The 127412-nt window shown below is 40.6% G+C and overlaps 1 protein-coding gene across 1 annotated transcript; it reads left to right on the top strand.

Annotated features, from left to right (window-relative positions):
- Window positions 1–20469: 20469 nt before the first annotated feature.
- NDUFA9 (NADH:ubiquinone oxidoreductase subunit A9) lies at window positions 20470–102194 on the top strand. The gene is made up of 11 exons (XM_053718737.1): window positions 20470–20577; window positions 24051–24221; window positions 26676–26773; window positions 27213–27304; window positions 27780–27921; window positions 30280–30382; window positions 39271–39338; window positions 39550–39626; window positions 51369–51464; window positions 69743–69809; window positions 101919–102194. The coding sequence occupies exons 1-11, from the start codon at window positions 20529–20531 to the stop codon at window positions 102087–102089; spliced, it is 1134 nt and encodes a 377-aa protein (XP_053574712.1). The 5' UTR covers window positions 20470–20528; the 3' UTR covers window positions 102090–102194.
- Window positions 102195–127412: the final 25218 nt, after the last annotated feature.

Genomic DNA, 127412 nt, shown 5'->3' with positions numbered 1-127412 from the left:
CCCTCTCTTTTGCTCTCTCCTCACCCCCCTCTCTTTGGCTCTCTCTCCCCCCCCCTCTGCTTTTGCTCTCTCCGCCCCCCCTCTATTTTTTGCTCTCTCTCTCCCCCCCCTCTTATTTGCTCCTCTCTCTCCCCCCCCCCTCTCTTTTGGCTCTCTCTCTCCCCCCCCCCTCTCTTTTGCTCTCTCTCTCTCCCCCCCCTCTCTTTTGCTCTCTCTCTCCCCCCCCCTCTCTTTTGCTCTCTCTCCCTCCTCTTTTGCTCTCTCTCCCTCTCTTTTGCTCTCTCCTCCCTCTCGTTTCGCTCTCTCTCTTCCCCCCTCTCGTTTGCTCTCTCTCCTATTGTTTGCGCTCTCTCCCCCCCTCTTTTTTGGCGCTAGTCTATCCCCCCTCTTTAGAGCTCTCCTGTCTTGGCAGTCGGCCCCCGCCCGCGTCACATCTGGCCACGCCCACGTCACACCCTTCCAGCCACGCCCACATCCACCACACGCCAGATCAGTTGGAAGGCCCAGGTGTGTTTGTCCTCCGCGCGCAGTCTTTACTGCGCATGACAGCTTCGGACAAACACACTTGGCTTGTTATTATATAGGATATGCAATAATACAAGGCTGTCTCCAACACCCTACAGTTATTCTGGGTATGAAAACAATAATGGCTATAAGCTAAGGTGATGAGCATTAGATGGCAAAGTTGTTACAAAGGCTAACATAGGATGAGAGACTTTAACTACCCAATGTCAAGCAAACAGGGTAAAGAAACAAAGCCAATAAAAATGTGAGTATGTTAAATGGAATACCTATTGCTACATAATTAAAAGTACCATTAAGCATACTAGAAAAGGCAATACATTTATAGGGATTGTGTGAGGCAGTAGTATATATATATATATATATAATATATATATATATATATATATATATATATATATAATATATATTATATATATATATAGTATATATATATATATATATATATATATATATATATGATTAGACTACGACCTGACATTAGGCATGCAATTACACAAACCAAGAGACAGTGTTATGACCAATATGAGCTGAACTTTGCGTATCATACAAAGCTAGGATAATAAGATGACCAGCTTCATGATTACAAGCGCTAAAAGGTACATGAAATCCACATTTTTTTTTTCTTTCATGATTCAGATAGAGAATACAATTTTAACAACTTTCTAATTTACTTCTATTATCTAATCTGTTTCATTCTCTTGGTATAATTTGTTGAAGGAGCAGCAATGCACTACTAGTTTCTAACTGAACACATGGGTGAGCCAATCACATTCAATATATATATATGCAGCCACCAATCAACAGCTAGAACCTAGTTTCTCTGCTGCTCATGAGCTTGCCTAGATAAACTTTTCAGCAAATGACAGCAAGAGAAGGAAGCAAATTAAATAATAGAAGTAAATTGGAAAGTTGTTTAAAATTATATTGTCTGTCTGATTCATTAAAGAAAATGTTTGAGTTTCATGTCCTAAGCCCCACAGTACAATGGGTTTAACCTATGCTGAGTCAAAACAGAGGTGGGGAATAGTACTTCCAGAGGATCTCTCATGGATGTTAGCAGGACCAGGAATGTTTCAATCCATCCCAATGGAATCTCTCCCTTACAATGTGACTTGCCATATTTCAATCCTCATCTTTCAGCCCTGTGTTTAGTGAATGCCTAGTATGCAGCAGTGGAGCAATATGGGCTCTGTTTCCTGTCTTCCTCTTCAGCTGCATGTCACTCACTTTATCTACCTTGCTGATATGTTTGGTAGGAAAGCTCAGTACATTTTTTTTTACATACTTCTCTCCCCTGCAGCAAGAGATCACAGAACTAGAGGGCAGCTTTTCCATCCTCCCTCAGCAGGGTCACTGAATATTCAGGGTGTCCTGTACATAAGCACCTCCTGATACCTTAAACGCTTATTCATAACCAAATGCATTAAAACTGGCATATACCTAAAATGCTTCAGGGGGAATAGTGCTAAGAGATTGATCCCACGAATGTGTAAATAAACGCAAATACCTACACTTCAACAGTGGTTAAATTAAACTAAACGTACTATCCTTAGAAGAAATGTACCACAGTTACTATGCCAAGTCAGACCATTTCCTAATTATTCTTTTCCTATGGAGCCAAGACTAAACGCTCCACAAAATGAAGAGCATAATGCAGAACGAGCAATTGCAGACCAGACATCTATTAAAGACTTTCCTGAGTAACCCATCCATCTTCCCCTCCCCTCTTCCCTTTCTTTATTTGTCCCCTAAAAATGTAAATGAAAACAAAGTTGATATAACAAACTGTTGAAGCAATTTGTAATGTATCTTACAATGTTGTAAAATTGTTTATAAACCTGTATGTTTATTCTCATATACACAGAATTTAACATTCATACATCAATAAAAATGATTGAATTGAAAAAAAAATGTTTCAGGGGATCATGTATCTGGTCTGGGGTTGGGATCTAAAATGACACATATCAAGAAGTGCAGGGGGCCATGCACATGGCCTTGTGCAAGTGGTCTGATTTAGTATTTATCTAGTATAAATGGGGATGTAAGAGGGACTTAGATATGATTCTGAGGTCTGAAGTGGCATAGTTTCAGCATAAGAAGGTGTGTACGCTATTGGTCTAGTTTTGGTCTAATGTGGCATACAGTATACCTGGCATAATGGATACAGAAGGGCAATGCATCTGGTTAGTGGTCTGCTGTGGCTCAACTTGGGATAATGGGAGGCAGGAGGCTATGTACCTGTTCTGGGGTCTGATCAGCTGCACTGTGGTTTACATACAATAACAGATGCATAAAGGGAGCGGATATTTAGTATGGAATATATTGCATTGTATCTGTTGCTTGTAATGGCTGGCAAATACAAGAGGTGTGTGTGTATATATCAGATTATGGAAATGTATAGATATAGTTTGTATTCAAATTCTCTTTTAAACAACCTTGCTTTGTGACTTCCCATGTATTTTTATATACATTGTGAAAGGGGACAGATTTATTTCACATTTCTTAACCAGTAAGAATATTGAACCAGTCACATACTTCTTAGGACCCAGACCAATAGTGCTTGTGTATAGATATGAAAGATAATGCAAAACTTTATAAACCAGAAGTAAAATTCCAGGCTTTTTGGATTTGGTGACCCTTGCATGAAAACTATTCAGATTATACAAATAAATATATGGGGCTTATTTTTGCATTTTTTTTAACACAAATTGTAAACTACAATTTCTTTACTACAAGTTCATCTTGAACTCCTACTATTCTGCCCTTAATCTTTATAAGCAAAATTATTTATCTACTCTTATATCTCTACTCTTTCTTCAAACCCAAAACATCTGTTCTCCACTTTCAATACTCTTCTCTGGCCTCCCCCATCCTCTAATACAACTTCTCTCTCAGCTCAAGTTTTTGCCAGTCACTTCAACAACAAAATCGACTCCATCAGAAACTAAATCAGCTCTCAATATACTACCAATCTCCCACCCCCTTAAAAGCTTGCAATAATCCAAAACCCACATAACCATAAATTTAGCTCTTTTGCCCCTGTTACCAAGGAAGACGTTTCTGCCCTTATACTGTCCTCTCACCTCACTACCTGTCCCCTCAACCCCATCCCTTCACAGCTACCCACCTCCCTCTCTTCTACCGTTAACGCTATACTCACACACATTATTAACCTCTCCCTCAGCACCGGTATATTTACCTCATATCTAAAACATGCACTGGTCAAACCTATCCTTAAAAAACCTCCCCCATCCTTTTCCCTACTCCCTCTTGCCTCAAAACTTGTTGAAAAGCTATGTATATGCACGTCTATCCCATTTCCTTACATTAAACTCCCTCCTTGACTCTCTGCAATCTGGATTTCACCCCATCACTCCACAGAGACTGCAATTGTTAAGGTTACCAACGACCTACTTACAACAAAATCAAAAGGCCACTTCTCTCTGCTTATCCTCCTTGATCTGTCTGCAGCCTTTGATACTGTTGACCACCCTCTTTTGCTCCAAACCCTCAATTCCTTTGGCATTTGCAACACAGTCCTTTTGTGATTCTCTTCCTACCTTTCTCACCATACCTTTAGTGTAGCCTTCTCTAGGGCATCCTCTGCCCTGTTACCACTTTCTGTTGGAGTACAGCAAGGCTCTGTCCTCGGTCCCCTTCTCTTCTCAATCTACACGCCATCACTTGGTTCCTTAATAAAGACCCATGGGTTTCAATATCATTTGTATGCCAATTACACCCAAATCTACCTCTCTGCACCAGAGATTCCCATAGGGCTTACCCGTGCCACTAGTTGTCTTTCTCATATCTCTTCCTGGATGTCCTCTCACTACCTTTGTCATGAATTGGATCTGCTCATTGCCGTGTCGCCGCGGCTCACAGATCCCCTCTCTATCACGTCACGTTGCCTAGCAACGTGACGCGGTATCTGGCTCTCCTCCTGACGTCAGAGTCTCCCTGCCTTCAAATCTCGGCGGGAGATCTGAATTGGCGCCCGTTTGTTTTCTCTTTTCTATCTCCCGGACCGGACCTGTAAGTGAGTAATTCTTTTGTCTCCTTGCCTGAATCCTTGCCTGAATATTCTCTGCCAGTTTGCCTAAACCTGCTAATAAGGATTTTATGTTTGTTTACTACCTGCATACAAGGACATTTGCTTTATCTAAACCTGCTAAAGGGAATATCTGTTTGTTTGATAATCATCATAAAGGGACATTTGCTTTATTCAAATCTAATAAGAGGAAGATATTACTGTTTGTTCATTAACCTGCTTAAAGGAACATTTGCTTTATTCAAACCTGATAAAAGGAATCTCTGTTTGTTTGCTAACCTGCTTAAAGGGACATTTACTTTATCCAAACCTGCAAAAAGGAACCTCAGTTTGTTTACTAAACCTGCTTAAAGGGACATTTGCTTTATCCAAACCTGCTAAAAGGAATCTTTGTTTACTTACTAATCTGCTTAAAGGGACATTTGCTTTATCCAAACCTGCTAAAAGGAATCTTTGTTTATTTACTAACCTGCTTAAAGGGACATTTACTTTATCCAAACCTGCCAAAAGGAATCTCAGTTTGTTAACTAAACCTGCTTAAAGGGACACTTGCTTATCCAAACCTGCTAAAAGGAATCCTTGTTTATTTACTAACCTGCTTAAAGGGACATTTGCTTTATTACTTGCTAAAGGAATTTCTCTTAGTTTATTTATCTTCTTAAAAGGACATTTGCTTTCTTCAATCCTGAGTGGGTCACGTCCAGGATATTTCTCAGTGTGCTAGCGTGTGTTTTTTACTTTTCACGCTAGCAGTTGGGTTGAATCCTGAGCTGGTCCTTTACGGCTGACATTACAAACGGGCCATAAAAATGGACCCCACTGAATTATCCATGGCCGTGACCCACCAGGGACAGTTATTGGGATCTCATGCTACCCACTTACAATCCTTGGACGCAAAGTTGGATCAGATAACTATTTTACTTCAGAATATGGCTGCTCCTATACCTCCTAATCCTATTCCTTTGGATCCCTCTCCCCCTACGAATCCTACCAATCAGACACAAGCTCAGCTCAGTCCCAGGATACCTCTTCCGGACAAATATGATGGGAATCCTGAGGATTGTAGGGGTTTTTTGAATCAGTTTCGTCTTCATTTTCGGAATAGTCCAGTTCTCTTTGCAACTCCCTCCTCTAGAATCACTTTCCTTATATCCTTAATGAAAGGTAGAGCCTTAGCCTGGGTATCACCTTTGCTTGAAAAGAATGATCCAATACTCCAGGATGTGGATACATTTCTCTCTGTCTTTTCAAATGTCTTCGATAAGCCAGGGAGGTCTGCCGCTGCTGAAGCTTCTCTTCTAGACTTACGACAAGGTGGTCAACCTGTATCCCAATATGCTATTGAATTTCGCACTCTAGCTTCTGAGACTACCTGGAATCAGGGAGCTCTTAGAGCAGCTTTTCGCAAAGGACTTTCTGAACGTCTCAAAGATGAGTTGGTCTATCGTGAAATCCCAGAATCTCTAGAGGCTCTGATAAATCTTTGTATTTGTCTCGATTCCAGATACCGCGAACGCCAACAAGAAAGAGAGAGAAATCAGAAAGCTTCTAATCGTCCTTTTCGTCTGGTACCTCGTATCTCTAACCCTTTAACTCCCGCTTCTCCACCTTCCGATCAGACTGAACCAATGGAAATTGGCACCATTAGATTAACTGAAACTGAACGTCTGAGGAGACGATCTCTTGGACTGTGTTTATACTGTGGCCTTAAAGGACATTTATTAAAAGATTGTCCTACCAGACCGGTAAAAGCCAGGGCTTAACTTCTGTCCAGGGAACTAAGTTAAGCCAAATAGGATCTCATTCCCTCAATAATAAACTTTTTGTCCCGGTTACTCTTCAAATTGGAGGAGACAGGATTCATACTCAAGCTCTTATTGACTCTGGTGCTGGAGGAGTCTTCATCGATTCCACATTTGTAACTACTCACTCTATTCCATTAAGCAAAAAGGAATATTCTATTCCAGTCTCCACTGTTAGTGGAGATCCTTTGGGTCCCGGACTTATCCAGTTTGCTACTAGACCCATTCTCTTTTCTGTTGGAATTCTTCATTCAGAGACAATATGTTTTGATGTAATCTCGACTCCTCAATTTCCCATAATATTGGGTCTTCCCTGGCTCCAGTTACATAATCCTGTATTCTCCTGGACTCAAGGCGAACTCATTTCCTGGGGATATACTTGTCAAAATAGGTGTCTTCAGATTCCCACGAAAGTGCCTCTCACCATTGCTCTCACTATTGACACCTCTGGGTCGTTACCCACACCTTATCAAGATTACGTTGATGTTTTTTCCAAGAAAGAAGCAGAACGTCTTCCCCCACATCGTACTTTTGATTGCCCCATTGATCTACTTCCTGGGGCAACCTACCCTCGTGGCAAGACGTATCCGCTCTCAAGGCCAGAGAATGTTGCCTTAGAGGAATATATCCAAGATAGTTTGGCTAGAGGTTTTATTCGACCTTCCTCTTCTCCTCTTGGGGCTGGTTTCTTTTTTGTGGGAAAGAAGGATGGAGGACTGCGACCTTGTATTGATTATCGGGGTTTGAATCAAATCACAGTCAAGAATAGTTACCCTCTGCCTCTTATTCCTGAACTGTTCACTTATCTTCAAGGAGCTACAATATTTACCAAACTGGACCTTCGTGGTGCTTATAACCTTATTCGCATGCGCAAAGGAGACGAATGGAAGACAGCCTTTAACACTCGATTTGGGCATTATGAATATCTGGTTATGCCTTTTGGGCTGTGTAATGCCCCTGCTGTTTTTCAACACTTCGTCAATGAGATCTTTCGGGATTTTTTGAACTCCTTCGTCATTATCTACCTTGACGATATTTTAATTTTTTCTCACAATTATCAAGATCATGTACACCATGTCAGGAAGGTTTTGCAACGGTTACGAGACAATCATCTGTTCGCCAAATTGGAGAAATGTTCATTTCATCAAAAATCCATACCCTTCTTGGGTTATGTAATATCTGAATCTGGATTTGAAATGGATCCGAATAAACTTTCTTCCATTTTGGATTGGCCTAGACCTGATTCTCTTAAGGCTCTACAACGGTTTCTTGGCTTCGCCAATTATTACAGGAAATTTATCAAAGGATTTGCTACTATTACTTCTCCTCTCACGTCACTCACTAGAAAGGGGCAAGATTGTAAAAAGTGGTCCCCAGAGGCTATTAAGGCCTTTGAGTCTCTCAAAAAGGCCTTTTCTTCTGCACCCATACTCCGTCACCCAAATCCGGATTTTCAATTTATCCTAGAAGTGGATGCTTCTTCTGTTGCTGCTGGGGCTGTTCTTTCCCAACGAATACCTGACACGGGTAAGATTCATCCTGTAGGTTTCTTTTCCAAGAAATTTACTTCTTCTGAATTAAATTATGACGTTGGCAATAAGGAATTATTAGCCATCAAGATGGCTCTGGACGAATGGAGGCATTGGTTGGAGGGTACTACCTTTCCATTTTCCATACTCACGGATCATAAAAATCTTCTTTATCTCCAAACTGCCAAACGATTGAATTCCAGACAAGCTCGTTGGTCTTTATTCTTTTCACGTTTTAATTACAATCTTTCCTATATACCTGGTTCTAAGAATATAAAAGCGGATGCCTTATCCAGGCAGTTTCAATCTACCTCTACTCCAGAATCTGGTACCATACTTCATCCACAAGAAGTCATAGCTCAATTATCAACCTCTTGTTTACAGGAGTTACAGTCTGCTCAAAAGGATCTTCCTTCTTCCTTTAAATCTCCTGACGGTTTATTATTTGTTCCTGAACATCTCCGTCCAAAGATTCTCCATTGGGCTCATGATAGTCCTCTCTCTGGACATCCTGGCGTCAGTAACACGACTCGGAATCTTAAACAGTATGTCTGGTGGCCTACTCTCTCTCAAGATGTTAAAGATTACGTCTCAGTTTGCACTCAATGTGCTACAAATAAAGCTCCTCGTCAACTCCCTTGTGGTTTACTTCAACCTTTACCCATTCCTCACCAGCCTTGGACCCATCTATCTATGGATTTTATTACAGACCTTCCTCTTTCTGCCGGAAACAACACTATTTTAGTGGTGGTTGACAGGTTTACGAAGTCTGCCCATTTCATTCCTTTGCCTGGTCTTCCATCTGCCAAGGGACTTTCTGAGCTTTTCCTTTTGCATATCGTGAGATTACATGGTTTTCCTTTGGACATCGTTTCCGATAGAGGGGTACAATTTGTTTCTCGGTTCTGGAAATGGCTCTGCAAACATTTTGGCACTACAATCTCTTTATCAACCTCTCATCATCCACAGTCTAATGGTCAAACCGAGAGAGTAAACCAATGTCTGGAGACTTACCTTAGACATTATGTGGACCATCATCATTCTAATTGGACTCGTTATCTTCCTTTAGCGGAGTTGGCCCATAATGCTCGTTACAATTCATCTCTTCAATCTTCTCCCTTTTTTGCAGCTTATGGATTTCAACCCAGAACATTTCCTCTGTATACTTCCTCTTCTGAAAATCCTGCTTCTGATCAAACTGCTCGGAGATTAACTCGACATTGGCGTAAAATACGTGATCTTCTTTCCAAAGCTTCTAAAAGATACAAGTTTTTTGCTGATCGCAGACGGAAGAAGGCTCCTAATTTTCGTCCTGGAGACAAGGTGTGGATTTCTACTCGTCACCTTCATCTCAAACAACCTTCTATCAAATTGGGGCCTCGATATGTGGGTCCTTTCCGAATACTGGGTCAAGTTTGTTCTACTGCATATCGAGTTGCTCTTCCCAAGACTCTCAAAGCTCACCCTGTGTTCCATGTTTCTCTCCTGAAACCGGTGAAATCTAATAGATTTTCTAAATCTCTGCCCAAACCTCCGCCTCTCTTGGTACAGGGACAGCCTGAGTTTGAGATTGCTCACATTCTGGATTCCAAACTTCGTGGCAAGAAACTATACTATCTCATCCATTGGAAGGGTTATCCGGTCACGGAACGGACTTGGGAACCAGCCCGGCATGTTCACGCCCCTGCTTTGATTAAGGCCTTTCACAAAGCTTATCCTGCTAGGCCTGGTCCTGTCCCCCGGAGGGGTCCTTGAGAGGGGGGAGCTGTCATGAATTGGATCTGCTCATTGCTGTGTCGCCGCGGCTCACAGATCCCCTCTCTATCACGTCACGTTGCCTAGCAACGTGACGCGGTATCTGGCTCTCCTCCTGACGTCAGAGTCTCCCTGCCTTCAAATCTCGGCGGGAGATCTGAATTGGCGCCCGTTTGTTTTCTCTTTTCTATCTCCCGGACCGGACCTGTAAGTGAGTAATTCTTTTGTCTCCTTGCCTGAATCCTTGCCTGAATATTCTCTGCCAGTTTGCCTAAACCTGCTAATAAGGATTTTATGTTTGTTTACTACCTGCATACAAGGACATTTGCTTTATCTAAACCTGCTAAAGGGAATATCTGTTTGTTTGATAATCATCATAAAGGGACATTTGCTTTATTCAAATCTAATAAGAGGAAGATATTACTGTTTGTTCATTAACCTGCTTAAAGGAACATTTGCTTTATTCAAACCTGATAAAAGGAATCTCTGTTTGTTTGCTAACCTGCTTAAAGGGACATTTACTTTATCCAAACCTGCAAAAAGGAACCTCAGTTTGTTTACTAAACCTGCTTAAAGGGACATTTGCTTTATCCAAACCTGCTAAAAGGAATCTTTGTTTACTTACTAATCTGCTTAAAGGGACATTTGCTTTATCCAAACCTGCTAAAAGGAATCTTTGTTTATTTACTAACCTGCTTAAAGGGACATTTACTTTATCCAAACCTGCCAAAAGGAATCTCAGTTTGTTTACTAAACCTGCTTAAAGGGACACTTGCTTATCCAAACCTGCTAAAAGGAATCCTTGTTTATTTACTAACCTGCTTAAAGGGACATTTGCTTTATTACTTGCTAAAGGAATTTCTCTTAGTTTATTTATCTTCTTAAAAGGACATTTGCTTTCTTCAATCCTGAGTGGGTCACGTCCAGGATATTTCTCAGTGTGCTAGCGTGTGTTTTTTACTTTTCACGCTAGCAGTTGGGTTGAATCCTGAGCTGGTCCTTTACGGCTGACAACCTTAAGCTAAATCTCTCCAAAACTAAGCTCCTTATATTCCCTCCTTCTTTCAAAATCTCCACCCCCCCCCCCCATTTTTCTATAATAGTCGATAACTCCATTATTACCCCATACCCCGCATGCCCGATGTCTTAAGGTCACACTTGACTCAGATCTTTCCTTCACTCCTCACATTCAGTCCTTGGCCAAATCATTCCGCTTCCACCTTAAAAACATCTCTAAAATTAGACATTTCCTTACATCAAACACAACTTAGATTGTAATCCACTCTCTCATCCTTTCCCGCCTCGACTACTGCAACTCCGTCCTCTCTGGTGTCCCTAACTGCCACCTAGCTCCTTTACAATCTATAATGAATGCCTCTGCCAGGCTCATCTTCCTTAGTTGTCGCTCTTCATCTGCTGCACCTCTCTGCCAATCCCTTCACTGGCTTCCTCTTGCCTCCAGGATTAAACACAAAATTCTGACTCTGACATACAAGGTCCTCAACTGCACTGACCCCCAGACATCTCAGACCTTGTCTCCAGATGCTCTCCCTCACGTCCCTTTCGCTCTGCTCACAACCTCCTACTCTCCTTTCTTGTCACCTCCTCACATTTCTGTCTACAGGACTTCTCCAGACTAGCTCCTATCTTGTGGAACTCTCTGCCTCACTTCACAAGATTCTCCCCTAGTTTTGAAAGCTTCAAGCACTCCCTAAAGACTCTACTATTCAGGGATGCATACAACCTACACTAACCTTTCCTAACCCAGTTCCTCTCATGCTCATCATAAATAAAGCCACATCCTCAGATGGCACCACTAATTCATTAATTAACTAAATAAAAGGTAGACCGAAACACAGAAAAGCACTTGGGGGAGAGGGAGAGAGAGATGGGGGAGGGAGAGAGAGAGACACAGAGGGTTAGAGAGAAAGAGAGAGAGACGCAATCACACAGAGGGTTAGATAGATACATAAGGGATGAAAGAGTCAGAGGGGGAGGAAGAGAGACACAGAGGGGAGAGACAGAGGAGAGAGAGACAAAAGGGAGAGAGAGAGACAGATGGAAGAGACAGAGAGAGACAGAGGGGGGAAAGAGAGAGACAGAGGGAAGAGACAGAGACACAGAGGGGAGAGAGAGACACAGAGGGGAGAGAGACAGGGGGGGAGAGAGAGACAGAGGGGGGAGAGAGAGACAGAGGGGAGAGAGAGACATGGGAGAGAGAGAGAGAGACAGAGGGGAGAGAGAGAGACACAGGGGAGAGAGAGACACAGAGGGGAGACAGACAGAGGGGAGGGAGAGAGATAGATAGAGGGGAGAGAGAGAGAGACACAGAGGGGAGAGAGACAAAGAGGGGAGAGAGAGAAAGATAAAGAGGGGAGAGAGAGAGAGAGACAGATGAGAGAGAGAGACAGAGGGGAGAGACAGAGGGGATAGAGAGAGACAGGGGGGAGAGAGAGAGAGACAGAGGGGAGAGAGAAAGACAGAGGGGAGAGAGAGAGACAGAGGAGAGAGCGAGAGGGGGAGGGAGAGAGAGACAGAGGGGATTAGAGAGAGACAGAGGGGAGAGAAACAGAGGGGAGAGAGAGACAGAGGGGAGAGAGAGAGAGACAGAGGGGAGAGAAACAGAGGGGAGAGAGAGACAGAGGAGAGAGAGAGACAGAGGGGAGAGAGAGCCGGACAGAGGGGAGAGAGAGAGACAGAGGGGAGAGAGAGAGGAGAGAAAGAAACAGAGGGGAGAGAGAGAGACAGAGGGGAGAGAGAGAGACAGAGGGGAGAGAGAGAGACAGATGGAAGAGACAGAGAGAGACAGAGGGGGGGAAAGAGAGAGACAGAGGGAAGAGACAGAGACACAGAGGGGAGAGAGAGACACAGAGGGGAGAGAGACAGGGGGGGAGAGAGAGAGAGACAGGGGGGAGAGAGAGAGACAGAGCGGGAGAGAGAGACAGAGGGGGAGAGAGAGACAGAGGGGAGAGAGAGACAGAGGGGAGAGAGAGACATGGGAGAGAGAGAGAGACATGGGGGAGAGAGAGAGAGACAGAGGGGAGAGAGAGAGACAGAGGGGAGAGAGAGACACAGAGGGGAGAGAGACACAGAGGGGAGACAGAGAGACAGACAGAGGGGAGGGAGAGAGATAGATAGAGGGGAGAGAGAGACACACACAGAGGGGAGAGAGAGAGACACACAGAGGGGAGAGAGACAAAGAGGGGAGAGAGAGAAAGATAAAGAGGGGAGAGAGAGAGACAGAGGAGAGAGAGAGACAGAGGGGATAGAGAGAGACAGAGGGGAGAGAGAGAGACAGAGGGGAGAGAGAGAGAGACAGAGACAGAGGGGAGAGCGAGAGGGGGAGGGAGAGAGAGAGAGAGACAGAGGGGGAGGGAGAGAGAGAGACAGAGGGGATTAGAGAGAGACAGAGGGGAGAGAGAGAGACAGAGGGGAGAGAGAGAGAGACAGAGGGGAGAGAGAGAGACAGAGGGGAGAGAGAGAGAGACAGAGGGGAGAGAGAGAGAGACAGAGGGGAGAGAGAGAGACAGAGGGGAGAGAGAGACAGAGGAGAGAGAGAGACAGAGGAGAGAGACAGAGGGGAGAGAGAGAGAGACAGAGGGGAGAGAGAGACAGAGGGGAGAGAGAGAGAGACAGAGGGGAGAGAGAGAGACAGAGGGGAGAGAGAGAGACAGAGGGGAGAGAGAGACAGAGGAGAGAGAGAGACAGAGGGGAGAGAGAGACAGACAGAGGGGAGAGAGAGAGGAGAGAAAGAAACAGAGGGGATAGAGAGAGACAGAGGGGAGAGAGAGAGACAGAGGGGGAGAGAGAGAGAGAGACAGAGGGGAGAGAGAGAGACAGAAGGGAGACAGAGGGGAGAGAGAGACAGAGGGGAGAGAGACAGAAAGAGGGGAGAGAGAGACAGAGAGAGGGAGGAGAGAGACACATAAGTGGGGAGAGAGGGAACACTGAAATGGGGAGGCACCACTGAATGTTTAAGTAATATTTTAAGTGACTATCAAATGCTAATAGTCTACAATCTATTTTAAATATCTGAAACAGAACAGCACATATGAATGGGAGCATTAATAAATTATTATTTGTTGTCTACATCAGGGTTGTCCAACATACACCTAAGGAATCCCTGGTTTAAATGAAATACTATAGCTACAGGAGCCATAGAGAATATTTGCTATAACTCAATCTAAACTGCTTGGTTTCATTTTACATTACCATGCTTTATATAATAATGTGAGAGAGTAAACAAAATACAAAAACGAACCTTAAACTGCTGTAAAAGACAAAAAACACTAAACCATATTCATTAAATTATCATTTTCACTAACAGAATCCCTTTCAGGAAAATCTAAGGTTGCAGAACTTACTTCAATAAAATGTGGCTAAAACACTGCTCTCTGCAAGTCTGCATTTCTTCCTGCTCTGTAAGGAAGTGACAGTGGAACATTCCACTGCACTTGGAGGGGAGTACATAGCTCTCTTTTTTATTAAATCAAAGCTGGCAGCTGCACAGGGCAGCAACAAAATAAATGAAAGTATTTTTGTTCCGTTTTTGTTTTATATGATTTAACATCCAGCCCAAACCCTAAGTTCCCCTGACTGATACCTCTCACTGGATTGGGTCAGCCCCAAAGAGGCCTGCCTCAAAAATAAGCACTTATGGGCCATGGAATAATCTTAACCACTTTCATCCAGTAGGTGGCGCAGAATGTTGTGTAATGGAGGGCAGACCTGCTTGTGCCTCTCCATTGCACAACATGTAGCTGTGGGGAAAAAAAATGCTGATTTAAAGCAAATAAAAAAATATATTTTTGCCCATATGAGAGGTGAAGCCCTGCCTCACCTGCCTCTAGTGACTGCACATCACTGGTTTATTCTTTTTTACTGATTTCCTTGTCCCCCAGAACAAACAAACCCATGCTAACCAATCGCAAACTAATATTCAGATATAGCACAAACTGTTTGCACATGTGCAGAGTGGGGTAGCCTACCCTCTTGTATTCCCTTAAGGAGGTTTAGCACTGATTCAACTTAGTTACTATTGCAAAGAATGATTTTCCAATCATGATTGTTGATGCAAGACTGATAATCCACCTTTTAACCTTTTAAAGCCGTTATGCCTTTCTATTCCGTCATAATTAGACTGGGCTTTAAAGCCGTTATGACGGAATAGAACATCATAGCTAACAGCTTTCCTGAAGCCTTCTGTGCTGTCCGGATTTGATCGCGGTCTGGAGGGCGTTCCTTGGGTTCTAGGGACGCCCCCAGATGCGATTCAATAATTGAAATCTCGCGATCGTGTGCACGATTGCATGGTTTCAATTTGTCTACATCGGAACAGTTGTTCCGATGTAGGCACTTTAGCCCTGACACGAAAGGGTTAAAGCATGTGACACCACAGAAGCTTAGACTTAGAGGGAACAGTAAACAAAAGCTCACATAAATTGCCTAAAAGTATTAACCCAACCATCCCTGGGAGACAGTGAAACAAGCACACTTTTTAAATATATTTTACAGCAAAAGGCTGCAAAATAAATAATGAATGTATATTGCAATAATGTTTAACTTGCAATAATTATGCATTGTTGAAATATCAAGTTTCAAGGCCTTTAAGGGGGGGGGCACATGTATATGTGTGTTGCCTAAAGCCTAAGTCTAGAGTCACCTCTGTTTAAAGGTAAAATGTTTTACTATGTACAGTAAAAAAAAAAAAGTGGGGGGCGGAGTCAGCTGCCGAAGAGATCAGATGTGTCTGCAGAGAGCTCCCTGTTTAAAGTTATTATATCTGGGGATATCTGTTGTGTATAAGCTTTAATTTACTTAAAAACCCTCAGACACTTATACCAATATTGCAGTGACCTAAGTAAGAAAGAACTTTGGGATTATACAATTGGCCAAGGCGCCCATACACCGCTATACAGAACGGTAACATGAAAGACCTCCACGTGGTGCTACAAACCGAAATGGCAGAATTCAGAAGGGACATGCTGGTTCAACTTCAGCGGCTACTACACAAAACTCCACATGCGGGCATTTTAATGAAGACTAAATGCGCTGAGATACAGGAGAGAACAGCATCTCTGCCACGAAGGGTTAATGAGCCGGATGTCTCTACACTGCTCAATGAGAGCAATTATGGCTTAGGACTTTCAACCACACTATGCAGAAATCCTCCTCTCACGCCGCCTGTGAGTACCCCGAGGTTTATGTGTGTTCTTACTGATCATGATGGAGAATATAGACCGATAGGGGTCCCTGCGCAGGGAAGAGGTTTTTCATATGGGCCTGAGAATCTTGAACTATCGGCACAATGGAAGCGGCACGCATGGTCGCTAAATGTGACGCAGTTTGATTCTGAGAGCTTCGCAAACGGAGCTCCTCTTCTCTACAAGCACTGGTTGAGGAAGGTAGAGGATTCCTGGCTCCAACTTGATGGATCGATAACAACGCCTATTGTTGTCAAAGGGCAAATTCCTCTCTGTTCAGAGCCGATGCAACAGATGTCATTGTGGGACCCAGGGTGGTCTGTGTCTACAGAACTGACTTCAAGCTTGCACAGCTATTTGACCACAGTCTGCCATTTGCCTACTTAGATGATACACGAAGGGGTCTATACTGATCACATAGTCTGGGCTTTTTATTATATTACGGTGTTTCTCTTCAGATGTGTGTGGAGAGTCTGAGGGACAGCACTGTGTGTTGCGCTTACTCCCCTGCATACGCAGGGTTTTGCTGAGGCTAAGGAGACTGTCAGACAAAACACTGGAGCTACCAGTTTGGGTTAAGAAACTTTGCTTCTCATGTAAGGGGTTACACACCATTTGATAGCAACAGTCCTATGATTATTGTTACCCCTCATGACGATGAAGAAGTCAGAAAAATGGACTTGTGACTCTATATGAAACAGATGCAGTGTAGATAGACTGCTATTCAGTTGTTGGGTAATGTTTGAAATGTTATAATATATAGCCTTATACCTACACTATAATAGTCTAAGATGTGTTTCAGTCTGTAATGCCGAAATGGTTAATTGTAGGTAAATATGCTTTTTGTTGCTGCCATGACACCGTAGCTGTAAATTACTGTTAGACACTTCTCAATGCACTTATGCCTCAGCTCTCTCCAAATGCCAAAGGCTGTTATATTAACTGAGTCCCAGACAGTTTACTATTTCAATTGTTTTGCATTTAATTTGTACAAGTGAATATCTGATTAGGAAGAATTTCACTAAGGTAAAGATGTGATTCTCATTTTGTTGGAAATGATCAAACTGCAAAATACTTCACTTCCAATGCTCTCTATGTATTCAGTGCTGTATAGTATTTTAAATTAAGTGGGAGTAAGTACAAAATTATTTATTGGGCTACCCTAGGCGCCAGGCTAGCCCCAGGGCCGTCTTTAATACTGACTGGACCCTGGGCAAACATTTTCTTGGGCCCCCCCATGCAATTTTGCTCTCTACCCCAACATCCCAAAAAACAGCTAATTTAATTTATTTTATATATTTTTTTAAATTATTAGCCCAGCAGTGGATCATCCACTGCTGGGCTAATCATTAAAAAAAATAGTAAATAAATACATAAATTCCTCCACTCTGGATTAATTTAATATGCTTTTGAATGTGATTCTGGTGTGAGGTTAGCTGGTTAAATAGATTTAGGGCAGCCAACAGGAGCAAAGCAAAGTAAAGACTGAGGCGGAAACATAGAGGTGCAGACAGATATAAGTTTACTGACTGGAACAGTAGAACTACTATGGGAAGCTGTAAAAACTTAAACAGATAAATAAAAACTATAAAAATAAACCTTACCTTAATGTGTGAAGTATCAGCATGACACTATACATCAGCCACAGCAGCACATGTCACTACTTTGCTAGGAACAAGTTCCCTCTCATCCTGCACTAGACAATGCTGCATGGGGGAGGGGCATGTGTACACACTTATTCTTCCCACTGACACCTTTCTACAAAGCACTGTTTTCCTAACAAACTTCAGTTAGTTGATCTTAGAGCAACAGCAGAAAGAGCAGGGCTAAGGGGACCAGCAGACTGGATGCTGTCTGCCCAAGGCTGCATGGATACAGTGTGAGATGAGTCACACAGCCTCAAGACTGAAGAGAGCGGTATGTGCAGCTGCACAGATGCTCAAATACTCACGTGCCTGCCACTCCAGCTTTCTGCTGCATGCGCCTATAGTGAGCCGTACCCAGAAACAATCCCCACCACCAGAGCAGTTACCTGGTAACAGTGGTAACCCCAGCAGAACCTTTTCTGATGCAGTTGGATTGACTGGATGTCTAGTTAGGGCTTAGCATCCAGTGCTGCACAGTGCACATCTAAAACAGCACATGGCACTAGCTTGGAATGTCACATGACATTGGCACGGTCTGGCACAGTTTCTCACAAATAAATATAAGCAGAGAACTTTTGAATGTGACAATATTAGGACTGACTGTGTGTGTGTCCCATGTCACATGACATCAGCAGTCTGGCATGAACTAAAAAAAAAATTTTTTTTTTTTTTTTTAGGATTCTTGGGCCCCTCAACAAAGACTGGGCCCAGGGCAACTGCCCCTTTTGCCCTGTGTTAAAGACGGTCCTGGCTAGCCCATCAGTATGTATATTCTTGACATGTTGGGGGAAAGCACACGTAGAGACACCCTGTTTAAATTCTATGTCGCCTCTAGCCTATTGGACATCGCGAGACAGATAGTCTGGCGACGTACTAGTTAGATTCCACCTGATATGTACCATAGTAATTTTACCTCTCATAATGCGACTATAATAGATCTAGACATTTGCTTTATATGCCTATAGCATTTAGATAAGTTTTTTAGTTAGTTTTATAGTTTTTGTATATGCTCCCCTTGGTCACAGCGCTAAGATATAGAATACGTTAAGGTGACATATTGCTGAGAACCACAAATTTGATTATATTCTCTGGTCTTCCTGCGATTACATGTTTTGTATCATTAACGCCATATTATAGTCCTAAGGGTCCGAGAGCGGCCCTCTATGCTTCATATTTATTGAATATTCCCTACTATGTCCTCTTATTAGCTGATAACCTATTTATAGTCTTATTGAGCTAAATAGGTGTGCGGTGTTTGAGGAATCTATAGACATGTCGGTCATATTCACCACACAGCTACTCCCCTATGTGAGGTTCCTGGATACTCCTCAGATATTAGATCCCTTAAAACTTGTTTATGACAGGATACCGAAAGTGGGATACTCCCATTGGATATGTTAGATCCATCATAAGGCTTAAGCGGATTTTTTTTATAACATGCTTATGTATTTACTACAAACAGCTCTCAGATCATATGGATACCTAGCTCATAGGGGCCCATTTATCAAAGGGCTTGCGGACCTGATCCGACACTGCGGATCAGGTCCGCAAGACCTCGCTAAATGCGGAGAGCAATACGCTCTCCACATTTAACATTGCACCAGCAGCTCACAAGAGCTGCTGGTGCAACGCCGCCCCCTGCTGACTCGCGGCCAATCGGCCGCCAGCAGGGAGCTGTCAATCAACCCGATCGTATTCGATCGGGTTGATTTCCGGCGGTTCCTGTCCGCCTGCTCAGAGCAGGCGGACAGGGTTATGAAGCAGCGGTCTTTAGACCGCTGCTTCATAACTTGTGTTTCTGGCGAGTCTGAAGACTCGCCAGAAACACGGCCCTTCAAGCTCCATACGGAGCTTGATAAATGGGCCTGATAGCCTTAATAATGGTTGAGATTAGCGTGTCTCTCTTAATCATAGAATTAAAGCACTGTATCTAAACAGTAGTAAGTTAAGACCATACTATATAATACCGCTGTTATACATTCAGATTTATTATAACTCCAGCTCTGCCCCCCCCCCCCCCCCTTTTTGGGGTTAGTTTACTAAGTAAACATAGGAACGTAGATTCCCTAGAAAATTTCCTTATTCTTTATAGTGTTATATAGCGGCTATGGATATCCCCCATCCTTTACCACCCTCTATGACCATACTGAACTATAATATATCTAGGTTTTGTATTTTTCCCATATTTTTTTTTTATATATGTCCATGTGATATTTCCGAGTAGCCTGGGAAGTAATATGTCATAGTTATAAAATATGGCCATTACTAGTTTGACCCCCCCCCCCACTCATATGGCTTACTGGTTAAGCCTAGGGGCACAGACCCCATATGAATTTCCTAATTCTGTTTAGTTGAGTTTATTACAAGTGTGTTATTGACATATCCCCCTTACCCTTTAAATTGAGGTATTGTTTCTTTATGATCTAAAGATAGTTTCATAATGGCAGATGTTATGTCTACTTGCTGGTACACAACATGCTATATTTCTGCTTTGAAACACATTTTATGTATAATTTTTCAAATGTTATGGCGTATTTGTATGCCTTATGTTTTGCTTGTTTGTATTTTCTTTAAGAAACCTCAATAAAAAATATTTAAAACCTAAAAAAAAAAAAGTATGTGTAGGAGCTAATTTATATCAGTCAGAAAATGGCCAAAGCAAAGGAGACCAACACTGAATATGCTTTTCAAAGGATGTGTCCATGGACTACAAAATATCGTGTAAATTGTGTTATAAAAGTTACCGTTAAAATGCTTTTAAACCATTTATTTTACATATTGTTTGTATACAGAATAGATTATTCATTTCTGATGCATAAATAAAAAACAATTTGACATATTCATGTCTCAACGTTAGCCTCTTTGAGTACAGTAACAACTGTCGTCCTGCTTTTTGGATGTTAGATGGCGCTAAAGAACATTAGGCTATTTTGTAAAGCTCCGTATTACTCGAGTGTTTGAGCTATACGACGATCCGTAGTGCTTTGCTTTCTGCTCTGCATTGTGGGAGCTGCAACAAGATGGCGGTTGGTATCCTCTGCCGGGCAACCAATGCCCGTACAATGTCACGTAAGTCACAAGCAGTCTGAGGGTTGTAGCAAGTGCTTATTCTTGAACAGGTGAAAACAGCAATCACGATATAGACGTGACTATGAGGAACGAGACTTAATATAAAGAGTGACCGCTTAATTTGACAGGTGACAGTAAGTGAACTCTAGGTAAACATGCGAATCCCCCTAATCGCGTTTATACACAGAGATCTACCACATTAGTCAATGCATATATGTATAAAATGCCAGTTGAACTTTGTGTGATTGCTGAGTTTATATAGTTTTCCTACAGATGCAAGCTGTCAATATAGGTGTACCTGGTATATTGACTATATGTTGCAAGCAAAGTAAAAGCTATCAGTGATAGCAAAAATACTTTGGTAATACAGTTTTTCCAATCATTCTAATCCAAATAACATTCTTAAAGGGACATAAAATGACTTACTGCATGGGGTAATATAAAAATAGCCCCACTGTATAGTATAAATCACTTTTTTTCTAATACACAGTGACACATTACTAGTAGTAGAAATGTGTAATTTTATAAAAATTAAAAGATTTTCTATTGTCACCCACCATCCACCCAAAAAAAAAAAAAGAGGCAGCTTTTGTTCCTGTAGCCAATTAGAAATCAGGAATGGCTCCCCTTTTCAGCTCAGGAGCCCCTGCAATCTGTATACTTGGAGAATTTCAAAGTTTGTTTTGATGTTCCATGTAAAATTATTGCTTGTAAACCTCTACTACTGTAGTCAGACATATTTTATAGCTATTTTTTAATGTCTAAAGGGATAGAAAGGTCAAAATTGAAATGCACATGGGAGCATTTCAATTTTAAATACAGATATATGTGCAATATAATTCCATTAGCAAACAGCAGGATACTCGCATATGCTTTTAGTGCCCAGTGCAACAGCATTTAAACGCTGTGACTTGTAAAACAAATTAAAGGGACATAAAACAAGTTGGGATATAGACAAAATATAATATGTACTTTAATTACTTTACCTGCAAATTTGGTAATGGTAAAGCTCTAACTCCCCCCACATAATTCCTTTTATGGCTGTATCTATTATTATTATTATTATTATTATACTTTATTTATGAAGCGCCAACATATTCCGCAGCGCTGTCCATGGATACAATTCATTTAAATAAAACAATACAAGACTTGTAAAAGGCAGGACAAAATTTACAAACACATACAGGAGGGATTGAGGGCCCTATTCCCTTGAGAATTTACAATCTAGAAGGGTAGGAGGTTGAGAAACAGGAGGTGAGGACTTCACGATTTGGAAAGATGTTAATACAGAGTTAGATGAGGGAAATGTTAGGTAAGTGAAGTTAATTTATTATTGAGTTGGGTGGTATTCTTCCCTCAACAGAAAAGTCTTCAGGGAACATTTAAAGGAAGACAGATTAGGGCAAAGCCTGACAGCACGAGGGAGAGTGTCCCAGAGGGTAGGTGCTGCATGACAGAAGTCCTGCAGTCTAGCATGAGAAGAGGTGATAGTTGCGGATGCAAGGAGCAGGTCATTGTTGGATCTTAGTGGACAGACTGGAGTATACTTGTGTATTAGAGAGGATAGGTAGAGGGGAGCGGCGTTGGTGAGAGCTTTGTATGTAAGGGTGAGAATTTTGAATTTAATTCTGCTGTGAATGGGGAGCCAATGAAGGGACTCGCAGAGAGGTGCAGCAGATGCAGATCGATGGGAAAGGTGGATCAGCCTGGCGGAGGCATTTAGGATGGATTGAAGGGGGGAGAGGCGGGAAAGAGGAAGGCCAGCGAGTAGGTTATTGCAGTAGTCAAGTCGGGAGATAACAAGGGAGTGGAATAGTTGCTTTGTGGTGTCAGCGCTCAGAAAAGGGCGAATTTTGGAAATATTGCGTAGATGGTTGCGGAAGGATGTAGAAAGTGATTGGATATGGGGGACGAAGGATAGATTTGAGTCAAGTGTGACTCCGAGGCAGCGGACTTGGGGCGATGGGGAAATGGTGATGCCGTCAACAGGGATAGAGAAGTCAGAAGTCGGCGTAGAACTTGAGGGGGGGATAAGAAGGAGCTCAGTCTTGGACATGTTAATCTTTAGGTGGTGAGAGGCCATCCAGGAAGAAATACCAGATAAGCAGTCGCTGACATGAGAAAGGACAGAGGGAGAGAGAGCAGGGTTGGAGAGGTAGATCTGGGTGTCATCAGCATAGAGGTGATATTTGAAGCCATAACTGTTGATAAGTTTACCCAGCGAAGAAGTATAGATGGAGAAGAGTAGAGGACCCAGAACAGATCCTTGAGGTACTCCAACAGACAGAGGCATAGGAGAGGAGGAGTCGCCGGCAAATGACTCAGAAAAAGACCTGTGGGAAAGATAGGAGTGAATCCAGGAAAGAGCAGTGTCACAGAGGCCAAAAGAGCTAAGGGTCTGTAGGAGGAGGGGGTGGTCAACTGTGTCGAAGGCAGCTGAGAGTTCGAGTAAGAGTATAGAGTAGTGGCCAATACTTCTTGCAGAGAGAAGATCGTTTGTAACCTTGGTAAGGGCAGTCTCAGTTGAATGTTTTGGGCGGAATCCGGATTGCAGTGGGTCAAGCAAGGAGTTGGTGGACAGGAAGTGGGTTAGGCGATTGTAAACTAGTTTTTCAAGGAGTTTTGATCTTAGTGGAAGCAGTGATATGGGGCGGTAGCTTTCAGGAGAATTAATGTTGAGGGATGTTTTTTTGAGTATGGGAGTGACTTTTGCGTGTTTGAAAGAAGATGGGAATGAGCCGGTAGAGAGAGATAGGTTAAAGATGTGGGTAAGAGCAGGAGTGAGGGTGGAAGATAGGGAAGCTATTAGATGGGAAGGGATAGGGTCGAGTGGGCAGGTAGTGAGGCGTGAGGAAGATAGTAAGGAAGAAACTTCATTCTCAGTGGCTGGATGGAAGATAGAGAGGGTGACAGAGGGAGTAATTGGGCCTGTTGGAATATTGCAGGTTGGTGTTGGGATGTTGCTTCGGATAGTACGTATTGTTGTTTTGGTAGAATGCAAAAGTGAACAGGGATAATCTGCTGGAGCATGACTAGAAGCTGTGAACTCAGTTGAAATACAATGCCTGTGTCTACTCACTGATAAGAGGGGTGGAGCACAGTGCTCCAGACAGCATGGCTATGTTATTAATTTTGCTTACTTTTGAAAATGCCAGCAGGCATGGTGTTTGAATCCTCATCATCTAGTCACACTTACATAGCATATGTGTGTATGCCACTGAAACAATATTAACTTTTTACTGGAAACATTTTTGCTAATGGAAGTATAATGCAAAAAAACTTCTATTCAAAATTGAAATGCACTCAAGCTCATTTCATTTTTGACCTGTCTATCCCTTTAGTTGTTGGTATGTGTTGAGGAAGTGTTTTTAAAGTGTAATGATTTGAGAATAGTAAATTTAGCAAAAGTGAAATTAGCACATATACTTAACAAATCTTTTCAAAACTTAATTAAATTGCTTACGTTTTTTTAGGTCCCAGGATTATATCCCTTGTGACATCTGTTCCCATTGTACTACAGCAGAGAAAAGTTCACCATGCAGTTATCCCCCATGGAAAAAGTGGACGTTCCGCTGTCAGTGGAGTTGTTGCCACTGTGTTTGGGGCTACAGGGTTTTTGGGTCGATATGTTGTCAACCGATTAGGTAAAAAACAATGTGATCTAATACTTTTTCATTCTGTGTAAACTGCAAGTTTAGCAAGCATTAAGCTTTTTGTTTAAGGGCAATAATCTCACTATCAAATAGTTCACCAATTTTATTTAGAGAATTACTTCTTCCAATATGTCTCTGAAATATACGCTACCCATGAATACTTTATTACATTTTCATCCATTGATGCTTTTCCAATTATTGATTATAAAGTCTATTCTTAATATTTTTGTAGTTGTTATTTTTTGGAAGTTAAACTTGAATTACTTTGTAATTATCTAAAGCTTAGACTGAAAGTCAATCCTAGCGTTTGTAAAACGCTAGGATTGACCATTGTAACAAATAAAGGTGACTTTCATTCATGAAGTATAAAATACTTCATGCTGAAGGATCCTTTATTTGTTTCAAGCTTTTGCCGTTCTGAGCTTCTAAGGCAGCCCACGGCAGATCTCTGTTTTGCTTGAGAGGCGATGTTTTCACCTCTTAGCCAATAGCTATGCAGTAAATCCGGCTTGGCGCCCCTTGGGGCCAGATTTCCCGCACACTATTTGCTAAGAGGTAGAAACGTCACCTCTTAGCAAAACGGCGTTCTGCCTTAGTAGCTCAGAACTGCGAATGCTTGAAACAAGTAAAGGAGCTTTCAGGATGAAGTATTTTATAGTTCTTTCACAAATTAAAGTCCCCTTTATTGTTTCAATGGTCAATCCTAGCGTTTCACAAATGCTAGGATTGACTTTCACTTTAAACTTTTTTTTATCCCTAAAGGGACACTGAACCCAAATTTTTTCTTTTGTGATTCAGATAGAGCATGGAATTTTAAGCAACTTTTTAATTTACTTCTATTATCAAATTTTCTTCATTCTCTTGGTATCTTTATTTGAAATGCAAGAATGTAAGTTTAGATGCTGGACCATTTTTGGTGAAAATCCTGGGTTGTCCTTGCTTATTGGTGGATAAATTCATCCACCAATAAAAAAGTGCTGTCCAGAGTTCTGATCCCAAAAAAAAAGCTTAGATACCTTCTTTTTCAAATAAAGATAGCATGAGAACGAAGAAAAATTGATAATAGGAGTAAATTAGAAAGTTGCTTAAAATTGCATGCTCTATCTGAATCACGGAAGAAAAAAAATTAGGGTTCAGTGTCCCTTTAAATGATCGTCTTATAATAAATAATGTATGCATATATGGACGGAAAATAGCTGTTTTCAAAACTAGTAAAAAATTGACATCATGTACTAGAACAGTGGAAGATGACCATAGCAGCGTCATGCAAGAGAGAGTTACCAAATAAAGTGCGTGATAACATAGATGTATTGGTTTTTACTACTGCACTACATATAATGCTTTTTTCAATCAGTAAATCTGTTTTTAAAAAACATAATCGGACATCTTCAGCTGATTCAAATTTATCAACCAATAACCAGCTATGCAATTTCTAGCGGCATAACCTACAACACACATTTGGAAATGCAGCAGCTGATTACTGCCATATCCACACGTTTGCTAGAGGAGATGGCACTCTGATTATTCTTTTGTAATAACAATAATAAGGTCAATAGAAATATCTTACTCCATGATATTTGTTTTCTCTCTTCAGGATATGAATGTAAATGATGACTGAGTGCATATGTAATTACCTACCGGGTCGGCACTATGATTAGTGGCAAGACACAATTTTATACTGTATAGTGATGATAATGAACATGTATAATACACTAATAAACACAACACTCTGCACTATATTATAACGCAAGGCATCTGTACACATGCTGCACTGTATAATTAATGCAGAGTATCTATACACTGAAAACCTATATGCTGCACTGCATAATGATGTTGAGGGTTTATACACTGAAAAGCAGAACAGCCCTGTATAATGATGGGTGCCTATACACTGATATTGAGCACTCTGTGCTGCATAATAATGCTGAACATTTATACACTGAAAATGAACACACTGAACTGTATAAGTATGCCAATTATCTATACAATGAAATTGGACTTTTCTTGCAATATATCACAAGTTGAAGGTTTCTCTGTGTTCCTACTAGTGCACATAATCCTCAGTAATACCCATTAGGTTGACGATGGCGGTGAGTCCTGCACCTGTAAATGGCTCCACCGACTTTTATGAAGGCAGCTAAAGTTTTGCAGAGAGCACCGGGACTGTGCAGGGAAATTTTACCGCCAGATGCTTTCATCTTTTCTGGCTGACATGCACTCTCTGCCTCCCTATGTTTCAGGGAGTCCCCTCCCATTAATTTTGGTAGCTAAAAAATATAAACATTTAAATAAAAAGAAATTGTCATGCACCAAATATGCCCTCTCCCCAAAAGGGCATCCTTAGGCGGTCGTCTAGTCTGCCTCTATTATAGCTCTGACCCTGATTACCTACATTACATTTTTTTTTTATTCTTTGTTTTTATATTTAATATCTTTCAATTCTAGGGAGAATGGGATCTCAGGTCATTATACCACACCGCTGTGATCAGTATGATATTATGTATCTTCGTCCTATGGGAGATCTTGGACAAATAATATTCATGGTAAAAAGAAATCTGCTACTAATATTTTGCAAACAGAGTTTCTAAACCACAATAAATTATCGTACTTTGCATATGCAATGATGAATATTGCAGTAGATACTGAAACTTGTGGAATGGCATTCTATGTGATGTCTACAAGCTTCTAAAAATATAAACCAGATAACATCTTTGAAGAAAAGTGAGGGTGGTGAATACTGGTTAATTGGGGTTGTGTAGAAATATATCAGCGAGAGAGAGGGAGATAATTTTATTTGCTTGAGAGAGGAGGGGTGTGGTAGAACAGATCATAAAATCTGAAATTGTATTGGGCCAAATTTTTACACTTTGTAGCATTTGTCTGTAAGCAACTCGAAAACCTCCAACCAGCTGCGCATATTTAATTTATTGTGATTATATTGTGTATTTAATAACTTTTTGCATTTCAACTGTTTGATTTTAGGAATGGAATGCAAAAAACAAAGATGCCACGAGAAGAGCCCTTGAAAACTCAAATGTTGTCATCAACCTTGTAGGGAGAGAATGGGAAACAAGGTGACTTATTTTATTTTTATTAAATTAAGAAACATATATATTTTTCTTCTCACAGTGTATTGCTGTCATTTTCACACTGTATATTTTTTTTTATTTTAAGAAACATTTTAGTCTTCGGGGTGGTTTATACTTATTATTGCAGCCTAGAGGTTAAAGGGACAGTAAAGTCAAAATTAAACCGTTAGGATTAAGACAGAGCATGCAGTTTAAAACAAAACTTTGCATCGGCACACAGATCTGTTGGCAAGGATTGTTATTTTTGTTTTTATTTATTCTGTTGTTGTTTTTCTTTTTCTTTTTTTGCTCTTCGTGTAAACTTTTCAAAAAAACGTTGTTTGATTTTAAAAATCCTCTAAAGAACATATGCGTCAAATCCATTAAAAAAATATATTTTTATGTATGGTACCATTCTAGTTAAAATCCATTCATTTTCTGTTTAACAATATTGCTCTTGTTTGTTTGTTTTTTGTTTTAGCAACTTTGGATTTGAGGATGTGTATGTGAACATCCCAAGAGATATTGCTGCCTTAGCGCGGGAAGCTGGAATACAAAAATTCATTCACATGTCCCATCTGAATGCAGACATTAAAAGTCCCTCAAAGTATTTGAGGACAAAGGTAATATAATTTGAGTAACAGAGATATCAATAGTATTAAAATGTTACTTATTTAATATGTGTTTATAATTATGCCAGGTTTATGATTCCTCTGAATTTGCAGTTTCAGTTATTTGGTTTATCATTCCACCATTTACCAAATTACATTTACAGTCTGTAACTGGTACCTTGCATTTGGATGACAAAAATAGAAGAAAAATCATTATGCTTTTGAATTGATGTGAAAGGATGGTAGTAATACTTGGCCTCAGCTCAGTAATACTCGTGTGAGAGCGCAGGGATCCAAATGGTTAAAAGCTCAAATCAGTCTTGAAGGCCCAGCTTCTAGATTTCCTCCTTGCTGGAGTAGGTAGAAACAAGCTGAAAAAATACAAAAGGGAAGGCGAACAAGCGCCACACAGAAGATTTAGGCGTAGAATGTAAGCTTAGGAGCCGGCCCATTTTTGGTTCAAACAACACTTGGGTAGAAATTGTTGATTGGTGGCTACATTTAGCCACCAATCGGCAAGCGCTGCCCAGGTTCTGAACCAAAAATGGTCCAGCTCCTAAGCTTACATTCTTGCTTTTTCAAATAAAAATACCAAGAGAACGAAGAAAAATTGATAATAGGAGTAAATTAGAAAGTTGCTCAAAATTGCATACTCTATCTGAATCATGAAAGTTTAATTTTGACTAGACTATCCCTTTAACAAGAAAACAAAGAAAATGTGCCAATAGAAGTAAACTAGTTTAAAATTGTATGCTCTATCTGAATCATGAAATAATTTTTTTGGGTTTTATGTCCCCTTTAAAGGCACAGTAAGTCATATTTTATATATAACCAGATTTTGAAACTTCCACTGGCCCTGAACAAGCTTTTGTTCCCTGACTGGGTATAATTTGCATTATTGACAATAGTGTACTGTGTATTTAACCCCTTTAACTATTTAAACACATAGGTACAATTCTGCTCTGGAGCTGCAAATTGAGCCAATCAGGAGTGGCAATCACTGGCAATTTCTTAATAGGTCTGAAAGCTTTATTTTTTCCTTGCAGCAATCACTGGAATCTTGTCTTGGTGTTTACCAAGTACTCCATGCACTTTGCATTACAAAGTGTCTAGAAAAAGTTGACTCCCATGCATTTTTAAGAGAACTTGTGTAGGATTCTCTCCAATTATCAGTCTTAATAGAGATTGCTAACATGCCAGTCTTGTGGGGTATACACAGTTTTTAATGTTTTTTTTATTTCTGGTAATTTGAGGAATAATTGTCGCTGATAAAGGAGTAGGTTTATTAATAGCGTAAGATAGTTTGGCAGTGTGTAGCAGGTTGTATAACCGGTTTACATTTGGGAATATAGATGTGCTGTGATGGAGACCTTGTGAAATTATTCAATATTTAAGGTAGCTAAAATCTTTCCCACCTGGCTCTGCAAAGTGCTACAGGAGTTTATTTACATCTGGCCCTAATTGCCCACAGCAAAGGAGACCATAAAAATGCAAAGTTTTTAAGGAGTATATCCATAGTCTGCTCTGAAATAGTATTACCCTGCAAATTTTTCTGACAAAATTACAATTTTAGATGGTTATACAACCAAATTTTTTGTATTGACCAGAAACAACAATAACAATGCAGAATTGAGACATATGTGAGAAATCTAAACCGATACTGGTCTAATTTTTAAACACAAACAAAACATTATTAAATCATGTTGGAAAGCAGACACATTATATCATGTTTCTTTACAATATTTCTTTTGGAATAAATAGAAAGCAATTATTTGTAATTATATCTAAATCTATAAGTGTAACAAAGAAAAACAAAATTTCTAGCAAACTGGGAACTGGTAGACATTATCTATCTTTTTAAACAATAACAATTTTGGAGTTGACTGTCTCTTTTAAGTTATAGCATGGCACAGGTACCCCTTTATCTAAACTGATTGGGTCGGAAGATGGTTTGGATTTCGGAATATTTGTATATTTATATCTATAAAATGAGAGAGGGGATGGCACCAAGTGTAGGCAACAATATCTTTTGTCATTTAGGCAATAATTACATGTCATAATAGAGCTTATGCATGCAACCTAAAGGCAGTTTATATCCTTTTTAATACTTTTGTATACATAGTACAATCAGAGAGATAGCACAGTACTGTTATCAGAAAGTTAATAGTTGTTATTTTAGATAAATACAGACTAGCATTTGCATTTAAGAACACCCAACAAATAACTTTTATTGCTTTCTAGGGGGGAAAATGGCAATTTATTATAATTTTAAAAAATATTAATTTAAACGATTTCAGAATAATTTTGGATTTGGGAATATGTAACTGTAGTTAAATTTGACCTTTTTTTGTTTTGCTTATCCAAATCTAGGCTGTTGGAGAGAACGTTGTAAGAGAAGAGTTCCCAGAGGCCATAATACTGAAGCCCTCAGAAATATATGGCAGAGAGGACAGATATTTCAATCATTATGCAAGTATGAATCTTTCTAATAATTCTTAATGATGGTGTGTATATGTATGTGTGTGTGTATGTATGTATATATATATATATATATATATATATATATATATATATATATATATATATATATATATATATATATATATATATATATATATATATATATATATATATATATATATATATATAAAGGTACAAGTAGAATGTGGCCACTCAGAAAACTGAGTAGACACAAGCGTTACTCTGTAGTAGGCGCTAGTCAGGAGTGGGTAGGATATAATGGCAGCTATATAAGACAAATACTGGTTGAGATGTATAACCCCAGTCAGTAAGAGTGAATGTGTGTACAAGGATTTAACAGCGCCTATATATCCACTACAGCTTAAGATATGTATAATAATAATGATGAAAAATAGTAAACTAGACAGTTCATATAAGTCCTTAAAGTGTATTTAGTCAGTGGTGGATCTCCAACATACAGTTGATATGAAGTAATAGATGGTATTTAATACCCTTATCTGGTAAGGGTATTAAATACCATCTATTACTTCATATCAACTGTATGTTGGAGATCCACCACAGACTAAATACACTTTAAGGACTTATATGAACTGTCTAGTTTACTATTTTTCATCATTATTATTATACATATCTTAAGCTGTAGTGGATATATAGGCGCTGTTAAATCCTTGTGTGTGTGTATATATATATACGTGACCCTCGATTTACACCGGTTCAATTTGCGCCGTTTCAGAATAACAACCTTTTTTCAGTCATGTGACTGCTATTGAAAAGCTTTGAAAATCAATGCACTAATTAAAATAGCCAGTAGGTGGAGCTGTCCGCTTGTTTTGCAGCAAAGTTATGCAACTTAACAGCCTTAAATTGATCTGTGTACACAGATCAGACCAGGTCTACCAAGCAAAATATAGCAGGCACTTCCCTATTATCTTCTTGTCTAGCAGCTTGAGGTGAGGGTGCCTAACTGCCTATTAATCACTGCAGATTGAAATGCATAGAATAGGTGCAGACCCAATATTATCTAACATGCTAACAATGCAGAGAACTGATTGCAGAAAAATGCAAGTAAAAAAAGTTTTTGTTCATTAAACGTAGTTTGATGATGATGTAGTCTGTTGTGTAATTATTTTATTAGGTGATGTTTAGCAAATGTTTTTGTTCATTAAACTTAGTTTGATGATGATACAATCTATATTATTAATTTTATAATGCTGTTTAGCATTTAAAGTCTTCATTTTAAAGCTTTAAAAATAATTTATTAGGTGTTACTTATGACAATTTTGTGAGGGGCCTGGAACCTAACTCCCTCACTTCCCATTGACTTACATTATAAACTGGGTTTCAATTTACAACCATTCCTCCTGGAACCTAACCTCGGCGTAAACTGAGGGCTACCTGTATCTCAAAAGAGAGAGAACAGCACTCCTGAGATAAAACAAAAGCTAGAATAACTTCCATGCCTGTTTTCTATTTCTATTCTATTGCAACTCAGGGTACGCGTTCCTTTAGCACACTATGCCTTTTCACAGAGAAAAAATATCCTGTAGCATATCAGTCTGACTCTGCCCAATGACAGTCCAGCACCAAAATACCAGGCTATTCTTCTCTGAACAAGAGAAACAACAACCCCAGACAATCGTTTCGGCCTACTGTGGGCCTCGTCAGTGAGGTGCAGTTGTATCTCTCTAAGGGCGAGTGTGCAAGGAGTCCACATCTGGTTTCCCCCATTACTCTTAGGGAGACCCAAGAGTAATTTGCATGCTGTTCTATCTCTTCTGATCAAGGAATATCAAGGAAAAGGGGCTGGGGATCAGGATCCAGTGTGTATCCTCAGTTGTCCACAACACTTAAGCAGGCACGAAGAGATTTGAATAATCCTTTAATGTATAAAAACATAACGTTTCGGCCTCACATGGAGGCCTTGGTCACAAAAACACACATCACAGGCATACAACACATCCCAAAGTGCTACCTTATATACCCCATCCCCTAAACCTGATAATGGTAAACGATGCCCAAATTCATTGAGAACAGCTGAAAGAGGTCTAATTGATCCCTGTGTCATCACAGTGAGACCGTAGTCATAACAACAAACAGCACCACATAGGTATTTGCATAAACAGCAGACCACATGTCGGCATTATGTGATGACGTCATACAAAATATGCGTGTATGCTCGTAACATACAAAGCGTGACAACATAGCAACAGCTTATCAGAGCACTGGAGGCGGAAACACCGCCCCCAGCTAGACACGCGTCACCATGGCAACAGACCCCAAAGAATTTTGAGCCCAAACGTAACAGGTTAATATAATTAACTAAACAATATTACACATACAATTCAGATCGGTATTGTATGTGTAATATTGTTTAGTTAATTATATTAACCGTTTATGCTTAGGCTCAAAATTATTTTTGGGGTCTGTTGCCATGGTGACGCGAGTCTAGCTGGGGGGCGGTGTTTCCGCCTCCAGTGCTCTGATAAGCTGTTGCTGTGTTGTCAAGCTTTGTATTTTACGAGCATACACACGTTCCCTTGACAAAGAACGCCATTTTGTATGACGTCATCACATAATGCAGACATGTAGTCTGCTGTTTATGCAAATACCTATGTGGTGCTGTTTGTTGTTACGACTACGGTCTCACTGTGATGACACATTGATCAATTAGATCTTTCAGCTGTTCTCCATGAATTTGGGCATCGTTTAGCATATCAGGTATATAAGGTAGCACTTTGGGATGTGTTGTATGCCTGTGATGTGTGTTTTTGTGACCAAGGCCTCCATGTGAGGCCGAAACGTTATGTTTTGATACATTAAAGGTTATTATTCAAATCTCTTCGTGCTGGCTTGAAGGGACACTGAACCCAAATTTTTTCTTTTGTGATTCAGAAAGAGCATGAAATTTTAAGCAACTTTCTAATTTACTCCTATTATCAAATTTTCTTCATTCTCTTTGTATCTTTATTTGAAATGCAAGAATGTAAGTTTAGATGCCGGCCCATTTTTGGTGAACATCCACCAATAAAAAAAGTGCTGCCCAGAGTTCTGATAAAAAAAAAAAAGCTTAGATGCCTTTTTGAAATAAAGATAGCAAGAGAATGAAGAAAATTTGATAATAGGAGTAAATTAGAAAGTTGCTTAAAATTGCAAGCTCTACTTGAATCAAAAAAGAAAAAATGTGGGTTCAGTGTCCCTTTTAAGTGTTGTGGACAACTGAGGATACACACCGGATCCTGATTCCCAGCGTGCGTGCGTGTGTGTACACACATTTTAAATTAGGGGGAGATAAAAGGTGAGTTTAAAATCCTCCACTACGCACAAAATATATTAAAAATAACTCATTGTGTAGTTCATTAACAAATCTAGACAGGCCCAGAGACTTGTTTTCCCACAGAAAACCTCTGAATTACACGGTTTCCAATGCAGCAAAGGATTCTGGGTAAGATATGCAAATTAAGTACACAATGACACACCTTTTTACTTCAGTCTGCTGTTCACACAGCTTATAAACTTAGCTAGGGTTAGTGCAGTGATCAAGTTTATAAGCTGTGTGAACAGCGATACTTTGGCGTAAAGGGAACCTGCTGAAAAGCAGACTGAAGTAAAAAGGTGTGTCATTGTGTACTTAATTTGCATATCTTACCCAGAATCCTTTGCTGCATTGGAAACAGTGTAATTCAGAGGTTTTCTGTGGGAAAACAAGCCTCTAGGCCTGTCTAGATGTGTTAATGAACTACACAATGAGTTATTTTTTCTATATTTTGTGCGTAGTGGAGGATTTTAAACTCACCTTTTATCTCCCCCTAATATAAAATGTTGTTGTATTCTGCCCGGAATCAACTTCACCCAGCAGTGATTCTAACCTTCTCCCAGCTGATGAGTGGCAAAAACCATGAAACAGTCTTTCCTGGGATGGTTATGAATCACTGCACTAACCCTAGCTAAGTTTAGAAGCTGTGTGAACAGCAAAACTTTGGCGTAAAGGGGACCTGCTGAAAAGCAGACTGAAGAAAAATTTTCTTTATTAGGATATAGCAACCATAAAAGCGACGTTTCGGACCTACATGGTCCTTAATCATGCATAGTTAAAAGACAATTAAACAAACATTTAAAAAGGGTATCTGGGCCAATCAGGTTTCAGTTCTCATTGCTAATTGGTTTAACCCATACCTATCCAGGTTTTACAAACTACAATATAATAGTGACCTCTAATGGTGCCAGAATATATACCATGTTATAAAATTATAAAAACAAATACAAATCATAATCCCTATTCAGATCATGGTGATGTAATGTATTTAAACGCTTAATCCACCATACCTCTTTTTGTTTAAATTTTCGTTCCCTATTACCCCCTCTTCTATGGTTGGGGATATGGTCAATTACTTGGAAACGAAGTTGGCTGACTGCGTGTCCCATATGTGTGAAATGTGCAGATACAGGAAGTGATAGGTCCTTTGATTTAATAGAAGCTTTATGTTGGCTAAATCTATCCCTGGCGGCCTGGGTGGTCTCGCCAATATAGCAAAGACCACATGGGCATTTGAGTAGGTAAATTACATAGTTGGTCTGACATGTGTATAGTCCATTAATGGTATATTGTTTCCTTTTGTCATTTTGTGCCAAGAATTTTCCTTTTTATAATTGAATTGCACTGTGCGCAATGAAGACAAGGATAACAACCCTTATTTGGTGTAGTCAAGTAATTAATACCGGGGGATTTAATTGTGCCTACATCTGCTTTGACAATATTGTCCCTAAGATTTTTTACCTTTCTGTACGATGGCATAGGGGGCAATTTAAAAGAATCAACTTCTGGATTATATTTCGACAATAAGTTCCAGTATTTCCTCACTATTTTAAAGACATCATTGCTCTTATTGCTGTATTCCATAGAGAAAACCAATCTGTTTGAACCTTTCTCTGTTATACTTTGTTTTTTGTTTTGTCTTTCATCCAATTCCTGGATGCTCTTATTAATGGTTTCCCTTTGGTAGCCTCTTTGGATAAATTTATTGCCCATAGATTTTAATCTTTCTGGCAATATACCCTGATCCTTACCTATTCTCCTTGTGCGAAGTAGCTGACTCCTAGGTATAGATTTAAATACAGTCTCAGGATGGAAACTTTCATATCTCAACAAAGTATTTCTATCCGTAGGTTTAGTATAAAGATCAGAGCTTAGTTTACTACCATGCTTGTATACTGTGGTATCTAAAAAAATAACCTGTTATGTAGAATAATGAAAGTGTGAATCTAATGCCCACCATTGAGGCATTCATATCTTCAACAAACTGTAATAAAGACTCCAATGAGCCCCCCCATATGCCAAAGATATCATCAATATATCTTAGCCACAGATTACAACAGCTGATGAATGGCTGATTGCTATAGACAAATTTGTTCTCAAAGCCACTCATGAACAAATTGGCATATGAGGGGGCTACATTGGAGCCCATAGCTGTTCCTCGTTTTTGCATGTAGTAAGTGTCTTGGAAAAGGAAATAGTTACAATATAGTACAAGTCTTAACATGTCATCAACAAAATCAATCTGGGATAGATTATATAATCTGTCATCCAAAAAGCTTTTTATAGTCATTAGACCGGCCTCATGGGGGATAGAGGTATAGAGATTTACCACATCTAGTGAAAAGATTAACCATGTCTCCTCTACTTCAACCCCTGTAAGTTTTGTGAGAAAATCATTTGTATCTTTAATAAAAGATTTTTGTTGTTTAACAAAAGGAAAAAGAATTTTATCCAAAAAAATGGAAACATTAGAAAATACAGAATCAGTACAAGCCACAATATGGCGTCTTGGCGGGTGGGAAAGATTATTATGCACTTTGGGCAGTGTGTAAAAAAAACTGGTGTTATGGGGTATTTATTGAACAGAAAATCATAGACTTGCTTAGAGATGATGTTATGTCCTAAAGCCCTATCTAGTATACCTTTAAGCTCTTTCTGTATCTCACTGAGTGAATTGTGATCCAATATTTCATAAACCCCTCCATCTGACAATTGTTGGAAGATGTCCTGTATATAGTAGTCAGTGTCTAATACCACTATCGCTCCGCCCTTGTCAGCATTTTTTATAGTGATATTTTTATTATTTTTCAAGGTAGATATAGCCTCCCACTCCCCTTTGGTTAAATTATGGTGTCACTATTATATTGTAGTTTGTAAAACCTGGATAGGTATGGGTTAAACCAATTAGCAATGAGAACTGAAACCTGATTGGCCCAGATACCCTTTTTAAATGTTTGTTTAATTGTCTTTTAACTATACATGATTAAGGACCATGTAGGTCCGAAACGTCGCTTTTATGGTTGCTATATCCTAATAAAGAACATTTTTCACCTTTTAAAGAAGAATTTTGTACTGTGGTGCTGTCACATTTTCTTTATATGGACTGTGTACATTGGAGTTTTGCTGATACTCCTTGGTGACAAGCACACAGGTTGAAAATTAAACATAATTTATGGTGCTGGACTCCAACTACTATATATATATATATATATATATATATATATATATATATATATATATATATATATATATATATATATATATATATATATATATATATATATATATATATATATATATATATATATATATATGTGTGTGTGTATATATATATATATATATATATATATATATATATATATATATATATATATATATATATATACATACATACAGATGGCCCTCGTTTTACAACGGTTCAATTTACACCGTTTCACAATAACAACCTTTTTTTCCAGTCATGTGACTGCTATTGAAAAGCATTGAGAAACGGCGCATTTATTCAAATAGCAAGAAGGTGGAGCTGTCCGCTTGTGTTGCAGCAAAGCCAAGCAAGCTGAAATTAATCAGTTTAACCAGACCTGAGCTATCGAGCAGATTTCAAAGGAACAAGATCTTCCTGTCTAACTCAGTCCGGATTGGAATTCATAGAAAGAACTGTTTGCAGAAAAAATGCAAGAGAAGTCTGTGTTGTGTGATTATTTTATTAGGTTTATAATGCTGTCTAGCATTTAAAGTCTTCATTTCAAAGCTTTAAAAATAAATGTATTTGGTGTTACTTATGACAATTTTGAGAGGGGCCTGGAACCTATCTCCCTCACTTCCCTTTGACTTACATTATAAACTGGGTTTCAATTTACAACGGTTTTGATTTACAACCATTCCTTCTGGAACCTAACCCTGACATAAACTGAGGGCTACCTGTATATATATTAAATAAGAAGGTAAAAAAGCAATTCCTGTCCAGCACTAACTAATACCATATAAAAATAACCGGATATAATACTTAGATATAGGTTCCTCAACCTGCAAAATTAACTATCCTACTAGTACTAAATTCACAACTAACACAAGGGGAGCAATTAGAAAGCATTTATTTGGGTATACACTAGACAAAATATTAAGTTCCCTATCATAATATTTTGTCTATTTTTTGTCAATAATCTTATTTAATATGTGCATTGAATCTCTGGTGTATGATGGTAGGGAGGTTACTATATTTCTAAATCTAGCATCTAGGTATTGACTTGCACATTCTGTTAAGGAGTCTAGCCCTGACACTATGGGTCTACCATGGGGACATAACAGATTTTTGTGCACCTTTAGCAACATATAAAATGTTGCTACCTTAGGATTTTGCCTTATTAGAAATTTACTTTCTGTTTGATCAATGGTACCATTATCAAGAGCCTCTGTAATTTATATTGTTACACTGCTGTAAAAATGTCTCAGTGGGGTTACCAAGAATTCTTTTGTAATTGTTGGTATTAGTTAACTGTCTTTTTGCTTCCTCCATATACATAGCAGTTGGGCCATAGCACTATATTCCCCCCCCCCCCCTTGTCGCTTCTCTTGATCGGTATATTAGACATTTTAGATAATTCCTTTAGTGCTTTTCTCTCCTCATTTGTGAAAGTTGTCCAATTAGCGGACAACTTTGGAAAGTGGGAGGGACAATGTAACGCCCTACACTGGGATTGGTCGGGTACAATTAGTGAGATGTTTAAAAGGCTGCAATACCTGCTTATTCGGCTTGTCAATTCTTACTAAACATTGAGAAAGGCCAGATAACGTCCGAAATGCGTTTGTTTTAATAGTAAAAGTATATTTAATTTGTTGTGTACACCCCTGGCACCTGAAGCAGAGGTATCCTGTTATTGGCCAGGAAACGGGTGTGTGAAACAACTGTTATTAATGGTGGTGGGTAGGATCTAGCAGGTAATCCTGCAGCTTCTCTTTTTATATTATTGTGTGTAATTATTAAAGGTTAAGTTTTATCCTAATACTGTATTACGTTGAGGGTGAGTGCTATAAGCCCTTTTCTTTGGTTCTCTCCTGTCTATGGGAGGGTGGTTGAAGCAACCCCAGGTCATCACAGATCCTCCACCAAATTTCAGAGTGGTGGGTGCAAGATGGGGCTTGTAGGCCTCTCACCCATTTTAAAACCATGCAATAAAGCAGACTTAGCTCTGTGGTCTTATTTCTTAATCAGCAATTTGTTGTACTTTAGATTTAATATTTCCTAACTTACAAAGCCTGATCTGATTAGAATATGTAAAACTTATTCTTACTTTCTTGATAAATAGGTCACATGCTGACCCACCTCTTACAACAATCTAATATTTTCTTGTGCTTTATTTCAGTGATTACCTTGTAGCCAACAGGAAGGTAGGAAAGGATGTTTGTCCAAAAATTATCTATAAAAAAAAGTTAGTCTAGTAACTATGCCTACGTATATTAGTCACTCTCTGCTTTAAAAGTTCCAACATCTTGTTTCCTAAGCTGATGGCTTTTGAAATAATTTATTAACATTGTGTCTGTATTTTTTTTAATTTATTTATTTGTAGATATGCGCTGGTTTGGAGGTGTTCCTCTCATTTCCTTTGGTAAAAAGACTGTGAAGCAACCTATTTATGTAAGTATATTATTTTATCTTCTATTGCTATTTCATTAGTGCCGTAGACCCTTTGGCATATTCCAGGGCTACAGGAATGCGGTTTATTCACTGGTAAATCTATTAATATGTTACGATTATTTTTTGTGGGTTGCTTACCGGTTAGGTGCATTTTTGGTAATGTTTTTTATTTTTTCCAAGTGCTCCAATTACTTTTTTTTTTTTTTTGTAGGTAGTTGATGTAGCCAAGGCTATTATTAATACTATCAAAGACCCTGACTCTGTTGGAAAAACATATGCACTGGTTGGGTAAGTTGCATCTAGAATTAAAGGATCACATACCTTTAAAATGTTTTTATCACACTTTTTGGGCTAAATTTATTACGCTGCATTCACAGAATTTTTTTGGTTATTTCGGGGTACTTGACATTCCCTGCTCTAGCGCAGTTGGTTGTGCCGGAGCAGGGGTGCGGCATTACACAAGAATCCTCTTGTACAATATTACATTTTGACGTGCGATGCTGATGCAACATCGCAAGTAGCGATTTGCAGGCGGACAGGTCCACTACTTGCGAACCACTTGCATGGATAGTAAATCTAACCCATGAAAAGCTATTTTTAAGAAAAATGTTTTGCATTGAAAGGAGAGTGCAGGACACAAACGGTGAGCTAATTAGAGTAGTGTACCAATGTAGCAGACAATCTCCACTGTATTGCGTCTATGAGCTGGGGTTTAAACACATAGATAAAAAGGCCAGTAATATAAGCATTACATGTTCTAATTAATTAGAGCATTTAGAAAGTGATTTTAAGCTTCTTAAAAACTTCTTAGAGACATGAAACTCAAAAATTTTCTTTCACGATTTAGGTAGAACATACAATTTTAAACAACTTTCCAGTTTACTTCTATTATCAAATATGCTTCATTCTCTTGGTATCATTTGTTGAAGGAGCAGCAATGCACTACTGGTTTCTAACTGAGCACATAGGTGAGCCAATGACAATCGAGAGAGATATTATATATATATATATATATATATATATATATATATATATATATATATATATATATATATATATATATATATATAATAGAAGAAAGAGCTGCAGCACTCAAAAAATTTTTTTTAGTGATTTTCAAGCAAGAAAACATAGGCAATGTTTTGGGCTTTGCCCTTTCTCAAGCCAAGTTATTTATATATTTTTATATATATATCCCCGAAAACTTTCCAATAAATGTGTGAATTTTCTTTTACTGAATGTCCTGAGAGTGCATTTGTTGTGCGGAATATTTACTATATTTATGCACCCAGAGGATGACCATTGGACGGTAAGACTATATCTATATATATATATATATATATATATATATATATATATATATATATATATATATCTATATATATCCTATATAATAAAAGGCCAAGTGTGTTTGTCTGCAGCTGTCATGCGCAGTAGAGACTGCGGCGCAAGGACAAACACACTTGGCCTTCCAACTGACCTGGTGTGTCGAGTGGTGGAGTGGGCGTGGCCGGACGGGTGCGTAGTGGGTGCGTGGCTGGGTGTGACGCGGGCGGGGCCAGATGCCGGCCGAGACAGAGAGCTCTAAAGATGGGGATAGAGAGAGGGAGTGAGAAACAGCAAAAGAGAGAGGGAGAGAGAGTCGGCAAAAGAGAGAGGGAGAGAGAGACAGCAAAAGAGAGAGGGGGAGAGAGTCAGCAAAAGAGAGAGGGGGAGAGAGACAGCAAAAGAGAGATGGGAAAAGAGACAGCAAAAGAGAGAGGGGAGAGAGACCGCAAAAAAGAGAGAGGGGGAGAGAGACAGCAAAAGAGAGAGGGGGGAGAGAGACAGCAAGAGAGAGAGGGGGGAGAGAGACAGCAAAAGAGAGAGGGGGGAGAGAGACAGCAAAAGAGAGAGGGGGGGAGAGAGACAGCAAAAGAGAGAGGGGGGGAGAGAGACAGCAAAAGAGAGGGGGGGGGGGGAGAGAGACAGCAAAAGAGAGAGGGGGGAGAGAGACAGCAAATGAGAGAGGGGGGAGAGAGACAGCAAAAGAGAGAGGGGGGAGAGAGACGGCAAAAGAGAGAGGGGGGAGAGAGACGGCAAAAGAGAGAGGGGGGGAGAGAGACGGCAAAAGAGAGAGGGGGGAGAGAGACAGCAAAAGAGAGAGGGGGGGGAGAGAGACAGCAAAAGAGAGAGGGGGGAGAGAGACAGCAAAAGAGAGAGGGGGGGAGAGAGACAGCAAAAGAGAGAGGGGGGAGAGAGACAGCAAAAGAGAGAGGGGGGAGAGAGACAGCAAAAGAGAGAGGGGGGAGAGAGACAGCAAAAGAGAGAGAGACAGCAAAAGAGAGAGGGGGGAGAGAGACAGCAAAAGAGAGAGGGGGGAGAGAGACAGCAAAAGAGAGAGGGGGGTGAGAGACAGCAAAAGAGAGGGGGGAGAGAGACAGCAAAAGAGAGAGGGGGAAGAGAGACAGCAAAAGAGAGAGGAGGGAGAGAGACAGCAAAAGAGAGAGGAGGGAGAGAGACAGCAAAAGAGAGAGGGGGGAGAGAGACAGCAAAAGAGAGATGGGGAGAGAGACGGCAAAGAGAGAGGGGGAGAGAGACGGCAAAAGAGAGAGGGGGAGAGAGACGGCAAAAGAGAGAGGGGGGAGAGAGACGGCAAAAGAGAGAGGGGGAGAGAGACGGCAAAAGAGAGAGGGGGGAGAGAGACGGCAAAAGAGAGAGGGGGGAGAGAGACGGCAAAAGAGAGAGGGGGGAGAGAGACGGCAAAAGAGAGAGGGGGGAGAGAGACGGCAAAAGAGAGAGGGGGGAGAGAGACGGCAAAAGAGAGAGGGGGGAGAGAGACGGCAAAAGAGAGAGGGGGGAGAGAGACGGCAAAAGAGAGAGGGGGGAGAGAGACGGCAAAAGAGAGAGGGGGGAGAGAGACGGCAAAAGAGAGAGGGGGGAGAGAGACGGCAAAAGAGAGAGGGGGGAGAGAGACGGCAAAAGAGAGAGGGGGGAGAGAGACGGCAAAAGAGAGAGGGGGAGAGAGACGGCAAAAGAGAGAGGGGGGAGAGAGACGGCAAAAGAGAGGGGGGAGAGTGCACAAAAGAGGGGGGGGAGAGTGCACAAGAGAGAGGGGAAGAGAGAGAGCAAAACAGAGGGAGAGAGACAGCAAAAGAGGGGGAGAGAGGGAGAGAGACAGCAAAAGAAGGGGAGAGAGCAAGGGGTGGGACCACTGTACTGCAAAAAATGGCCGGTGTACACGGGCTTTAGGACTAGTGTGTGTATATATATAATATTCAAAAGTGTAGCAGCACTCCAGCTCCAAATAGCTTTGTAAAGCTTTCCTTGCCCCGGGTGCACTTCAAAAGTACAAATAATCTGTAGAAGAGGAAGTCACTCACAGGGTCTTGAAAATAATCCAACAAGTCTTTGACGTTTCGGGTGTTACCCCTTTATCAAAACAGCACAATAATAACCATCATACTCACCCACCTTAAATACCCCTGCATATCAAACAATTAGTGCGGTGTTCACCCTGGCACCCGGAAGTAAACTGCCGTCACGTGACAACGTGTCACGCCCGTTGGCATAGGAACCTGGACGCTCAGCTGTGAAAGCCGAGTGTAAGTTAAAAACATTGTTAAAAACATAGACAAAAAAGTGACAGGAGCCGTTATGCCCAATATCAAGATATAAACAATCTACGTGCTCAGGGTATCATAATCATGACCGTAATCAGCATAATCCATACATCATATAACTCCTTTCGGTCTAAGCACTACGCCTATCACTGGCAGAGCAATGTTATAATGCACACCGTGGGGGGTCAATGTTCTCATAATAGAGACCATAATCTGTAACAAATCACAAGCATAGCAATCATAATATTATGCAGGCTAAAAGGCATTCTAGGTACGTTACGTATAATATAGAGTTCGTTAACCTAACATAACCTGAGAAAAGTAAGGGATGTAATTGTATATCACAAGACAGGAGCACAGTAAGTAACCGAATACCCCAGGGCATAATCTTAACATCCTAGCCCATATAGTACAGCAGAGGTAGCCATATAGAATAACAGACCAGTGGTAGTACACATACTGTCAGAGCAGTATACCATGGCCATAAATGTGGCTAACATGAGTCTCATAAACCGCTAATAAGCATCTTTTGGAGTGTTAAGCACATAGTTGCAACCACTCAGTCCATAGTAGACCAATGTTTCAAACCACTGTGTGATGGCATGTACTGCCATATCCTCAAGCCGTTGGTTTACTGAACAGAGTGCTGTTGAGAATATCATCCTGTTTAAAGATTCTTAAGTCCAGAAAGTCTATTGACTGTTTGTCATACAGTCAATAGACTGTATATACGGTATCTTGAACTTGACCCTCGGATGTACTTTATTCAGTTCCTCAAACCAATTTAGCAGTTGCTCTTCTGTCCCTGTCCATAGGAGGAACAGGTCATCAATATTCCGTTTTAAATAGTTGTATCCTATCATCATTAAACAATTGGGTGACTTCATTCTCAAATTCTGCCATGAACAGGTTGGCGTATGATGGGGCCATATTAGACCCCATCGCCGTACCTGCCACCTCTAAATAGAAGGATCTTTCAAATCGGAAGTAGTTGAGTTCTAGGCATAATCTCAGCATTTCACATAATACATCCCTGGGTGGCCCTATATATGGGTACTTGTCGTCTTGTAGCTGCTATTCCCTCCTGGTGGGGAATGGCAGTATACAGACTGGTCACATACAAGGTGACCAGCCAGGCGTTCTCAGTGAAAGGAGGTAGATCCAATATCAGCTTAAGCATGGATGCTGAGTCCAACAGGAAGGAGGGTATGTTGTGCACAATGGGTTGGAGTACGTAGGAGTGGACATCGGCTTGAGGATATGGCAGTACATGCCATCACACAATAGTTTGAAACATTGGTCCACTATGGACTGAGTGGTTGCAACTATGTGCTTAACACTCCAAAAGATGCTTATTAGCGGTTTATGAGACTCATGTTAGCCACACTTATGGCCATGGTATACTGCTCTGACAGTATGTGTACTACTAGAAGACGCAAAAGATTGCAACCGCACTACACTCGTGAATAGGGACTGCTAGTTTGTACCTACATTCAATTTTACAGTGGGTACTTGCTGGAGTGCTTATGCAAGAATCAATGATTCAGAAAAAAGTAGAGTCAGAAATGTGAGTTTCTGGCTCCAAGAGCAGATTGCATTTATTAGCACTTACTGTCCCCTACATTAGGTATCAAAAAACCTTGAAAAGGAAGAAAATGTGGGTGGAGCAGCGTGTATCTATAATTAAAACCTAACTTTTATTTCAACACTTAAAAAAAAGGAAATAATAACATACAATTAAAAACACAAATTCGCGTAGAACTTAGAAATTGGGGTTAAATTGTACCCTTTATTTAGTATTTGGGTGGAGTAACGAAATGAAAGAGGGGTATCAGTGTTCAGATATTATGATACTGAAATACGGTTATCTGAAGAGCTGATATAAGTGTGGATTCTCTTCTATCTCTGACAACTACGTTACTGTATCAAATTATTGATGTGCATACGTATGGTGTTGCTCTGGGTATTATATCTCTCTGATAAGACTGAATAATGTACACCTCCTCTAATGAGCTTGTATATCAGATTGAGGAAAATATAGTATCGTATTTAATTGAATTGATAAGAGAATAAACTTTTATGATTTAAGATTTAGGTGTTGTGTACACGTGCAGATGAAATTATACTATATATGCTGGAATTCAAGTATTGAGAAAAAATATATATATCTGGCTACAATGCGCTATAGAGATAAATGCCTTTAGATAATGCTTAAATAGCAAATTTTATCTAAGTCCTTATAAGAGCGATAGGAGCATCCCCCTTATTCCTGGGGCATTGTGGTCTGTACACAAGCTGTTATATCTTTTCTCTTAATCTTGTTTGAGTAAATATATCTGCAGAATTAAATCGTGCATATAAACACATACATACATATGCAGTTTGTTATTTTAACTCGTTGGTGCAGATACTTTGTATCAATAGTTGGAGATTATATAGGTTGATACTTGTGAAATATATTCTAAAGTGGCAATGTAGCTTAATTGTTATTGTGCTTCTTTTTCAACCTATTTTTTCTATTACATATGGGTACTTGTGAAGTGTTGAAATTACAAACTTCGATCAGAGTAGTTATTGGTTGTATTTTTTGTAGAATCAAGTCAATGTAGGGCTGATTACGCTTTCCCCTTAGTATATATATATATTGACTTTGACTTACTTACAGCTTTGTGTGATTCAGTGTGTTATATATCTTTGTATATTTTTCTAGAATTTTCTTGAGAGTCACTACACTTGGCCTTATGTATTATTACTTAATTTACTGAAACTATTGTATATGTTAGGTACATTCAGTAATATATCCTACTTGCTGGTGCAATATTTGTTCACAATATCATTTATAAATTCTTGTAGTTCGCTTGTATTATTCGGTAATGCTGCTGACTGTATAATACTGTGATGGTTTTATATATCTAGACCCTGATAGCTTGCTTAGATAATTTCACTCATTTTATAGAGCTCTTAATAATTATATTGTTGAGTGGACTGTACAAGTACGGGTCTTAGTTTGTTAACCATAACATCTAGGCTATGTCTGTAATTGTCCCCCGATTTCCAGCAGTATTGCTTGGGAGCCGGTATATTTTAGATATAGCAGTCTTGTGGTCTTTAAAATATTCACTATCGTCTGATAAATTGTAGTGAAATCAGGTCAAGTAATACTGAAACTTATATGCCAGCGGTTACTCAGTAAAGTTCAGAGTCACACTTTTTTTCTCTCATTCACACTGTATTGTTTGTTTGGTTATCCTTGCATTCACATCGTTTGTTTATATTACTGACTATAGAAGCATCCACATCAGCCTTCCCCAACTTATTTTAAATTATTCCCCAATACTCATTCATACATTCATTTTGTTATCTAGGTTCTACGTTCTTTTGAAAATTAAAAAACTAAATAGGTTGAAATCGAGATGTCAACCTCTCCCTAACATGTTTCGCCGTTTGTAATTCCGGCTTTTTCAAAGGGTGACGCGCGCAACAATCTTCGGTGATTTATTGGCTTTGCTCCACCCTGTCGTCAGTTGGTCGCCAATCGGAATCCCTATGTGTTTGATTGACGGCTGTTTGAATTACGTCAATATCTGAATGGATGCCTTATTCTTTAGATTTGTTAGGATTGCTTCTTAAACTTTGGTTTAATACTGATAATGTATTCTATAGGGTTATTGGAGTATGTTTGTAAGGTGATTGAAGTCCTTGAGGCTTATGTCTGTTAGATTGATATCAACCGTAATACATTTACATGTTTTCATAAATGTCCGCTATACTACATTGAATCATGATATATGTTTATACTATAAATAGTATGTATAATGTGTATAGATGGGCTGAATACAGTCAAGTACTTTAACTTAATATTTCTCATATAAGTTTCAAGTTAATATTGACTCTTTATTAGTATCTCTCATATTATTTATTATATGAATTGATGTAAATATATCGATAAATAAGAGGATGAAGAGAATTTATTTTGGAGGGTATCATATGTATATTGCATGCACTTAGGTTGAATAAATCAATCAGACTCTTCTACATTAAACCTAGGTTGTTTCCCAATCTATCATCTTCGGGCAAATGCACATACTACTGATAGATTTTTATTCTATTTATGTTGAGAGCACTCTTCTGTAATAAATGTTATATTAACTTATGGAGGTGTGAATTGGTTGTTTTTGGGTAACGAGCGTGACAGTGAACTGTTGTGAAGATAATGCGAGAATTGCTTTTAATAAGCTTTCTGCAGTGATTTAGAGAAGAGAAGTGGGTGCTACGTGTGAAGATATATTTATTCAATGCTACTTAGGTTGAATAGAATGATTTAGGGAGATTTGTATTCTTTTTGTAAAATTGAATTAGCGATTTCAATTTCTTGTGACAACGTTAATATAACCTTCTAGTGTAGCTATGTAAGACGTTTGTATTGGGGGGATTTTTAGACCTACTGAGGTGCAATACTTTATCACTCTATATGTGTAGTTATGTTTAATATTGTAAACATGTGTCATACTTGAAATGTGAGTGATCGGTGAAGTTTGGCTTGTCATTGTGAGTGGCGGTGTAATGTGCTCTTGGATGGTGATAAAGGTGATGTAGGGGATAAAGGGATAAATGTGAATACAAAATGGGGGGTAAAGACACAAGGGGGGTCGAGTGAAAAGGGGGACTTGGAAAGGAGTGAACGTGATTACAAAGTAAGGGATGAGTGTTAGGACTGTGAAGGAGAGGTGAAAAACACAACGTGAAGTAATTTATTAATATAATAAGATTGGAAATACTAACTGTGTGAGTATTACATTTATTAAATTCTGATTGGTGAATTTTGAGTAATAGTTTTTACTGAATATATTTTGTTATTTTACAGAAGAAACCTTAACGTTTGTACTATTTAGATATGAGCTCTTAAAGGGACACCAAGGCTTATTAATATCATTGTATGATTTTTCGTGCATGATTTGAATGACATATTTTCTTTTTCTGCATTATAAGAACATTGAATAGTTATTTTGTTCATTTAAACCTTTTGGATGAACGCAATCCATAAGGTATATCCATTTAGTTTCTATCTTTTGGAGGGCCTTCTCTAGGTCTCCTCCTCTTAGTCCTAGGGACAGCTTTTGGACGCCGTAGCATTCCAGTTCAGAGGTTTTGCAATGATGGTATTTTAGAAAGTGAGATGCTACAGATGTTAATTTTTTATCTTTTTGTAAATCTTTGGGAGCATTACGAATATTTCTTAGGTGTTCCATGATTCTTGTGTGTAACTTTCTAGTGGTCATTCCTATATAAGTATAGGGACACTTGCATTGGAGGGCATATATGAGTCCCACAGTGTTACAACTTATGTATGTTTTGATTTGGTGTGGTTTGCCAAATCTGTCTGTGATCGTTTTTTTCTTTTTCATCATGTGTGAGCAAGTTGAACAGCTTCCACAGGGGAAAGAGCCTTTCTCTGGAGTTCTTATTGGTTTAGTTTTCTTGATGTAATGGCTAGGACTTAATCTTTCTTTTAGATTTCTTGATCTTCTGTAGCTGATTTCTGCTTTTTGACCAATTATACTTTTTAAAATTGGATCAGCTTGTAGTATATGCCAGTTGTTTTGAATGATTCTGATGACTTCTTGTGATTGGTCATTGTAGGTCAAGACTAATCTTGTTTTGTTGTCCTGTTTTTTTGGTCGGACCTTCAATAGGTCAGATCTGGGTGTATTATATGCTCTTTTTTTAGCTTTTTGAATGGACCTTTTACTGTAGCCTCTCACTTTTAACCTATTTTCCAGTTCTGTGGCTCTTTTTCTAAAGGTTTGCTCATCTGAGCAATTACGTTTGATCCTAAGAAATTCCCCAATGGGTAACGACTTGGTGGTATTGGGTGCGTGTGCGCTGGTTGAATGTAATACGTTGTTGGTGGCTGTTCTTTTTCTGTATAGGTCTGTTGAGAGTGTACCATCAGGGTTCTTCTGAATGAGTAAGTCTAGAAAGGATATATTGGTTAAGCTTTTTTCGTAAGTTAATTTTATATTTAATTTGTTATTGTTTAGATGTTCCAGAAAATTATCCAATTCAGATTCCGGTCCTTCCCACAGGAATAAGATGTCGTCGATATATCTAACCCACATTGGGATATATTTAGTGTATTGATCATTTGTATCTGAAAAAACATGTTTTTGTTCCCACCAACCTAGGAACAGGTTGGCATACGTGGGTGCACATGCAGTGCCCATCGCTGTTCCTTGGGTTTGAAGATAGTATTTGTTATTGAAAAGAAAATAATTTTTGGTTAACACGAACTTAAGTAGATTTATCATGAATTCATTATAATCTTGACTTTCTTCTGATGACATACTCAGAAAGTGTTTTACAGCATTGAGTCCAAGTTGATGATTTATGCTAGTGTACAAAGACTCGACATCCGAAGTTACTAACCATGTTGTTTTGGAAATATGGATATCTTGAATGATTTGTAATACTTCCATGGTATCTCTCACATATGATGGAAGTTGAGTTAGGAATTGTCTGAGTCTGAGATCTATGTACTGGCTTGCTTTCTCGGTTAAGTTGTCGTTTCCTGATACTATTGGGCGACCAGGGGGTTGCTTATTGCACTGCTTATTGACTGCCTTTTAGCCTGCATAATATTATGATTGCTATGCTTGTGATTTGTTACAGATTATGGTCTCTATTATGAGAACATTGACCCCCCACGGTGTGCATTATAACATTGCTCTGCCAGTGATAGGCGTAGTGCTTAGACCGAATGGAGTTATGATGTATGGATTATGCTGATTACGGTCATGATTATGATATCCTGAGCACATAGATTGTTTATATCTTGATATTGGGCATAACTGCTCTTCAATGTACTGTAACTACATTATGTTTCACATTGCTCCTGTCACTTTTCTGTCTATGTTTTTAACTTAGACTTGGCTTTCACAGCTGAGCGTCCGGTTGCTATGCCAACAGGCGTGACGTGTTGTCACGTGACGGCAGTTTACTTCCGGGTGCCGGGGTGAACACCGCACTAATTGTTTGATATGAAGGGGTATTTAAGGTGGGTGAGTATGATGGTTATTATTGTGCTGTTTTGATAAAGGGGTAACACCCGAAACGTCAATAAAGATTATTTTCAAGACCCTGTGAGTGACACTTCCTCTTAAAATATATATATATATATATATATATATTTTATATTCAGCCGCTAGAACATAGGTTGTTTGTTGCTCCTGAGCTTACCTAGATAAACCTTTTCAGCAAAGGATAAAAAGAGAAGTAAGCAAATTATAGAATAGAAGTAAATTAAAAAGTTGTTTAAAATTGTATGCTTTGTCTAAATCATGAATGTCTTATTATGACTTTACTGTCACCTTTTAATTGATCTTTCAATTTTAGCAAGTCAAACCCTTATACCAAATTTTAGTAAATTTCTTTAATATATCCAAACTTAATTATTTAAAAAATAAGCATACAGTGCAGCAACATATAATTTAACTACCACAAATATGTACACACACAGAGATGGGCATATTCCTGATCCATTGACAGGTCTGGAGACAGCAGGGAGTCGTACACAAAAGTTAGCAGCAATTATAATTACACTCAGAGCACAGACAGTGATATAATACCCTTGAACAGAGGGATAGAGAAACTTTTAAAATGCACGCCAAGCAATGCCTTTGGCCAATCATAGAATAACATTGGAGTACTTAAACTTGTTAAGAACTGCAGATTTACAGAAAAAGTGCTGGTATTCTGGAAAGCATAATGTGTCATCCTGGATAAGATGGTACAGTCATCATTTATTCAGTGTGTTGTGGGCCATAGTTTTTCAAATATCCCTAAGGCGAATGGTGTAATAAAATATAAACTGAATTCCCTTTCGTATTCAGCATGAGTTCATATTGACTTAAAATTTCAAAATGTATTCACGATTGATGCAACTTTTTATCTAAATCTTGCGATGGTCAATGGCTACATTAAATAACTTTTAAAAAAAGAAAAGTTTAGAGCAAAAATAACAAAAGTCAAATGTATGTGAATGTTCTCATTAAGATTTGGTTTGTGTTGTTGATCTGCAATATGTGTAGCCATTTCTCTCTAGCAGCTATTCTAGTATGTTCCTGGTATAATTAGATGAGGTTTAAATGAATCCACCCCTGTTCTTATTAGAGAGGTCCTATATAGGTTGTATTCACAACCAAAGTATGTTTGTACAGAATCAATTATTTAATTGCATCTCATGTTCAGTATTAGTGCTGGACTCCATAGATTTCCACTTGAAATTGGCAAATAAACTTAATTGCTATGTTGCTATACCCGTTTTTCATGCAGGGTTAAGAATATAGCCCAGTGGACCTGTTTTCTCAAAGTGTTTGGGTGGGGTTTGTAATAGTTTATAATACAGTTAACATTTTGTTTTGTTTTTAAGGCCTCACCGATACCTTCTCCATGATCTGGTAGAATACATATTTGCTGTAGCCCACAGGCCGTTCCTCCCATACCCTCTGCCACGTCCTCTTTACCAGTAAGTGATGTGCATCCAAATATCCTTAACATTATTAAAATATCAAAGCAGCCTTTCCTTTTTCAGTTTTTGTTGATACGAGTACTTGTGACTAGTTGTAATTATTGCTTTACTTGTTGGTTATAGAATAATGTCCATTGTAAAAATGTTATTTGTTCCATTAAGGTATTTTAATTTGTTTTCTAATTTAGTTTTAAATAATTTAAATTTGCATTGCCTTATAGGTAAAGATGCAAAAAGTGCAACACATACTTTTGTGCATATAAAAAATGTTTTAGGGGGGCAGAACCAAGCCGTGCTGGAACTTGGCAGCTATGTTCTGAGCTCCATAGTTGTTGTGGCTTGTAAACCAGCTAACAGGCGAGTTACCACAATATATAAGGGCAGGTTCTGAATTTTAAGATCAACGCAACCCGTGGAAGAGCTCTTGGGTGATTTTGTGCGCAGTGTTGGATCCCAGCAGCAGAAAGTGATAGCGCTCCGTTATCCACGGAGATAGCCGCCGCCATATTGGATACAGTTGAGAGAAGGACTGCTGGGCATCGTAGCAGCCTACCAGCCCTTTTCAGCTGAAGTGATCGTACCCTGTGTGGTGCTGGAAGATCCTTTGGTGCTATAGCGCACTCCCAACTGGAAACACAGGATCTCTTGGTGCAGGCTGTTTTGAATGGCGCTCCGGTAAGCACACGTGGCTCCTGGGGTACATCTGAGGGACGGGTTTTACACTCTGGAGACCGATACTTACACAAAGGTCCTTTTACATGGGGAAATTACTAGTGACCTTCAGTGAGGCTGCCAGTTGGATCAGCGATCCTTTGTACGTGATAAGGGAGCGCTAAGGCTATACTTTAAAAGCAGATAGAGGCCGTTCTGATTCTAACAAAAAATACTATAAATCAGTGACGTCCCCCATACAATCCTGATTTGAGGTCCTGCTGATCTAAGAGGCCATAGTCACAGGTGGTGATAAGCATTCCAACCTGCCAACCAATTTGCAGAAGATTACTGTATTTTGAGGTCGATTTAGCCTGGGGTATCACTTCTCCTCCCACAGTAAGGCCACAATATGGCTTCTAAGAAGGGGCCTAAACTGGATAAACAGAGTAAACCCTCGCAATCAACTCCTTCTGTGTCCACATTCTTTCAAACTTCAGAGAGTTTGGAGTTTCCACAGTCACAGGGAGACTCAAATACAGACTCTCAAGTACATTCCTTGTCCTCACAGCTTATCCCTCTAGCTGCGCTGCAATCACAGATTGCGGACCTTCCATCAAAGCCTGATCTAGAATCCCTGAAAGCCTTTATTAAAGATGAAATGACGGATCTAAAAAAAGACCTCAATGAGATGGGATCCCGCATCGACTACCTTGAAGAGGGCCAAGATACACTGGACAAAATGGTGAGCTCTAATACCGATCTATCTATTCAAGATGCCATGCTACAGTCACTTAATAAAAAGATTGAGGATCTCGATAACCGTGGGAGGCGTAACAACCTAAGGATTAAAGGTATACCAGAAGATATCACGCAAGACCTCCTTAAATGCTATCTTAAGGACCTCTCCCACTTCATGTCTCCAGGATCACCGCAACTTCAGAACGACGACATTGAGAGAGCCCACAGGGCGCTTAGACCTCTTCCCAAGCCACCCCTACCACCAAGGGATGTTATTCTAAGATTTCTAAGGTTCTCTACCAAAGAAGAAATTTGGAATGCCGCCAGTTAAAGGCAAACTATAGCCTTTAACGGCCATAACCTTAAAATTTATCAAGACCTAAGCCCGCAGACTGTCCAAAGGCATAAAGAAGTTAGGTTCATCACCAAGACACTTCAGAAACACATTAGATACCGCTGGGGCTTTCCATTCAGCCTAGTTGTGAGCCATAATGTATCCCAAATTGTTTACAAGAACTTTTCTGACTTGGATAATTTGGCAACGAAACTAAACCTATCCTTCACGCCCCCACCAGACAACGTGCTGGGGATTTCCCCGCAGCAATCAGACAAGAATCTGGGTGATCCCAAGGACCAAGGCCCTCAATGGAGTAGAACTCAATTTAAGCGTAGAAAAATTGGGCCTGCTTCAACAGACGGCTGAACGGGAGATACTTCAGCCTGATGGAGTTACAGGCCCACAGGTCTTTAGATTAAACTTGCCACGATCCCAGGTGATGGGTAAGATTTACCACAACTCTGTTTTGTATTCTTATTTTGTTTTTGCATTATCATTTTAGAGTTCTACCCACTTTGTCGATCACTTATTGAATCAGCAGTTATGACCAAATGCGTGTCTGTATTCCTTGTCATTCCTTACTGTTTTTAAGGCCTGCCACAATTTGCTTATCATATCTAGAATTAGGTACTCAACTCTGACTCAAAACTTTTATCATAATAGAGCACATCACGACAACACTCCCCCCCCCCCCCCCGTCATGGTGTATATTAAAGGGACACTGAACCAAATTTTTACTTTTGTGATTCAGATAGAGCTGTCAATTTTAAGCAACTTTCTAATTTACTCCTATTATCAATTTGTTGTTTTTATTGGTGGATGAATTTATTCACCAATCAGCAAGGACAACCCAGGTTGTTCACCAAAATTGTCCCGGCATCTAAAGTTACATTCTTACATTTCAAATAAAGATACCAAGAAAATAAAGAAAATTTGATAATAGGAGTAAATGGTTGCTTAAACTTGCTTAAGGTTAATACACTCCTAGTTTACTGTTATGTTGTTTATTTCGTTGTAAATTCTGTTACGTTTTTTCAATGTCCTATTTTATGTCCTCATTTGTGTGCCAATCGTTGAACTATATACCGTTTGACTGTACCTCATCATTGTATATTGCTTATACTCTACGTTTATCATGCTAGCGCAACCTTTGTGATATTAAAATATTGTCACACAATGTCATGGGGCTTAATATCCCACAGAAACGTTCTGTAGCTCTTAGAGACTACAATTGACTTAAATGCCAAATTGTAATGTTTCAAGAGACCCATTTTAGAAAGGGGCGAGAATCTCACTTAGCTTTCAAGAGATTTGGTCAGGCTTACTTTGCTTCCAACATTACTAAACATAATGGGGTATGCATCTTAACAAATCTCTCCCCTTCAAACTTCAAACAATAACCAGAGATAGGGAAGGCAGATACCTGATCATATCAGGAACCCTATATAACAAAATGATCACATTGGCTAACATTTAAGCCCTGAATGCTGACCCCTCCAGGTTCTTTCAAAACATCTGTAGCAAAATACTTGAGGTCACTAAGGGGGGTCTGGTGGTGGGAGGGGATTTCAATGTTGCCCTGTATCCTACTATCGACTGTTAAACAGGCGTGTCCTCAATACCCCCCCAAAACGAAATTCAATAAAATCTAACTTGACTAAATTGGCTATCCACGATGTGTGGCACATACACCATCCCAATACCAAGGATTACACCTTTTTCTCGCACCCCCATCAAACATATTATAGAATTGATTACTTAATGACTGATGTCACTAGCTTAGCCCACATTTAATCTAGCAGATATTTCCCCTATCACATGGTCTGACCATGCCATGATTAGCTGCACTATACTATGGTCATCGCTACTAATGGAGGATCGAATTTGGAAGCTAGACAAATCTCTAATTAAAGACCCCATGATCAAACTCCAACTCTCCAAAGCCATTGATGAATACTTTCAATTAAATAGCACGCCCAATATTAGTGCAAAGCATATCTGGAATGCACATAAATGTGTAATTCGGGGAGAACTGATAGCCCTGAAATCTGCCAAAATCAAACCACAAACCACATACCTATCATCTCTATTAGCTGATCTAAATAAACTCCAAGATATCCATAAACGTTTCAATAAGGAGCACTCCCTTCTCAATAGTTTGGAGCATAAGAGACGACAACTAAATCTCCACCTCGGATTAGAATCTAAACACAACGCTCTGTTTCTTAAAAAAATCTTCTACGAGGGTGCTAACAAACAGAGGAGGCTCTTGGCCAGGCAGCTTTAAAAAAAAACCAAAAAAAAACGTAACGGATATGTCCTGGATATACAGGATGATTCTGGTTAACATTGGCACAACTCAAAATATATAGTAGATAAATTTAGACAATATTACGAATTATTATATAACCTTAACCAATCTATACCTCCCCCGAATGAGCTCGCTGTCCAGGAATACTTATCACATCTAAATTTGCCCACTTTAACCGCAGAACAAAGAGATAAATTGGATACCTCCTTCTCCACCGAAGAACTTCTGGCAGCAATAAAATCTTTAAAGTCAGGGAAAGCACCTGGCCCAGATGGATTTTGTAATAGTTACTACACCACCTTTAGGGATTCCCTAGCCCCTCACTTTCTGGCCTACTTCCATAGTATAGAAGGAAATACGCAATTTCCTCCTTTAGCTCTTCAAGCGAACATAACATTAATCCCCAAACCAAATAAACCTGATACATGAATCACTAACTACCACCCCATTTCCCTATTGAACTCCGATGTTAAATTATTTGCAAAAATTCTAACAAACAGATTGCATTTAATTCTCCCACAATTGATTCACCAGGATCAAGTCGGTTTTGTCCCTTACCGTGAAGCTAAGGACAACACAATCCGTAACCTTAATTTACTATGGCATGCCGGGACGGAACATAGCCCCCTCTGCCTGGATATCCACTGATGCGGAAAAGGCCTTCGACCGTGTCGGTTGGCCTTTTCTTCGAGCCACACTACAGGCCTTCGGAATAGGAAACTCGACGCTACACAGAATCTTTTCGCTTTACAACTCCCCTATTGCTAGAATATTTCACAATGGCACCCTTTCTCGGCCGTTTCAAATTACTAATGGCACCAGACAGGGTTGCCCTCTGTCCCCTCTGCTCTTCACATGCCTCATAGAAACATTGGCGTCTAAAATAAGGAACAATAGAGAAATTACTGGCATATGCCTGGGAGGAGAGGAATACACAATGTCCCTATTTGCAGATGATATCCTCTTCTCCTTATCAGATCCAGTAAAGTCAATCCCCCCTTTATTAAAGGAGCTAGACACTCTTTATAAACTCTCGAATTTTGCTATCAATAGATTTAAGTTGGAAATATTAGGACTAGAGCTTGCCCCTCACAGGGAAAAGCAGATTTCCAAACTATGCCCATTTAGGTGGTATAGAGACTCTCTGCGATATCTGGGCATCCAGCTAACGGATAATCCCGAAGCTATGTTTAAATTAAATTACTTGCCCGTTAAGACGGCTCTAACGAGCGATCTGTCGTCCTGGAACAAGAAAAAATCTCTCAGAGCTTGGCAGGATAAACACCATTAAAATGAACGCCTTCCCAAGACTTTTATACATACTGCAGACACTTCCCATACCTTTTACCACATAAGTATATAACCCAAATTCAACAACTATTTGGTTCCTTTATTTGGAACAGGCGACCCCCCAGGATTAATAAAGATATTATGTCTCGATCTCCGGCCCAAGGTGGGTTGGGCGTACCGCACATCAACTCCTATAGGCAGTCTGTTTTTCTCCAGAGAATTTTGGACTGGAGAACGCAAGAGGTGGGTCTCTTTGGAAGAGAATCTTACCCCGTCCTTGCACCTCCCCTCCGCATGTTGGTCTCCAAACCCTGCGCGTGGGATTGACCAAATAGCCAACCCGATTACTAGGGAAACGCTGAAAGTTTGGGACATCATAACTAGGACAAACTCCTATCTCTCGTCCTCCCCAAGCCCATTAAGATCACTTTACTATAATGACGAATTCTCCATGAGAGACCTTAATAAACATTTACCAGATATTTTACCTATAACAGACATAACCATACACAAACTGATAGTTAACTAATCAATCTGTACGCAAGATCAGCTAATAGCAAATGGTCAATCATGGGCTAACAACTGGTTTTCCTATAGGAGGGTACACCATTATATTACAACGCATAGCTACTCTCGGAACTTGACCCGTCCCTTAACTAACTTAGAAAAATTATATAACTTTAATCCACCAGTTAGGCACAGTCTTTCATATATCTACAAGATTGTTACTCAGCCATCCCCGGGTAACCTACCACACTCAATTTAATCTTGGAAGAGAGAACTAGGGACAGTTATAACTCCACAGGTTGTGGCAAATATATTTCAAAATGTAAAATCGTCCTCGCCCTCCTCCTCTATCCTTGAGATAAACTACAAAATCTTGCACTGCTGGTACCTGACCCCCCGCAGACTACGTAAGTTATTCCCTAATACCAGTAATCACTGTTGGAGCTGTGGCCATGTGGGTAGTGTGGTGCTCTCAGGTTAACTTCTTATGGAGGGAGGTCATTAGCGAAATTGAGAGTATTTTTCAGACACTTTTGCCATTGGACCCTTTGATTTGGCTGCTAAATAAATCCACTAAACTTCCCCAGAGACATCTTCGCCTGTTATTGAATATCATGATAAACAGTCTGAAGGCTTTTATTGCCGGTGGTTGGAGATCCCCCTCAGTTCCACCCTATCGGAGTGAAGATGTAAGGTGTCAAATCTGATCGAATTTGAGGAATATAGGGCGTTTAAATTGGGAACTAGGGATCAATTTGCAGACATACAATCCACCTGGGAACACTATTTACATAACCTTTCAAAAGTTGTCCCCCCTTGATGTAGAATTAAATGCACTTTTTACATCTTCATATAATTGGTTTAGATATGAGGTGCAAACAGCAAATATTTTGGGCACAAAACAAATGGTTTCCATGAGGACACTAGGATTTAAATGTTATTGTTGGATTTATCTTCATGTAATAAAAAAAAAGGTCCACGAGGTATATTATATTGTTAAATAGGCATTAATGTTACTGTTATCTTGTCTAACGGTTGTAATTGATGCATTGACTTTTTTTTAAAATTTTTGCTTTAAATGTATGTATGTACTTACGTTGGATTTTAATGAAAAGAAACTGAAAAAATTACTTTAATTGCTTTAAAGCAACACTAAAGAAACTGCAGATTGAGTCTTATGCATTAAACACTAATTTCTAGATATGACTTTTGTATTGAAAACAAAGATTATCCTGAGAAAAATATGTTGTGTGTTTTAAAATCTACTACTTGTGATTAAAAAAATAAAAACTAACTTAAAATAGTACTTGTGCCAATTTCTCATGATATAGTCTATTGCAGGAATCGAGCAATATACTCATCTTCTAGCTTTTCTTTGTACAAATATTTCAGATATACAGAATTTTACATAATTTTACATTTATTGCAAAAAAAGTGTTTTTAGGTGCAAAATAGAAACCCTGTATGTTGCTGACTCTCTTAAACCTACTTTGTTTAACTTTGACCAAAACTTTCCTAGTACAAAGCTTTAAATGTATAAATCTTTCATGGAAGGCATGAAGGGGATGCTCATGTGTTTCTGTATTCAGTTACCCTGATATACCGTATGCTTGCAAAAAATAACTGTCTTGTATTGTCCACCAACTAAAGCATGTGAAAGTCTTACCTGCTACCCTAGAAACGATCACAAATCTATTATACATCCATATTCTATCTCCCTTATACTGACTTTTTAATGTGGATGTTTCACTTTTATATCTTTTTCCATGAAGTCAAAACTTCTTCAGAAATGTGGGAGACCTCAGACCGGTATTTTCTTCTAAACTTTGTGAAGAACCTGTGAATGTTATTTTTACCCACTTGTAGAGCCTTGAAACCTGGAGGGTATATAGCCTCTGAACACTTGAGTAGGTATAAACACCTCCCAGCCGTTAGCCCACATAGCACCCTTTCTGCATGAGTTAGTTGAGCTTCTACATATTTATAGTAAAGTAAAACTGGAGCTCTGATACAGCACAAATGTTTATTTTGCATGGTCCTGTAATTTGGGATCATGAGCTATGTTACTGGGGGGGGGGGGGGTTATGTGTTAATATTGAAGGGGAACAGTGCATGTAGAATTGCTTGTGGTCCCAACTTACATGCACTTTTTACACTCCAATGTGTTTATTTCTGAGGTTTCCCTGTGTACACACTGGAGAGAGCTCTGATCAGCTCTTTTTAAGGTGTGTTGCCGGTTTTTAATGCCAGGCCAAAGGATCTTTGCACGCTTCCATAAGATGCTCTTCAAAGAGATTCAACGTCATATAGGTATTGCGTTCACAATATCTCTTGTTTCTCAGACTGAATATATACTTATCTTTTAAAGAGTTAGATTATCTTTGTATTATACACATTGCTTGTTTTCACAACCAGGCTTCTATAGCAGGGCAATTTGGAAATTGAAGCTCCAATGTTGAAGAGCCATAATAGTCAATAAAATGACATGCTTTGTTTAGAGCAAGTCATTTTAAGAATATTGACCCTGCACTACGATTTAACTAGTGCTTTGCGGGTCCCGAGCTGTACTTATTTAACCCCTTTGGGTGGGTTAAACACACAATAGTGCAAGATCAATAGTCTTAAAATTATATTCTCTAACAAATTTGAGCATGTAACGTTTTGATTATAATAGACCTTTAATGTTTTATTTAAATTATATTATACAAAAATATAAATGCAGTAAAAATAATGTGCCAGATAAAAAAATAATTCAAGGTGTGGGTCACAAGGGATCCCACTACAGAGGATTGCAGTGGATTTTAATCACAACTTCACTGTCACAATCTTTTTACAATCCTCTGCTGTGGGTCCATCTGGTGACACTTATACCATGATAGTAACCCATCTAGCACATTATATTTATTGCTTCTAGCAATTCCCCTTGCAAAGATAGACCTAATCTGGGCAGCATCTGTGTCAAACTTTCATTCTGATGGCTTGTCATACATCCAAGGTCATTTGGATGCTTTAGAGTTTTGTGTGCTAAACAGTTATTTGAAAAATACTCTAGCGCCATCAAACTTGAATTATTTTCTGGAAACCACTTTACTCAGAATATTTATCTCAGAGCCAAAGGTTTCTAAGACCGTGCAAGTAGTAAGGGATCTTAAAGGGACATTTAAACAATTTGATATGCTATTACAAAACTATAAATCAAATATAAAATCTGCAATATACTTTAATTATTTATTTTGTCCACTTTTCCTTTAATTTTATTATGAAATAATGAGCTTTTCAGATCCTGTTAGAAATGGAAGTGCACATTTTGTAAACAGAGTCAGCTTATTATAGATAAGCTATGTAAGGCATGGGTCTTTATATCTCCTTCGGTAGAGCATGATTCATTTAATCAGAGTTTTGAGGCCATGTGTAAGTGTAAAGTACCAATATCTTGGAATGAATCTTATATGAAGTTGATTAATAATTTCTATCTATCACCTTGGAAAATATCTAAATTTTATCCTGCCTTAGCTAATCTATGTCCGCGATGCGCACATGGCAAGGCAGACTTACTTCATATGTTTTGGACTTGCCCTAAAGTTAGACAATTGTGGTTGAAAATTATTTTTTGGTTTAATAAGCTATACAAAGTAACAATAGCTTTAGCCGCGAGAGATATTCTTTTTCTTTTCTCGCCAAATGATGTGATTAACTGTAATACTATAAATAGTCTAAACACAATCATATTAGCAGTTAGACACTGTATTCTGAAAAATTGGAAAGCTAAGACCGTGCCTGGTTTAGCCATGGTCTTTAAAATATTACAAAATCAATTAGTGTTTGAATCATATCATCTTTATGACGCCGCTGAGAATAAAATTCAGACATTTTTATAGAAGTGGTCTCCGGTTATTCTATCATACCCTATCCCGTTTGTAAAAGCTGATTTTTTTTTTTTTCTCTCTGTTTATATGATGTGGACCCTTCAGTATGGTGATATTCATGCTTGATTTTTGTTTAAATTGGTCATAGGTTTAAAAAAAAAAAGAATCTAGTGTGTTTTTTTTCTTTTCAAAAATGTGGGTGTTATGGGAGCTCTGTCTCCTGCTGAATTGCTGTATACTTGTTTTTTCTTTTCTTTGTTTTGTGATTTTGTTATACATTGAAAAAACCGATTAAATAAAAGTATAAAAAAAAAAGAAATGGAAGTGCAGAACACTAATATTTCACACAGCCATTGGCTGCACACTAGGGCTGTGCAATATGGGAAAAAATGAATATCGCGTTTTTGGCCACAAAATTTTGCGGTTGCGATTTTTTGTAACTAACTGTTAAACATGCATTTCTCAATAAAAAAAAATTAATTACATTGTACAGAATCTTAAAGTATTATACAACAGTATAACCAATTAATTGAGAGTTTAGTTTAATATAGAGGCCAAACTAGGATTTTTTTTATCCATAAAAAGATACCCAGAAATAAAAATCTAAGAATTGTATGGCTTCCTGGATTTGTCCAGGAACAACCAACTGTGTAAGTTATGTAACCAGTTGTGCCAAAACACAGTAAATCACATGTAAATGAAGCCACAATTTACAAAACCGATTAGCCTGCAGTGAAAATCTACATCTTTGCCCTAGAAACATTTTATTTTAAAATTGCAAGAGATTTTAACCCACTGGCTGTCATGAGGAACACCCCTATCATTCATTATTTTTAACATTTGGATGACCAGGAGATCCTGATCACAAAGAAACCCATTGGCTGCCAGTAAATGATCCTGACCTATACTCTATGAAATCACCTTTCCTATACAACTGCACTGTACTAAGCAGACATAAAAAAATATGTGAAGAGTCGTCTTATAAAGCAGATGTCTTAAATACCGCTGTAATGATCGCTATATTCCATGTCACTTACTCTTTTTAGTTAGCAGAGCTGTGCTTCCTTTTTCTGGGTGTCAGGATCTCCATTGCGAATTAATCCACAACCTTATTTCTGCCTATTATGTTGGCGATCAGCTTGTCTAAGGCACCCCGTGTCCCAGTACTGTGCTCTCTCTCTCTCTCGCTAGCACCAAAGCATAGATTTTGCCACCACAGCATTCAAGCCTCTCTCCTTATATCCTTTGTGCGTAGTATAGTCATTGCCTGGACTAACACGCAATCCTGATTCGTCCAGCATATGTGCAAAAGCTGCTTCACTGACAGGTGAAAGGAAAGCACATTTCTTTTTTAAGACACGATGAGTCCACGGATCGTCTTAATTACTAATGGGTTATTCACCTCCTGGTCAGCAGGAGGAGGCAAAGGGCACCACAGCAGAGCTGTTAAATAGCTCCTCCCTTCCCTCCCACTCCAGTCATTCTCTTTGCCTACGTTAGTGTTAGGAAGAGGTAAAGTGAGGTGTTAGATTAGATTCTTCAATGAAGAATTTATTATTTTTAAAGTAATGCCAGAGAGTGCTGCTTTGTTCTAGGGTGTAGCAGTAGTCAATATCAGTCTCTTCAGTAGAGCTTTTGGTGACTTTAAAGCAATGGGAACTTGTGGGACATAATTCTCACTGCGCCTCCCATACATTTATGTTGCCCTTATCCTGATAGCCTAAGCAAGATTACTCAGGCTTTTATCTTTATCCACAGGGCTATGGGAGGGAGAGGACCTCTTAAACCTGCTGAGCTGCCCTGCTGTCGGGCAGAATACAAAGGTAAGTGCTGACTTTTTTATCTGGGTCAATAATATAGATTGCAGAGAAGTGGAGCACTTTAATTACTATGAGAACGAACTTCTACATTTAAAAGAAGAGAAATTCTTTGACAGCAACTTATTTGCAGGCACTGGGGCTAAGGAAATTGCTTTTTTACTTGGGGGACTTTTCCTTGGGCTGAGGTAAAAGACTCAGTGGGAAGGTGATATCGTTTTTGCACAGTATTTGGGCTAAACTTCAAGCGACTAGTTTTCCTCCTACAGGGAGGCAGTAGCCACATTTGTCCCCAGGTTATGAAGGCTCGAGTAGTTTGGCTCCTGGTGGCGCAGTTATTATAACTTCATGGCGACCGGGAGTTTCAGGTTGGTTACGCCCATGATGGGCGGAGCTTCGTGTGAGGCCAGTTCTTTTGGACTGCGCACTCTTTCTATAATGCTACTCCGGTATCGGAGTCTGTTTAACACTGAGGAACAGTTTTTTCCTCCTACAGGGAGGCAGTAGCCACAGTCGCCCCCAGGTTAGGAAGGCTCAGTTAGCTTAGCTCCCGGTGGCGCAGTTGTTATAACATAGGGCGACCGGGAGCTACATGTTGGTTACGCCCACGATGGGCGGAGCTTTGTGTGACGCCAGTTCTTTGACTGCGCACCCTTTCTCTACTGCTGCTCTGGTATCGGAGCCTGTTTTAACACTGAGCGTGTGTTTTTTGTTCAAATGGGACCACGCAGCGTTACATGTGTTGCGGTCCTTCAAAGGGAACACAATCCAACCAAACAGGGTTGCTCTCTAGCATTATATTGTACAGGAGATACACAATCCACTAATGTTACAACAAGAGTTACTGTTGAACACTGTCCGGATTTTATTGTAGAACATATGTTCCGGTCTTTTTATTTAAAGCAGTTAAGCATTTTGTTATCTGCCATTATGCACCCAAATAGAATATAGTTTTGGGTATTTGAGAGGCAGATGGGCACTTCAACAGGGCTTACCTGAAGGGTAACTAGGTTCTGCAGTGATTATGTACGGTTTTGCTTTTATGTTTATACGAAAAATAAAAGTTTAAATTTTAAAGAGACAGTAACATTTTTCATGTAATAATTTTTAATAAAAAATTGACACACTTTGCTGAGCCTATTCCTTCTAAGACTCTTGCTGTTCAGGAGTTTGACAAATGTTAAACTATGATTCAATTTCCCCTTATTGCATTGAATATAACCCACATGCAGTGCTCTGCGCTTCCTTTTTTCACTCCACTCGGCGTTACTGTTTTTCATGCATGATATGTTTTTCCTTCAAAACTGTACTAGAGGGCATATTTTCAATCATTAAGGATGATTAAGTAGTGCTATTCTGAACGTATCTTCCTTATATTCTGTAAGGGGAAGATACTTCGATAGTATCTAGGGGTGAATTCTCAGAATCAGATGGACTGTCATTTTTATCTGATACTGGGGTTGTTCACTTTCACTTTTTAACTGGAATTCCTCCATGTTGTTAATTAAGGAGGTTTGGGCTACCCCGGACAATTCTGTCTCTACAATTTCTATACCCTCTCAGGATAAATAATTTAGAGGGGTTCTTCAAAATGATGTCTGTACACCAAGTTACAATGTCAACCTGCTGGTACATTGCTACCATCTCTAGTGCGGCGTCATATTGCTTTGAGGCGTGGTCTGACACTATTAGGGCAGACACTCCTCTGGATGGGATCCAGAATAGGGTAAAAGTTCTTAAATTGGATAATTCCATTTGTACGGAGGTTTTTTTCCTTCTAGTCTGCAGAGCCTTATGGTTATTGCCTTAGTCTGCGGATGTGCCCCCTATGTCTAAGCTTCTAGCTATCTTTTCAAGGGAGTGACCTTATTTGGTCCTAATTTGTCGGAGATTATCTCTGATATCTCGGGAGGTTAGGGTCATTTTATTCCCCAGGAGAGGAATAGAACGACAGAGCGATTTTAGCTCCTTTTGTAATTTTGAGGGAAATTTTCTCTTTTCCACCTTTAAAAAGGAACGCTCTAAACTTTGACGGAGACTCAATCTTGGAATAATCCAAGAAGTCTGCTATTGAATCTGTCAGCATAAAGGGCCTTTCCCCGGTCCGGGATCGGATCTTGGAGGGGGCAGACTTCCTTTATCGCTTGGTCCTGTGTTCGAGATGTTTAGGATTCCTGGGCAATAGAAATAGTGTCCCAGGGATACAATCTAGAGTTCAAAAAAATATATATGCCCGGTAGCCTTCAAAATTTCATGAACGTCTACCAGTTAAATGTTGTATGGATTGGCTCAAGCAGCAATTGGTAAACAGGTCTAACAGCACATGCTTCCCCAGACCTACCCGCCTCCCTACTATGTCTCTCACCTACCAATGATCGGCACCATCGCTGGCCGATGCAGAGAGGGCCACAGAGTGTCTCTCTCTGCATCGGATGATTAAAAAAGTTATTGCAGGATGCCTCAATATCGAGGCATCACTGCAATAACCTGGAAGCGATCACGATCACTTCCAGCCCTCGAAAACCCTGAGGACGTTCAGGGTACATCCTTGGTCATTAAGTGAATGTAAGTCCTTGGTCCTTAAGGGGTTAAAGGGACACAGAAGTAAAATTTATAAAGTTTAATTATTCAGGTTCCAACTACATATTTTTTTTATAAATATTTTTTTTTCTTAGTATCCTTTTATGAAATCTATATCTTTTTTATGAGTGAATGGAGAGGTTTGTTGAGAAGTGTGCATGTGCGTTGAGAACTATATAGCAGAGGTGTTAGTATAATAGAACCATATATAGACTTGGGAATGTCCTGAGCATATATAAAAACAAAACATGGACACTCAATCATGAAACTTTCATTTTGAATTCCACGTCCCATTAATTTGCAGACTAGCTATCTTGCTATGCTGTTTATTAGGATGATCTTTTCAAACATTCTTTAATTTTTTTTATGTCTTACAGTGAAAGTTTGGCTATTCCACTCGAGTGCAATGCTTAAAATATACTACAGTAGAATCTCGATTATCCGGAGCTCAAGCAACCGGCACTCTCAAGCAACATGAATTTTTTTTTTTTTTTAAACATGATTTTTTTTGTTAGAGCATGAAGAAAGCAGTCTTTAAACAGTAAATAGAGCGATGATAGTTACACTGACCCACTCAACACTGACACACTCAGAGACCCATTCATTAGACAAAAGTTAGGGACAAAAATAGAGCCCAATAGGAGGAGCCACTTCAACAGGATATAGAGACACTATCTGCTACATGGTACAGTAATAAGGACAGAATATATACTGCAGCACTTACGATGGCATCAGCTTGACAATCAGGACGGGCTATCTCGCGGCTGCACAGCATCCATCTGTCATCGTCATGTACTGTATCACTCTTCCGGACCAGACTACTACTGAGCACAATGGGAGGATCCACTTCAACAGGATGCTCAATCAATAACCAATTCCCAGAACTGCTCAATCTTTTGCTGAAAACAATGCGTCTTATTTCCTGAATAAACACATTATTCTCTGCAGATTGATACGTTCTGGGAATTGGTTATTGATTGAACATCCTGTTGAAGTGGATCCTCCCATTGGGCTCAGTAGTAGTCTGGTCATATGATACATCTAGTGTGCGCCTCTAACCGGCTCCTGCCCATGTGATCCACGAATCACCAATGATTAAAAAGTATTGGCCCATTAGGAAAAAAAACCAAAGGTGTTCAAGAGCAATTGAAGAGAAAAGCAGGCAAAGTTCACAAATACCTGTACAGTACAGTACAGTATACAGTAAACAGTATACAGGTACAGTAAAAGCATAAACAGAACTTGATTCAGTACTGTACATCTGCCTTAATCTCAAATGTCACATCTACTGTATCTACAGTAATTCTACACTACAGTATCTTCCTCTTGTGGACCATACAAATTACTGTACAGTACACTGTACCTGCACCCAAATTTCCACTACCCACCCTGAATTTTTTTTATTCAGGTGTAAACTTCTACTGTATTGTGCTCTCATCCAACACAAAGTACAGTATGTCGAAACAGGTCCCAAGTAAGCGCAAGCGCGTAGTGCTTAACCTCAAGCAGAAGATGGAAATATGCAAGAGGCTTGAGAAAGGTGATAGTCGTGCAGTGCTCATGGAGGAATTTAATATTGGTTCATCAACTATCTATGACATTAACGCTCAGTCTAAGAAAATAAAGGAATATTATGTTAAGTCAGAGAGTGACAAGAGTGTAGAGAAGCGTCATACTCTTCATACACCAAGAATGGAAGTGCTTGACCAGGCCCTGTATGAATGGTTTTTGCTGAAAAGGTCTGAGGGTGGTTGTATTTCTGGACCCATGTTGCAGGAAAAAGCGAGAGAATTTCATGAGAGAATGAATATTGAAGGCAAGTGTTCATTTTCAAGTGGCTGGCTTACCTGATTCAAGGTTCGTCATGGAATCTGTAAGCTGGACTTGTCAGGTGAGCAGAATCAGCTGATTTTGAAGCTGCAACCTCATTTCCTAATGAGTTTAGCAAATTGGTTGCAGAAAATGGCCTGACCTCAGAGCAGATTTATAATGCAGATGAGACTGGTTTAATGTGGAAGTGTCTGCCTAATTCTACTTTGGCTGGTGGTAATGAGAAGGTAGCTCACAGGTTCAAGCTAAATAAAGAGTGTGTAACTGTGCTTGTTTGTGCAAATGCATAGGGAAATCATAAAATAAAGTTGTGTGTGATTGGTAAATTTGGTAAACCAATGGGCTTTAAAGGCATAACTAACATCCCTGTAGATTATCATGCACAAAGTAACAGTTGGATGAATGCAGACATTTTTAAGAAGTGGTTTAATTCTTCGTTTGTTCCCAGTGTTAAAGAAAATTTACGAAGCAAAGGAATACCAGAGGATAGTAAAGTTCTGTTGCTCCTAGATAACTGTTGCGCACATCCTCCTGCTGAAGAGCTTGTTAATGGCAACATTTTCGTAATTTATCTTCCAGCTAATGTTACAAGTCTAATCCAACCAATGGATCAAGAAGTGATTCAAAATATAAAAATGATTTACAGGCGTGACTTCATGCGGAAAATGAATAATTTTGATAGGACAATTCTGGACTTTCAAAAAAAATTTAATCTGAAAGATACCATCTACACTGTGCTTGGGATTCTGTGAGAAGTGAAACATTATGGAAATCTTGGAGAAAGTTGTGGCCAGCTGTGATGTTTGTAGAATGCTCCTCTGTCGACTTTGTGGGGGTTCCAAACGACAGTGCAGCTGCCAGTAGTCAAGTTTATGATGAAATTTGTGAGTTAGTTGATGATGCTAATGACAAAATTAATTTTTCTCGAGATGAACTTGACAGCTGACTTGTTGTGGATGAAGCTATTCCAGTAACTCATACACTAAATACAGAAGACATCATAGAAGCTGTTATGAATCGTGGACAAATTAATGTTGCAGAGGAGGAAGAGAGTGGTGACGATGGGTGTGAGGTGGAAAAAATATCTTGGCTACTGAAGCATTTGGAACTGTAATCGTTTTTTCAGAACCGCAACCCTTCTTCACTTCTCAGCATGTTATGCAGCTGCACATCATGCAAAACCTAACTTTGCAAGAGAGGCGTAGGGCCTCAAAGCAAGCTGATATTCGTTCATTTTTTGATAAAGCTGCATGCAAGATTGCCAATACAGCATCATCTAATGATGTAGATCCAAAACCATCTACATCCACATTAAGTTAAATGTATCTTTACAGTATTTGTCTCAATTTTCTTTTATTTACTGTAACAACATTTTAACTAAAAATGCATTATACAGTACTGTTAAACTGTGTTACATAAAGTTATATTTGCTTTTATTTACTGTAACAGCATTTGAAATAAAAATGCATAATAAAACTTACATTAAATTAAGTTTGTCTTTATTTGTATTAATTTGCTTTTATTTACTGTATTTAAATAATAATATCAAGTAAATACTGTACAGCATTTATAGTAAAATCTGGGTTATAGAACTAGTTGGACCTATTTTTAATAGTGACTCTTAAGCAACCGGAAATACTTATCCGGAATATACCGATCCCCATGGGTGCCGATTAATTGAGAGTTTACTGTACTTGTTTTACACCATTTTTTGTGGTGGGGACTGAGTGAATAATCAAATATATAACATCTATAAGCTACAGTGGGGTGAGAAAAATAAAAGACTGAAAAATAAAAGACTGATAATCCATGAATTTTCAGTGCATAAAATATTTCTGTATGCACTAGATATCCTATATGTTTTTGTGTTTCTAACATATGTTATTGTATGATTTGCTTTCTTTAGTATGTGCTACTTTTAGACATTTAGGTATTCATATATCTGTTTAATTTAATGTTTGTAGCACTATTGTGTATTTATTGTTTGTAGCACTATTGTGTCTTTTGGTGATAACGAGCCACATTCAAACCTCACCTTAGACTCTGATTAAGTCTACACCTGCCCTATTTGAATCTACTACACATTAGAACATTTTTTTATATGTTATTTTTGAGCTAATTACATTTTGTGAGCCCTTATATATTTATTTAAATTATGCTCATCCCCAACAGTAGCACTGACACTTTGTTGTTTTTTTAACTGTACTTGTTTTCTGGAAAAACTGTTTTATGAAAGTGCATGTAATACTTATAAATGTTTTTTTATTTTTAGTTTTTTAAGGTGTGTCCTTATTTGGTATACATTTAACAAATGTTCTTTCACCCCTTCTCCTTACAACCTCTAGTCTAGGTGCAAGATTCTTTGAGATGAACCCATTTGAGCCATGGATAACAAGAGACAAAGTTGATCGAGTAAGTACAATCTGTATATTCCATTTTATTTTTTAAAAGGCTATTAATGGCACTAAATATATGCTAAATATATGCTTCAATATAATATACATTAGAATATTTATTTAAATGAAAGCTCTTTTTAATTACAAATGCATCTCTACGCTCTAAATGCGCTGTCTGTGTAATACTCCCATATTGACTTTTGATTGCAAACATTTTTACTGCTAATCCAAAGCCAATAGGGAGTGATTGACAGACACGTACAGTTGGACACATTATTTCTTTCCTATGATATAGAGAGTCCACAACGTCATTCCAATTACTAGTGGGAATATCACTCCTGGCCAGCAGAAGGAGGCAAAGAGCACCACAGCAAAACTGTTAAGTGTCACTCCCCTACCCATAATCCCCAGTCATTCTCTTTGCTTCTGTCAATGGAGGAGGTGAAGTTTGGTGTCTGAAGAAATTAATTCCTTTTTCGGGTACTTTTCCCAGTAAGCAAGGATTTGGGTTTAGCTGGGTCCACGTCAATCTCTTCAGTAGAGTAGTGGTGACTTTTAAGCAGTTAGGAAGTTGTGAGGTAGTCCTTGCTTTGTTTCCTAACACATTGCTGCCCATGGTACAGAAAACCAGAGTTACTCTGTTACAAGAGAAAAAAATGCCGCTACAGTAAAAAAACTTCAGTAGATGTGTGTAAGAAGATCCCAGCTAAAAAGATACAAGGGCCGTGTGGATCCAACAAAAAGATGGTGGTGGACAAGTAGCTAGAGAAAAAATATAAAGGCTACAGAGCAACAGTAAAAATAAAAAGGCTTTATTCCATTAAAAGCATTGCAGAATACAATCACAAACAAAAGGGCTCAGCTATCTTATGCGTTTCGCACCATTAGGCGCTTACTCATAGATACTGAGCACAAGTAAAACCACCATTATATTTAAAGGCAGCACAACCAATCAGACACAATCCATAAATAACGTAATAACAACGGTCATACTGACAAATACGTATGCTTTGGTATACGGGCCCTTAAGAAATATATAACATCTAAAATCAGAATGAACATTACTTGTGATTATAGCAAAAAGGCACGCATAATGTGATTATTAGTAATAAATTAACAATGAAAGTTAATACAAAAACAATATGCATCATAAATATGTAAAATATTCCAATATATTCTAATATACTACTGTTTAATACAATTGAGTTGTTCCAGTGTAGCCTAACTTATAATTTATTATGTTATATTTTATTTGGTTGTTATTTTATTATTGAATGGGAATCACTAATGAGTGGTCTGAAAAGGTACACCATGCCCCACGTTAAATACCAATGCCTGTATATGTTTGATAGGTTTAGCAACATTTATTCTACATAATATCTCATATCCCACTCTAAGTTCATACCAGACGGTAATTTTGTTCTCATCTTGTAGATCCAAAAAGATCAAGAGTCTTAACTAAAGTGAAAAAGATTAAAATGTTTGGCCACAGCGGAATCCTTGTTGTAATTTTTCACATCTCTCAGATGTTCTCTGGCACAGGATCTAAGGGCCCTAGTTGACTGACCTACATACTGTGCTCCACACAGTTGACAGTTTAACAAATACACTATATGGTCAGTAAGACAGGTAGCATAGAATTCAATGTCAAAGCTTTCTCCTGTGACATTACTAGTGAACTTATTGGTAAAATCCTTATTGCCGCACGTTAAGCAGTTAGTCAAATGTGATCTAAAGTTACCTTTGCCTCTAAGCCATGAAGTTTTAGATTTAGTTTTTGAGGCAACCATACTGGGAGAAAGTCTAGAGGCCAGGGGGAAAAATTACAACAAGGATTCCACTGTGGCCAAACATTTTAATCTTTTTCATTTCACTAATGTTCCTAGTTTCAAAATTAAAATGATTGAGCTAGCCAGGATCCCTTTGAGAGGCGGTGATTTAGTTAAGATTCTTGACAAAAAAGAACTCTTTTGGATCTACAAGTTGAGAACAAAATCACCGTCTGGTATGAACTTAGAGTGGGATATGAGATATTATGTAGAATAAATGTTTCTAAAGCTATCAAACATGTACAGGCATTGGGATTTAACATAGGGCATGGCGTACCTTTTCACACCATTCAATAATAAAATAACATAATAAAATAACAACCAAATAAAATATAACATAATAAATTATAAGTTAGGCTACACTGGAACAACTCAGTTGTATTAAACATTAAAATGTAGAGACAGTAGTGTATTAGAATATATTGTAATATCTTACAAGGCTACTTCTCTTTCCCTCTGGCTGAGAAGTATAATTCGTTTTGCTTATGAGACTGCTGGTCAGCAGCCTCCTGAGAGAATTACAGCTTATTCCACTAAGGCTGTCTCCTCTTCTTGGGCTTTCAAAAATGAAGCTTCGGTGGAACAGATTTGCAAGGCTGCAACTTGGTCCTCTCTGCATACTTTTTCCAAATTCTACAAATTTGATACTTTCTTCTACAAGATATGACGAGTCCACGGATTTCATCCTTACTTGTGGGATGTATCCTCCTGCTAACAGGAAGTGGCAAAGAGCACCACAGCAGAGCTGTATATATAGCTCCTCCTATACCACCTATATGGATTAGGGTGTTACTGAAATTCCTTTTTTATACATATTGATTACTACGGTATCTGTATCTCAATAGGGGCTTGACACTGGGAAAGGCAGCTGTGGCACTTTATATATTTAATATTGGATGATATAAGTGTGAGTGAAGGGGACCACATGGCTTATTAAAAACTGCTTCCCATGCAGTTATGAAGACAGTTAATGCAACGTCCACGGTGGGCGGGGCCTATTTTGCGCGCTCAGACGCGCAGTTTTCTTCTCTCTAGAAGGCAGCAGGCACTTGCTCCGGTGGGGCCTAAAGTTGAATTTCAGTCACTGGATCGTTATTGAGTCAATCTTGAGTACCCTGGGGGCAGGTAGGCGCCACAGCAGAGCTGTGGTGAGGTGCAGGGGCTGTTATCGTTGTTTAAAGTTTATTTTCCGAATAAAAAGACTCTTTAAAAGATGATTTAGCTTTTTCTCAAATGCTGCAATATTTTTTGGCAAATTTGAACTACAGTGTAATTTTTTAGTGCTAAAAATCGTTTTTGGTGCAGTAAAGAAAAATTGTTGCACTTTTATTATTTAAAGGCGCAGTACATTTTTTTTCTAAAAATTCTTTGAATCAATAATTAAGGTTAAAAACGACTATTGTGGCTATTGCTAGTCTGTTTAATATGTCTGAACTTGAGGAAACTCCTTGTTCTATGTGTTTAGAGGCCATTGTGGAACCCCCTCTTACTTTGTGTACCTCTTGTACTGAAAGGGCCTTACAATGTAAAAAGCATATTTTATGTAAAGAAAGTGTGCCTAAGGATGATTCTCAGTCTGAAGAGAATCAGGATATGCCGCCAAATTCTCCCCAAGTGTCACAACCTTTAACGCCCACCCAAGCGACGCTTAGTTCCTCAACCGCGTCTAATTCATTTACTCTGCAGGATATGGCTGCAGTTATGTCAACTACCCTTACAGAGGTATTATCTAAGTTACCAGTGTTACAGGACAGGAATCAATGTGAATACTGAGTCTTCTGATGCTTTGTTGGCTATTTCTGATGTACCCTCACAGGGATCTGAGTTGGGGGTCAGGGAACTTTTGTCTGAGGGAGAACTTTCGGAATCGGGAGGTGTGTTACCTCAGACAGATTCGGACGGCATGTCCTTTAAATTTAAGCTGGAACACCTCCGCCTGTTACTTAGGGAGGTCTTAGCGACTCTGGATGACACTGACCCTATTATGGTACCACCAAAGAAATTGTGTAAGATGGACAAATATCTGGAATTTCCCGCTTACACTGATGTTTTTCCGGTTCCCAAGAGAATCTCGGAGTTTATCAAGAAGGAATGGGACAGACCGGGTATACCATTCTCTCCTCCTCCTAATTTTATGAAAATGTATCCCATATCACACAATATTCGCGACTCTTGGCAAACTGTCCCTAAGGTGGAGGGAGCTATATCTACCCTGGCTAAGTGTACAACTATTCCTATTGAGGACAGCTGTGCTTTCAAAGACCCTATGGATAAGAAATTAGAGGGTCTTCTAAAGAAATGATTTATTCATCAGGGTTTCCTTTTACAACCGACAGCCTGCATTGTTCCAGTTACTACTGCAGCGGCTTTCTGGTTTGATGCCTTAGAAGAGTCTCTTAAGATTGAGACCCCTTTAGAGGATATTTTAGATAGAATTAAGACTCTCAAGCTTATCACAGATGCCGCCTTTCAAATTGCTAAGCTGGCGGCTAAAAATGCAGGATTTGCCATTTTAGCGCTTAGAGCGTTATGGTTAAAATCATGGTCTGCCGATGTGTACTGTGGACTGGATACACCACAAGAGAAATAAATTTATCAGGTAAGCATAAATTATGTTTTTTCCCTTCCCTGTGGGGGGTCTCACCAAAAGCTTGCTTCCCAGTGTGTTCTCTCCATCTTAGTCATCCCCACTCATGCAGGATCCTTGATATATTGTATTGAGGGGGCCAGGTCTGTCAGCAGAGGCCAGTGCAGAGGTTGCCTTGGAGGTGCATATTTGGAGGCAAAAACTGCCCTTTTATAGTGTTTGGGTTCCTGCAGTATCATTCTGCACTGGGAACCAGTGATAACCCCCACTACTGCTCTGTTAAAGGGTCTGGGTTTTTTAGAGTGTCATCCTACATAGGGACCTGGTAATAAACCCACTGCTACACTTTCTTTCATGTAATTGGCAAGAGTCCATGAGCTAGTGACGTATGGGATATACAATCCTACCAGGAGGGGCACAGTTTCCCAAACCTCAAAATGCCTATAAATACACCCCTCACCACACCCACAATTCAGTTTTACAAACTTTGCCTCCTATGGAGGTTGTGAAGTAAGTTTGTGCTTGATTTCTATGATTTCTTCTATGATAAGCGCTTCTAAGCATATTATAGCGCAATTCCTCTCAGAGTACAGTGTTTGTCAGAGGGATGTGAAATGAGTAATCGCCTATTGATTTCATTGATTTCATGGTTTATTTTTCCTCGCAGGAAATCTTTTCAAAGGTTCTCTGTTATCGGTCGTAGGGATTCATCTCCTACGACAAAATACTCTTATATACCATTACCTCTGCTGATACTTTTTCAGTACTGGTTTGGCTATCTGCTATATGTGGATGGGTGTCTTTCGGTAAGTATGTTTTTTCTTATTTTAGACACTCTCAGCTATGGTTTGGCGCTTTATGTATTAATATAAAGTTTTAAATATATGTATTTTACTTATATTTGCCATGAGTCAGGTCTATGTATATTTCCTTTTGCAGACGGTCCGTTTCAGTTTGGGAAGCATGTTTAGGAAGTTATTTGTCTTACCTGGGGTATAGTCCTTTTTTCAAATTGATTGTTTTTTCTTTTAATTTCGCAGGCAAAATTAGGCTCACAAGGGCGCAAAATGCTGTTATTTATTGCGTCATTCTTGGCGCAAGAATTTTTTGCCGCAAAGGTACATCTTTGACGCAAGTTCATAATTTCCAGCGTCTTAGTTGACACCAGGTTTCCTTGCATGAGGTTGCGTCTGTTATGACGCGAGTTGCGTCATTTCCGGATGTTGTTGGCGCCCAAAAAAATGTGTTTATTTTTCACCCCACTTCCTATATGCCTCTTGCCTTCTGTGTTCAGAGGGCTATGCTGTTTGCATTTTTTTCCCATTCCTGAAACTGCCATATAAGGAAATTGTAAATTTTGCTTTAATGTTGTTTTTTCTTTTACATTTTGCAAGATGTCTCAATCTGATCCTGTCTCAGAAGCAACTGTTGGAACCCTGCTGTATGATCTCAGTTCTACCAAAGCTAAGTGTATCTGTTGTAAGTTAGCTGAGATTATATCTCCAGCTGTAGTATGTAACAGTTGTCATGATAAGCTTTTGAACGCAGAAAACGTTTCCATCAGTACTTGTACAGTTTCTGTTGTTCCTTCAACATCTAATGTACATGATATCCCTGTTGATATGAAAAATTATATTGCTGATGCGATAAAGAAGGCTTTGTCTGCTATTCCGCCTTCTAATAAACGTAAAAGGTCTTTCAAAACTTCTCATAAAATTGATGACATTTCTAATGACCGACAACATATTGAAAGATCCTCCTCTGATTCAGAAGATCCTACCTCAGACATTGACACTGACAAACCTACTTATCTTTTCAAGATTGAGTATATTCGTTCCTTGTTAAAAGAAGTGTTGGTGGTTACTTTGGATATTGAGGAGTCTAGTACTCTTGATATCAAAATTAGTATCTGTTTAAATTCTGTTTATAAACCTCCTGTGGTTACTCCTGAGGTTTTTCCAGTTCCTGATGTGATTGCTAAGGAATGGATTAAGCCTGGTACTTCTTTCATTCCTTCTTCTAGGTTTAAAAGGTTTTACCCTTTGCCAGTGGCTAGATTAGAGTTTTGGGGAAAAAGTCCCCAAAGTTGATGGGGCTATTTCTACTTTTGCCAAACGTAATACTATTCCTATGGAAGACAGTACTTCTTTCTTCTATAAAGGTAAGACGAGTCCACGGATTCATCCTTTACTTGTGGGATATTATCCTCCTGCTAACAGAAAGTGGAAAAGAGCACCACAGCAGAGCTGTCTATATAGCTCCTCCCTTAGCTCCACCCCCAGTCATTCTCTTTGCCTACTCTAAGTACTAGGAAGGGTAAAGTGAAAGAGGTGATAAAATATTAGTTTTTAATTTCTTCAAGCAAGAGTTTATTTTAAATGGTACCGATGTGTACTATTTACTCTCGGGCAGCAGATGGATGAAGACTGCTGCCTGGAGGATGATGATCTTAGCATTTGTAACTAAGATCCAGTGCTGTTCCCACAGAGGCTGAGGAGTACAGGTAACTTCAGTGTGAGGAACGTTTTCATGCTATGCTGCAATGAGGTATGTTCAGTCATATTTTTCTGGAGAGACTGTGTATTTCAGAAAGGCTGACATTATACCCAGGAGGGTAAGGGTAAGCAGTAATCCTAGAGCTAATAAGAAGGGCATTACTATGCTTGCATAAGGGGCCAATTACAAAAATGGTTGACACTGAGTTGTAAATGTTTGTGGGCAAACGTTTTTATGAACTGCGAGTGCTGTTAACTGTTGTTTTGTGGGCAATAACGTTTTGGGCAACTTTATTGAGGGTACACTTGGCTTATTTTTTTGGGTCTCAGAACCCACATGGCTAGTTAAAACCTCTCTGGTGCGGTTCTTTGAGGCTGTAGAGACATCGAGTGAGATGGGCGGGGCCTATTTTCGCGCCTCAGATGCGCAGTTAGTTTCTCTCAGCAAGCTCTAACTCCTTAGGGCCCTGGTGGATGTTTTGGGCCAAATCGAAGCTTTAACCCCACATTTACTATCCCTGAGGGCAGGTAGGGCCACAGCAGGGCTGTGGCAAGGTGCTGAGGGTGTTTTTTTCCGGATTTAGGCCTAATTTCAATCCGGTTTACACATTAAAGGGTTAAATGTTATAATTCCTTGTGGGGCAATCTTAACTACATATATTGTGTATGCTTGCAAAATTTTGAAAATTTTGGTGCTTTTTAAGGCTGTTTTGCAGAACATGTATGCTTTTTTTCTCTTAAAGGCGCAGCGTTTTTTTAAGATGATTTTTTTCACTAAATAAAGTGTTTTCATGCTTGTTTGTAGTCATTACTAGCCTGTTCAACATGTCTGACATTGAGGAAAGTCAATGTTTAATATGTTTAGAAGCCATTGTGGAACCTCCACTTAGAATGTGTCCCTCATGCACTGAAAGGTCAATAAATTGCAAAGAAAATATTTTAGCTACTAAAAGTATGTCACATGATGATTCTCAGTCAGAAGGGAATCAGGTTATGCCATCTAATTCTCCCCAAGTGTCACAACCATTAAAGCCCGCACAAGCGACGCCAAGTTTTTCTAGTGCATGTAATTCTTTCACCCTGCAAGATATGGCCGCAGTTATGAATACTACCCTCACAGAGGTTTTATCTAAGTTGTCTGGGTTGCAGGGGAAGCGCAATAGTTCTGGTGTGAGAACAAACGCTGAGCTCTCTGACGCTTTATTAGTCATATCCAATGTACCCTCACAATGTTCTGAGTTGGGGGTGAGGGATTCGCTGGCTGAGGGAGATTTTTCTGATTCAGGAAACATGTTCCCTCAGACAGACTCAGATATGACGGCTTTTAAATTTAAACTACAGGGAGTGCAGAATTATTAGGCAAATGAGTATTTTGACCACATCATCCTCTTTATGCATGTTGTCTTACTCCAAGCTGTATAGGCTCGAAAGCCTACTACCATTTAAGCATATTAGGTGATGTGCATCTCTGTAATGAGAAGGGGTGTGGTCTAATGACATCAACACCCTATATCAGGTGTGCATAATTATTAGTCAACTTCCTTTCCTTTGGCAAAATGGGTCAAAAGAAGGACTTGACAGGCTCAAAAAAGTCAAAAATAGTGAGATATCTTGCAGAGGGATGCAGCACTCTTAAAATTGCAAAGCTTCTGAAGCGTGATCATCGAACAATCAAGCGTTTCATTCAAAATAGTCAACAGGGTCGCAAGAAGCGTGTGGAAAAACCAAGGCGCAAAATAACTGCCCATGAACTGAGAAAAGTCAAGCGTACAGCTGCCAAGATGCCACTTGCCACCAGTTTGGCCATATTTCAGAGCTGCAACATCACTGGAGCGCCCAAAAGCACAAGGTGTGCAATACTCAGAGACATGGCCAAGGTAAGAAAGGCTGAAAGACGACCACCACTGAACAAGACACACAAGCTGAAACGTCAAGACTGGGCCAATAAATATCTCAAGACTGATTTTTCTAAGGTTTTATGGACTGATGAAATGAGAGTGAGTCTTGATGGGCCAGATGGATGGGCCCGTGGCTGGATTGGTAAAGGGCAGAGAGCTCCAGTCCGACTCAGACGCCAGCAAGGTGGAGGTGGAGTACTGGTTTGGGCTGGTATCATCAAAGATGAGCTTGTGGGGCCGTTTCGTGTTGAGGATGGAGTTAAGCTCAACTCCCAGTCCTACTGCCAGTTTCTGGAAGACACCTTCTTCAAGCAGTGGTACAGGAAGAAGTCTGCATCCTTCAAGAAAAACATGATTTTCATGCAGGACAATGCTCCATCACATGCGTCCAAGTACTCCACAGCGTGGCTGGCAAGAAAGGGTATAAAAGAAGAAAATCTAATGACATGGCCTCCTTGTTCACCTGATCTGAACCCCATTGAGAACCTGTGGTCCATCATCAAATGTGAGATTTACAAGGAGGGAAAACAGTACACCTCTCTGAAAAGTGTCTGGGAGGCTGTGGTTGCTGCTGCACGCAATGTTGATGGTGAACAGATCAAAACACTGACAGAATCCATGGATGGCAGGCTTTTGAGTGTCCTTGCAAAGAAAGGTGGCTATATTGGTCACTGATTTGTTTTTGTTTTGTTTTTGAATGTCAGAAATGTATATTTGTGAATGTTGAGATGTTGTATTGGTTTCACTGGTAAAAATAAATAATTGAAATGGGTATATATTTGTTTTTTGTTAAGTTGCCTAATAATTATGCACAGTAATAGTCACCTGCACACACAGATATCCCCCTAAAATAGCTATAACTAAAAACAAACTAAAAACTACTTCCAAAACTATTCAGCTTTGATATTAATGAGTTTTTTGGGTTCATTGAGAACATGGTTGTTGTTCAATAATAAAATTAATCCTCAAAAATACAACTTGCCTAATAATTCTGCACTCCCTGTAGAACACCTCCGCTTATTTCTCAGGGAGGTTTTAGCGACTCTGGATGATTGTGACCCTATTGTATTTCCAGAGAAATTGTGTAAAATGGACAGATTCCTAGAGGTTCCTGCCTACACTGATGTTTTTCCGGTCCCTAAGAGGATTTCGGACATTGTTACTAAGGAGTGGGATAGACCAGGTATTCCGTTCGCTCCCCCTCCTACTTTTAAGAAAATGTTTCCCATATCAGACACCATGTGGGACTTGTGGCAGACGGTCCCTAAGGTGGAGGGAGCTATTTCTACCCAGGCTAAGCGTACAACTATACCTATTGAGGACAGTTGTGCTTTCAAAGATCCTATGGATAAGAAATTAGAGGGTCTCCTGAAGAAAATATTTGTTCATCAAGGTTTTCTTCTTCAACCTATAGCGTGCATTGTTCCTGTAACTACTGCGGCGTCCTTTTGGTTCGAGGCTCTGAAAGAGGCTCTTCAGGTTGAATTAGATGATATTCCGGATAGAATTAGGGTTCTCAATTCTTTCATTACAGATGCCACTTTTCAATTGTCTAAATTAGAGGCGAAGAATTCAGGTTTTGCCATTTTAGCGCGTAGAGCGTTATGGCTTAAGTCCTGGTCTGCTGATGTGTCATCAAAAGCTAAGCTTTTAGCCATCCCTTTCAAGGGTAAGACCCTATTTGGGCCTGAACTGAAAGAGATCATTTCAGACATCACTGGAGGGAAGGGCCATGCCCTTCCTCAGGATAAGACGAGACAAGATGAGGACCAAACAAAATAATTTTCGTTCCTTTCGAAACTTCAAAGGTGGTCCCTCTACCTCTTCCCCTGCCGCAAAGCAAGAGGGGAATTTTGCTCAATCTAAGTCAGTCTGGGGACCTAACCAGACTTGGAACAAGGGTAAACAGGCCAAGAAGCCCGCTGCTGCCACCAAGACAGCATGAAGGGGTAGCCCCCGATCCGGGATCGGATCTAGTAGGAGGCAGACTTTCTCTCTTCGCTCAGGCTTGGGCAAGAGACGTTCAGGACTCCTGGGCTTTAGAAATAGTAACCCAGGGGTATCTTCTAGATTTCAAAGATTCTCCCCCAAGGGGGAGATTCCATCTTTCTCAATTGTCTGTAAACCAGACAAAAAGAGAGGCGCTCTTACGCTGTGTAGAAGACCTATATACCATGGGAGTGATCTGCCCAGTTCCGAAAACAGAACAGGGCCAAGGGTTCTACTCCAATCTGTTTGTGGTTCCCAAAAAAAGAGGGAACCTTCAGACCAAATTCCTCAGAGTCCATTCGGACTATTTTGCTAATGATCCAGGAGGGTCAATATATGACCACTGTGGACTTAAAGATGCATATCTACACATTCCTATCCACAAAGATTCCTATCCATCACCAGTTCCTCAGGTTCGCCTTTCTGGACAAGCATTACCAGTTTGTGACTCTTCCCTTCGGGTTGGCCACGGCTCCCAGAATTTTCACAAAGGTGCTAGGGTCCCTTCTGGCGGTTCTAAGGACGCAGGGCATAGCTGTGGCACCTTATCTGGACGATATCTTAATCCAGGCATCGACTTACCAACTAGCCAAGTCTCTCACGGACATCGTGTTGGCTTTTCTAAGATCTCACGGGTGGAAGGTGAACATAAAAAAAGAGTTCACTTATCCCTCTCACAAGAGTTCCATTCCTGGGAACTCTGATAGATTCGGTGGACATGAAATTTTTTCTGACGGAGGTCAGGAAATCAAAAATTTTATCCATCTGCCGAGCTCTTCATTCCTCGGCCGTCAGTGGCTCAATGTATGGAGGTAATCGACTTAATGGTAGCGGCAATGGACATAGTTCCGTTTGCTCGCTTGCATCTCAGACCACTGCAACTTTGCATGCTCAAACAGTGGAATGGGGATTATGCAGATTTATCTCCTCAGATAAATCTGGACCAAGAGACCATAGACTCTCTTCTTTGGTGGTTGTCACAGGATCATCTGTCCAAGGGAATGTGTTTCCGCAGGCCAGCGTGGGTCATAGTGACGACGGACGCCAGCCTATTGGACTGGGGTGCAGTCTGGAATTCCCTAAAAGCACAGGGTTTGTGGTCTCAGGAGGAGGCTCTCCTCCCAATAAATATTCTAGAACTGAGAGCGATATTCAACGCGCTTCAGGTGTGGCCTCAGCTGGCGTCGGCCAGATTCATAAGATTCAAGTCGGACAATATCACAACTGTAGCATATATCAATCATCAGGGGGGGAACAAAGAGTTCTCTAGCGATGATAGAGGTTACCAAAATAATTTGATGGGCTGAGACTCACTCTTGCCATCTATCAGCAATCTATATCCCAGGAGTGGAGAACTGGGAAGCAGATTTTTAAAGTCGTCATCCGGGGCAGTGGGAGCTCCATCCGGAGGTGTTTGCACAATTGATTCGGCAATGGGGCACACCAGAATTGGATCTGATGGCGTCTCGTCAGAACGCCAAACTTCCTTGTTACGGGTCCAGATCAAGGGATCCTCAGGCAGTACTGATAGATGCTCTAGCAGTACCCTGGTCGTTCAACCTGGCTTATGTGTTTCCACCATTTCCTCTCCTTCCTTGTTTGATTGCCAGAATCAAACAGGAGAGAGCTTCAGTGATTTTGATAGCACCTGCATGGCCACGCAGGACTTGACATGTCCACCAGGTCTGTATACCATCTCTTCCACCATGGACTCTGCCACTGAGACAGGACCTTCTGATTCAAGGTCCGTTCCAGCATCCAAATCTAGTTTCTCTGCGGCTGACTGCTTGGAGATTGAACGCTTGATCTTATCCAAGCGAGGTTTCTCGGAGTTGGTCATAGATACCTTAATTCAGGCTCGAAAGCCTGTCACCAGGAAAATTTATCATAAGATATAGCGTAAATATCTTTATTGGTGCGAATCCAAAGGCTACTCATGGAGTAAGATCAGGATTCCTAGGATTTTGTCCTTTCTCCAAGAAGGATTGGAGAAGGGGCTACCAGCTAGTTCCTTAAAGGGACAGATATCTGCTTTATCAATTCTACTGCACAAACGTCTGGCAGATGTTCCAGACGTTCTGTCAGGCTTTAGTTAGAATCAAGCCTGTGTTTAAACCTGTTGCTCCGCCATGGAGTTTGAATTTAGTTCTTAAAGTTCTTCAAGGGGTTCCGTTTGAACCTATGCATTCCATAGATATCAAGCTTCTATCTTGGAAAGTTCTGTTTTTAGTTGCTATCTCTTCGGCTCGAAGAGTTTCTGAACTATCTGCATGGCAATGCGACTCGCCTTATCTTGTTTTCCATTCTGATAAGGTGGTTTTGCGTACCAAACCTGGATTCCTTCCTAAGGTTGTTACTAATAAGAATATTAATCAGGAAATTGTTGTTCCTTCTCTGTGTCCTAATCCTTCCTCTAAGAAGAAGTGTCTATTGCACAACTTGGACGTGGTTCGTGCTTTGACGTTTTACTTGCAAGCGACCATAGATTTCCGTCAAACTTCTTCTTTGTTTGTTGTCTATTCTGGAAAACGTAGAGGTCAAAAAGCTACGGCTACCTCTCTTGCCTTTTGGCTGAAAAGCATCATCCGTTTGGCATACGAGACTGCTGGACAGCAGCCTCCTGAAAGAATTACAGCTCGCTCTACTAGAGCGGTGGCTTCCACATGGGCTTTTAAAAATGATGCTTCTGTTGAACAGATTTGTAAGGCTGCGACTTGGTCTTCGCTTCATACCTTTTCCAAATTTTACAAATTTGATACCTTTGCTTCTTCGGCTATTTTTGGGAGAAAAGTTCTTCAAGCAGTGGTGCCTTCTGTTTAACCATCTGTCTTGTCCCTCCCGTTCATCCGTGTCCTGTAGCTTTGGTATTGTATCCCACAAGTAAAGGATGAATCCGTGGACTCGTCTTACCTTTATAGAAGAAAAGTAAATTTATGCTTACCTGATAAATTAATTTCTTCTATGGTAAGACGAGTCCACGGCCCGCCCTGTCATTTTAAGACAGATTATATTTTTTTTTATTTAAACTTCAGTCACCTCTGTACCTTGTAGTTTCTCCTTTTTCTTCCTGTACCTTCGGTCGAATGGCTGGGGGGTGGAGCTAAGGGAGGAGCTATATAGACAGCTCTGCTGTAGTGCTCTTTGCCACTTCCTGTTAGCAGGAGGATAATATCCCACAAGTAAAGGATGAATCCGTGGACTCGTCTTACCATAGAAAAAATTAATTTATCAGGTAAGCATAAATTTACTTTTTAAAGATCCTTTAGATAGGAAACTTGAATCTTATCTAAGGAAAGCTTATTTATATTCTGGCTATCTTCTCAGGCCTGCCATTGCTATGGCTGATGTTGTGGCTGCATCAACCTTTTGGTTGGATAGCTTAGCGCAACAGGAAACATATACTGATTTGTCTAGCATTGTTCGTTTGCTTCATCATGCTAATCATTTTATATGTGATGATATTTTTCATATCGTCAAAATTTATTTTAAATCTATGTCTTTAGCTAGAAGAGCTTTATGGCTCAAATCTTGGAATGCTGACATGGTATCGAAGTCTAGATTACTATCTCTTTCCAAGGTAACAATTTATTTGGTTCTCAGTTGGATTCAATTATTTCAACTATCACTGGGGGGAAGGGAGTTTTTTTGACTCATGATAAAAGATCTAAGGGTAAATCTAAAGCTTCTAATCGTTTTCGTTCTTTTTGACAGAACAAGGAACAGAAACCAATCCTTCCCCTAAAGACTCTAATTCCAATTGGAAACCTTCAAGTTGTAATAAAACCAAACCTTTTAAGAAACCAAAGCCAGCCCCCAAGTCTGCATGAAGGGTGCACCCCTCGATCCAGTTCAGCTGGTGGGGGCAGATTGAAATTATTCCAAGACATTTGGGCAGATTCTGTTCAAAATCAGTGGATTCAGAGTATTGTCTCTCAAGGGTATCGAATAGGTTTCAGAGTAAGATCTCCAGTGAGAAGATTCTTTCTCTCACGTTCCAGCAAATCCGGTGAAGGCTCAGGCATTTCTGAAGTGTGTTTCAGATCTAGAGCTTTCAGGGGTAATAATACCAGTTCCGTTTCAGGAACAGGGTCTGGGGTTTTATTCAAATCTATTCATTGTCCCAAAATAAGAAAATTCATTCAGGCCAGTTCTGGATATTAAGTTTTTCAAGATGGTGACTATGAGGACTATTTTGCCTTTTGTTCAGCAAGGTTATTATATGTCCACGATCGACTTACAGGATGCATATCTTCACATTCCGATTCATCTAGACCACTATCGGTTTCTGAGATTCTCTTTTCTAGACAAGCTTTACCAATTTGTCGCTCTTCCATTTGGCCTAGCAACAGCTCCAAGGATCTTTTTGAAGGTTCTCTGTGCCCTTCTATCTGTAATCAGAGAAAAGGGTATTGCAGTGTTTCCTTATATGGACGATATTGTGGTACTAGCTCAGTCTTTACATTTAGCCAAATCTCACACAAATCAACTAATATTGTTTCTTCAAAGACATGGTTGGAGGATCAATTTACCAAAGAGTTTCTTTATTCCTCTGACAAGGGTCACCTTTTTAGGTTTTCAGATAGATTCAGTGTCCATGACTTTGTCCTTAACAGACAAGAGACAAATGAAATTGGTTTCAGCTTGTTGAAACCTTCAGTCTTAATCATTCCCTTCAGTGGCTATATGCATGGAAGTTTTAGGTGTCATGATTGCAGCATCGGACGCAATCCCCTTTGCTCGTTTTCACATGAGACCTCTACAGCATTGTATGCTGAATCAATGGTGCAGGGATTATACTCGGATATCACAATCAATATACTTAAATACCAACATTCAACTCTCTCTCTGACTTGGTGGTTAGACCATCATTGTTTAATTCAGGGGGCCTCTTTTGTTCGTCCTACCTGGACTGTGATCACAACAGATGCAAGTCTTTCAGGTTGGGGAGCTGTCTGGGGATTTCTGACAGCACAAGGGATTTGGAAACCTCAAGAGGCGAGGTTACCAATCAATATTTTAGAACTCCATGCTATTTTCAGGGCTCTTCAGGTTTGGCCTCTGTTAAAGAGAGAGCCATTCATTTGTTTTCAGACGGACAATATCACAACTGTGGCATATGTCAATCAGGGTGGGACTCGCAGTCCCCTAGCTATGAAAGAAGTATCTCTGATACTTTCTTGGGCAGAATCCAGCTCTTGTCTAATTTCTGCGGTGCATATCCCAGGTGTAGACAAATGGGAAGGGGGTTATCTCAGCCTTCAGACCTTACATCCGGGGGAGTGGTCTCTCCATCCATCTTTTGTCAGATTGTACAGATGTGGGGTCTTCCAGAAATAGATCTGATGACTTCTCATCTAAACAATAAACTTCCCAGGTACCTGTCCAGGTCCAGGGATCCTCAGGCGGAGATGGTGGAGGCTTTAGCAGTTCCTTGGTTTTACCAACCTGCTTATATCTTTCCGCCTCTAGTTCTTCTTCCAAGAGTGATCTCCAAGATCATTATGGAACAATCGTATGTGTTTCTGATAGCACCAGCGTGGCCTCACAGGTTTTGGTATGCGGATCTTATTCGGATGTCCAGTTGCCAGCCTTGACCACTTCCTCTAAGACCAGACCTTCTGTCTCAAGGGCCATTTTTTCCATTAGGATCTCAAATCGTTAAATTTGAAGATATGGAAATTGAACGCTTAGTCATAGAGGTTTCTCTGACTCGGTGATTAATACTATGCTACAGGCTCGTAAGTCTGTTTCAAGGAAGATTTATTATAGAGTTTGGAAGACTTATATTTCACAGTGTTCTTTTCATAAATTCTCCTGGTATTCTTTTAGAATTCCTAGAATTTTACAGTTTCTTCTGGATGGTTTGGATAAAGGTTTGTCTGCAAGTACTTTGAAGGGACAAATCTCTGCTCTTTCTTTTTTATTTCATAGAAAGATTGCTAAGCTTTCTGATATTCACGGTTTTGTTCAGGCTTTGGTTCGTATCAAGCCTGTTATTAAATCAATGTCTCCTCCTTGGAGTCTTAATTTGGTTTTGAAGACTTTGCAGGCTCCTCCTTTTGAGTCTATGCATTCTTTGGATATTAAACTACTTTCTTGGAAAGTGTTGTTTCTTTTGGCTATCTCTTAAGCTAGAAGAGTTTCCGAATTGTCTGCTCTCTTGTGAGTCTCCTTTTCTGATTTTCCATCAGGATAAGTCTGTTTTGCGTACTTTGTTTAAATTTCTTCCTAAGGTTGTGAATTCTAACAACATTAGTAGGGAAATTGTTGTTCCTTCCTTGTGTCCTAATCCCAAGAATGCTCTTGAAAGATCTTTGCATTCTTTGGATGTTGTAAGAATTTTGAAATATTATGTTGAAGCTACTAAATATTTCAGGAAGACTTCTAGTCTATTTGTTGTCTTCTCTGGTTTTAGGAAAGGTCAGAAAGCTTCTGCCATTTCTTTGGCATCTTGGTTAAAGCTTTTGAGTCATAAAGCTTATTTGGAGGCGGGACTGTCCCCACCTCAGATAATCACAGCTCATTCTACTAGATAAGTTTCCTGTTCTTGGGCTTTTATGAATGAAGCTTCAGTTGATCAGATTTGCAAAGCAGCAACTTGATCTTCTTTGCATACATTTACTAAATTTTACTATTTTCTTCTGAAGCAGTCTTTGGTAGAAAAGTTCTTCAGGTAGCTGTTTCAGTTTGATTCTTCTAATGTTTTAAGTTTTTTTTTTTCTATTTATTAGAGAAACTTATTTTTTGTGGATTAAATTTTTTCAGTGGAAAATGGCTGTTTTTATTTTATTCCTCCCTTTCTAGTGACTCTTCTGTAGACTTCCACATCTTGGGTATTTCTATCCCATACGTCACTACCTCATGGACTCTTACCAATTGCATGAAAGAAAACATAATTTATGTAAGAACTTACCTGATAAATTAATTTCTTTCATATTGGCAAGAGTCCATGAGGCCCACCCTTTTAATGGTGGTTTTGATTTTTGTATAAAAAGCACAATTTTTTTTCCAGTTTCACTTTTTGTATGCTTTTTTACTCCTTATTTTATCACCCCACTACTTGGTTATTCGTTAAACTGAATTGTGGGTGTGGTGAGGGGTGTATTTATAGTTATTTTGAGGTTTGGGAAACTTTGTACCTCCATACGTCACTAGCTCATGGACTCTTGCCAATATGAAAGAAATGAATTTATCAGGTAAGTTCTTAGATAAATTATGCTTTTACTGTGCCAGAGACCATGTGAATCCATCACTGTGTGGCTTATCAGTTAAGGGAATAGTCCCACTCTTTACAGCTACCAGCTTCTTTGGCTGACTGTTAGGGCAGATTCTATTAAGCAGTTTAGGTAGCCTAGCGAGAATGAGGTAGTGATCTGTCAGAGGTCCATGTAATAGGGAAATAGAAAGATGCATGTAAAAGTCTTGTTCCTCTCCCTTCCAAAGTAACCGCAAGGTCCTATTTTACAAAATGTTACATGAATTCTTAAAAAAACAAAATCGCGCAAAATCTTTTTTTATTTATTTAAAAGAATAAGAACAAAAAATTAGATATGGCGAAGCTTCACTTTATTCCACATCAATGCTACACACATTTTCCAGAAATGATCTAGCTTTTTAAGACACCACTTTGCTTATATAGGATCCACCACTCCTTTTCACTAAGCTTATTTATGGACATGGAAAGCTCAGCAGGAACAATCTCCAATGTCCATACAACAGCTGGAGAGCTGTTTATCTAGCTATGCGTGGTTCTAGATGTGAAAATAAAATGTATTATTTCTCCTTTTAAGTGTAGTCAGTCCACGGGTCATCCATTACTTATGGGATTATAACTCCTCCCTAACAGGAAGTGCAAGAGGATCACCCAAGCAGAGCTGCTATATAGCTCCTCCCCTCTACGTCATACCCAGTCATTCTCTTGCACCTAACTAAAAGATAGGACGTGTGAGAGGACTGTCGTTTTTTTCTGCATAAAAACAGTTTACTGAGCTTCCCCACTATTGTAATATGAGTGGGAGGGGCCTATTTTAGCGCTTTATTGCGCAGTAAAAATTTAGTCACAGTCTTCCTATTTCTTCCTCCATGATCCAGGACGTCTCTACAGAGCCCAGGGGTCTCCAAAACTAGTTTTGAGGGAGGTAATCAGTCACAGCAGACCTGTGACAGTGTGTTTGACTGTGATAAAAACGTTTATTATTTCAACTGTTATCCGTTTTGGGTATTAAGGGGTTAATCATCCTTTTGCTGGTGGGTGCAATCCTCTGCTAACTTTATACATTTTCTGTTAAAATTTGGTTGTTTTAACATATTTGGTTCATTGTTAATTCAACTGTGTCACATTTTTATGTTTCTTAAAGGCGCAGTAGCGTTTTTTATATAGCTTGTAAATTTATTTAAAAGTTTTTTTCCAAGCTTGCTAGTGTTATTGCTAGTCTGTTTAAACATGTCTGACACAGATGAATCTGTTTGTTCACTATGTTTAAAGGCCAATGTGGAGCCCAATAGAAATTTGTGCACTCAATGTATAGATGCTACTTTGAATAAAAGTCAAACTTTATATGTTAAGAAAATATCACCAGACAACGAGGGGGAAGTTATGCCGACTAACTCTCCTCACGTGTCAGTACCTTCGCCTCCCGCTCAGGAGGTGCGTGATATTGTGGCGCCAAGTACATCAGGGCGGCCCATACAAATCACTTTGCAAGACATGGCTAATGTTATGACTGAAGTACTATCTAAATTGCCAGAATTAAGAGGTAAACGCGATCACTCTGGGGTAAGAACAGAGTGCGCTGATAATAGTAGAGCCATGTCTGATACTGCGTCACAATTTGCAGAACATGAGGACGGAGAGCTTCATTCTGTGGGTGACGGATCTGATCCAAGTAAACTGGATTCAGAGATTTCAAATTTTAAATTTAAGATTGAGAACCTCCGTGTATTACTAGGGGAGGTATTAGCGGCTCTGAATGATTGTAACACGGTTGCAATTCCAGAGAAAGTATGTAGGCTGGATAAATATTTTGCGGTACCGACGTGTACTGACGTTTTTCCTATACCTAAAAGGCTTACAGAAATTGTTAACAAGGAGTGGGATAGACCCGGTGTGCCCTTTTCACCCCCTCCTATATTTAGAAAAATGTTTCCAATAGACGCCGCCACACGGGACCTATGGCAGACGGTCCCTAAGGTGGAGGGAGCAGTTTCTACTCTGGCTAAGCGCACCACTATCCCGGTGGAGGATAGCTGTGCTTTTTCAGATCCAATGGATAAAAAGTTAGAGGGTTACCTTAAGAAAATGTTTGTTCAGCAAGGTTTTATATTACAACCCCTTGCATGCATCGCGCCTGTCACTGCTGCGGCGGCATTCTGGTTTGAGTCTCTGGAAGAGACCCTTAGCACAGCTCCATTGGATGAGATTATGAACAAGCTTAAAGCCCTTAAGCTAGCTAATTCATTTATTTCTGATGCCGTAGTACACTTAACCAAACTTACGGCTAAGAACTCCGGATTCGCCATTCAAGCGCGCAGAGCGCTGTGGCTTAAATCCTGGTCAGCTGATGTGACTTCTAAATCTAAATTGCTTAATATTCCTTTCAAAGGGCAGACATTATTCGGGCCCGGCTTGAAAGAAATTATCGCTGACATTACTGGAGGTAAGGGCCATGCCCTGCCTCAAGACAGGGCCAAACCAAAGGCTAAACAGTCTAATTTTCGTGCCTTTCGTAATTTCAAGGCAGGAGCAGCATCAACTTCCTCCGCTCCAAGACAGGAAGGAACTGTTGCTCGCTACAGACAGGGCTGGAAACCTAACCAGTCCTGGAACAAGGGCAAGCAGGCCAGAAAACCTGCTGCTGCCCCTAAGACAGCATGAAGTGAGGGCCCCCGATCCGGAAACGGATATAGTGGGGGGCAGACTTTCTCTCTTTGCCCAGGCTTGGGCAAGAGATGTCCAGGATCCCTGGGCGTTGGAAATCATATCTCAGGGATATCTTCTGGATTTCAAAGCTTCTCCTCCACAAGGGAGATTTCATCTTTCAAGGTTATCAGCAAACCAGATAAAGAAAGAGGCGTTTCTACGATGTGTACAAGACCTCTTACTAATGGGAGTGATCCACCCAGTTCCGCGGTCAGAACACGGGCAAGGATTCTATTCAAATCTGTTTGTGGTTCCCAAAAAAGAGGGAACCTTCAGACCAATCTTGGACTTAAAGATCCTAAACAAATTCCTAAGAGTTCCATCGTTCAAAATGGAAACTATTCGAACCATCTTACCCATGATCCAAGAGGGTCAGTACATGACCACAGTGGATTTAAAGGATGCCTACCTTCACATACCGATTCACAAGGATCATTACCGGTATCTAAGATTTGCCTTCCTAAACAGGCATTACCAGTTTGTAGCTCTTCCCTTCGGGTTAGCTACGGCTCCAAGAATCTTTACAAAGGTTCTGGGCTCCCTTCTGGCGGTACTAAGACCGCGAGGCATAGCGGTAGCTCCGTACCTAGACGACATTCTGATACAAGCGTCAAGTTTCCAAACTGCCAAGTCTCATACAGAGTTAGTTCTGGCATTTCTAAGGTCGCATGGGTGGAAGGTGAACGTAGAAAAGAGTTCTCTAGTGCCACTCACAAGAGTTCCCTTTCTAGGGACTCTTATAGATTCTGTAGAAATGAAAATTTACCTGACGGAGGACAGGTTATCAAAACTTCTAAATGCTTGCCGTGACCTTCATTCCATTCAACACCCGTCAGTGGCTCAGTGCATGGAGGTAATCGGCTTAATGGTAGCGGCAATGGACATAGTACCATTTGCGCGCCTGCATCTCAGACCGCTGCAATTGTGCATGCTAAGTCAGTGGATTGGGGATTACTCAGATTTGTCCCCTCTGCTAAATCTGGATCAAGAGACCAGAGATTCTCTTCTATGGTGGCTTTCTCGGCCACATCTGTCCAAGGGGATGCCCTTCCGCAGGCCAGATTGGACGATTGTAACAACAGACGCCAGCCTTCTAGGTTGGGGCGCAGTCTTTAATTCCCTGAAGGCTCAGGGATCATGGACTCAGGAGGAGAGACTCCTTCCAATAAACATTCTGGAATTAAGAGCAATTTTCAATGCCCTTCTGGCTTGGCCTCAGTTAGCAACTCTGAGGTTCATCAGGTTTCAGTCGGACAACATCACGACTGTGGCTTACATCAACCATCAAGGAGGAACAAGGAGTTCCCTAGCGATGATGGAAGTCTCAAAGATAATTCGCTGGGCAGAGTATCACTCTTGCCACCTGTCAGCGATCCACATCCCAGGCGTGGAGAACTGGGAGGCGGATTTTCTAAGTCGCCAGACTTTTCATCCGGGGGAGTGGGAACTTCATCCGGAGGTGTTTGCCCAACTGCTTCATCATTGGGGCAAACCAGATCTGGATCTCATGGCGTCTCGCCAGAACGCCAAGCTTCCTTGTTACGGATCCAGGTCCAGGGACCCGGGAGCGGTGCTGATAGATGCTCTGACAGCCCCTTGGGTCTTCAACATGGCTTATGTGTTTCCACCTTTCCCAATGCTTCCTCGATTGATTGCCAGGATCAAACAGGAGAGAGCATCGGTGATTCTAATAGCGCCTGCGTGGCCACGCAGGACCTGGTATGCAGATCTAGTGGACATGTCGTCCTGTCCACCATGGTCTCTGCCTCTGAGACAGGACCTTCTGATTCAGGGTCCTTTCAAACATCCAAATCTAATTTCTCTGAGGCTGACTGCATGGAGATTGAACGCTTGATTCTATCAAAGCGTGGATTCTCGGAGTCGGTGATTGATACCTTAATACAGGCTAGGAAACCTGTTACCAGGAAAATTTACCATAAAATATGGCGTAAATATTTATATTGGTGCGAATCCAAGAGTTACTCATGGAGTAAGGTTAGGATTCCTAGGATATTGTCTTCTACAAGAGGGTTTAGAAAAGGGTTTATCTGCTAGTTTGTTAAAGGGACAGATTTCAGCTCTGTCTATCCTTTTACACAAACGTCTGGCAGAAGTTCCAGACGTTCAGGCTTTTTGTCAGGCTTTGGCTAGGATTAAGCCTGTGTTTAAGACTGTTGCTCTGCCGTGGAGCTTAAAACTTAGTTCTTAACGTTCTGCAAGGTGTTCCGTTTGAACCCCTTCATTCCATCGATATCAAGCTGTTATCTTGGAAAGTTCTGTTTTTAATGGCTATTTCCTCGGCTCGAAGAGTCTCTGAGTTATCGGCCTTACATTGTGATTCTCCTTATCTGATTTTTCATTCAGACAAGGTAGTTCTGCGTACTAAACCTGGGTTCTTACCTAAGGTAGTCACTAACAAGAATATCAATCAAGGGATTGTTGTTCCATCATTGTGCCCTAACCCTTCTTCAAAGAAGGAACGACTTTTGCACAATCTGGACGTCGTGCGTGCCCTGAAATTTTATTTGCAGGCAACTAAAGATTTTCGTCAAACTTCTTCCCTGTTTGTCGTTTATTCTGGACAGAGGAGAGGTCAGAAAGCTTCGGCTACCTCTCTCTCTTTTTGGCTTCGTAGCATAATACGATTAGCCTATGAGACTGCTGGACAGCAGCCCCCTGAAAGGATTACAGCTCATTCTACTAGAGCTGTAGCTTCCACTTGGGCCTTTAAGAATGAGGCCTCTGTTGAACAGATTTGCAAGGCTGCAACTTGGTCTTCACTTCACACTTTTTCAAAATTTTACAAATTTGACACTTTTGCTTCTTCGGAGGCTGTTTTTGGGAGAAAGGTTCTACAGGCAGTGGTTCCTTCCGTGTAAAGATCCTGCCTTGTCCCTCCCGTCATCCGTGTACTTTTAGCTTTGGTATTGGTATCCCATAAGTAATGGATGACCCGTGGACTGATTACACTTAACAGGAGAAAATATAATTTATGCTTACCTGATAAATTCATTTCTCCTGTAGTGTAGTCAGTCCACGGCCCGCCCTGTTTTTACGGCAGGTCTAAATTTTAATTAAACTCCAGTCACCACTGCACCCTATAGTTTCTCCTTTCTCGTACAGTTTCGGTTGAATGACTGGATATGACGTAGAGGGGAGGAGCTATATAGCAGCTCTGCTTGGGTGATCCTCTTGCACTTCCTGTTAGGGAGGAGTTATAATCCCATAAGTAATGGATGACCCGTGGACTGACTACACTACAGGAGAAATGAATTTATCAGGTAAGCATAAATTATATTTTTTTTTTCTGAGATTGAATCCAATTTTAAGAAAAAGAGTGAAACGATTCTAACGTAACAAAAGTTTGAAAACTGATGTATCCATAGTGAGAAGTGATACACAATTGCATTTAAAGGAACTAATTTGGTTACACGGATATGCATTTGTTTAAAAGATAATTTATAATTAAAGGGACACTCAAGTCAAAATTAAACTTTCATGATTCAGATAGAGTTGCAATTTTAAACAACTTTCTCTTACATGGTGTATCCAGTCCACGGATTCATCCTTACTTGTGGGATATTCTCAATCCCTACAGGAAGTGGCAAAGAGAGCACACAGCAGAGCTGTCCATATAGCTCCCCTCAGGCTCCGTCCCCCCCAGTCATTCTCTTTGCCGCTCTAACAAGTAGCATCTCCACGGGAGGGTAAAGTGAATGTGGTGTTAGATTTGTAGTTTTTATTTCTTCAATCAAGAGTTTATTTTAAAATAGTGCCGTTTGTACTATTTACTCTGAGGCAGAAAGTGATGAAGATTTCTGCTGAGAGGAAAAAGATTTTAGCATGTTGTAACTAAAATCCATTGCTATTCCCACACAGGACTGTTGATTACCGGAGAACTTCAGTTGGGGGGAACAGTTTGCAGGCTTAACTGCTTAAGGTATGCTCAGTCACTTTTTTTCTAACAAGACTTGGTAATGCTAGAAGACTGACAGAAATCCCCATGTGGGAAGGTAAGCCATATTCTGAGACTCAGTATAGAAGGATGGCTTAGTTTAAGGGCTTAAATCACTGGTGGACACTGTTATGGGGAAAGTCGATTATTTTATTGATATAATCTGATATTTGCACAAGTGTTTATTAAGTTTGGAACACTTTTTGGGGTTTTTATATGCCCTGCATATTTTTAGACACCTAATTTGGCTTAGGAAGGCCCCACAACTCCGGAGTGAAGAGGGAGGGGGCCTAATTTTCGCACCTCAGTTGCGCAGTTCTTTTGCAAGACAGCTTCATGCAGCTTCACGTGTAGAGTCCAGAGATTGCAGGAGGACTCCAGGGAGGCTTATTTTCGTCCAAAACTATTCCCCAAGGAAGGTGGGGCCACAGCAGAGACTGTGGCATGGTGCTGTAGTGTGTTAAACCGGTGGCCTGCTTCAATTTGCTCCGGTTTGGGCAATAAGGGGTTAATTGTTTTGAAACTTAGTGTGCAATCATTTCAAAGCATTAGGATCATATGGTGAAAATTTCATAAAGATTGGATGTTTTTTTGAGATTTGGTAAAAAAGTGTGCGCTTTTTATTATTTAAAGGCACAGTACCGTTTTTTCAAAAAGTGTATTTTACTGTATTTGAGTGCTGTCTAAGTCTGTCTAACATGTCTGAGCCTACAGATAGACCCTGTTCTGTGTGTTTAAAAGCCATGGCGGTACCCCCATTGCATTTGTGTTTAAAGTGTGCTAAGGTATCTAAACATTTTAATGACCATGCAGTGACACTTAAAAATGTAGCCCAAGATGATTCTTTGACGGAAGGTAATGAGGATAGTCCTCCTTCCTCTCCCCATGTGTCAACACCAGTTACGCCCGCGCAAGCGTTGCCTAGTACCTCTAGCGCATTGGCCCCTATTACATTACAACAATTAGCAGCAGTCATGGATAATTCCCTTGTGGCCTTTCTATCCAAACTGCCAGTTTTTCCAAAGAAGCGTGATAGCTCAGTTTTAAGAACAGAGGATGAGCAATCAGAAGCTTTGGATGATTTATCTGTTGTACCCTCACAACACTCTGAAGTGGCAGTGAGGGATGGTCTGTCCGAAGGAGAAATTTCTGACACAGGAAAAGTTTTTCAGCGGGCAGAGTCAGATTCCTTAGCGTTTAAATTTAAGCTGGAACACCTCCGCGTCCTGCTTAAGGAGGTTTTAGCTACGCTGGATGATTGTGACCCCATGGTGGTCCCAGAAAAATTGTGTAAAATGGACAGGTTTTTAGAGGTCCCTGTATACACTGATGCGTTTCCGATCCCGAAGAGGGTGGCGGATATTGTGACTAGGGAGTGGGAGAGACCAGGTGTACCTTTTGTTCCCCCCCCTATCTTTAAGAAAATGTTCCCCATAAATGACCCCAGGCGGGACGCATGGCAGACGGTCCCTAAGGTAGAGGGAGCAGTTTCAACACTTGCTAAGCGTACAACTATACCAATAGAAGAAAGTTGTGCTTTTAAAGACCCTATGGATAAAAAATTGGAAGGTTTGCTGAAGAAAATGTTTGTTCAGCAAGTTTTCCTTCTTCAGCCAATTGCCAGCATTATTCCTGTAACTACTGCAGCGGCTTTTTGGTTTGAAGCACTGGAGGAGTCGCTACAGAGGGAGACTTCATATATGCTCTAAAGCTGGCTAATTCTTTTATCACTGATGCCGCTTTCCAATTAGCTAAGTTAGCGGCGAAAAATTTGGGTTTTGCCATTATGGCGCGAAGAGCGCTTTGGCTCAAATCATGGTCGGCTGACGTGTCGTCCAAAACAAAGTTACTAAACATTCCTTTCAAGGGAAAGACCCTTTTTGGTCCTGAGTTGAAAGAAATTATAGCGGATATCACTGGGGGGAAGGGCATGCCCTCCCGCAGGATAGACCGTTTAAGGCTAATTTTTCGCAACTTCAGGAGCGGACCTGCTGCAACCTCTGCTGCCGCAAAGCAAGATAACGCTTCACAGCCCAAAGCACCCTGGAAACCCTTGCAGGGCTGGAATAAGGGTAAACAGGCCAAGAAGCCTGCGTCTGCTACCAAGACAGCATGAAGGGGTAGCCCCCGATCCGGGACCGGATCTAGTAGGGGGCAGACTTTCTCTCTTTGCTCAGGCTTGGGCAAAAGATGTTCCAGATCCCTGGGCGTTAGAAATTGTTGCTCAGGGGTATCTTCTAGAATTCAAGGACTCTCCCCCAAGGGGAAGGTTCCACATTTCTTGTTTGTCTTCAGACCAGACAAAGAAACAGGCGTTCTTACGCTGTGTAGAAGATCTTCTAAAGATGGGAGTGATACACCCAGTTCCAATTGCAGAACAAGGACTGGGTTTTTACTCAAACCTGTTTGTAGTTCCCAAAAAGGAAGGAACTTTCAGGCCAATCCTGGATCTAAAAATTCTAAACAAATTCCTCAGAGTTCCATCTTTCAAAATGGAAACCATTCGGACAATCTTGCCGATGATCCAGGAAGGTCAATATATGACTACCGTGGATCTAAAGGATGCGTACCTACATATTCCTATCCACAAAGATCATCATCAGTTCCTAAGGTTCGCCTTTCTGGACACGCATTACCAGTTCGTGGCCCTTCCTTTCGGGTTGGCCACCGCTCCCAGAATTTTCACAAAGGTGCTAGGGTCCCTTCTAGCGGTACTAAGACCGCGGGGCATTGCAGTAGCACCTTACCTAGACGACATCTTAATACAGGCGTCGTCTTTTCACAGAGCCAAGGCTCATATGGACATTGTTCTGGCCTTTCTAAGGTCTCACGGCTGGAAGGTGAACGTAGAAAAGAGTTCTCTGTCCCCGCTCACAAGGGTTCCCTTCCTGGGAACACTAATAGACTCGGTAGAAATGAAAATATTTCTGACAGAGGTCAGGAAGTCAAAGCTTTTAACTACTTGCCGAGTTCTTCATTCCATTCCTCGGCCTTCTGTGGCTCAGTGCATGGAGGTAATCGGATTAATGGTTGCGGCAATGGACGTTGTCCCTTTTGCCCGAATTCATCTAAGACCACTGCAACTGTGCATGCTCAAACAGTGGAATGGGGATTATGCAGATTTGTCTACTCAAATACAAATGGACCAGAAAACCAGAGACTCTCTTCTCTGGTGGTTGTCTCAGGATCACCTGTCTCAGGGAATGAGCTTCCGCAGACCGGAGTGGATCATTGTCACGACCGATGCCAGTCTGTTAGGCTGGGATGCGGTCTGGGACTCCCTGAAAGCTCAGGGTCTATGGTCTCGGGAAGAATCTCTTCTCCCAATAAACATTTTGGAACTGAGAGCGATATTCAATACGCTCCAGGCATGGCCTCAACTAGCGGAGGCCAAATTCATCAGATTTCAGTCGGACAACATCACGACTGTAGCATACATCAATCATCAGGGAGGAACAAAGAGTTCCCTAGCGATGAAGGAAGTAACCAAGATCATCAAATGGGCGGAGGATCACTCCTGCCATCTATCTGCAATTCACATCCCAGGAGTAGACAACTGGGAGGTGGATTTTCTGAGTCGTCAGACTTTCCATCCGGGGGAGTGGGAACTCCACCCGGAGGTTTTTGCTCAGCTGACCCAGCTATGGGGCATTCCAGAATTGGATCTGATGGCGTCCCGTCAGAACACCAAACTTCCCCTTTACGGATCCAGGTCCAGGGATCCCAAGGCGGCATTGATAGATGCTTTAGTAGCGCCTTGGTCATTCAGTCTAGCTTATGTCTTTCCACCGTTTCCTCTTCTCCCTCGGCTAGTAGCCAGAATCAAACAGGAGAAGGCTTCGGTAATTCTGATGGCGCCTGCGTGGCCACGCAGGACTTGGTATGCAGACCTAGTGGACATGTCATCGGTTCCACCATGGAAACTGCCATCGAGGCAGGATCTTCTAATACAAGGTCCATTCAAGTATCCAAATCTAGTTTCTCTGCAACTGACTGCTTGGAGATTGAACGCTTAATTCTAGCTAAGCGTGGGTTCTATGAATCAGTTATAGATACTCTGATCCAGGCCAGAAAGCCTGTCACCAGGAAAATTTACCATAAGATATGGCGGAAATATCTTTGTTGGTGTGAATCCAAGGGTTACTCGTGGAGTAAGATTAGGATTCCAAGGATATTGTCTTTTCTCCAAGAAGGATTGGAGAAAGGTTTGTCAGCTAGTTCTTTAAAGGGACAGATATCTGCTCTGTCTATCCTGTTACACAAGCGTCTGGCAGCTGTACCAGACGTTCAGGCGTTTGCACAGGCCCTAGTTAGAATCAAGCCTGTCTACAAACCTGTGGCTCCTCCATGGAGTCTAAATTTAGTTCTTTCAGTTCTTCAAGGGGTTCCGTTTGAACCTTTACATTCCATAGATATTAAGTTATTATCTTGGAAAGTTTTGTTTTTGGTAGCTATTTCTTCTGCTCGAAGAGTTTCTGAATTGTCTGCTTTGCAGTGTAATTCACCCTATCTGGTGTTCCATGCAGATAAGGTTGTTTTGCATACCAAACCTGGTTTCCTTCCAAAAGTGGTTTCTAATAAGAATATTAACCAGGAAATCATTGTTCCTTCTCTGTGCCCTAATCCAGTTTCTAAGAAGGAACGACTGACTGTTACACAATCTTGATGTGGTTCGTGCTTTAAAATTCTATTTCAATGCAACTAAAGATTTCAGACAAACATCATCCTTGTTTGTTGTCTATTCTGATAAGAGGAGAGGTCAGAAAGCGACTGCTACCTCTCTTTCCTTCTGGCTGAAAAGCATCATCTGATTGGCTTATGAGACTGCTGGACAGCAGCCTCCTGAACAAATTACAGCTCATTCCACCAGAACTGTGGCTTCCACATGGGCTTTCAAGAATGAGGCTTCTGTTGAACAGATTTGTAAGGCAGCGACTTGGTCTTCACTGCATACATTTGCCAAATTTTACAAATTCGATACTTTTGCTTCTTCGGAGGCTAGTTTTGGGAGAAAGATTTTGCAAGCAGTGGTGCCTTCCGTTTAGGTTACCTGACTTGTTCCCTCCCTTCATCCGTGTCCTAAAGCTTTAGTATTGGTATCCCACAAGTAAGGATGAATCCGTGGACTGGATACACCATGTAAGAAAAAACAGAATTTATGCTTACCTGATAAATTACTTTCTCTTACGGTGTATCCAGTCCACGGCCCGCGCTGGCAATTAAGTCAGGTTCAAATTTATTTTTGTAAAACTACAGTCACCACTGCACCCTATGGTTTCTCCTTTTTCTCCTAACCGTCGGTCGAATGACTGGGGGGACGGAGCCTGAGGGGAGCTATATGGACAGCTCTGCTGTGTGCTCTCTTTGCCACTTCCTGTAGGGATTGAGAATATCCCACAAGTAAGGATAAATCCGTGGACTGGATACACCGTAAGAGAAAGTAATTTATCAGGTAAGCATAAATTCTGTTTTCTAATTTACTTCCATTAACGAAATGTGCAGTCTTTTTATATTTACACGTTTTGAGTCACCAGCTCCTAGTGAGCATGTGCAAGAATTCACAGAATATACATATATGATTTTGTGATTGGCTGATGGCTGTCACATGATACAGGAGGGGTGGAAATAGATTTTTTTTTCTTGCAAATTTCTAAGTTATTTGAAGTTCAGACTAAGTGTTATTGCATTGTCTTGTTATCATGTATTTGTTGTTTGTGCAAATCTACTGCATTTACTGGTCCTTCTAAGGTAGAAGGTAAATAGAATTTAAACGGTTGCACTTTAAAAAAATTGTAGCTTATTTTCCAGCTTTGAGCAGTTTTCATAAAGTACTGATAATTATGCTTTAGGGCTTTCAATAGATATTTAAAAAGTGTTTTTTCAGTACTTATTTAGTCACTTTTTGGGATTGGTGTGCAGTAAACATTTAAATAATGCCCTTGCCCCAGCCAGCATTGTTCCAGTAAAAGCTGAACAGCTATTTTAAACCTTTGCATTCATATTTTTTTGTGGCAGAGTGGAATTCTACACTACGTAGTTATTTCAACATTTACACCAAAATATTAATAAATGTTCCTGATAGATAATTAATTAATGGAAAGAATCTGAGTTGTAATTATTAAATCACTTGAGGGGTTTGTTTAACATATAGAGGAATGAAGAGGAGTATGTATTACATTTATGTTGTACAATTATACACTATTATTAAAGGGACATAGAAGTGCATCAAGAAAATGTTCTAACATTTTATTATTGCACTTTTCCTTGCATGTAACTAGGTGTTTAACTCCTGCAAAGGGATTAAACGCATAGCTAAAATCGACTCTATAGCAGCAATGCACTACTGGGAGCTAGCTTAAAATATCTGGTGAGCCAATGACAAGAGACCAATGTGTGTTGCCAGGTGGCTTCCAGAAGTGCATTGCTGCCGAGGAATATCTACATAGGTTTTTTTTTTTTTAAACTTTATATTTAAAATATCTAAAAATGACATGCTCTATCTGAATCATTTCATTCTGATTTTCATGTCTTAACGATAACCATATATGTTCGTTGTCATATGTAAAAAATATAATCTATGTTCTTTATACAAAAGTTATATATTAATTCACTATTTGACATATAATTATATCCATAGCTAATTTCCACTTGTCCACTATTTCATAGTCTAGTAATACATTGCAGCAGGCGAGTAAGAAATAAGGTGTTTGTCTCTCTTAAAAGCTGTGCACAAATGATTTTTTTGCCCCTTTAGTAAAGGAGAGTGTATTACGTGCAAGAATATCTATAAATAATATATCTAAAGCTGGCAGTCCATCCAGTAATAAAAAAAAAATGCACTGGCACTGTTAATTATTTTAAAAGTACAGTCTATTCAAAATTAAACTTTCATGATTTAGATAGGGCATGCAATTTTAAACAACTCTCCAATTTACTTTAAGCATCAAATTTGCTTTGTACTCTTGGAATTCTTTGTTGAAAAATAAACTTAGGTAGGCTCATATGATAATTTCTAAGCCCTTGAAGGCCGCATCTTATCACATGCTTTTTTATTTGCTTTTCACAACAGGGGAGAGCTAGTTCATGTGAGTCATATAGATAACATTGTGATCACGCCCGTTGCTTGTGGCAGACACTGCACTTATTGGCTAAAATGCAAGTCAATAGATAATAAATAGTCATGTGATCAGGGGGCTGTCAGAAGAGGCTTATATGCAAGGTAATCACAGAGGTAAAAAGTATATTAATATAACTGTGTTGGTTATGCAAAACTGACTAATTGGTAATAAAGGGATTATCTATCTTTTTAAACAATAACAAGTCTGGTGTTGACTTTTCCTTTAAGATGTGCAATTCTTATCTCAATAGAGAAGTCCTGATTATTTTATTTCATTAATAATGTTAGAATTTCTGAGACACATAATGAATTACTGTGTTTAATCTTGCTTTCTAGTACCATACCACAGACAAGAAATTCCCTGACTTACCTGGATTGGAGGATCTTTCTATTGTTCCAACTGCCGTGGAGCAAAAAGCTATTGAAATCCTGCGTCGCCATCGTAAATACCGCTGGTTGGATGCTGAGCTGGATGTTGTCAAGCCAGCCAACACTGTAAACTTGTAAAAGTCAAGAGAACTGCATACTTCTAAGCGTCAGAACCAACTGCTTCTTATAAATGCTTCAAAACTCTTAACACCAATTGTGTACATAAATAAAGTATTAATATGACTGCTGTGTGCTTTCAATGTTCTTTACAAAAGCAGTGTTGTGGTTAAAATCTGCAACTTGTTGAGCTTCAATTTGAAGGGACAGTCAACAGTAAATATTTTATTGTTTAAAAAGTTATATAACACCTTTACTACCCATTCCCCAGCTTTGCACAGCCTACATTGTTCTATTAATATACTTTAACATTCAAACCTCTAAATTTCTGCCTGTTTCTAAGCCACTATAGACGGCCTCCATGCATTTTAATTTGCTTTTCACAACAGGAGACTGCTAGTTCATGTGGGCCATATAGATAACATGGTGCTCACGCCCGTGGGTTCTGCACAACACAGCTAAAATGCAAGTCAATAGATAATAAATAAAAAGTCATGTGATCAGGGGGGCTGTCTAAAGAGGCTTAGATACAAGGTAATCACAGAGGTTAAAAAGTATATTAATATAACTGATGGTTATGCAAAACTGGGGAATGGGTAATAAGGGGATTATCTATTTTTCTCTTGCAAGGTGCATCCAGTCCACGGATTCATCCTTTACTTGTGGGATATTCTCATTCCCTACAGGAAGTGGCAAAGAGAGCACACAGCAGAGCTGTCCATATAGCTCCCCCTCTAGCTCCACCCCCCAGTCATTCTCTTTGCCGGCTCTAAGCACTAGGGTCTCTCTGGAGGGTAAAGTGAATGTGGTGTTTAGAATTGTAGTTTTATTATCTTCAATCAAAAGTTTGTTATTTTAAATGGTACCGGTTTGTACTATTTACTCTCTAGCAGAAAAGTGATGAAGATTTCTGCTGAGAGGAAAATGATTTTAGCATGTTGTAACTAAAATTCACTGCTGTTCCCACACAGGACTGAGGAGTACCAGAAAACTTCAGTTGGGGGGAACAGTTTGCAGGGTGATCCGCAATAAGGTATGTTCAGTCATTTATTTCTAGACAAGACTGAGATAATGCTAGAAGAGACTGACAATATCCCCATGAGGGGGGGGTAAGCTATATTCACAGACTTAGTAAGGAATTGAATGCTTACATAATAGGGCTAATATACTGGTTGACACTTATGCAGGGCAATCGATTGTTTAGTAAGGAAAAATCGTTTTGCAAGACACTTTGCAAGCCCTTTTGGGTTCTTTCTGGGGTTATTTCCCACATGGCTGTTTTTTAGTCATAGGAGTGATTTAGTAGGCCTCACAGCTCTGGATTAGAGTGGGAGGGGCCTAATTTCGCGCCTCAGATGCGCACTTAGAATTGCAGAGAAGTTCATGCTGCTTCACATGGATGGTCCTGCTGCTGTTTGAGGGCCTTAAAGAAGCTATATTCCCCCAAATCTGATCCCTAAGGGCAGGTAGGGCCACAGCAAGGCTGTGGCAAGGTGCTGTAGTAATTTTTTTTTATTTTTTATTGAGGGTGAAAAATGCATATACATACAGGTATGTTTGATAAAGGGAAGAAAAGTAAATAAAAGTACGAGAATAGTACAATCAGTCATTTCCATAACATTAAGATTGGCGTACATATTAGTAGTTACTTGTGGTGAACTATATAATACAATACTACCGGCTGCTGTTAATTTAATACCTTATGTGCAACATAGAACATAACAGTCTCGAACCCTCTATTTTACTACCTCCATATAACAAATGAGGTCGCTCATGGGCCTCCAACATAGCTAAGATAGTATATAGTAGGAGGGTAATATTAGCATGCGGCCACTTTTGGACCTTACAACAGTACCTGTAAATGGATATATAAAGCACATCAACTATGAATATGGCTATATACAGACAAAACTATAGTGTAACTTAATCTATCTTAGAGCCCACTAGATTCCAATGCAACAAGAGATCATATCTAGGTTACATAGATCCCTGAGTCTGCCTTGTGGTGAGTTGAGGTACAGCTTTTATATAACATTGCAATTAAAATCTGTATAGTCTGGCACTAGTGTATGAGGCTACGATGTTCTCTAATATAAGGGGACTACGAGTCTAACTAGGGGGTTTATGTGAGTTCTCAAAGTATAAAGTTGTAATAAATAAAAAATAAAATAAAAAATAATATAAAAAATAATAGTCCCTCTATTGATTAAATAAGAGTGGTATTTCAAGCAAGTGGCCTCCTTCTAGTCTATACACAACTATAACATTTTGGTGCGTCTGGGGGTATACTAGTGTTTAAAAGTCTCACAAATTGGAACTAGCATATTGATAAGCTGAACTGGCAGGGCGAAACTTGTAGGCCTTCACCAATAAGTTTTAATAAATGTTTCATAGGCCAATTAGTAAGCCTCCATGCAATAAGTATAGTGTATACATACCCTGATATTCTACTAGCGTAGGGTCAAAGGCACTCACTCCTATCTTTAATTATGGTAAGTAGTGGAACATATATCCCCTAATGTGAAGTAGACATTATCCATATTTAGGCAGCGGATCTCATACACACCAATCATATTTAGATATCTGTGAAACAATGTTTCTGTGGTATTGAATCTGTGAAAACATGAGACTGACCCTCATAGCTTGAGGCTAAACATATACACATACAATCCTGCTCCTAATAGGCTTAGGTGTGATTCTCTCGCCAGTACTCTAGCCCCAGCGTTACTCAGGAATGTTGACCTCAATGAACCTAGAATATGAAAAATAAAACATGGAAACAAAACGAACCAATGCAATCCCAACATGACCCCAACCATCCAGATTAGATACTATCATAAAGCATGAAATACCAAAAATTAACAGTAATAAGCAAAGCAATCTTAAACTTGATAGCTCTTTAGTGCAGTTCTCAGAAGTCTAACTGTGATCGGTTGCTGAACGATACCACTTGCTAAAGTTCCACTGTTCAATAACAAACATAGAGGTATCATAAATTGCACTCAATTTAGGAGTTAATGCCGCATGTTGAGGTGCAGCTAGCATGCACGATTGCAGTGTAAAATAAAGAGCGTGTCACCATATTCACCCCACTCCGGACCTCAGGAACAGTAAATCTCTTCCATCCCGGAGCACTCGGCTGAGTCCTGAAGCGTGAGAACAGGGTGAGAGGTACGTTTCGTTGCTTCTTAATATCTCGGTACCGAGATCCAGAGGGGTATCCGCCTTAGCGATGTTAGGTGTAGGAAGGAGCTTGGCGTCTAAGATAGCTGCTACTAGGTCGGACTTTATACCACTGCAGCCATGACTTGCGCTCTCGGTTGGGGCCTGTGTTTCTAGAGAAGTATCCGTTGAAGGTAAGTAAGGTAGCCTCTTGTTTTCGACGATCTACAGGAGTACTCAGGAAGGAATCTCCTGTTTGTTTTGCCACAGTCGAGGGTGAAGCATGCTCTGTGTCCTTCCGATGCCTAGGAACGCATGTAAGAACAGAACCCTGGCCATGTGGATCTTGTTGTTCCGTAGTTGGCACCATGTCAGGGGCTCTCTGTTCCATGGTCAAAGCAGGGCAATCCTCCACAACCAACATTGGAGGTATGTAACCGATGCTCTCTTCTTTACCATAGCTAGGGGCATGCTGGGGTTTAAAAGCCTCATCTAGCATAGCACAAAATTTTAGCTCAAAGTCCAGAAAGATCTGCTGAATTGCGCACTGGAATTCTTCCATTGTCCAATTAGGCAGGTATATGACCAGCGTTACAAATCTGGTTTATTAACCCAGAGTCAAAAACTCCGGGGGGGGGGGGGGTTAAATATGCGGGCAGCCCCAACAACACAGGAAATCAGGCACTCAGTGTATGCCTCGTGGCCCAACTTTGTGTAGTTAAGCTGAAGAACATAGGCAGGTCCGGTTTTATATTATGATCTTCCAAGCTGTTACAGATTCTCCCCAGTCTGGGCAACTTGAAACCATAAAAAAAATATTGAGTTAGATGAGGTAAATAGCCTTTTAGATTTTATCACTCCAAGAGCTCTCCAAAAGCACGTCCTGCCGCGACAGCTATAGGCTCCGCCCCCCCGTGCTGTAGTAATTTTAACCGGGTGTTGGCTTTAGGCTGCTCCGGTTTGGGCATTAAGGGGTTAATCGTTATGCAACTTGTGGTGCAATCTTATTAAGGCTTTAGGTACATACTGTGAAAATTTCAAAAGGATTGCTGCATTTTTCACTGTTTTGTAAAATTGTGTGCTCTTTTTATCTCTTAAAGGCACAGTAACGTTTTTTCAAATTGTGTTTTTTATTTGATTAAAGTGATTTCCAAGCCTGTTTGTGTATACTACTAGTCTGTTAAACATGTCTGACACTAAGTAAAATCATTGTTCAATGTGTTTAGAAGCCATGGTGGAACCCCCTCTCAGAATGTGTCCCACTTGTACTGATATGTCTATACACTTTAAAGATCATATTGTTGCACTTAAGAATGTGGCCCAAGATGATTCTCAGACTGAAGGTAACGAGGGTAGCCCGTCTGCCTCTCCCCAAGTGTCACAACCAGTTACGCCCGCGCAAGCGACGCCTAGTACCTCTAGTGCGTCTAACCCTTTTACATTAAAAGACTTAGCGGCAGTCATGGATAATTCTCTTACAGCCTTCTTATCTAAACTGCCCGTGTTACCTGCAAAGCGTGATAGCTCCGTTTTAAGAACAGATTATGAGCATTCTGACACTTTGGTAGCCGTATCCGATATTCCCTCACAACGTTCTGAAGTGGGAGCGAGGGATTTGATGTCTGAGGGAGAAGTCTCTGATTCAGGAAGGGTTCCTCCTCAGACAGATTCAGATACACTGGCTTTTAAATTTAAACTAGAACACCTCCGCGTTTTGCTTAGGGAGGTATTAGCTACTCTGGATGACTGCGACCCTTTGGTGATCCCAGAGAAATTGTGTAAAATGGACAAGTACCTAGAGGTCCCTGTTTACACGGATGCGTTTCCGGTCCCTAAGAGGATTGCGGATATCGTTACTAGGGAGTGGGATAGACCAGGTGTTCCCTTTGTTCCCCCTCCTGTTATTAAGAAAATGTTCCCCATATCTGACACCACGCGGGACTCGTGGCAGACGGTCCCTGAGGTGGAGGGGGCTGTTTCTTCACTTGCTAAACGCACAACCATACCAATTGAAGACAGTTGTGCTTTCAAAGACCCTATGGATAAGAAGTTAGAGGGTTTACTTAAGAAAATTTTTGTTCAACAAGGTTTTCTGCTCCAGCCTATTGCCTGCATTATTCCTGTAACTACTGCAGCCGCTTTCTGGTTTGAGGCGCTGGAAGACTCGCTCCAGACGGAGACCTCATATGAGGAAATTATGGATAGAATTAAGGCTCTAAAGCTAGCTAATTCTTTTATCACTGACGCCGCTTTCCAAATAGCTAAGTTAGCGGCAAAAAATTCAGGTTTTGCCATTTTGGCGCGCAGGGCGCTATGGCTAAAGTCCTGGTTGATCGATGTGTCGTCTAAATCCAAGCTTTTGAACATCCCTTTCAAAGGAAAGACCCTCTTTGGGCCTGAAATGAAAGAGATTATTTCAGAAATCACCAGGGGAAAAGGCCATGCTCTCCCTCAGGACAAGTCCTTTAAAGCAAAGAACAAAGCTAATTTTCCTTCCTTTTGTAATTTCAGGAATGGCCCTGCTTCATCCTCTCCGGCTGCAAAGCAAGAGGGTAACGCTTCACAGCCCAAGGCAACTTGGAAACCTTACCAGGGCTGGAATAAGGGGAAACAGGCCAAAAAGCCTGCAGCTGCCACCAAGATAGCATGAAGGGGTAGCCCCCGATCCGGGACCGGATCTAGTAGGGGGCAGACTCTCTCTCTTCGCTCAGGCCTGGGCAAGAGATGTACACGATCCTTGGGCGTTAGATATTGTATCCCAGGGATATCTTCTAGAATTCAAGGGTTCTCCTCCAAAGGGGAGGTTCCACATTTCTCGTCTGGCTACAGATCAGACAAAGAAAAAGGCGTTTTTACGCTGTGTAGAAGATCTACATACAGATCCACCCAGTCCCAATTGCGGAACAAGGGCTGGATTTTTACTCAAACCTGTTTGTGGTTCCCAAGAAAGAAGGAACTTTCAGACCCATCCTGGATCTTAAAATTCTAAACAGATTCCTCAGAGTCCCATCATTCAAAATGGAGACCATTCGGACAATCTTACCAATGATCCAGGAAGGTCAATATATGACTACCGTGGATTTAAAGGATGCATACCTACACATTCCTATCCACAAAGATCATCACCAGTTTCTCAGGTTCGCCTTTCTGGACAAGCATTACCAGTTTGTGGCTCTTCCTTTCGGCTTAGCCACTGCTCCCAGAATTTTCACAAAGGTGCTAGGGTCCCTTCTGGCGGTGCTAAGACCGCGGGGCATAGCAGTGGCGCCTTACCTAGACGACATTTTATTTCAGGCGCCGTCTTTCCAAAGAGCCAAGTCTCACACGGAGATTGTACTGGCCTTTCTGAGGTCTCACGGGTGGAAGGTGAACATCAAAAAGAGTTCTCTTTCCCCTCTCACAAGGGTTCCTTTCCTAGGGACTCTAATAGACTCGGTAGAAATGAAAATTTTTCTGACGGAGGTCAGAAAATTAAAACTCTTAGATACTTGCCGAGTTCTTCATTTCATTCCCCGGCCATCTGTGGCTCAGTGCATGGAGACAATCGGATTAATGGTAGCGGCAATGGACATAGTCCCTTTGGCTCGGATACACCTCAGACCACTGCAACTATGCATGCTCAAACAGTGGAATGGGGATTATGCAGATTTGTCTTCTCAAATTCAGTTGGACCAGGAGACCAGAGATTCTCTTCTCTGGTGGTTGTCTCAGGACCACCTGTCTCAGGGAATATGTTTCCGCAGGCCAGAGAGGGTTATTGTAACGACCGACGCCAGTCTGTTAGGCTGGGGTGCGGTCTGGGACTCCCTGAAAACTCAGGGCTTATGGTCTCGGGAAGAAACACTTCTCCTGATAAACATTCTGGAACTGAGGGCGATATTCAACGCTCTTCAGGCATGGCCTCAACTAGCTGTGGCCAAATTCATCAGATTTCAGTCGGACAACATCACGACTGTAGCTTACGTCAATCATCAGGGGGGAACAAAGAGTTCCCTAGCGATGACGGAAGTAACCAAAATAATCAGGTGGGCGGAGGATCACTCCTGCCATCTCTCAGCAATTCACATCCCAGGAGTAGACAACTGGGAGGCGAATTTTCTAAGTCGTCAGACTTTTCAGCCGGAGGAGTGGGAACTCCACCCGGAGGTATTTGCCCAGCTGACTCAGCTATGGGGCATTCCAGAATTGGATCTGATGGCGTCCCGTCAGAACGCCAAACTTCCTCTCTATGGGTCCAGGTCCCGGGACCCCAAGGCGGTATTGATAGATGCTCTAGCAGCGCCTTGGTCCTTCAATCTGGCTTATGTTTTTCCACCGTTTCCTCTCCTCCGTGTCTGGTCGCCAGAATCAAGCAGGAGAAGGTTTCGGTGATTCTGATAGCGCCTGCGTGGCCACGCAGGACTTGGTATGCAGACCTAGTGGACATGTCATCTGTCCCACCATGGACACTGCCAATGAGGCAGGATCTTCTAATACAGGGTCCGTTCAAGCATCCAAATCTAGTTTCTCTACGTCTGACTGCTTGGAGATTGAACGCTTAGTTCTATCAAAGCGTGGGTTCTCTGAGTCAGTTATAGATACTCTGATTCAGGCTAGAAAGCCTGTCACCAGGAAAATCTACCATAAGATATGGCGGAAATATCTTTGTTGGTGTGAATCCAAGGGTTACTCATGGAGTAAGATTAGGATTCCCAGGATATTGTCCTTTCTACAAGAAGGATTGGAGAAAGGATTGTCAGCTAGTTCCTTAAAAGGACAGATATCTGCTTTGTCTATCCTGTTACACAAGCGTCTGGCAGAGGTACCAGACGTTCAAGCGTTTGCTCAGGCTTTAGTCGGAATCAAGCCTGTTTATAAACATGTGGCTCCGCCATGGAGTTTGAATCTAGTTCTTTCAGTTCTTCAAGGGGTTCCGTTTGAACCTTTACATTCCATAGACATTAAATTGTTATCTTGGAAAGTTTTGTTTTTGGTAGCTATCTCTTCCGCTCGAAGAGTTTCAGAATTATCTGCCTTAGTGTGATTCACCTTACCTGGTGTTCCACACAGATAAGGTAGTTTTGCGTATCAAGCCTGGTTTTCTTCCGAAAGTTGTTTCTAACAAGAATATTAACTAGGAAATAGTTGTTCCTTCTCTGTGTCCTAATCCTTCTTCGAAGATGGAACGTCTTTTACACAATCTTGATGTAGTTCGTGCTTTAAAGTTCTATTTACAAGCAACTAAGGATTTCAGACAAACATCTTCCTTGTTTGTTATCTATTCTGGTAAGAGGAGAGGTCAGAAAGCGACTGCTACCTCTCTTTCCTTTTGGCTGAAAAGCATAATCCGTTAGGCCTATGAGACTGCTGGCCAGCAGCCTCCTGAAAGAATTACTGCTCATTCTACCAGAGCAGTGGCTTCCACATGGGCTTTCAAAAATAAGGCTTCTGTTGAACAGATTTGTAAGGCAGCGACTTGGTCTTCACTGCATACTTTTGCCAAATTTTACAAATTCGATACTTTTGCTTCTTCGGAGGCTATTTTTGGGAGAGAGGTTTTGCAAGCAGTGGTGCCTTCCGTTTAAGGTACCTGTCTTGTTCCCTCCCTTCATCCGTGTCCTAAAGCTTTGGTATTGGTATCCCACAAGTAAAGGATGAATCCGTGGACTGGATACACCTTGCAAGAGAAAACAGAATTTATGCTTACCTGATAAATTACTTTCTCTTGCGGTGTATCCAGTCCACGGCCCGCCCTGGCATTTAAGTCAAGTAAATTTTTTTTCTCTTGTTAAGTGTATCCAGTCCACGGATCATCCATTACTTTGCAAGAGGATCACCCACAGCAGAGCTGCTATATAGCTCCTCCCCTCACTGCCATACCCAGTCATTCTCTTGCAACTCTCAACTAAGATCAAGGTCGTAAGAGGACTGTGCTGTTTTTATACTTAGTTTATTTCTTCAATCAAAAGTTTGTTATGTTTAAATGGTACCGGAGTGTACTGTTTATCTCAGTCAGTATTTAGAAGAAGAATCTGCCTGCGTTTTCTATGATCTTAGCAGAAGTAACTAAGATCCTTTGCTGTTCTCACATATTCTGAGGAGTGAGGTAACTTCAGAGGGGGAATAGCGTGCAGGTTTTCCTGCAATAAGGTATGTGTAGTTAAAATATTTTTCTAGGAATGGAATTTGCTAGAAATGCTGCTGATACCGAAGTAATGTAAGTAAAGCCTTAAATGCAGTGATAGCGACTGGTATCAGGCTTATTAATAGAGATACATACTCTTATAAAAGCGTATTTTAAAACGTTTGCTGGCATGTTTAATCGTTTTTTACATTGTAAATTGTTTGGTGATAAAACTTATTGGGGCCTAGTTTTTTCCACATGGCTGGCTTGAATTTTGCCTAGAAACAGTTCCCTGAGGCTTCCCACTGTTGTAATATGAGTGGGAGGGGCCTATTTTGGCGTTTTTTTGCACAGCAAAAATTACAGACACAGACATCCAGCTTCTTCCTGCATGATCCAGGACTTCTCTGAAGGGCTCAAAAGGCTTCAAAAGTCGTATTGAGGGAGGTAAAAAGCCACAGTAGAGCTGTGGCAGTTGTTGTGACTGTTTAAAAAAGTTTTTGTCATTTGTTATTCCGTTTTTGGTATTAAGGGGTTAATCATCCATTTGCAAGTGGGTGCAATGCTCTGCTAACTTATTACATACACTGTAAAAATTTCGTTGGTGTAACTGCATTTTTTCACTGTTATTTCAAAATTTGGGAAAATTTGTGTTTCTTAAAGGCACAGTAACGTTTTTTATATTGCTTGTAAACTTGTTTTAAAGTGTTTTCCAAGCTTGCTAGTCTCATTGCTAGTCTGTTTAAACATGTCTGACACAGAGGAACCTACTTGTTCATTATGTTTGAAAGCCATGGTGGAGCCCCATAGGAGAATGTGTACTAAATGTATTGATTTCACCTTAAACAGTAAAGATCAGTCTTTATCTATAAAAGAATTATCACCAGAGGGTTCTGTCGAGGGGGAAGTTATGCCGACTAACTCTCCCCACGTGTCAGACCCTTCGCCTCCCGCTCAGGGGACGCACGCTAATATGGCGCCAATTACATCAGGGACGCCCATAGCAATTACCTTGCAGGACATGGCTGCAATCATGAATAATACCCTGTCAGAGGTATTATCTAGATTGCCTGAATTAAGAGGCAAGCGCGATAGCTCTGGGGTTAGGAGAGATACAGAGCGCGCAAATGCTGTTAGAGCCATGTCTGATACTGCGTCACAGTATGCAGAACATGAGGACGGAGAGCTTCAGTCTGTGGGTGACATCTCTGACTCGGGGAAACCTGATTCAGAGATTTCTAATGTTAAATTTAAGCTTGAGAACCTCTGTGTATTGCTTGGGGAGGTATTAGCTGCTCTGAATGACTGTAACACAGTTGCAATTCCAGAGAAATTGTGTAGGCTGGATAGATACTATGCGGTGCCGGTGTGTACTGACGTTTTTCCTATACCTAAAAGGCTTACAGAAATTATTAGCAAGGAGTGGGATAGACCCGGTGTGCCCTTTTCCCCACCTCCTATATTTAGAAAAATGTTTCCAATAGACGCCACTACACGGGACTTATGGCAGACGGTCCCTAAGGTGGAGGGAGCAGTTTCTACTTTAGCAAAGCGTACCACTATCCCGGTTGAGGACAGTTGTGCTTTTTCAGATCCAATGGATAAAAAATTGGAGGGTTACCTTAAGAAAATGTTTATTCAACAAGGTTTTATTTTACAGCCCCTTGCATGCATTGCGCCTGTCACTGCTGCGGCGGCATTCTGGTTTGAGGCCCTGGAAGAGGCCATCCAGACAGCTCCATTGAATGAAATTATTGACAAGCTTAGAACGCTTAAGCTAGCTAACTCATTTGTTTCTGATGCCATTGTTCATTTGACTAAACTGACGGCTAAGAATTCCGGATTCGCCATCCAGATGCGTAGGGCGCTATGGCTTAAATCCTGGTCAGCTGACGTGACTTCAAAGTCTAAATTACTCAACATTCCTTTCAAGGGGCAGACCTTATTCGGGCCTGGTTTGAAGGAAATTATTGCTGACATTACTGGAGGCAAGGGTCATACCCTTCCTCAGGACAGGGCCTAATCAAAGGCCAAACAGTCTAATTTTCGTGCCTTTCGAAATTTCAAGGCAGGAGCAGCATCAACTTCCTCCGCTTCAAAACAAGAGGGAACTGTTGCTCATTCCAGACAGGCCTGGAAACCTAACCAGTCCTGGAACAAGGGCAAGCAGGCCAGGAAGCCTGCTGCTGCCCCCAAGACAGCATGAAGGAACGGCCCCCTATCCGGAAACGGATCTAGTGGGGGGCAGACTTTCTCTCTTCGCCCAGGCGTGGGCAAGAGATGTTCAGGATCCCTGGGCGTTGGAGATCATATCTCAGGGATATCTTCTGGACTTCAAAGCTTCTCCTCCACAAGGGAGATTTCATCTTTCAAGGTTATCATCAAACCAGATAAAGAAAGAGGCATTCTTAAGCTGTGTGCAAGACCTCCTAGTAATGGGAGTGATCCATCCAGTTCCGCGGACGGAACAAGGACAGGGATTTTATTCAAATCTGTTTGTGGTTCCCAAGAAAGAGGGAACCTTCAGACCAATCTTGGATCTAAAGATCTTAAACAAATTCCTCAGAGTTCCATCATTCAAAATGGAAACTATTCGGACCATCCTACCCATGATCCAAGAGGGTCAGTACATGACCACAGTGGACTTAAAGGATGCCTACCTTCACATACCGATTCACAAAGATCATCATCGGTTCCTAAGGTTTGCCTTTCTAGACAGGCATTACCAATTTGTAGCTCTTCCCTTCGGGTTGGCCACTGCCCCGAGAATTTTTACAAAGGTTCTGGGCTCACTTCTGGCGGTTCTAAGACCGCGAGGCATAGCGGTGGCTCCGTATCTAGACGACATCCTGATACAGGCGTCAAGCTTTCAAATTGCCAAGTCTCATACAGAGATAGTTCTGGCATTTCTGAGGTCGCATGGGAGGAAAGTGAACGTGGAAAAGAGTTCTCTATCACCACTCACAAGAGTCTCCTTCCTAGGGACTCTTATAGATTCTGTAGAGATGAAAATTTACCTGACAGAGTCCAGGTTATCAAAACTTCTAAATGCTTGCCGTGTCCTTCATTCCATTCCACGCCCGTCAATGGCTCAGTGCATGGAAGTAATCGGCTTAATGGTAGCGGCAATGGACATCGTGCCATTTGCGTGCCTGCATCTCAGACCGCTGCAATTATGCATGCTAAGTCAGTGGAATGGGGATTACTCAGATTTGTCCCCTCTACTAAATCTGGATCAAGAGACCAGAGATTCTCTTCTCTGGTGGCTTTCTCGGGTCCATCTGTCCAAGGGTATGACCTTTCCTAGGCCAGATTGGACGATTGTAACAGATGCCAGCCTTCTAGGTTGGGGCGCAGTCTGGAACTCCCTGAAGGCTCAGGGATCGTGGACTCATGAGGAGAAACTCATCCCAATAAATATTCTGGAGTTAAGAGCAATATTCAATGCTCTTCTAGCTTGGCCTCAGTTAGCAACACTGAGGTTCATCAGATTTCAGTCGGACAACATCACGACTGTGGCTTACATCAACCATCAAGGGGGAACCAGGAGTTCAATAGCGATGTTAGAAGTCTCAAAGATAATTCGCTGGGCAGAGTCTCACTCTTGCCACCTGTCAGCGATCCACATCCCAGGCGTAGAGAACTGGGAGGCGGATTTTCTAAGTCGTCAGACTTTTCATCCGGGGGAGTGGGAACTCCATCCGGAGGTGTTTGCTCAACTGGTCCATCGTTGGGGCAAACCAGAACTGGATCTCATGGCATCTCGCCAGAACGCCAAGCTTCCTTGTTACGAATCCAGGTCCAGGGACCCGGGAGCAACGCTGATAGATGCTCTAGCAGCTCCTTGGTTCTTCAACCTGGCCTATGTGTTTCCACCGTTTCCTCTGCTCCCTCGACTGATTGCCAAAATCAAACAGGCGAGAGCATCGGTGATTCTGATAGCGCCTGCGTGGCCACGCAGGACCTGGTATGCAGACCTAGTGGACATGTCATCTCTTCCACCATGGACTCTGCCTCTGAGGCAGGACCTTCTAATACAAGGTCCTTTCAATCATCCAAATCTACTTTCTCTGAGACTGACTGCATGGAGATTGAACGCTTGATTCTATCAAGGCGTGGCTTCTCCGAGTCAATCATTGATACCTTAATACAGGCTCGGAAGCCTGTCACCAGGAAAATCTACCATAAGATATGGCGTAAATATCTTTATTGGTGTGAATCCAAGAGTTACTCATGGAGTAAGGTTAGGATTCCTAGGATATTGTCCTTTCTCCAAGAGGGTTTGGACAAAGGCTTATCAGCTAGTTCTTTAAAAGGACAGATCTCTGCTCTGTCTATTCTTTTGCACAAGCGTCTGGCAGAAGTTCCAGACGTCCAGGCATTTTGTCAGGCTTTGGTTAGGATTAAGCCTGTGTTTAAAACTGTTGCTCCCCCGTGGAGCTTAAACTTGGTTCTTAAAGTTCTTCAGGGAGTTCCGTTTGAACCCCTTCATTCCATTGGTATTAAACTTTTATCTTGGAAAGTTCTGTTTTTGATGGCTATTTCCTCGGCTCGAAGAGTCTCTGAGTTATCTGCCTTACATTGTGATTCTCCTTATCTGATTTTTCATTCAGACAAGGTAGTTCTGCGTACCAAACCTGGGTTTTTACCTAAGGTGGTTTCTAACAGGAATATCAATCAAGAGATTTTTGTTCCATCATTGAGTCCTAATCCTTCTTCAAAGAAGGAACGTCTTTTGCATAATCTGGACGTAGTCCGTGCGTTGAAGTTTTACTTACAGGCTACTAAAGATTTTCGTCAAACATCTGCCCTGTTTGTCGTTTACTCTGGACAGAGGAGAGGTCAAAAAGCTTCGGCAACCTCTCTCTCCTTTTGGCTTCGGAGCATAATACGCTTAGCCTATGAGACTGCTGGACAGCAGCCCCCTGAAAGGATTACAGCTCATTCTACTAGAGATGTGGCTTCCACCTGGGCCTTTAAAAATGAGGCCTCTGTTGAACAGATTTGCAAGGCAGCGACTTGGTCTTCGCTTCACACCTTTTCAAAATTTTACAAATTTGACACTTTTGCTTCTTCGGAGGCTGTTTTTGGGAGACAGGTTCTACAGGCAGTGGTTCCTTCCGTTTAAGTTCCTGCCTTGTCCCTCCCATCATCCGTGTACTTTAGCTTTGGTATTGGTATCCCACAAGTAATGGATGATCCGTGGACTGGATACACTTAACAAGAGAAAACATAATTTATGCTTACCTGATAAATTTATTTCTCTTGTAGTGTATCCAGTCCACGGCCCGCCCTGTCCTTTTAAGGCAGGTCTAAATTTTAATTAAACTACAGTCACCACTGCACCCTATGGTTTCTCCTTTCTCGTCTTGTTTCGGTCGAATGACTGGATATGGCAGTGAGGGGATGAGCTATATAGCAGCTCTGCTGTGGGTGATCCTCTTGCAACTTCCTGTTGGGAAGGAGAATATCCCACAAGTAATGGATGATCCGTGGACTGGATACACTACAAGAGAAATAAATTTATCAGGTAAGCATAAATTATGTTTTTGTTTAAACTACAGTCACCACTGCACCCTATGGTTTCTCCTTTTTCTTCCTAACCTTTGGTCGAATGACTGGGGGGTGGAGCTAGAGGGGGAGCTATATGGACAGCTCTGCTGTGTGCTCTCTTTGCCACTTCCTGTAGGGAATGAGAATATCCCACAAGTAAAGGATGAATCAGTGGACTGGATACACCGCAAGAGAAAGTAATTTATCAGGTAAGCATAAATTCTGTTTTTTTAAACAATAAAAAAAATTGAGTGTCTCCCTTTAATAGTCATATACAGCACTGTATCTTCAACATCAATGGTGCATTTTGGGAACTGTTTGAATGTGTTTTTATCTTATGAACACAAATTCACATTAAAAATAGCTGTATATAGGTTTTGCTTGGGTGGTGAGTCTTCAAGATCTAAATAATTTAGACAGTATTCACAAAGCAACATGTTAAATGGGTGCTCTGACACTTTCTGTGCCAAGTATGCTACAACAGATCGCCAGTGTCCTGTAGAAGCCTTATGGTTCTACTGATCTTTTTTATATTTTACACTATTCACATCCTCCTACATTAAGGATTTAAACATTTGTCACCTCCATTTATATTTGAGTCAAGTTTAGATTTCAAAGGTTCTTGTTGCTTTCCTCTGACTTTATAGCTTGCAAATCTCTGCTTTTTTTGCCAAGTGTTCTAAGATTTCAGAAGCTGAGAGACCTGGCATAGCAGAACATTCAGATCCAATGAGATCTGCAAGCTCTTATAGTGAGTTCCCAATTTCATGAATTATTCAAATGGTTTTGTTTTATTTATTCAAATGTAGCATTCATTTATTTTACTTGAGCTCTGGAAATTGGAAATTGTGTGAAATTCTTATCTTGCTGCTTACATGTGTAGGCTACATGAACAGATGGTGTTTAACACAGTAGCCTAAAATATTATATGAAAGAGACTAATTCATTGAAGTGCAAATTAAAAACATGAATAGAAAATAAGTAATAGATTTTAATGTGAATGTTGAAATGACTATTGGGTATAGGATTAGAATTTTTGCAGTAGTGTGAAATGTTCATATATAGCTGTGTATTTCAAACCAATGTTTGTTCCTCACCGTAGGGTGTTAGTTTAACATGCAATTCATTTTTTTTAGTTTTGTTGCAAAAGTGGGAATACAAAACTTAGTTCCCTAAAAATGTATATTAAAGGGACAGCCAAATTGTATTTCATGAATTGGATAGAACATACAATTTTAAAAAAAACTATCCAATTTACTTCTATTATCAAATTTGCTTCATTCTCTTGTTATCCTTTGCTGAAGAAACAGCACTGCACTACTTGCAGCTAGCTGAACACATCTAGTTAGAGACAAATGTGTTCAGTCACGAATCAGCAACTGGCTCCCACTAGTGTAGGATATGTGTGTATTTTTCAACAAGGGATACCAAGAGAACGAAGCACATTTAAAAATAGAAGCAAATATAAAAGTGTCTTAAAATTTCATGCTCTATCTGACTCATACAAGTTTTATTTTTCCTTTCCATTTAAATACATTTTATAAACATAGTATTAAGGTTTTTTCCTGCCTCCGTCTAGTCATGGGTACTGCTATGTTGAAATCTAGCTTTCACTGCACTCTAGTGCTGACATTGTTCCTTCAGATACCTGTAGTGAAACCTAGTCCACGATTTATTACTCCTGCAAATTACTCTTCTTTTCCACTAGGAGGAATGGATCGGAGACTCTCACCACCATAAAATAAATGTATTTGTCAGGTAAGCAAACAATTTTTAGAACTGTTTCAAAGAAGTGACAGTAAACCCCTTGGAATTACATTAGTTTTCTGTTGTCTTTCAATAAATTTAAATATTTATTATCGGTTATTTGTAGAGTGCCAACAGATTCTGCAGCGCAATAAATATAGGCTGAATAAAAGAAAACATTACTAGGGATCAGACGGGTAGAGGGCCCTACCAAGAGTCACACTGTTGTAGTCAGCTCTAAAAAGGTGATCTACAAACAGCATGGCTCTTAGGCTTACATGCTAAGGGGGTTCAAGGGGATAGCAATGGAGGAGAGGAAATGGTATAAAAAAAGGTTAGTGTAGGTTGTATGCATCCCTGAACAGTAGAGTCTTTAGGGAGTGCTTAAAGCTTTCAAAATTAGGGAAGAGTCTTGTGGATCGAGGCAGAGAGTTCCACAAGATGGGAGCCAGTCTGGAGAAGTCCTGTAAGCTGAAGTGTGAGGAGGTAGCCAGAGAGGAGGAGAGTAGGCCATGAGCAGAGCGAAGGGGACGGGAGGGAGAGTATCTAGAGACAAGGTCTGAAATATAGGGGGGAGCAGTGCAGTTGAGGGCTTTGTATGTCGGAGTGAGAATTTTGTGTTTAATCCTGGTGGCAAGAGGAAGCCAGTGAAGGGATTGGCAGAGAGGTGCAGCAGATGAAGAGCGACGTGTAAGGATGAGCCTGACAGAGGCATTCATTATGGATTGTAAAGGAGCTAGGCAGCAGCTGGGGAGACCAGAGAGGACAGAGTTGCAGTAATCGTCGGAAAGGATGAGAGAGTGGATTAAAATCTTAGTTGTGTCTTGTGTAAGGAAATGTCTAATTTTAGAGATGTTTTTAAGGTGGAAGCGGCAGGATTTAGCCAAGGACTGAATGAGGAGTGAAAGAAAGTTCTGAGTCGTGTGACCCCTAGACATCAGGCATACGGTGTAGGGGTAATGATGGAGTTGTCGACAGTTATAGAGAGATTGGGGGTGGAGATTTTGGAAGGAGGGAAAATAAGGAGCTCAGATTTGGAGAGATTTAGCTTGAGGTAGTGAGAGGATATCCAGGAAGAGATGTGAGAAAGACAGTGACACGGGTTAGCAAGGAAGGAGATTTGGTTGTCGTCTGCATACAAATGATATTGGAACCTGTTGGACTTTATTAGTGAACCTAATGATGACGTGTAGATTGAGAAGAGGACAGAGCCTTGCAGTACCCCAACAGAAAGTGGTGATGGTGCAGAGGAGGCCTCAGAGAAGGCTACACTAAAGGTACGGTTTGACAGGTAGGGAGAGAACCACAAGAGGGCTGTGTCACAAATGCTGAAGGAGTGGAGGGTTTGGAGCAAAAAAGGGTGGTCAACAGTATCAATGGCTGCGGACAGATCAAGGAGGATAAGCAGAGAGAAGAGGCCTTTTGATTTTGCTGTAAGTAGGTCATTGGCAACCTTAACGATTGCTGTCTCTGTGGAGTGATGGGGACAAAATCCAGTTTGCAGTGGGTCGAGGAGGGAGTTTAATGTAAGGAAATGGGATAGGCGTGCATATGCTAGCTTTTCAAGAAGCTTTGAGGTAAGAGGGAGTAGGGAAATAGGGCGGTGGTTAGATCAAGAGAAGGTTTTTGTGGGGATAGGTGTGACCAGTGCAGGTTTCAGAAATAAGGGAAATATACCGGTGCTGAGGGAGAGGTTGAAAATGTGCGTGAGTATAGGGGTAAGGGTAGAAGAGAGGGAGGGGAGCAGCTTTGAGGGGATAGGGTCCAGAGGACAGGTAGTGAGGTGAGAGCTAAGTATAAGTGCCGAAACGTCTTCCTCAGTAACAGGGAAGAAAGGGCTAAATTTATGGCTATGTGGGTTGTGGTTGATTGCGAGCATTTGAGGGGGTGAGAGAATGGAAGTATGTTGCAAGCTGATTTAGTTTCTGGAGTCAATTTTGTTATTGAAGTGGCTGGCAAAGTCTTGAGCTGACAGAGAAGTTGTATTAGGGGGTGGGCGGAGAAGAATATTGAAAGTGGAGAACAGACGTTTTGGGTTTGAAGAAAGATTAGAGATAAGAGTAGAGAAGTAATGTTGCTTATAGAGATTAAGGGCAGAATAGTAGGAATTCAAAATTAATTTATCAGCTGAACTCCGAGATTTTCTCCAGTTCCGCTCAGCAGTACGGGAACATCTGTGCAGGTACCGTGTCAGAGGAGTATGCCAGGGCTGAGGATGAGTGTGTGATTTCCAAGCAATGGTAAGAGGGGCCAGATTGTCAAGGACCGATGTAAGGGTGGAATTATAGTGGCAGATAGATTGGTCAGGGCAGGAGGAGATGGATGAGAGGTTCGAGGGAATTAGCAAGCTGTTGCTGATCTAATGACATAATGCTTCTGTGAAGTTTGGTGCGAGGAGTAGAAGGAGGGAGAGTTGTAGGGGGGGATGAGATGTTGCAAGTAAGGAGATGGTGGTCAGAAAGGAAAAGGAGAGTTTGTGAAGTTTAAAATAGTGCATCGATAGCTAAAGATCAGGTCAAGGGAGTGACCATCTTTGTGAGTGGAAGAGTCAGTCCATTGTGACAAATCGAAAGAGGAAGTGAGTTGCAGAAGTTGTTTTGTAGAGGAAGCAGTGGGATTGTCAAGAGGGATGTTGAAATCGCCAAGAATGAGGGCATGGGTGCCTGAGGAGAGGAAATAAGGTAGCCAGGCAGCCAAGTGATCTAGAAATTGAGTTGAGGAGCCAGGGGGTCGGTATATGACTGCAACACGTATAGAGAGGGGAGAGAATAAGCGAATCATGTGGGTTTCGAATGAGAGAAGAGATGGGATATAATTGTTGAAGGGGGAACGAGAGGAAAGAAAGATACCTACACCCCCTCCTTGTCAATTATCAGACCTAGGAGTGTGGCTGAAGTGGAGACCCCCATGTGACAGAGCAGCAGTGGATACTGTGCCTAGGGGAGAGAGCCAAGTTTCTATTAGAAGGTTGAGGGAGCAGGGGATAAAGAGGTCATGTATAGAAGTGAGCTTGTTGCAAACAGAGCAAGAGTTCCAGAGTGCACAAGTTAAAGGAGTAGTAGCTTTAGATGCAAGAGGAATGTGAGTAAGGTTACCAGAGTTTTGTTTTCTGAGTCTATGGAATGGTACACATGGATGTGCACGACGAGGAAGTTGTTGGGGACCAGGATTAGGGGAGATGTCACCAGCAGCTAGTATAAGTAAGAGGGAGAGTGACATGAGATACAGATTTGCAGTAATGAGACTGTTTTTGAGGCGAGGTGCAGGGGGGAGAGAGCGTGTTTAGGGATAGATTAAGTTAATGAGTACAAAAGTAAGGTGAGTTTAAGAGAGATGGGCTAATGAACAGTGCAGGTAGTGAGGGGGAAGGAGTAATTGAATAATGTTGTTTGTTATAGAGACAAGAGGTAGCAAAAAGTAATGTAAAGATTTTGAGCATTTTTACAAAAGTGGGAACCAATTAAACACATAAGACACAGTATTACAGCAGCACTTGCTTAAAGGGCCACTATAAGTAAATATTTTCTATGCCTGTTACTAACTAACTACCCCAAATACGCTTTTTATCAATAGCATTTCATTAACATATCTCTACCGTATATCAGAAATCTTGTCTGCAAATTTAATTGTTTTCCAAACCCACTCCGTGGGTATCCTTTGCTCTGTACCAATCCGTTTACAATACCTAGGTTTCAAAATGGCGCTTTTTATAACGTTATGAAACTTCGTTTTGGAGAAAATATAGGTCAGTAGGTTTTAATTAATGTTTATTAACTTTAATATGTTAGTTGTTTGGCTTAAAAATTATAACAGAAAGTAATCCTTTAAGGAAACAATGAGATACATAAAACACAATATTACATTACAAGAGTTCTTGTCTTATGTCTTGCCCCTTGTCCAATCCTTGTTCAATTCTTGTATAATTCTTATATTAGTGTCTCACTTATAAAATGTTCATGATATAAATGTGAACATATGCTATTGTAACAATGCATACTGCCCAGGCAATGCACAGCCCAAGCTAGTGTTAAATATATAGGCAGGGCAGTCAGCTGGGTCCACTAAATTAAGACAAATTTAAAAGGGCAATTGAAAGTTAGGAGGAGGAGGTTGGAACTATGGCATATAACAGCTATAAATGTAAGCATAATAGGTATTGATAAGAATTGGACATCACATGGCAATTAACAAAACATTAGAAGTAAGACATTGGGATAACATTACAATAAATGCAGGACTAAATTAAAATATCAGGTGAGTGTGAACAAATCGTTAACCCCATCTTGTCTTATTTGGAGGAGCTAATTAGGACTTGTTACTGGAGCAGACACAGCTGCTTCTTATCTGATAAGTGAGGCCAATTAGGGGCAGGTAAATGGCAGGCTACGTCTTGTGCCATGTGCACTTCCAATCCTCAGAAATGGGAAAACTCTTAAATTTCAAGTAAAGGGGCACAGTAAATAAGTGTATAGCAAAGTTGTTTTACTGTGCATAATAAAATAATTTATATTATAGTCTTAAAGGGACAGGAAACCCATTTTTTTTCTTTTTTGATTCAGAGCATACAACTTTCCAATTTACTTCTGTTATCAAATTTGCTTCATTATTTAGGTATTCTTTGTTGAAAAGCATAGTTAGGTAGGCTCAGCACGTGGGTGCTATTTGCTAATTGGTGGCTGCATAATCAGCTAATAGAACCCTGTGCATACCTAGCTATGCTTTTCAACAAAGGAAACCTAAATAATAAATCAAATTAGAATGTAGAAGTAAATTGGAAAGTTGTTTAAAATGTTATGTTCTATCTCACTGTTTTTCAACCCTGTCCTCAGTCCTCTGTCCACATTTTGATGATAACTGTGCTGGAGCACAGGTAAAATAATTAGCTGATTTGTAACATGGTTATTTTACTTGCGCTCATCCAAGGTAATCCAGAAAAAGTCTGGCCTGTCAGGGAGGCCTGAAGGCTGGTTTGAAAACAAGTGCTCTATCTGAATCATGAAAGAAAAAAATGGGTTTCCTGTCCCTTTAAGTAACCTGAAACCCACATTTTTTCTTTCATGATTCAGATAGAGCATGCCATTTTAAACCACTTTCCAATTTTCTTCTATTATCATATTTGCTTCATTCTCTTGGTATCTTTTATTGTAGGAGCGGCAATGCACTTCTGGGAACTAGCTGAGCACATCAACCAATGACAAGAGGCATATATGTGCTGTCACTAATCAGCAGCTAGCTCCCAGCTCATGAGCCTACCAAGGTATGCTTTCAACAATAGATACCAAGAGTATAAAGCAAATTAAAAAATAGAAGTGAATGGGCAAATTGTTTAGAATTGCATACTCTCTCTGTTTCATAAAGGTTTCATTTTGACATTACTTTCCCTTTAATGTCTTTGTAATGTTTGTTATTTATGTGCTGCTGCGCAAGTATAATTTCATTTGGAGACCTTTCCTGTTTCACAAAAGATTGAAGGTGTTCTCACTAACTTAAAGGGACAGTCTACACCAAAATATTTATTGTTTTAAAAGATAGATAATCCCTTTATTACCCATTTCCCAGTTTTGCATAACCAACACAGTTATAATAATATACTTTTAACCTCTGTGATTATCTTGTATCTAAGCAAAACAGAATGAGAAGCAGTCTGCCAAGAACGAACAGCAGCATCAATAGCTTGTTCTATGGCCCGGTTACCACCTGGTAGTAGCTTCTTTCTGCCCAAATGTGCTTTTCACAGAGGAAAACTTTCCTGTAGTATATCAGTCTGATCCCGCCTGCATGGTCAGTCCAGCCCCGAAATACCAGGCAATTCTCCTCTGAACAAGGAACATGACAACCCCAGACGATCGTTTCGGCCTCCTTTGGGCCTCGTCAGTGAGGTGCAGCCATATCCCTCTAAGCACATTGGGCAAGGAGTCCACGTCTGATTTCCCCCATCACCCTTAGGGAGACTATCCCCAGGGTCATATTTACATATGCAAAACAGAATGAGAAGCAGTCTGCCAAGAACGAACAGCAGCATCAATAGCTTGTTCTATGTCCCGGTTACCACCTGGTAGTAGCTTCTTTCTGCCCAAATGTGCTTTTCACAGAGGAAAACTTTCCTGTAGTATATCAGTCTGATCCCGCCTGCATGGTCAGTCCAGCCCCGAATTACCAGGCAATTCTCCTCTGAACAAGGAACATGACAACCCCAGACGATCGTTTCGGCCTCCTTTGGGCCTCGTCAGTGAGGTGCAGCCATATCCCTCTAAGCACATTGGGCAAGGAGTCCACGTCTGGTTTCCCCCATCACCCTTAGGGAGACTATCCCCAGGGTCATATTTACATATGCAAAACAGAATGAGAAGCAGTCTGCCAAGAACGAACAGCAGCATCAATAGCTTGTTCTATGGCCCGGTTACCACCTGGTAGTAGCTTCTTTCTGCCCAAATGTGCTTTTCACAGAGGAAAACTTTCCTGTAGTATATCAGTCTGATCCCGCCTGCATGGTCAGTCCAGCCCCGAAATACCAGGCAATTCTCCTCTGAACAAGGAACATGACAACCCCAGACGATCGTTTCGGCCTCCTTTGGGCCTCGTCAGTGAGGTGCAGCCATATCCCTCTAAGCACATTGGGCAAGGAGTCCACGTCTGGTTTCCCCCATCACCCTTAGGGAGACTATCCCCAGGGTCATATTTACATATGCAAAACAGAATGAGAAGCAGTCTGCCAAGAACGAACAGCAGCATCAATAGCTTGTTCTATGGCCCGGTTACCACCTGGTAGTAGCTTCTTTCTGCCCAAATGTGCTTTTCACAGAGGAAAACTTTCCTGTAGTATATCAGTCTGATCCCGCCTGCATGGTCAGTCCAGCCCCGAAATACCAGGCAATTCTCCTCTGAGCAAGGAACATGACAACCCCAGACGATCGTTTCGGCCTCCTTTGGGCCTCGTCAGTGAGGTGCAGCCATATCCCTCTAAGCACATTGGGCAAGGAGTCCACGTCTGGTTTCCCCCATCACCCTTAGGGAGACTATCCCCAGGGTCATATTTACATATGCAAAACAGAATGAGAAGCAGTCTGCCAAGAAGGAACAGCAGCATCAATAGCTTGTTCTATGGCCCGGTTACCACCTGGTAGTAGCTTCTTTCTGCCCAAATGTGCTTTTCACAGAGGAAAACTTTCCTGTAGTATATCAGTCTGATCCCGCCTGCATGGTCAGTCCAGCCCCGAAATACCAGGCAATTCTCCTCTGAGCAAGGAACATGACAACCCCAGACGATCGTTTCGGCCTCCTTTGGGCCTCGTCAGTGAGGTGCAGCCATATCCCTCTAAGCACATTGGGCAAGGAGTCCACGTCTGGTTTCCCCCATCACCCTTAGGGAGACTATCCCCAGGGTCATATTTACATATGCAAAACAGAATGAGAAGCAGTCTGCCAAGAACGAACAGCAGCATCAATAGCTTGTTCTATGTCCCGGTTACCACCTGGTAGTAGCTTCTTTCTGCCCAAATGTGCTTTTCACAGAGGAAAACTTTCCTGTAGTATATCAGTCTGATCCCGCCTGCATGGTCAGTCCAGCCCCGAAATACCAGGCAATTCTCCTCTGAACAAGGAACATGACAACCCCAGACGATCGTTTCAGCCTCCTTTGGGCCTCGTCAGTGAGGTGCACCCATATCCCTCTAAGCACATTGGGCAAGGAGTCCACGTCTGGTTTCCCCCATCACCCTTAGGGAGACTATCCCCAGGGTCATATTTACATATGCAAAACAGAATGAGAAGCAGTCTGCCAAGAACGAACAGCAGCATCAATAGCTTGTTCTATGGCCCGGTTACCACCTGGTAGTAGCTTCTTTCTGCCCAAATGTGCTTTTCACAGAGGAAAACTTTCCTGTAGTATATCAGTCTGATCCCGCCTGCATGGTCAGTCCAGCCCCGAAATACCAGGCAATTCTCCTCTGAACAAGGAACATGACAACCCCAGACGATCGTTTCGGCCTCCTTTGGGCCTCGTCAGTGAGGTGCAGCCATATCCCTCTAAGCACATTGGGCAAGGAGTCCACGTCTGGTTTCCCCCATCACCCTTAGGGAGACTATCCCCAGGGTCATATTTACATATGCAAAACAGAATGAGAAGCAGTCTGCCAAGAACGAACAGCAGCATCAATAGCTTGTTCTATGGCCCGGTTACCACCTGGTAGTAGCTTCTTTCTGCCCAAATGTGCTTTTCACAGAGGAAAACTTTCCTGTAGTATATCAGTCTGATCCCGCCTGCATGGTCAGTCCAGCCCCGAAATACCAGGCAATTCTCCTCTGAACAAGGAACATGACAACCCCAGACGATCGTTTCGGCCTCCTTTGGGCCTCGTCAGTGAGGTGCAGCCATATCCCTCTAAGCACATTGGGCAAGGAGTCCACGTCTGGTTTCCCCCATCACCCTTAGGGAGACTATCCCCAGGGTCATATTTACATATGCAAAACAGAATGAGAAGCAGTCTGCCAAGAACGATCTTGTATCTAAGCCTTTGCAAACTGCCCCTTTTTTCAGTTCTTTTGACAGACTTGCAGTCTAGCCAATCAGTGCCTGCTCACAGATTACTTCACGTGCACGAGCACAGTGTTATCTACATGAAATATGTGAACTAACACCCTCTAGTGGTGAAAAACTGTTAAAATGCAATCTGAAAGAGGTGGGCTTCAAGGTCTAAGAAATTAGCATATGAACATCCTAGGTTAAGCTTTCAACTAAGAATACCAAGAGAACAAAGCAAAATTGGTGATAAAAGTAAATT

This window comes from Bombina bombina, chromosome 6, assembly GCF_027579735.1.
Source record: "Bombina bombina isolate aBomBom1 chromosome 6, aBomBom1.pri, whole genome shotgun sequence".
In the NCBI taxonomy this organism is placed as follows: Eukaryota; Metazoa; Chordata; class Amphibia; order Anura; family Bombinatoridae; genus Bombina; species Bombina bombina.
Note: the sequence above shows the minus strand (reverse complement) of the source record. Positions and strands in the feature narration are given on the sequence as shown.

Coding starts and splice junctions, on each gene's coding strand:
- NDUFA9 (XM_053718737.1), top strand. CDS start 20,529: ATGGCGGTTGGTATCCTCTGCCGGGCAACCAATGCCCGTACAATGTCA. Junction 30,383..39,270: donor ATATTTCAATCATTATGCAA/GTATGAATCTTT, acceptor ATTTATTTGTAG/ATATGCGCTGGTTTGGAGGT. Junction 39,627..51,368: donor AAAACATATGCACTGGTTGG/GTAAGTTGCATC, acceptor TTTGTTTTTAAG/GCCTCACCGATACCTTCTCC.